Source organism: Saccopteryx bilineata, chromosome 2 (assembly GCF_036850765.1).
Source record: "Saccopteryx bilineata isolate mSacBil1 chromosome 2, mSacBil1_pri_phased_curated, whole genome shotgun sequence".
NCBI classification, from domain to species: Eukaryota; Metazoa; Chordata; class Mammalia; order Chiroptera; family Emballonuridae; genus Saccopteryx; species Saccopteryx bilineata.
The window spans coordinates 120608240-120752418 of NC_089491.1; the positions used below are offsets into that span (position 1 = coordinate 120608240).

The 144179-nt window shown below is 39.7% G+C and overlaps 3 long non-coding RNA genes across 5 annotated transcripts; 2 read left to right on the forward strand and 1 right to left on the reverse strand.

Moving 5' to 3' along the window:
• The first annotated feature begins 7339 nt into the window (after positions 1–7339).
• On the forward strand, positions 7340–46750 carry LOC136322934 (uncharacterized). The gene is made up of 4 exons (XR_010728884.1): positions 7340–7460; positions 44386–44425; positions 44927–44963; positions 46617–46750. It is a non-coding gene; the product is annotated as an uncharacterized lncRNA (long non-coding RNA).
• On the reverse strand, positions 40291–60326 carry LOC136322935 (uncharacterized). Its single transcript, XR_010728885.1, has 3 exons — positions 60213–60326; positions 47872–48005; positions 40291–40424 (listed from the first exon to the last, which is right to left on the reverse strand). It is a non-coding gene; the product is annotated as an uncharacterized lncRNA (long non-coding RNA).
• Positions 60327–61346: 1020 nt separating this feature from the next.
• On the forward strand, positions 61347–79491 carry LOC136322937 (uncharacterized). 3 transcript variants are annotated; one of them, XR_010728888.1, is made up of 3 exons: positions 61347–61414; positions 68688–68787; positions 79351–79491. It is a non-coding gene; the product is annotated as an uncharacterized lncRNA (long non-coding RNA). The 3 variants fall into 3 exon arrangements; XR_010728887.1 differs by having other exon boundaries at positions 61378–61426; XR_010728886.1 differs by lacking the exon at positions 61347–61414 and adding an exon at positions 61593–61748.
• Positions 79492–144179: the final 64688 nt, after the last annotated feature.

Sequence of the window (144179 nt, forward strand, 5' to 3'; positions counted from 1 at the left end):
ATGTGATCAAGTCTATATAACTAGTCTCAGGGCTATTTTGAGGGGTACACAATTTGGGTTAGCTATACCTTGTGTAAGTTATATGTAGCTGGCTTATTAATAAATCTCCTCCTAAAATTTCTTCTGTATCCTGCCTTGGTGTCTATGTAACCCGTGGAATTAAGATATGGTACTTTACAACAGTGATAGTTTCTATAAAGTTTTAGGAAGAATAAAATGCTGCCGTTCTGAACTCCATATCTTAGTTTTTATCTCTTATGCCTATTATAAAATTCCCCCATTTCTTTTTTGATATTACTGATTTTGGGTCAAATAGGTTTGCAAATATGATGTATATGTTTGCTCACTTACAGTTTGCATTGGGTATGGGGAACAGGCTGTAAGCAGGCAGGATCCTTATAGCCTAAGGCTTAGTTTTAAGACTAAGCCTTTCCCACCCTTTTAATACTAAGATCTTCTCAACACTAGGCTTTTCCCCACACCCTTGACTGTTGCATGATGTGGGGTGGTGGCTGCACTCTTATGAGGAATCCCATTTATGCCTCAGATAAGTGGATTTGTATCAGAGACTTCCTTATTTGTATATTGGATTAAAGGTTTTGATTTCTACACTATAAAATGGGGCAGACCCGGGGCTCTCTCTCTCTCAGTTCCTGAAATTAGCATTGCATAGGAGAAGCAGCCAAGATGGCAGAGTGCTGAAGGAGAAGCCAGTTTGTGCAGAGAGAAGGAGATGGGGAATAGAGGTGAATAAGGTTGGTGAGGTAGAAACCTTTGATTTTAGGAATACTTTGATAAGTCAGTGGCTTTGGGAGCCCTGAATGGAAAGGGAGGTGTTTTCCCACTCTGTGTATTTCTCACCTGCCGGGTGCAAACTAGGATTAAAGATAATGGCTCACCAGTTCTTGGCTCCATTGTTTCATTACCATCTGTCTGAATCAAATGCAAACCTACTGTGATGGTGGCTGTGGCTACTGGCTTTACACTGATCCTTCAAGGCCCAGGTAAAGGTCCCCTACTCAGTAGCACTTGTGAACTGCCTACCATATGCTTTTCTTCATGGATCCCTGAGGGAGCCTACTGCTACTTTTCTTTGAAGTGATACTGCAAAGATGAACCAGACCTGCCTCTGGGGAGTTCACAGTCTAGTTGGAGAGTGCACAGAGGCATAATCTACTCAATAGCACAGTATGGTAACTGCAAACATGGGCAGCTGCAGGTCTGAATGGAGGCAGTGACTGAGTCCGAGGATACACATATGCTCATGAAATAGGAAGAGCAGGGAAGAGGGGAGCAAAAAATGAGGCAGAAGAGAGAACAGAATAACCAACTGCCAAGAAGGAGCAGGGGTAGAGTGGGTGTCTGAAGAAGTAAGGAAGTTTGGGAATCGTTGCTGTGGGGAATAGGAAAGGAGTCAATTCAGAAAGAGTTAAAGCAGTGATTCTCAACTTGGTGCACAATGGAATCACCTGTGTTAAAAATACACCAAGGCTTGCTCCCCACCCCAGAGTTTCTGATTTACTGGTAATTGATCTGGTTAATGGGGTTCATCCACTGCTGTTCTTAAAAAAGATTCCAAGTGATTCTAATGTGAGCTAGGGCAGAGAAACCCTGAAAATAATTGCTGAATAGTGCTGAGGGGCTCATGACTATCCTGCCTAAGTCAATTTTTCATGTTACTCTCATATTCATTCATTTGTTCATTTAAAAATGTTTGTTGTGTCAGTTACCTCACTCATCAGTTACAAAGTCATAGTGGTGCATTGATTATTATTTCCCTCTCATTTGGGCACTCACATTGCAGATGAAATCTTTCTGAGGAATGTAATAAAAGCCAAGATACTTGAACACTTACTATATATTATAGAAACTTCACAATGTCTGCATATGGTAATGCCCTGTCCTTGTTATGTCACACATTTTACAGTTGAGGAAAAGGAGGCACAGAGCAATAAAGTAACTTGCCCAAGGTCACACAGCTAGTAGTTGGCAGAGCCGTGAGGCTCCAGAGTGGTGTCCTTAATGACAAAGTAGTACTCTCTGTTTTACCTACCTCTATGCTGAGCCCAAAGCTAGTGCATCATAAATATATATGTCTGGAACCTTCAGAAATACTGAAAACACTGTTAGCCAGATATCTTTAAAGTGATGGGGGTAGCTTGTCCCAAATGAAGGTATTTCATTGACCAGTATAAAATTTATGGCCACATCTTGTTGTAGGTGATGCTGAGAAAGATAGTCTGGTTGTGGGTATGGGAAAAAAGGCCAGAAGGATGAGTGAACAACTAGGCAGTGTTTGATACAGTTTCCTCTGATGAAATAGAAGTTTTAAATTTAATGCAGCCAAATGTGTCCCTTTTTTCTTTATGAGTTATGCATCTGATGTTTTATTTAAAAATACTTCTTTTTTTGTAAGAGCATAATGATATTATGCTATATTCTTTTTTTTTTTTTTAAAGATTTCAAGTTTTGACTTACACATTTAAGCTTTTAATCTACCAGGCATCAATGTTGGTGTATGGTGTGAGGAAAGGATTACATTTCTTTTCTTTATGTCTGGGGTTCTGAAATTTCATGATGCTGTTTTTTTGGTAGTTATTTTCTCTTGTGACAGTCTCCCAATCTGAAGATTTATGTCCTTCAAACTCTGAGAAAAATTTTCTCTTTCTTATTTGATAAAGAACTTTGCTTTTTCCCCCTGGAACTCCTATCAGATATTTGATGTAGATTGAACTCATATATTTTATCTTTTCTCTCATAGTATCAATTTTTACATTTTAGGGTGTGTGTATTCAATTTTCATCACTAATTTAATACTAATCGTTATAATTTTCAGCAGCATGTTCTCAAACCAACACTGATAAAGACCATTAAAAAAAATTACGGTGTTCTGACAGACATACCCTTGCCTCTCTAGAAGCTTTATAGCAGAGCCTGGATATAAAACTCAGTCTGAACAATTTCAAATCCAGTGTTCATGTACTCTTGAACGCTTGGCAGTCCCCCCTCTGTGTAGAGGGGGGAGAGAATATGCAGGGAGGGGCTGCAGAATTTGAGCCGAGGAGGCTGGCAGAGGTATGACACTAGAGCTTCATTGCTGCCGTCAATCATGCATTCTTTCCTTCCCTTATTGGACATTTGCCACCTCATATGCCAGAGTTTATAATTACAGATGTCTCTAGTGGTCCAGAGTCCTCCAGTGTAGACAAGGACTCAGGACATGGAGGGAAATGTATTAAGGAAGACATCTGGTTTTTCCCTCTAAAGACACATTTGGGGGAGGGGAAGAGGATTAATTGATATATATACACATACACATTACATTATTTCCCAACTGTCCTATTGAATTTTTTTTTTTTTATTAGCAAGAGAGAGAGAGAGAGAGAGAGAAAGGCAAGAAGGGAGAGAGATGAGAAACATCAGTTCTTTGTTACGGCACCTTAGTTGTTTATTGATTACTTTCTCATGTGTCCCTTGATCTGGGGGCTTCAGCCGAGCTCATGACACCTTGCTCAAGCCAGTAACCTTTGGGCTCAATCCAGTGACCTTTGGATGCAAGCCAGCAACTGTGGGGTCATGTCTATGATCCCACGCTCAAGCCAGTGACCCCACGCTCAAGTTGGAGAGCCTCTACTCAAGCTGGTGACCTTGGGGTTTCGAACCTGGGTCCTCTGTGTTTCAGGCCAATGCTCTGTCCACTGTGCCACCACCTGGTCAGGCTGTATTGAATTTTTAATTTTAGCAATTTTATTTTTAATTTTCCAAGAACCCTTTCTTTTCTGTTTTTCTTTTTCTTTTTTCTTTTTTTATTTTAGAGAAAGAGAGAGAAAGAGGGAGAAAGAGGGAGAGAGAGAAACATCAATTTGCTGTTTCACTTAGAGCATTTTCATGATGTTTTGCAATATCTTCCTTTACCTTTCAGGAGATTTCTCTTGTTTTCTATATTTTCTTCACTTACTCTAAGATGCCATTATGTGTTTGTTTTTCTTGGTGTCTATTATTATAGGTCAGGTCACCTGTAGCAATTTATTCATAATTAAGTGTGACTGCTAGAAAGTAGTTTTATAGATGTAGTAGTATCTTCCTTAACCTTTGAGAAGATTAAGATCTCTACAGTTTCCCACAAATTCTTTGTTTGGTCTGAGATGCTGTTATCTGTTTCTTTTTCTTGATGTGTATCTATGATTGAAGGTCTGGTTACCTGCAGCAATTCATTCATAATTAAGCACAGCTGCTGGAAAGCAGAGTGGGAATGCTTCTGACCTGGGCAGGGCTTCCTGTCTAAAGGCAATTGTTTCAGGATGATTGACAGGGAGTTGGCTCCAATGCTGGGAAACTGTCCAATGCCATTTTATGGAGGTCTTTTCTCTGCAGCCATTCAGTTTTTCCAGATAATTTTCATAATCTCATAATTTTCGCCTGGAGGAAAAGAGGCCTGGAGACCAGGAAACTGTGTTAAGGCATGTTTGGGTGCATAGCATTCATTGATTGTGCCAAATACAAGCTTTTCAATTAATTCCACCCTTTGCTGTAGTATTAATTGAAATGTCAAAATCTCCTCTACAGCTTATGTTACATCAGCACTAATCTAATTGCTTACACTATTAATTGTCTTAGTAATTGCTTTACTTATTTAATGCTTCCAAAAGACCTATGAGGTTACAGAAGAGGAAACTGAGTTCCCAGGAAATCAAGTAGCTTGCCTGAGGTTATACAGCAGCTAAGTTGTAAAGCCAGGATTTGAACCCAGGCCCTTTGACTGGTTATACAATGCTGCCTATTTGATAGAAAAATGACATGGGCTGGTATTTGGGTAGTGTTATTTCTGAGAATGTTATAAGACTGTAAGCTCAGTGAGGTCAGGAACTATTTCTATTTTACTCACTACTGTATGCCCAAATCATGGCTCATATCAGGGCAATATATTTTTATGGTATGAATGAACAGACAGTGCCTTTTTGTGCAGAAATGACACTTCCCTCCTATGGGAATGAGCTTATGAAAGGAAGGTGTGGTATGTGTTCAGTACTTAGGCCCTCTGTGTATTTTTTGGTTGCTAAAATCACTGTTCTTTTTTGGTTAGGGAAATAGAGTAAACATGAAGTTGGAGGAGAAGTAGTCTGGGGCATATTTTTCAATAAAACGTAATCTCCTCTCATAACTGGTTACATTATTTTTAAAAATTGATTTCAGAGAGAGAGAGAGAGAGAGAGACAAAGAAAGAGAGATAAACACTGATTTTTTATTCTACTTATTTATGCATTCATTGGTTGATTCTTGTATGTGCCCTGACCAGGGCTTGAACCTACAACCTTGGGGTATTGGAACAACGCTCTAACCAACAGAGTTACTTGGCTAGGGCTAGTTACCCCATTCTGTATTCAAAGACTGCTAATATTACTTAGCAAGTTAGCTTATTAAAATTTTTTCAATATAGTGTGCTATGAATTAACATTCCTATTATTAGCTGTCATCTGAAGTTTGGAGAAACCTTGAGCTTCCACCATTAAAAATAAGGCTTGACATTTATATGTTCTTATTGAATGAATATTACCACCATTCTTTTCTTTATCAAATGGCTCTGACTTTACAATGGTTATTTAAAGCATGAATTTCCTGAAATAGGGTTACCTGAAGGCAATGGCAATACATGTTTTACATGCTTGAATAAAAAAAAATGTGTCTTATTTTAAGAATTTATTGCTGTTTTAACAATGTACTTATATTTTCCACTGAAAGATTTTTATGAATATGGGCCTGTGCATAATCAGGATCTGAAGCTTTATTGCCAATGCCAGTAATATTTATTATACTCTGTGGAGCAGAAATGATTACTTTTTATTTGGACTGCTTGTTTGCGATTCCAGACTTCTCAATAGCTTATGGTTAAAGAAAACAGTTAAAAAATTTTTTTTCTCTTGTTTTAGAAGGATGGCTGCCTTAGTTCACTTGGTCTTCCATAACAGAAGACCATAGACTGTTGGCTTATAATAACAGAAAATTATTTCTCACAGTTCTGGAAGCTTAAAAGTCCTAGATCAAAGTGCTGGCAGATTTGGTGTCTCGTAAGAGCCCCCTCCCTGCTTTATAGACAGCTGTTTTCTCTATGTCTGCTCTCATGACAGGAGGGGCAAGAGAGTTCTGTGGGGTCCCCCTTTATTAAAATCATTTTTTTACTTTTCTGTATGCCCCATGGATTAGACATTATATAACTTACCAAGTGATCATCCTGATAAATCTTGTACCCATCTGACACCATACATAGTTATTAGAATGTCATTGACTATATTCCCTATGCTATCTCTTTCATATGGGCACTAATCCCACTCATGAAGGCTCCACCCTCTTTGACTTATTCATCTTTCAAAAGCCCTACCTCCTTTGCATTGGGGGTTACGATTTCAACATGAATTTTGAAGGGATATACACATGCAATCCATAACCATGGCTTTTGTAATAGTTTTTTTTTTTTTTTTTTTAATTAAAGGAAGCAATTGAAAAAAAGTATATTTTGAAGGGGAAAATGAAGTTTCTTAATAGAAGTTAGCAGCTCTCAGAAATTTCTTGGTTATTATAAGTCACAGAAATCCATTCCATCAATGTTAAGCAAAAATAAGAACATTTACGGAAGGTTATAGAAGCCTAGCACAGAGAGTACAAAAAATGATTCAAACCAGAAACTGCTCATATCTGGAGATTTCCCTTCTGGCCCCTTCCTTCTCTCCCAAACTCCTCCCTCCCTCTACCCTCTTCCTTTCTTCCTTCTTTGGACCTCCCATGTGCCAAGCACTGTGGATACAGTGAAGAAATAGTCCGATGAGAGCTCTGAGGCTCAGAGAATGGATATCAAAAAGCGTATATTCATATAGAAGAAAATAGGCAATAAGCTAGCCAAAGTCAAACAAAAATAAAATTCTTATAAATAGGTTGACTGTAAAATTTGCTGCCTACATTTGAAAGTGAGTGAGATGTTATTAACAGTCACACTTGACAATAAGCTTAAAGGTATCCAGGGCACAGTGGAAATGTCATGGGCAGAGGACTATGGAGAGAATTAGAAGAGAGTAATGTGGTAATGACTGGGTGGCTACTTGAGACGAGGGATAAGAGGTGCTCTCTTGTAAGCTGAGACCTGAATGACAAGAAGGAGCCAAGCATAAGATGACAGGGATGAACCTTCTAGGAGAGAGAGCAACCAGTGGGCGGGCTTGCAGGGAGGAATGAGCATGGAGTATTTGCAGAACAGAAAAAAGGCCAGTGTGGCTGGTGGACAGGCCAACTAGACTCAGGAATGGGACCAGAGATGGAGGCATTAATAAGGAGTCCAGCTTTTATATATAGGGGAGTGGGGGAGTGAGAAGTATCAATTCATAGTTGCTTCACTTTAGTTGTTCCTTGCTTGCTTGCTTGCTTTGACTGGGCAAGCCCAAGGTTTCAAACAGGCAACCTCAGTGTTCCAGGTCGGTGCTTTATCCACTGCATCACCATGGGCTAGGCACTTGCTTCACCTTTTAAGAAGAGTACCCTATAATTTTAGGTAGTTATAGTTTTAAAAAAATTGTTTGCAATTTTTTATGACTGTTCCTTTGATGCATATTTTTTTAAAAAAAAGTTACTATCTTTAAGAGGTGCAAACTTATGTAATATTGTATCACTTACAGATCAAAGGATGATATCTGGGATTTCCCTCCAAATTAGAGGTAGAGATGACACAGGATATTTTATTCAATCATGGATACTTATTGAATTGGAGTTTGATTTATTATTGCTTCTACTGTTGTATATGTTTGAAAAATTTATATAATAAAATGTAAAAAAAGAAAAAAAAAAGAGGCTCGTTCTGGCCATAGCTGTGTGGAGAACGCATTGGATGAGCATGACACTACCTGCCGCGCTAATGAGGCCCTGTGGAGATTGTTCTGGAACACGTGGGCTGTGCAGTTAGGTCAAGAGGTGGGAACTGGGGCCAGAAGGGCTGGGTTGGTTGTAGCGTACACAGAGAGAAGTGAGTGGATTTGGGATACATTTTGTAGTAGGGGCAACAGGACATACTGGTAGGTGAGTGGGGTGAGGGAATGAGAAGATCAAATGATAACTCCTCAATTTTCAGTTTGACAACCAGTTGGATTCAGGTATTCTTGACCACGAACAAGAAGACTTTAGGAAGAGCGTGTTGAAGTGGGGGAGGGGGTAGGAAAAGTTCTCTTGTGACCATGTTAGACATTCACATGAAAATATCCCATAGGCAAGTATGGAGCTGTGCAGAGAGAAAGGGCTACTGGATAGAACGCCTCTCAGGAGCTATGTCTGGTGCTCTCAGACTCACCCGACCCAGGAACCTCCGTGTATCTGTCCTACTTCGGTTGCTGTGTGGGCTCCTTCTGACATCATTAGTGAGGTAGACTTTAATTCAAGTCCTAAGGATGGTGCTTGGACCTTCAGAGAAGTTATGGTACTACGCCTCAGTTTCCCGTTTGTAACATGGGAATAATAATGTTTACCTCATTAGGTTGTTGAAAGAAACAGATCAATAAAACACAAGGTCTGAGCACAAGGCCTGACATATAATAGCTATTCATTAAAGAGCCTTGATGATTAGTAATGGTAGCTGGGAATCATTGCTAACATAATAGAGTCTGTGTAGCTGTGTGGGGCAGAGTGGCCTCCTGCATTCCTGACATTGCACCAAGTTAGTAATTATCCACTTTGCAAGAACAGAGGCTGACCCTGCCCAAATCTTAATTCTGATGATTCGACAAGGGTTGTTAGATTTTACATAATAAGGCCCCTTTCAAACATCCATAACTTATTAATAGCCTTGGACATGAATCTTGGACAACCCATCTTTTATTTTGCTTTGGACGTTTCACCCAAAGCAGTTACATACTAAATCTCATTTTTGAAAATGATTTTTTTTTCCCTTTTTTGGATCCAATCATTGAGGCCTTGGTAAAATCCTTGTTCTGGAGTTTATTCAAAGTTCATGGGAACAGCATCACAATGCATTATTCTTGCCAAAATTGCTAAGCAGAATTGAAACACAAGGAAACAATCAGATTAACTCAGAATATGACACATTCTACAAGACAACAGCACTGGACTCTTCAAAAAACTTGAAAAATAAAGCAAAACAAAAAAGGCAAGGCTAGAAGCAGATAGTAATAGATTAAAACAGATTAATTATACATGATAATCAAGGCAATGCATGAACCTTAAATAAATATGGATAGCTCTCCCACTCAAAACAAATAAACCACCCAACTATAAAACACATTATGGGACAACTGGGAAATTTTGAGTATAGATTATATATTAGATAATATTATTAAATTAATGGTAAATTTTCTGGGTATGACAATGGTATTGTGGCTATGTAGAAGAATCACCTTGTTTATTTATTTTTTATCTTTTAAGCGATACAGCTTAAATAATTAGGGATGAAGTATGATTTCTGCAACTTACTTTCCAATGATTCAATAGAAAATTATATAAATATATACATCTAAGTATATGTAGATATACAAAGAGAAAGAAAGTATTCTTTGGTATATTGGAACATGGAAATGTTTACAATTGGTTAACTTGTATGAAAGGTTTATAATGTTCATTGAATTATTCTTTCAACTTTCCTATAGGTTTAAAAATTTTTAAAGAAAAATTGGGGAAAAAGTCCTTGGAAGAAAAGCAAGTAGCCAGTCTGTACTTTTTCCTCTAGCCAAATTTAGTGAGGCGTCGTTGAGGCAACCTCGTCAAAACACCTGGGTGCCAGGCCCTTCCAGAGAGGAAAGGTGCCACCAGATATAAAAATATTGAAGTATTTAAGCCCTTGGCCAATTCTCACTTGGAACATGCTCAGTTCTTTACAATGCTGCAGCTGAAATTTTGTATTAGTAGATAGGTATGGAGAGAGGTCTTGCTCAAAAAAAAGAACACTTAAAACATTTGAGAAAGCAGCCATTAAAAAAAAAAACCCTAAGCGAGTTAAGGTCCCTTTGGTTTTCACCAAACATTGGGCCTGTTAAGTGTTTGTGAAAATTTAGTAGGAATCTTGTGCCCTAGGTGATAAAGAATTAGAATGCCAGGGTAAAAAGAATCCTAAAATTTTTATTGGAAATTTCTGTGGAGAAATCCATATAACCATGTTATATTAATTGTATATCTTAGGGAGAAGGAATTCCTTTTAAAGAAGAGATTTATTAAAAACAGACGAGTGCTGGGATCACTTACTTGGAGCTTAATTATCATGTTCCCAAGCAGGTTGGGATCTTAATGACTTGACTCCTTCTTATCCCCTGGTGTCAAATTTAAAACCAACCACACAAAATGTTGGGGGCAAAAACTAGCCCAGTAAACAAACTTATTAATAGAAATGAAATTCCACAGGGAACACAGACACACACAAGTCAGTGGGATATTAAATTCCTCTGATAAGTTAACATGGATTAAGCAAAACTTTTTATAGTGCAAGTACTCAGTATCAAATTTTGAAGTACAGCAACATCTAATAATATAAGTATTTATATTAACAATTTATAATAGACAGAAACATTTTGATTCATTCATAAATAATTATTGTACACCCATTCTGTTCCCAGTTTGGGAATAAAACCAAAGACATACCTTCCTGGAGTGTACTCTCCACTGATTAGGTAGACATTATGGTGATGACTTACAATAGCAGGAATTGCTATACAGAAGTAGTTTGTAGAGTTGACATACGAGAAGCTTAGATTTTGTGAATATTAATAATAACAAATGTAGAAGAAAAGTTATCATAAAATGCAGAATTAATTTTTTAATATACCTAAAGTTTTTCTGAATTTTTTCATGGTACAAAGGCTTTGTGGAGGCTTTAAATTAATTTTCTAAGATTACTTTTTAAATACCAAGTATTAAAACCTTTATTCTCTTGCTTAAGTCTCTTGCTTCAATCTTCCCAGAAAGTGTGATTGACAGGATGGATATCTATGCTTGTGATATTGGGTGGAAAGTATGCACGGGGCATTGTTCACAGTCCTCGGAGTCCAGTCTAACAGCATGGCAATGTAGCTCAGTGATTTAAGATAACAGTACTAGCTTTTGAAGATGGCAGCGGAGTAGGCGGACGCACAGACGCCCAGCTCTCAACACCAAACTGGAATACAAATCAATTTAGGAAAAATCAGCATGAAAAACCAACACTGAACTGCAAGAACAGCTCTCAAAAACCAAGGAGCAAAGAGGAAGCCACAATAATCCTGGTAAGGAGTGCCTGAATCTCCTCTGCTTACAGGAACGGCGGGGGGGGGGGGGGGTGAGGCTGAGAGCCCAGAGAGGATTTCACAGAGGAAAAAGAGCAGAAACTACTGCTCATAGCCACTTACCTGGCGACCAGGGAGCAAGGTGGGTTGAAAAGACCAGCTTATCTCCCAAGTGGAAAGGACAAGGAGAGGGACAGACTGTGAGGGGCTAAGGTATGCAAGAAACGAAATAAAAAAGCTGACTCATTCATGCTGGAGGCGGCCATAGCTGGGGGAGGGACTGAACCTTTCACAAAACAGAGCTGAAGTGCTTCCGGATCAGAGATCTCCAGACATCTATCCAGCTCCAATCAGCGCAACAAGACACAGCTGAAAACAAGAAGTGGGAAGGAGGGGCAGTAACTCAGGTCTCTATGGAGATCTGAGATACACCTCCCCCTACTGAAGCTGAGAAAAAACCCTGCCCCCAGTGAGATTAGTTGGTGGAAGAGACCTTCAGCGTCTCAGGTTAAACCCACAGCATTCCTGGTTACAGTTTCAAGGAAGCCCCCTGCTGAGACCAGTTAACAAGACTATCACCTGTTAAGAAAACAAACAAATCAAGACTTCAGAGCTGCCCAAATCTGAAAGTGGATTACAAATAATAGCTGATACCAACCCAAGAAGACCTAGAAATAACATAACTGAAAACTGGAGGCAGACAACACCAAGCCTAGACCCAACCAACTCTACAAATAAAACACCATTATGAGAAGACAAAGGAGTGCAACCCAAATGAAACCACAAGAGACACCTTTGAGAGATGAGCTGAGTGATATAGAAATAATCAAACTTCCAGATGCAGAGTTCAAAATAATGATTGTAAGGATGCTTAGGGATCTTAGAACAACAATGGAGGGGCAGTTTGAAAACCTAAATAAAGAAATAGCAAGTATAAAAAAGGATATTGAAATATTAAAAAAGAATCAGTCAGAGATGACAAATACAATATCAGAAATGAAGACCACAATGGAAGGAATTAAAAACAGGATGGATACAGCTGAGGATCGAATCAGTGAGTTAAAGGACAACTGGAATGAAGGCATGAAAGCAGAGAAGAAAAGAGAAAAGAGACTCAAAAAGTCAGAGGAAACTCTTAGAGAGCTCTGTGACAACATGAAGAGAAATAACATCCACATCATAGGGGTTTCTGAAGAAGAAGAAAAAGAACAAGGGATAGAGACTTTGTTCAATCATATCATAACTGAAAACTTCCCTAAATTAATGCAAGAGAAACTCTCACAAGTCCAAGAAGCACAGAGAACTCCATTAAAGAGAAACCCAAAGAAACCTACACCAAGACACATCATAATTAAAATACCAAAGCTAAGCGATAAAGAGAAAATATTAAAAGCTGCAAGAGAAAAAAAAGTTATCACCTACAAAGGAGCCCCCATAAGGATGATATCCGACTTCTCAACAGAAACACTTGAGGCCAGAAGGGAATGGCAAGAAATATTCAAAGTAATGCAGAACAAGAACCTACAACCAAGACTACTTTATCCAGCAAGGCTATCGTTTAAAATAGAAGGAGAAATAAAAAGCTTCCCAGACAAAAAACAACTCAAGGAATTCATTACAACCAAACCAACGCTGCAAGAAATGTTAAGGGGCCTGTTGTAAACAGATCAAAGTTGGAAAATTATATAGCAAAAAAAGGAATACACCTTTAAAGAAGAAAATGGCAATAAACAATTACATATCAATAATAACCTTAAATGTAAATGGATTAAATGATCCAATCAAAAGACATAGGGTAGCTGCGTGGATAAGAAAACAGGACCCATACATATGTTGTCTACAAGAGACACACCTTAGAACAAAAGACACACATAGATTGAAGGTAAAAGGATGGAAAAAAACATTTCATGCAAATGGAAATGAAAAAAAAGCTGGGGTAGCAATACTTATATCAGAGAAATTGGACTTTAAAACAAAGGATATAGTAAGAGATAAAGAAGGCCACTACATAATGATAAAGTGAGTAATCCAACAGGAAGATATAACTATTATAAATATCTATGCACCTAATATAGGAGCACCCAAATATATAAAACAGACTTTGATGGATTTAAAGGGCAAGATCAACAGCGATACTATAATAGTAGGGGATTTCAATACCCCACTAACATCACTAGATAGATCCTCAAGAAAGAAAATTAACAAAGAAACAGCAGACTTATTGTAAACACTAGATCGATTCGATTTAATAGATATCTTCAGATCCTTTCACCCTAAAGCAGCAGAATATACATTCTTTTCAAGTGCTCATGGTACATTCTCTAGGATAGACCACATGTTAGGGCACAAAAGTGCTCTCAACAAATTTAAGAAGACTGAAATAATATCAAGCACTTTCTCCGATCACAAAGGCATGAAACTAGAAATGAATCACAGCAGAAAAGCTCAAAAATTCTCAAACACATGGAAACTAAATAGCAGGGTGTTAAATAATGAATGGATTAAGAATGAGATCAAAGAAGAAATAAAAAAATTCCTAGAAACGAATGACAATGAGCATACAACAACTCAAAATTTATGGGACACAGCGAAAGCAGTGCTGAGAGGGAAGTTCATAGCACTACAGGCACACTTTCAGAAGCTAGAAAAAGCTCAAATAAACAACTTAACCCTGCATCTAAAAGAATTAGAAAAAGAACAGCAAGTAAAGCCCAAATGTAGTAGAAGGAAGGAAATAATAAAGATCAGAGCAGAAATAAATGACATAGAGGCTAAAGAAACAATACAGAGGATCAATGAAACTAGGAGCTGGTTCTTTGAAAAGGTAAACAAGATTGATGAACCTTTAAGTAGACTGACCAAGAAAAAGAGAGAGAGGACTCAAATAAATAAAATTAGAAATGAGAGAGGAGAAATAACAACTGACACAACAGAAATACAAAATATTGTAAGAAAATACTATGAAGAACTGTATGCCAAAAAACTAGACAACCTAGATGAAATGGACAAATTCCTTGAAACATACAATCTTCCAAAAATCAATCTGGAAGAATCAGAAAACCTAAACAGACCAATTACACCAAATGAGATCGAAACAGTTATCAAAAAACTCCCAACAAAGAAAAGTCCGGGGCCCGATGGCTTCACAACAGAATTCTACCAAATATTCAAAGAAGAACTAACTCCTATCCTTCTCAAACTATTTCAAAAAATTCAGGAGGAAGGAAGACTTCCAAGCTCCTTTTATGAGGCGAGCATAATTCTGATTCCAAAACCAGGCAAAGACAACACAAAGAAAGAAAATTATAGGCCAATATCTCTGATGAATATAGATGCTAAAATCCTCAACAAAATATTAGCAAACCGGATCCAACAATATATGGAAAAAATCATACACCATGATCAAGTGGGATTTATTCTGGGGAGGCAAGGCTGGTACAATATTCGTAAATCAATCAATGTGATTCATCACATAAACAAAAAGAAGAAAAACCATATGATAATTTCAATAGATGCAGAAAAAGCATTTGATAAAATCCAGCACCCATTCATGATCAAAACTCTCAGCAAAGTGGGAATACAGGGAACATACCTCAACATGATAAAAGCCATCAATGAGAAACCCACAGCCAACATCATACTCAATGGGCAAAAATTAAAAGCAATCCCCTTAAGATCAGGAACAAGGCAGGGGTGCCCCCTTTCACCACTCTTATTTAACATAGTCCTGGAAGTCCTAGCCACAGCAATCAGACAAGAAGAAAAAATAAAAGGCATTCAAGTTGGAAAAGAAGAAGTAAAACTATCATTATTTGCAGATGATATGATATTGTATATAGAAAACCCTAAAGTCTCAGTCAAAAAACTACTGGACCTGATAAATAAATTCAGCAAAGTGGCAGGATATAAAATCAATACTCAGAAATCAGAAGCATTTTTATACACCAACAATGAACAGTCAGAAATAGAAATTAAGGAAATAATCCCCTTCACAATTACAACCAAAAAAATAAAGTACCTAGGAGTAAACTTAACCAAGGAGACTAAAGACTTGTACTCGGAAAATTACAAAGCATTGATAAAAGAAATCAAGGAAGATACAAACAAGTGGAAGCATATACCATGCTCATGGTTAGGAAGAATAAACATCATTAAAATGTCTATATTACCCAAAGCAATCTATAAGTTCAATGCAATACCAATTAAAATACCAATGACATACTTCAAAGATATAGAATACATATTCCAAAAATTTATATGGAACCAAAAGAGGACACGAATAGCCTCAGCAATCTTAAAAAAGAAGAATAAAGTGGGAGGTATCACACTTCCTGATATCAAGTTATACTACAAGGCCGTTGTACTCAAAACAGCCTGGTACTGGCATAAGAACAGGCATATAGATCAATGGAACAGAACAGAGAACCCAGAAATAAACCCACAGTTCTATGGACAACTGATATTTGACAAAGGAGGTAAGGAAATACAATGGAGTAAAGACAGCCTCTTTAACAAATGGTGTTGGGAAAATTGGACAGCTACCTGCAAAAAAATGAAACTAGATCACCAGCTTACACCACTCACAAAAATAAACTCAAAATGGATAAAAGACTTAAATGTAGGCCGTGAAACCATAAGCATCTTAGAAGAAAACATAGGCAGTAAGCTCTCCGACATCTCTCAGAGCAATATATTTGCTGATTTATCTCCACGGGGAAGTGAAATAAAAGACAGGATAAACAAATGGGACTATATCAAACTAAAAAGCTTTTGCACAGCTAAAGACAACAAGAACAGAATAAAAAGACAAACTACACAATGGGAGAACATATTTGACAATACGTCTGATAAGGGGTTAATAACCAAAATTTATAAAGAACTTGTATAACTCAACACCAGGAAGACAAACAACCCAATCCAAAAATGGGCAAAAGAGATGAATAGACACTTCTCCAAAGAGGACATACAGATGGCCAATAGGCATATAAAAAAATGTTCAACATCACTAATGATTAGAGAAATGCAAATTAATACCACAATGAGATATCACCTCACACCAGTCAGAATGGCGCTTATCAACAAAACAACACAGAATAAGTGCTGGCGAGGATGTGGAGAAAAGGGAACCCTCCTGCACTGCTGGTGGGAATGCAGACTGGTGCAGCCACTGTGGAAAACAGTATGGAGATTCCTCAAAAATATGAAAATCGAACTGCCTTTTGACCCAGCTATCCCACTTTTAGGAATATACCCCAAGGACACCATAGAACGGCTCGAAAAGGAGAAATGCACCCACATGTTTGTGGCAGCATTGTTCACAATAGCGAAGATCTGGAAACAGCCCAAGTGTCCGTCAGAGGACGAGTGGATTAAAAAGCTTTGGTACATATATACTATGGAATACTACTCAGCCATAAGAAATGATGACATCGGATCATTTACAATAACATGGATGGACCTTGACAACATTATACGGAGTGAAATAAGTAAATCAGAAAAAAAAAAAAACTAATATGAATCCATACATAGAAGGGACATAAAAATGAGACTCAGAGACATGAACAAGAATGTGATGGCAACAGGGGCGGGAGGTTGGGGGAGGTGGGAGGGGGTGAAGAAGGAAAGAGGGGTTAGGGGAGGGGAGAGGCACAAAGAAAACCAGATAGAAGGTGACAGAAGACAATTTAACTTTGGGGGAGGGGCATACAGCACAATCAAATGTCAAAATAATCTAGAGATATTTTCTCTCAACATATGTACCCTGATTTATCAATGTCACTGCATTAAATTAAAAAAAAAAAAAAAGATAACAGTACTAGTGTTAGATTCTAGAATTCAAGTCCAGATTGTCACTTGGTAGCTGGGTGGTCTTGGGCAAGTAACTTAATTTTCTTAAGCCCAGTTTCCTCAGCTGTAAATTGGTATAATAGTACATCCCTCCTCATTGCATTGTTTTTTTGTTTTCTTTTCTTCCCTCCCTCCCTCCCTCCCTCCCTCCCTCCCTCCCTCCCTCCCTCCCTCCCTCCCTCCCTTCCTCCCTTCTTCCCTTCCTCCCTCCCTCTCTTCCTTCTTTTCTTGTTATTCTGCATGAGATCATGCAGGTAAAGCTCTTGGAACAAAGTAAGTCCTCAATAGATTTTAATTATTTTACATTACTTTAATTATTATGACTCTTAGGATGTGTGGTCATTCATAACCTCTCCTACTCTGGGCATGCTCACTGGCTCTTGATTTTTATTTCCCAAGTTGAATGCCAAGATTCCTAATTTTACACCAAATGCATTCATCATTTGGTCTTTTTCTTTTTCTTTCTTTTTTGAGAGAGAGAGACAGGAAGTGAGAGGGTGAGAAGAATCAGCTCGTAGTTGCTTTCACTTTAGTTGTACAGTGAACTTTTCGTTCGTACCTTGAAGGGAGTGTGGTAGTGTCCCTTTGCTCAAGCCAGGGACTTTATAGGCTTTTTATGCTAGCACCTTTGGGCTCAAGCTGGTAAGCTTTGGGATCATGTGGACTATTTCCCTGATCAAGCCAGTGTGACCTCACACTGACAAGATTGCGCTCAGAGCCAGCAACCTCAGGGTTTCCAACCAGTGTCCTCAGTGTTCCGGTCAATGCTTTATCCACTGTGCCACCACCAATTAGGCCATCATTTAGTCTTATATGCATAGTAATTAAGATGAAATTATATTCTCAAAGAGGCCCCCCAAAAAAGAACCCATAAGATTTTAGCTGCAATATGAAAACTCAAATTTGGTACAAGAAAAGAGGTTTAAGAATATCAGAGATTAATAAAAAAGTAGGCTGTTCAAAAGATAAGTATATAAAATTGAGAATCATCTTTTTTCTGAATCAACATCTGGGTTGACAGCATGTAGATTATGTAGATTAGTACACTCTTGACACCAGTGAGTGCCAGCTACTTCTGAGTCTACTGGGAATTTTTCTAGTGACTTTGGAAAATCCTCACCTTTTTTATTTTATTTTTTTTTTCTATGTTGGGATGTATGACAGAGATGACTAGTTGTCTCAATATTTATTTCTCCCTTCTTTTTAATTAGATAACTTTGGTTTTCAGTTGAATCTATAGCTCCTCAGAATATGGACTACATATCCCAGACTCCTTTGCAGTGAGGCATTGTCATGTAACTAAGTTCTAGCCATAGGGCTGAGAATAGATAAAGGTGACTTGGCAAGGAAAGATGAGCTGCCCTTACTTTCCCAATTCTATAAGCCAAACTGCAGGTGTGGTGAGCTACCTGGACCAAACAGATGAAAGTAACACCCTAGGAAAGGTAGAAGGAATTTGGGTTTGTGAAACTATGGAGAAGTCATATTATGTGAGTGAGAAGTAAACTTCTATTTTATTTAAGTCATGGTTACTTGGTTTCCATTACCACAATTGTGTCTGTATCATAAATAATACAGGCAGGAATAAATATGGTGACAGAATTGTCTCCCCAGGACCCCTCCCAGTTCTTTTCTTTGTGGCTTAAATCCTGGAAAAATGCTGGTGTGTGTGTGTGTGTGTGTGTGTGTGTGTGTGTGTGTGTGTGTTTTGTTTTACTCTGCATTTACTCACCCTGGCCGGGTAGCTCAGATGGTTAGAGAGTCGTCCCATTACACCAAGATTGTGGGTTGGATCCCTGGTCAGGCCACATACAAGAATCAACCAATGAATACATAAATAAACGAAACAACAAGAATTCATTTACTTGACCCACACAGGATTTATGTTGAGAGTAGCAGGCATCTTCCCAGGCATATACATGCACACATACACCTGTATCTTGATCATAATTCTTATATTTAATAAACACACAATCTAGAATCAGACAAGTTATTGTTAGATCTGCCAAAGGGGGGATGCCCAGGCCTGATGAGTTTATAAGAAGTTTATTTATGCATCTGCAAAACAAACAGGCTGAGACCCTAATGGCTGCAGGAAGGGGTGTCTGATATAGGGGTTGCTGCAGGCATTTGCTGGCATGGGGTTGGGTGCACCTGGACATGCTCAGATTAGTTTATCTTGGTTTGTTGCCTTGGTCACAGATTGTATCCCTTTCCCAACCCTCAGGTCCCTCCCAGTGGCCTTGTCCCAAGGACACTTCCCAGAACCTTCCAGAGTGGGAGGAGTTGCTTAAGGGGCAGGGGAGGTTGAGTGAGGGAGATGCTTAGTGAAGAAGCTGCCGAGTGGGAGGTTGGGGAGGGGAATTTGAGTTTTAAAGGGCTGCTTTTGGATTAAAAGGAGCCCTGAACCCAAACCTAACAGTTATACAGGATGAAAAATACTATACAGGCAAATGAACAAGAAAATAGACACTAGTTAAGATTCAGAAATCCTGGGCCACCATTTTTACTGTGAACCCAGTGATTTCACACAAATGTTCAAAGATTATCCCCTGAAGGACAAGGGATGGGAGGTGACTTTATTCGCTTTTCTCCATTGTTTATGGAACAGTCTCTATTAGGCTTCCTCCAGTTCTGAGTCAGGTTGCCCCCTTACAGTCTTCGGTCTTCCAGCTCCTTTCCGGCACCTTCCCTGCCCTCACCCATGTAATACTTCTTCTCCGGAGCCCTTTGTTATCTCACAAGCCTGGCCCTCCTTCTGCACTTCCTGCGAGGCAGGCAGCCAGCATCACTGCCCCAGTTTCACAGACAGAGCAACTGAGTCATGTTTCCATTGTTACTGGCCCAAAGTTAACCAGTTAGAACCAGTGAGTCATGCTTAAGTCCTAGAACCAGCTCCTAATTCTTGTTCCTGAAATCATTCACAGAGCCAAATTACACTGAGGGTTCAAGAGGATGCTAGCCTTCCAAAGCTCAGAGAGAAACACAGTTCGTGCGGCTCAATCAGAAACAAGGATTAACTCTCTCTTGAAACCCACAGGCCCAGAAAAGAAAGGGGAGAAATGTATCTGTGTAACACCATCATCATACCAAAAGGATTCTTAATGGCTCTTAAGTTTTCTGGTCCCGTAGTCCTAGGTTTTCAGATACTTCAGATAAGATATTTGTAGTTGAGGCAGTCAATTTTCTTCATCTTACAACAGAGTCACTTATGTAAATTTAGATCTGAAAGAACTCTAGATTTATTTCCTTCTTTTCACAAGAGAATCTTTAAACTATCTGGCAGACAAAAAAAAATGAGCTTGCTCATGTAATAAAATTAGCAACAGAAGCCATTCCAAACACAAGCTGTTCATATTTAGTAAAGAGTTGCTTTTTATGTAGTATTTTCTACATAGCTTAGACTTTCCTAAATTTTTTCCTCTTCTTGTGTTTTTCGTTGCATCACATGTCACCCTATTTGTTCATCCCTTCACCCATCCTCCCAGCTAAATGATGAGAGACACCTGGTCTGTGTGTGGTAGTAACTCAGGATGTAAAAGCAGCTGCAGTAGCCGTTTGAAAGCAGGTTATTGATTTTGTACATTAAACTTGGTGATCACGTCTTCTGTTTCAGAGCTATGGGAAAAGGGGACATTTTGGAAAGCAGAAACAAGATTTCTTACTGAAAATCCAGGAACCCTGAAAATTGTCTTTCTTAAAATTATCACCCTTGTGATTATGCTCAGACACCCTAAGTCAGAATCCTTGAAGATGGAGCCTGAGGATCTGCATTTGTACAAACCTCCTGGGTGGTTTTTATGTCCACTAAAAGCTCCAGAGTCCCTGCTCTGAATGGCCATGGCTGGTCTTCAGGGACTCCGCGAAGCTCCTTGATGTGTAGACAAATTGTGCTGTGTACATATGTGCATTTTCATGAGGGAGAAAAGGACTCTGTGACCTTAGAAAAGCTTAAGGATCTAAGTGAAGAATAGATGTAGGGGGGGAAAAAAAAAGCCTAGTCTAATCTAACTTATCAGTGAACAGAAAAATGAAGGTTAAAACAATAATGTTATGGTTTTGTATCCATAAACTTTTGAAAAATCTGACATGGTGGTAGCAGAGATAGAGAAAAGTAGGAGCTCTCCACTTTCAAGTCAATACAAACTCTTGAACATAGAGCATAATTTGTTTAAGGATAGTCTATGAGGTGTTGTTTAAAACTGCCCCAAATTGGAAATATATACCCACCAATAAGGAAATAGATATGTAAAATGTTGTATAGCCAAGGCTACCTTACTATAAGTTATAAGAAGTGATCTAAATCCATGTACTACTACTACTAAAAATAATAATAATCACTACGTACATGGTGTTTACTGGCCTATACTAACAAACAGGCTGGATCTCAAAACATAATGTTGAGTGAAAGAATCACATAATACAATGGTACAATGTTGTGATACCACTAATGTTTAGAAGTATAAAATAATACTTGTATGGTTTGTCAATACATAATGAAAACATGGATTTTATAAATATACACGATTCTCTATAATGGTAGTCTAGCTCTAGGGAGCCTTTATAAGACTGGGGGCATTTCAGTCTACTTTAACTTTATCAGATTTATGTTATTTTCAAAAGACCTATCATTAACAAACATGTATGTAGCACTCATGGAACTAATTAGCACAGTGTGAAGGGAGGAAAGGGCTCTGTGTGTCAGGCAAGTGCCTCAAACTTAAGGTTGAGAAAACTGGAAAACTCAGAGTAGTTACTTTTGATTTACCAAAAGTGAATGTCTACTCCACTTCACCTTGTTTATTCACCAAAAAAGAAAAAAAAAAAAAAGTTATGGCAGCTCAGGGAATTTTCCTTTTAATTCGATAATTCGATTTCAAATTCAGGACTATTTACCCCCCTCCCTTTGTCTACTGGATTAAGTGGACTACAAGGATCTTCATGTTTGGTCCCAGGATCTTTTCAGTGTGCCCCACATCCTGCCCACATGGACTCCTCACCTTTCATTTCTGTGCAGCCAGTTGGGAGTGACATTCTTTGACATTTAGGGGAGCGCAGTCATTTTTTTGATGGTTAAGGAAAGAGACGCTTGTTCTCTTAAACTCAACACTAGAAAGAAAGTATATAGTCCCAGTTGCTGATTGCATCATTAGGACAAAACCAGTGTGTGAAAGATGGAAGAACTGAGAAACTTGTTCAGAAATTTCTTGACCTGTGGTGGCGCAGTGGATAAAGCACAGACTTGGAATGCTGAGATCACTGATTCGAAACCCTGGGTTTGTCTGGTCAAGGCACATATGGAAGTTGATGCTTCCTGCTCCTCCCCTTCTCTCTCTCTCTCTCTCTCTCTCTCTCCTGACTAAAATAAAAAAAGAAAGGAAGGAAGGAAGGAAGAAAGGAAGGAAGGAAGGAAGGAAGGAAGGAAGGAAGGAAGGAAGGAAGGAAGGAAGGAAGGAAGAAAGGTAGCAAGGGTGTGCTGAAGTTAGTCTTCATGAAGCGAGAGGTGACTGGACACTTCTATTTTCAATTCTATGTTCAGGGACTTCATGTTGGTAGCTTGAAATAAGCCACAGTGGGAGTATTTACAACATGCGAATTGGTAAACACTACAAATCAAGGCTTAGTTTTCCAGAGAGTTAGTAAATTGTTACATACTTTCTAGCACAATACTGAAGGTGCCTTACTTAATCAAACCATGCCAGAAACCTGCCTTACCTCTGGACCTTTCAGTTACGTGAGTCAATAGATTATCTCTATTATGTAAGCTTTTTTGACCCCTAATTACCACATATAATTTACCTGTTCACATATCTATTTTCTCCCATAAGCTGAAAGCTTCCTAAAGTGAGGAAATGTGTTTGTCTGAATTTTCAGTATCTAGAACAAACTCAGTACCAAAATATACTGCATAATAGAAGCAGAATGATCCTTGAACTGAAAAGAATTGGGCAAGCTTTGATAAAAGAGAAATGAATATTTACAGGAAAGTACAGATGTTCAAACTTGTCTACTGTTCTGGCCTAATAAATTATTTCACAGTTGAGTAGACTATAAGAAGGAGAGTGAATTCTGCAAGCTATATAGTTTCTTGATTATTTTATGTGAGGTTATAGAAAATATTATTGATATGTTAGTAAAGGAGAAAAATTAATGTTCAACAGGACATGCTCATTAGTAATAACACAAATCTAAAAATAACAAATCTAAAAAGTCATGGGCTTGCATAATGCACATAGCCAGGGAATTAAAGTTAATGGGATAAAAGAAAGATACTGTATTTTGGTCCAAAACACTAGCAGCACACTTTCAGGATATGACATGGCTTAGCAGCAATGTGTATGACAAAGGCTGACAGATTTTATTTGACAGTAAATCCGATGTGAGTCACTGATGTGATGTTACCACCGAGAGAAAGCTGTTGTAATTCTGGATTGTTTTAAATTAACCTTAATTTGGTCTTATGACTTACTGATTGATGTGCAAATCTCATCTGATGACCCAAACAGAAACAAATCTTGTTTGAACACCATTAAAAAAAATTAGTTCTCTTTCATTCTTTCGTCTTGTAGAGTCTTGCTGAGTAACTGGCATTTGTGATTCAGCCAGAGGTAATACCTGCTGGGGAAGCATGTTTGTGGCTGCGTGGAGAGCTAAGTCCATCCCAGTTCAAGTGATCTGTCATGTGCCATTAACATTCTACATTAATTATCGAGTTATATTAGTGTCTGATAGAGCTAATTTCCCCCACATAGCTCTTCCTCTTCAGTGTTTATGAGAATTATGAGAAGATTTTCCATAGTGCTGATGACCTGTAGGCTTCTATCCTCTCTGGTACTATCTTCCCATTTCACATGAATGGGATATGAGCATGGATAAGAAAAAGTATAGAGTACTTCTGGGTTTTTATCTCTCACTCTTTGTATACACACACACATAAACACACATATGTTTCTCAAGAAGACCCAGTAAATGTGGGCTCTGGTGCCAGGCAGCCACAGCCCTGACATCCATTCTTTGCTCAGTTGTTCACCAGCTCTGATCCTGGAAAAGTTCCCTAAAATCTCTAAGCCTCAGTTTCATCATCTCTAATGTAGGCAAAATGAACCTTCCTTAGAGGGCAGATGAAGGGAAATGATGGAGAAAAGCACTTAACTCAGGGCCTGGAACAGAGAAGAGTATCTGTAGACTGCAGCCATGTTTGTTGTTGTGCTTGTAGTAGATGGCAGCCATGTTTGTTGTTGTGCTTGTAGTAGATGGCAGCCATGTTTGTTGTTGTGCTTGTAGTAGATGGCAGCCATGTTTGTTGTTGTGCTTGTAGTAGATGGCAGCCATGTTTGTTGTTGTGCTTGTAGTGATGTTGCTTTGCTACTATAGTTCTGTTGTTACTCATATTTTTATCCTCAGTGACTCTCTTCCCTTACGACTTTGTTGTGGTTCATGAATTTTTCATGGAAAAAAACTGTATCTTTTCCCCAAATCAAGGAAAAGATACATTCCTCTAGGAAGAATGCAGGCAAAACACATTGTGATTTTGTCGCCATAGAAATCACAGATCTTTTCATGTCACCTGACAGTTGTTGCAGACACCTGGAAACCTTGTTTTCTCCCATCACAATTTGAAATGACTGTAGTTTTTTGACCCTTCATCAGATCTTATAATTTAAAGCATTGATGGAGTACAAATATTACTATATCATGTTATTTAAATATTTGATCATTATAAAAATGTAATTGTTTTCCTTTACAGTTTCACATATTTTTTTTTTTTTTTTTTTTTTTTTTTTATAATTTTATTTTTTTAATGGGGTGACATCAATAAATCAGGATACATATATTCAAAGATAACAAGTCCAGGTTATCTTGTCGTTCAATTATGTTGCATACCCACCACCCAAAGTCAGATTGTCCTCTGTCACCTTCTATCTTGTTTTCTTTGTGCCCCTCCCACCCCCTATCCCTCTCCCATTCCCCCCTCCCCCCCCGTAACCACCACACTCTTATCAATGTCTCTTAGTTTCACTATTATGTCCCACCTACGTATGGAATAATACAGTTCCTGTTTTTTTCTGATTTACTTATTTCGCTTCGTATCATGTTATCAAGATCCCACCATTTTGCTGTAAATGTTCCGATGTCATCATTTCTTATGGCTGAGTAGTATTCCATAGTGTATATGTGCCACATCTTCTTTATCCAGTCATCTATTGATGGGCTTTTTGGTTGTTTCCATGTCCTGGCCACTGTGAACAATGCTGCAATAAACATGGGGCTGCATGTGTCTTTACGTATCAATGTTTCTGAGTTTTGGGGATATATACCCAGTAGAGGGATTGCTGGGTCATAAGGTAGTTCTATTTTCAGTTTTTTGAGGAACCACCATACTTTCTTCCATAATGGTTGTACTACTTTACATTCCCACCAACAGTGTATGAGGGTTCCTTTTTCTCCACAGCCTCTCCAACATTTGCTATTACCTGACTTGCTAATAACAGCTAATCGAACAGGTGAAGTTTCACATATTTAAAACATAATTCTGAGAAGGTGTCTGTAGGCTTTCTAGCCTGCCCAAGGAAGCTATGCACGTAACAAGTTAAGAGCCCCTGCCTTGCAACTTGGTTGGTTGAAGGACAATGAAGGTCATAAGGTCCCTCTTGCAGGGTCAGTTGCATTTCATTTTATTCTGTTCTTCAGTCCCAGAACCTGGGCACATGTGGAGAAACCCAGAGGGCCTAGGACCCACCCCAACAAGCCCATTTGTTTGGCAGGAAACAGTATGCCTTGTGTATGGTGGCGTAGCCATGGCCTTGCATCATGGGCCATTTGGACATGAAACTTAATAGATGGCAAAACACAATAGAGGCTGGAATAAATCATTTGTAACTGGTGGAGGGACCTGTGATTTATCAGCTCTTTTTATTCTGATTGTCTCTCTCCCAGTCCACATCCAGAAAGGCTCCCCATTTCCTGTTCCTGTCCCCATCCCACCCCTCTCTCTAGCTCTCTCTGTCTTTGTCTCTGCTTCTTTTTCACTCTTTCTATCATTTTTACCTTTCTCTCTTCTACTCTCTCTGATTCCCTTCCTTTCATTTCTTCTGTAGAAAATTCTGAATTTAATAAGTGGGCACAGAGTAGACATTACCCTCTGTGCTTGGCCTTGCATTCTTCTTCTTTTAAACAGATCAGTTATTTAATTAAGTTCTTCATAAGAGATTGAGAACACTAGTTTTTGAGGACAAAGCCCATTTATGAGAGCAAACACAGAGCAGAGGAAGCCTTGGAGCTGAGGAACAGCTTAGATTTTTGGCAGATTTTGCAAGTCCATGGCTTTCTGATCAACCTGGAGCTGCTCTGTAAGCTTGTCTGAATTCTCGAGCAGAAGCTGTGGACCCAGACACCAGGCGGTGAGATCCGGCCTTGTGTTCTTTACACTGATCCTTTTTGGCCCTGGGCTGGCACTAGCTCCTCTTTCTGTCATTACACACATACTCTCTCTCTCCATCTCTTTCTCTGATACACACTCACACCTCAAAGATTATATTTATAATCCCTTAGGGCATTTCCAAATGCCAGTACTCATTTTGGGAGCACACTTGTCTCTTGCTGGGAACAGGCTGAATTTTCCACTGGTGCCGAGTTTTGAAGTTCTTCCGGCTGAGAGAGCACTGGGAGCCTCCAGGGGACTGGCCTTATGTGAGAGTGCTATCAACTTTCTGCTCCGAGGGTCGCACTCACTGGCGCGGAACATTTGTTGAAATCCTCATGGCTCGTTTGGCCCAGGCAACTCATGTTGTGCCTTTTCAGATAAAACCTGGTGTGGGGAGAGGACATCCAGAGTGCAGGGACCAGGTGCCAAGTGAGAATGGACTCTACTAAACTGATACTTCCAGGTCATCAGAAATAGGTCTGTTTGCTGGCCTAGAGGAAAAGAGGAAGGTATTGAAACCAGTAAATTCTTGAAGGAAAAATGATAACTCATACCCAATGTCTGAATTAATCTGAATTCACTTTCAATTGGGAGTGGCATCTAAAGGCTTTCTTTTCTCAAAACTGGACTCAAGGCTGCCTTTATGCACAGGTAGACTCCAGTAGCAACTATTCTCTTCTTTGTCTTGTTGTTGTTCCATGAGATACCCTTAAAAGTGTTCAAAGATAGCCATTCTGTTGTTAGAGCTATGGTTTGAAATCCTCATTCCTGCGAGAGCTGACTCACTGACTTTAACTCATATTAAAGTGTGAATGACTAACCCAAGATTCTGTTCTTGCAAACGGGTTAATTAAATAAGATATATGGAGTGGGGAGAGAGAAAGAGATTTGAGAGGGAATTGAATGGAGGGTCAAACAAAACGAATGCTGGAGATTTTATAACTTTATAACAATGCCCAATGTTGGTTCTAAAGAATTTTTAAGAGACAATTATTTAACTCAGTTATAGATTTTTTTCCATAAGTTTTTAGTGCTCAGTTTCAACTGGACTCTATATTGGTTGGTTTTCTTGCCCTTTCATTTGAAAAGGTCTATACTGGGTGAATTGGGAACGTAGCAAGAGAGGGCTGGTACTAAAATGGGTCTCAGACATTGCTCAGAGGGTGATCTTACATTTCTTCCCCTGTAATTTCACCAGGTAGCAAACCAGAGGCAGAATGTTCTTTTCTTCCACCTCATAGTAAACAAATCTTGGGAGAATTCTTTCTGGCAAAGGACTCCTCCCAAGTCATCATTCTTTAAGTGGGATTTATTTGAACAATTTGATATTGACTTTTCATCGGGCTACCACTGGTTCTTGTATGGATCACTAAACAAAAAGGCATAATATGTCACATGTTCTGCACATAAATATACTGCTCATAAAAGTTAGGGGATATTTCAAAATGAATATGAAGTGATAAAAAAAGAAACATTTGATTTTTTTAATTAAATAAGAACATCAGAAAAGCAAAGGACAAGTCAAAGAAAGTTGTTCAATTATGCAAATGAGATGCAAAACCAACTTTTATTTCATTGGTGAAAATGCACTATACAAAAGGCTGGAGTATCAGCACGTTCCCTGATCCTCTAATTTTTGTGAGCAGTGTATTACCTGATTTTAGCTGTTCCATGAGCTCCAAGGTCAAAAGAGGGGTTACTGCCAATGAAAATGATCACTTCTTACACAGGACGTGCTGTGCTTATTAGTGACATGTATCACTTTCATTAAGCAATTTGTGCAGGTTTCCATGAACTTGTCCTCAGGTTTGTGTAAACTTTGCAATGACATTTTGTATTCAGACCAACGTTTTAGCTCCCCCACAAGGAGTCAGAGAACATGGAAGAGAAGGCTCTGGCTCCCAAGCGTACTCTCTGCCTTGTGAATCTTTTCCCTCTGACAGAAGAAGGTACTGTATTTAATTTCAAGGTTGCTGCTTTCAAAGAAAGAAGAAAGAAAAGAGTTTTCCTCAGCTTCCTCTCTCTTTGGTAGGAGAGTGAGGCTCCAGTCCCAGGTTGTATAGAGTAACAGAGAAAAATTATGCTTCACTACTAGAAAAAATACTTTTTATTGTTTATAAATTGAGAATGATAATCTCTTTTGTACAGAGTTAAGGAGATAAGCTATAGAAAGTATCTAACATGATACCTGGCATCTAGCAGTCATTTAATGATTGTTTGTTTATTTCTGCTGTCACCAGGTATAGCTGAAGACAGCATGTAATCTGTGGTTGACTTGATGCACCAGTATGCCAGCTAGGAGACGAATGGAGTAATTGGTCTCATTGTAATTTTCAGTTTAAATTTCTTGCCTTCCTCCTTTCCCTTCCTTCCCTTCCTTTTCTTTGTTTCCTTCCTTCCCTTTATTCCTTTCCTTCCTTCCCTCCCTCCCTCCCTCCCTCCCTTCCCTTCCCTTCCCTTCCCTTCCTTTCCCTTCCTTCCCTTCCCTTCCCTTCCCTTCCCTTCCCTTCCCTTCCCTTCCCTTCCCTTCCCTTCCCTTCCCTTCCCTTCCCTTCCCTTCCCTTCCCTTCCCTTCCCTTCCCTCCTTCCCTCCCTCCCTCTGTTCCTCCCTCTCTCCTTCCTTCCTTCCTTCCTTCCTTCCTTCCTTCCTTCCTTCCTTCCTTCCATCCATCAAGACATTGTGTTTACTGTTTCCCAGGCGTGTGCTAAGTTCTGGGGACCTAAGAACGAATCAAACATAGGAGCTTTCTATCCATGAATCAGGTAAACATGAACGGCATCAACTTCAGAAGCATCTATCAAGTACTGTTGGAACCAGGCCCTAGGCCAACAAGACAGATGTGGTTCCTGCCCCAACAGAGCTTACTCTTGAAAATAGACAATGATAATATAGGATAATATGAGCAATAGAATTTTTATTCTGAGTGCAAAAAGAGAAAGTTCCACCAGGGGGGTTTGGGGAAGGCTTCCCAGAAAAGGCGACGTTTCCCTGGACATTCAGGGCACAGTGGCACAGAGCCCTCAAAACAGAGGCAAACTCGGAGGATCTGGATTGTGGGGGGCTGGGAAAGCTGTGTGCTGCCTTAGCTGGAAGTGATCCAGATTGAACATGTCATCGGTCAACAACAGCTGCCAGGGCCAATAGCTTTGGGGACACTGGGAGTTGTTGGTTAGAGGTGTAACTAAGAAATTAGATTTAACGTGGCTGCTGGAAAATTGGGCAACAAAGTAGTTTTTACTGTTTGTTCATTTACTCCACAAATGTTATTTATGAGCAACTCCTGTGTGCAGAGACTGTGATGGCTGGTAGGGACAAGCAGGCATGACAGAAATTGCGAAGATGAGATACAAAGGACTAAAGTTCTGGAAAAACTCTCTTAAGGAAATCTGAATAATTTCAGGATGTAGAAACCACACCAAGTTAGAGATTTAATGCCTTTTTCCCTGACTAACCTAACCCCTAAAGCCTCACATTTTAGTATTACTAAGCAATGTGTAAAATTAAGGACTTGGTGGATGGGTGTCGTCGGTGCTCAGACCAGCCAAGGGAATCATGGCGCGGCTCCCAGGGAAAGACTTTGTGCCCCTAGTTCTGTCCACACACCTTTCCTCTTTCCTGCCTCTCTTTATTCTCTTTGGCCTGGGCAGTGTCTCTATGGGGTAAACAGGTGGGTGTAGGCCCCTGTTGTGGTCTCAGCGTAATGCATGCGGGAGGCACAGGACAGTGCCGTGGAAAGAATGCACAGGCTGGAATCAGAAAATACATGTTCAAATTTTAGTTCGCAGCTGACTTCGTGTGAACATTATTAAATCAGTTTTCTCATCTCAAAGATCGGAGGGCATGTGAAATAATGTATGGGAAAGCTTTTTACACTCAAATAGACTTTATTTTTTCTAGAGCATTTTTAGGATTATACAGAAATAGGTCAGAAAAGACAGAGTTTTCACTCCACCCACCCCCAGTCACAGTATTTCCTATCATTAGCATCCTATATTAGTGTGGCACTTTAGTTATAATTGATGAGTCATTATTTTATTTTATTTTATTTTTTTTACAGGGACAGTGAGAGAGTCAGAGAGAGAGATAGATGGGGACAGACAGACAGGAATGAAGAGAGATGAGAAGCATCAACCATCAGTTTTTCGTTGTGGCACCTTAGTTGTTCATTGATTGCTTTCTCATGTGTTCCTTGACCGTGGGGGCTACAGGAGACTGAGTAACCCCTTGCTTGAGCCAGAGCCAGGGTCCAAGCTGGTGAGCTTTGCTCAAACCAGATGAGCCCGTGCTCAAGCTGGCAACCTCGGGGTCTCAAACCTGGATCCTCCGCATCCCAGTCCGATGCTCTAACCACTGTGCCACCGCCTGGTCAGGCTAATTGATGAGTCATTATTGATACATTATTATTAACGAATCTATACTTTTACATCAGAGTTCACTCTTGGTGTTGTACATTGTATGGGTTTTGACAAATGCTTAGTGTCGTGTACTCACCAGTGCAGTAGCATACAGAATAGTTTCAGTGCTGATAAGATGTCCTGTGTTCCATCTACTCATCCCTTTTCCTTCCCTTGAATTCTTGGCAAGCACTGATATTTTTACTGTCCCCTTAGTTTTGTCATCCCAGAGTCATGTCGTTGCAATAGTACAGCAATTAGCCTTTTCAGGTTGGCTTCTTTCACTTCACAATGTGCACTTAAGTCTCCTCCATGTTATACTGTGGCTTGAGAGCTCATTTATTTTTATCACCTAATATTTTACTGTGTGAATGTACTACTGTTTCTTTTTTGCTCTCCATTCACCTGTGATAGGTCATCTTGGTTGCCTCCAAGTTTAGGCATTTATGAATAAAGCTGCTATATGCATTCACTGATAGGTTTTCATGTGGATGTAAGTTTTCAGCTCATTTGGACAAACACCTAGGATAGCAGTTGCTGGGCTGTATACTTCTATGTTTAACTCTATAAGAAGCTGCCAAACTTTCTTCCAAGGTAGCTGTGCCATTTGCATTCCCAGTAGCAGCGAGTGAGAGTTCCTGTTGCTCCACGTCCTCCTCAGCATTTGGTATTGTCAGTTTTCTTTTCAGTTTAGCCGTTCTAATAGGTATGTAGCGAAATCCTGTTTTAATTTGCAATTCCCTCATGACCTGATATTAATGTTTTCATATGCTTATTTATTTGCCATCTGTATATTTTCTTTCATGAGGTGTCTATTCAGATCTTTTGTCTGTTTTTAAATTGGGTACTGGTTTTCTTATCGAGTTTCATGAGTTCTTCTTATAGTTTGGTTTTTAAAAATTCTTTAGGCCTTGGCCGGTTTGCTCAGTGGATAGAGCATTGGCCTGGCATGCGGACGTTTTGATTCCTGGTCAGGTCACACATAAGAAATGACCTTCTGCTTCTCTTCCCTTCCCCCTCCTTCTTCTCTCTCTCTTCCCCTCTTGCAGCCAGTGGCTCTATTGGCTCAAGTGTCAACCTCAGGTGCTGAGGATAGCTCAGTTGATTTGAGCATCAACCCCAGATGGGGGGTTGTTGGGGGCATATGGTAGTCTTTCTCACTATCTCTCCTACTCTCACTTAAAAAATTCTTTAAAACTTATTTTTGCATTGGTTTCAGGTGCACAGCTTAGTGGTTAGACAATCATATACTTTACATAGTGTTCTAGTACCCCAAGTGGCACCATGCATTGTTATCACAATATTACTGACTGTATTTCCAATGCTTTACTTACCCCATGACTATTTTTTAACTAACAATTTATTCTTCTTAATCTTTTCACCTCTTTCACCCAGTCTCCCAACACCTTTTCCCTCTGGCACCCCTTAATTTGCTCTCTGTGTCTATGAATTGGTTTTGATTTGTTTGTTCATTTGTTTTGTTCTTTATATTTCACATTTAAATAAAATCATATGGTATTTGTCCTTCCCTGACTAAATTATTTCACTTAGCAGTTCCATCCATACTGTTACAAATGGTTAAATTTCATTTTTTATGGCTGAGTAATATTCCATTGTATATATGTACCAAAGACTTTTTATCCATTCATCTAATGGGCACTTGGATTGCTTCCATGGCTTGGTTATTGTAAATAATGCTGCAGTGAACACAGGGGTACACATATTCTGTTGAATTTAAAAGACCTGTATTCAGAAAATAGTAAGGCATTGAAGAAAAAAATAAAAAAATAAAAATAGTGAAAGTATCTACTGTGTTCATGGGAAAGAAGAATTAATATTATTAAAATCTCTATACTACCCAAAGCAATTGATAGATTCAATGCAGTTCCTGTCAAAGCACCATGGTGTTATTTTGCAGAACCAGAATAAATAATCCATAAATTTACATAGAACCACAAAAACACCTGAATAGCCTCAGCAATATTGAGAAAGAAGAACAATGTTGGGAATACCATGCTACCTGAAATCAAACTATATTACAGGTCCATAGTGATCAAATGGGATGGTACTGGCATAAAAACAGACATAAAGATCAAAGGAATAGAATACAGAGCCTAGAAATAAACCCACATCTATATTGTCAATTAATACTTGACAAAGGAAGTTGGAACATAAAATGGGGTAAAGATAGTTTATTCAGTAAACAGTGCTGGGAAAACGACAGATATATGCAAAAAGAATAAAACTAGACCACTTTCTTGAGACTTGTTTGGAGGTTCTGTCAGGGGAGTGCAGCTACTCGTATACCCTTGACCGAAGAACGGTCCTCTCCTCTATCGGGGAAGGTCGTCCTCTTCCACAAGCACACAGTTTCGGGAGGGATGCACATGGAACAGTGAGGGAGGAAGGGGACACCCGCCTAGCCAGCCAGATCAGCCGAATCAACCCTGGAGATCAATGGGGTGACAGATGTTGCAGCCAGATCGCCCTCACATCCACTAGACCACTTTCTTACACCATACACAAGAATAAACTCAGAATGGATTAAAGACTTAAATGTAAGACACTTGATACCATGAATATCCTAGAAGAAAACATGGCAGTAAAACCTCGGACATTTCTCTTAGGAATATTTTTTCTGAAACAGCTCCTTGGGCCAGGGAAACACAAGAAAAAATAAACAAGTGGAACTATATCTGGCTAAAAAGTTTTGCACAGCAAAGAAAACTCATGCACAACATCACTAATTGTCAGAAAAATGTAAATTAAAACCACAATATGATATTTCCTTAAACCTGTCAGAATGGCTATCATTAATAAGCCCTCAAATGTTGGAGAGCAGATGGAGAAAAGGGAATCCTCATGCCCTGTTGGTGGGAATGCAGATTGGTGCAGCCATTATGGAAAACAGTACGGTGTTTCCTCAAAAAACTAAAAATGGAACTGCCTTATGACCCAGTGGTTTTTATTTCTGGAGATTCATCCAAAGAAACCCAAAACACGAATACTTTTTATAATTTGGATATCAATCCTTTATTCAATCTGTTTTGCAAATATTTTCTCCCAATCTGTAGCTTGTCTTCTTCTTCTCTTCACAATGTCTTTCACAGAGCAGAAAATTTTAATTTTAATCAAGTTCAATCTGTTAATTTTTTTCATGGATCATTTCTTTAGTGTTGTATCTAAAAAGTCATCTCCAAACCCAAGGTCATCCATATTTTTTTCCTATGTTATCTTCTAAGAGTGTTATAGTTTTGCATTTTACATTTAAAGTCTATTATTTTAGGTTAATTTTTGTGGAAGGTATAAGAAAGATCTTTGTTTAGATGTATTTTCTTTTCTTCGCTTTTTCTCCTTCTCCTTCTTCTCTTTCTGCTCCCTCTCCTCCTCCTCGTCCTTCCTCTGCATGTGGATATCTAGTTGTTCCAGCACCATTAGTTGAAAAGACTATACTGTTGCCTCTGCTCCTTTGTCAAAGATCAGTTGACTGTATTTGTGTTAGTCTATTTCTGGGATCTCTATTCTGTTTCACTAGACAATTTATTCTTTCATCAATACCACACTGTCTTGATCACTGAAAAGTATTTTAAAACCATGAAGTCTTATACCCATAGGCGTTGCTATTACTGGTCACTATCACAGTGACTAGCCAGGGTGTGGTAAACGTTTTCCTCAGCTCTTATCCTCTGCCTGCTATGTGTGAATTCGGGATTGAGATTCCTCTTCTGCGAAAGCAGCGGGGCAGGCAAAGGAGGGCAAGGGCTTCCAAGAGGGTGGTAGACTTGATTTCTTCCTGTGAAGTTGGAGGACAAGAGTTTTTCAAAAAAATCTGTTTGATTAATGCCTGGTCTTTCTGACTTTAAAAACCAAATTGCAACATTTTGCAACTGACATCTCAAACATTGTATGTTCCATTATTTTTATATGTTTTACTATTTTCATGCTTATTCTGAACAGAATTATTCAGTTTTTACTGCTCAGTCTGGACATGCGTAACGATTGCTTGTTATAACTCGAGCTGAAATTTGGTCTGTAATTTTTGCAGTGGTTTTCAAAGTGTGGTCCTTGACCGGCTGCATCAGCATCCCCTGCCTGGGAAATTTTGTTAGAAATGTAAATTCTCAGGCCCTGCTCCTGGCCGAATGAATGGAACCTCTGAGCATAAGGCCAAATTTCTGTTTTCCCATGCTCTGCAGGTGATGCTGATACACGCTCATGTTTGAGGATGGCTTATGTTGAGGTAGTGAGTTTTTAATTCATTTAATAACAGCATTCTTACATGCCTTCTCTCAGAGATCACATTGACCTATTTCCCCTTTAGAGCTGCAGGAATGGAGGCTTAGAGATGTGATGGGGAGGGTCCAGAACCAGGTCCCCTTGGAGCTCCTATGGTTTTTCTTCGCCACAAAGCATTTCAGAGTTCCTCACAGGATGCTCAGGCCCTGCTGGCATGCAGGGAGGCAGCTATTTTAGAGCACCACTCAGAACACTTCCCCATGGCCTCAGGAAGGAGAGCATCACCCATCAGGCTGTTGAGTGACATCGGATTGACAGCCCGCCTCATCTGCTACCTCCTGTTCTGGCTTGAGGGGAACTATTTTTCCCTTCGTAATCTCTCTTCCTCTCTTTCTGCATTTGCACCTGTCAGGATCAGCTGACTCTCTATCATACTTGCTTGCCTTTGCAGCGGAACTCTGTGGCCTGAGAACATTTGGGTGGGTAGAATGGCCTGTCCTTGGAAACAGGCTCCCTGAAGGTTCAAGGTCTCAGGAGATTGCCACCCAGAGCATGAGGCAAGGTCTTGCCTGTTTACTTAGGGCGTGAACTTGGAGTCAGGACAGGAGTTCTTATGAATGGAGAAGCAGTTTTGTTGAGTTTGTGGCCTTATGCTGATTCTTTTGGGGAAGTTGAGTAGTGTGAATAAAGAACTCTATAATAAGAAAAAAATCAATTTTAGTGATATAAGTGTAGGTTCACTTTCATTTGTAAATATGTTTCTTCCATTTGTTGGTACTCCATCTACAAGTTACATACGTTTCCCCATAGATTTGGAATCTTTTTTTTTTTTTGACAATTTCTGTTTCTTTCTCTCCAAGGGGCACAGAAACTTAGTATCTGTCAATGTGGAGGCAGGTTGTGGCTGCACGGACAGGGCAGGTGGTGGACTCCTGTCATGTTAACAAGTCGGCAATTAACAATGGGCAGCATGCACCCTTTATTCCGTGGTGTGTGTGTGCGCACACACACACACATACACACACACATGGGCTTACACATGCACACTACCCCCTTATGTCTTTTTAACTTCTAAAAATCTTTTAGACATATAAAATTTGCCTGAGGTTAAAGTTAAAAATAAAACTCAAATAATGGGTGAAATCTATTCAGGCAGCTTGGAAACTTAAAGCAAGGCTGAACATCCTGCTTTTTGAGAAGCTTATTTCCAAAAATAAAGCTAAGTGGGCAAAAGAAGACCTATTCTTCCTTATTGAACAGGAAACAAAACTACACATATCAATATTAAATGATGTTTCAAAGGTGTTTGTACTGCTTGGGAAAGATGCCCTAGACCCCCAAGCTATTGTGGGAAGACTGAACACATGGTCAAAATGTGAATTAAGCAAGGCCATGGTAAAGTTGTCTGAAAATGAGTCAGCAGGACTTTGTGAGTTATTCATTCCCTTAATAAAACATCTTCCTTCCTAATAAAACATTTCTTTCCTCTCTCTTTTGACCTTGGACAATCTTTAAAGGACAATGTCCTTTATTTATGATTATCTAATCTCTAAAAAAAATGCCTTGCCCTCATATATTGGTGGGAATGTAAAATTGTGCAGCCACTAGGGAAAAAGCTTGGCAATTCTTCAGTAAGTTAAACACAAAGTTATTATGTGTGTTTATGACCCAGAATATTCTACTCCTAGAAATATAATTCAAGGCAATTGAAAACATATGGTCATACAAAAAATTATATACGAATATTCATAGCAACATTATTTATAATAGCACAAAACTAGAGACAATCCAAATGTCTATCAACTAAGGAAAAGATAACATGTTATAACCATACAATGGAATGTTATTCAACCATAAAAGGAATGAAGTACTGATACATGCTACAACATGGATGAACTTTGCAAACTATATAGTAAAAAAGCCAGAAACAAATGGATGATTACTGTATTATTCTGTATTTTTTTGGTGAAATGTCCAGAATAGGCAAATCCATGAAGACAGAAAGTAGATTAGTGGTTGTCAGGATCTGATGGGAGAGGGGAAATGGAGAGTGATTGCTTATGGACCTGAGCGTTCTTTCTGGGATGATGAAATACTATGGAATTAGAGAGTGGTGATGGTTGTACAACCTGGTGATGACATTAAAAACCCCTGATTTGTACACATTTAAATGTTGAATTTTGTGGTATGTAAATTATACCACAATTAAAAAATAAAAGGTCTTAACAAGGCTCCACTGCTTCTGCATTCTTTTGAGTTTTTTTAAAAAAATTATTTTTTAGTTACAGTTGACATTCAATATTATTTTGTACTAGTTTTAGGTGTATGACATAATGGTTAGGTAGTTATATAATTTACAAGGTGGTCTCTGATAATTCAGGTACCTACCTGGCACCATATATAGTCATTACAAAGTATTGATTATATTCCCTATGCATTTTTGTTTGTTTGTTTAGATTGAGTATTGAGTCCGGTAAATAGAACGCTCCTTGACTTGGGTGCTGTTTTGAGTGTTTATTAAGCTGAGTGACTTCTTTTATCCTTCTTTATCAACTGCTGGAATGGAGAGAGCAAATAATAACTAAAAGGAACATAGGGAAGGAATGAAGAGTTGGATAGGTCCAAGGGTCTCTTGGGAAGAGTTGTACTCTGCATATTTACTCAGTTAACAAATATTCATGGAGCCCTGTCATGGGCTAAATGTTGTGTGATTACTAACACAAGTAGGACCAACTCTCTGTCTTCAAAAAGCTCAAGTTAAGGCATGTATGTTAAGCAAACAATTATAATTCAAAATGACCTACCTACCACAGTAATGTACAAGAGATTCTGAATCGACCGGAGAACTTGTGGAAGAGATGGGGGAAGACGGTGAAGTCCTCTTAGCATTAGCAACAAGAGCACAGGGGCTGAAGGAGGAATGATGGTGTGTTTGGGCAGATGGGGAGAGGGCCAGAGTTTCAATGATATACTTAAGGCAAGTGATTGCTCAACTTTTTGCTTTCTCTTTTGTAAAAATTCTTTCTAAAGGTTATATGTGCACTGGCAAAATTTTTAACAGTTCAAAAGGGAACACGTGGATAGTAACCTCCTTGACATTTTTTTCTCCTAATTGTCTTCTCGAGATGGGACTATCTCCAGATAATCTTCTTTTAAAGTAGATCTTAAATGTCTATGTTGCTTTACTGAGAAATAGAGTCTTTATTGTCAAGACTAGATCACTGAGAGTTAGAATGAAAAATTTTATTTTTTTTTGTATTTTTCTGAAGCTGGAAATGGGGAGAGACAGTCAGACAGACTCCCGCATGCGCCCGACCAGGATCCACCTGGCATGCCCACCAGGGACGGACGCTCTGCCCACCAGGGGGTGATGCTCTGCCCCTCTGGGGCTTCGCTCTGCCGCGACCAGAGCCAATCCAGCGCTTGGGGCAGAGGCCAAGGAGCCATCCCCAGCGCCCGGGCCATCTTTGCTCCAATAGAGCCTTGGCTGCGGGAGGGGAAGAGAGAGACAGAGAGGAAGGAGGGGGTGGGGGGTGGAGAAGCAAATGGGCGCTTCTCCTATGTGCCCTGGCCGGGAATCAAACCCAGGTCCCCAGCACGCCAGGCCAACGCTCTACCGCTGAACCAACTGGCCAGGGCTAGAATGAAATTTAAAAATTTGAATTCTGTAAATTGGTTGTTTTTTATTTGCCTAATTTAGTTCAGTTCAGTTCTGTTCAATTGGCTTCAACCAACTCTATTATCTTTACCTGTGGCAGGCATTTCATTCCAGTTAATTGATTTCAGTTACTTAAAATATTTTTTTAGTTGCTATTCATTCATTTAAACATTCATTCATTCATTAAATATTTCTTGAGTCCTCTACCAAATGTCAGGTTCTATTCAAAGACTTGGGGGTATGTGGTGAACAAGATAAACATTCTGTGTCTGTCGTTAGGTAGCACAATGGGGGATATAAAAAGTAAGAAAATACATTAAATTAACAAGGAAACTAGATGGTGATCACTGTTATGATGCAACTTTTAAAAGTGTAAAGCGACAGAGAATGGGGATCAAATTATTTAGTCTGTGAAGATGTGATGTTTAATTTGAGGCCTGAAAAATAAGAAGGAACAACCATGCAAAGATCAGGTGGAGGGCACAGCTAGTGCAAAAGACCTACACTGGTAACCAGTCAGGCCTGTTGAAAGAAACAGAAAGAAGGCAAGGATGGCTGGAGCTCATAGGGGGAACAGAAGAAAGTGAGGGGACTTGTATTAATTAGTTAGGGCTGCTGGAACAAAGAATAATAGCTTGGGTGGTTTAAACAAGAAATTTATTTTCTCATGGTTTTGGAGGCCAGAAGTCCAAGATCAAAGTGTTAGCAGGGTTGATTTCTTCTCAGGCGTCTCTCATTGCCTTATAGCAGGGGTCCCCAAACTTTTTACACAGGGGGCCAGTTCACTGTCCCTCAGACCGTTGGAGGGCCGGACTATAAAAAAAACTATGAACAAATCCCTATGCACACTGCACATATCTTATTTTAAAGTAAAAAAACAAAACGGGAACAAATACAATATTTAAAATAAAGAACAAGTAAATTTAAATCAACAATCTGACCAGTATTTCAATGGGAACTATGGGTTTGCTTTTGGCTAATGAGATGGTCAATGTGCTCCTCTCACTGACCACCAACGAAAGAGGTGCCCCTTCCAGAAGTGCAGCGGGGGCCGGATAAATGGCCTCAGGGGGCCGCATGCGGCCCGCGGGCCGTAGTTTGGGGACTCCTGCCTTATAGGCTGGTCACCTTCTCCACTATCTTCACATAGTTTTTCCTGTGTGCATGTCTGTGTTCTAATCTCTTCCTTTTATGATGACACCAGTCATATTGGATTAAAGCTCACTCATATCATCTTATTTTACTTTAATTACTTCTTTAAATTCCCTGTTTACAAATAGTCACAGTCAGTACTGGGAAATAAGGCTTCAACCCATGGTGGGATTCAAATAATTTAATAATCAGTTCTTTGCCCTAATGACCATTTTAAGTATTAAAAACAATATATTGAAAGGTAGTTTATTATTGCATGCATTTAATACTTAAATAAGAACAATAAAAGAGGTACACAAAACTAGATTCTTATAAGAAAGTTTTAAAATATTAATAAAAATATTTATTATATTGACAAATATTTATTATATTGACAATATTTATTATACCTGACAAAAAAGCAATAAAACTCTTATTTAAGATATTTCCATATTGCTTCTTGATTGGCATCCTCACTTGCAATTTTTTTCACCTGTGGACGGAATGAACATTAATTACGATGGGTGCTTTGAATACACTATTGTGCAGATAAACGTTAAAATAGAATAAGTAATGTAAATATGTGATTTTCACATTGGGCGGCTGCCAAGGCACCCACCTTAGAGAGAACCCTGATTACAAGTGCCATTTTAACAACCAGTTCGCCGAACTCAACAAAAAATTAGGTATTGGTTCTGCCAAACTGGTGTGAACCAGCTGAATCACATCACTGGCTTCAACATAATAAATTTGGGGGCGGGGGGCAGTGTAATTCAGCCCATAACAGGCGTAGTATAAGGTCTGAGCAGGAGTCAGATAAGCAGGGGATCTACAGATCTGATTAATATTTGGGAGTCAGAGTTTATCTGGAGATTTCAACAGGAAGTAAAGCACCTTGGCCCTAGGCCCGGAGGTGATCTTCCCTATCAACCAACACACAGCTTGGATTAAACTTTCTTCATCCTGCTCTCTGTCCCTGGTTTTTTGTTTTTTTTTTTTGTTTTTTTTTTTAGCAGACTTTGTACAAAAAGCAACCAACACACTCAGGTTAGCATTCTTCAATGCTCCAAGCAAATTCTGAAAGGCATAAAAGGTCAACCATAAACATACATTTTACAAGACTCTGTAATCTGTTTATGTCACAAAAATTCTGAAGAGAGGAGCCGCATCAACTGCAAATAGCCATCGCTGGCTTCCTGTGGGTGCACTGGGCATTACGATGGTCTGTGTGCCACAGAATGATTTCTGGGGGGTGGTGATTTTCTGTACTCATCAGTGGATTTTGTTTTTTTGTCTGGGTCAAGATCTCTAACCATAAACAAAAAAAGTTTTGGCTTGAGAAATATCTCCTTTACTTTGTTAATAAGCAAAGCTAAAACTGGAAAAAATAATTTTGTTTTGTAGACACAGGCTTGCTGTTCAGTTTGTGCAAAACATAACTCTTGCAAAATGCCAAGGGGACAGGGTTCCATGGGGCTAGTGTTTAAAATGGCTTTGGAAGAATAGAAACAACAGCTCTGTTTATTGTGCAAATATAGGGAATGTCAAAACCAAACCGTCAACATTATTTTAAACAACCAAATGCCACTTACCAGTGAGCTACATGCTACAACCAAACATTTTCAAGTTTAAAGGAAGAAAAATCTCTTTTTTTCACCATTCATTTCACAGGAGCATCCGAATTAACATCTGAGTCATAAATAACCCATGAAGCAGATGACTTGTCATCTCCTGGCTTGATGTGGTTTTACCAGATAAAATTCTAAGTGATTCTCTTTCCTCTTTTGCATTTTTTAAAAGCTGTTTCCCTTCTCTGGTTTGGTCTTCTGGTTAATGTGCTGAGGCAGGCCTTTGGCAGCCATATGGAGTATCGTCTAAATTTAGGGTTCCCATTAGCTCTTGTGTTTAAATATGTTAGCAACCACTTCTTAACTTCAACAGAAATACTCTAGAAGAGTGAATTGTCATTTACATCAGTACTGCATACTAATGTCCTTATGCTAATACGTCTTATTTTTTACAGAGGTTTTTTTTTTTTTAATTTATTTTTAAATTATAGTTGGCACAATATTATATTAGTTTCTTCATGGAGATTAAAAAAAAATCATGCTATTCCTTTTAATTTGGTCATATATTGATAGATGGGAGGTTGTTAACTTGATAACGTTACCAGCTTTCAGAATGGTCAGCCTCAGGTCTGGTTTTTTTTCTCTATGTCCCTTCCAGGCTGGTTTGGACACAGGTTAGTACCTTATTTTTAGTTGGTGGAAGTTCAGCAACCCTTGAGGTTGGAGGAATGAGAAATGGAACCAGTTTATCTTCAGGGAAAAAAAAAGAATTTATTTTACCAGAGTAATTTTTTTTGCTCGAGTAAGAAATTACTGCATCATCACAAATGCGCAGCTGCGAGTGTGCCAACATGTTGCAGGGAATTTAACACTTAACTTGGCTAAAATTAATTGCGTGTTAATGAAAGTTTGGGGGTAGGAGAGGTAAGTACTCTATTTTTTTATCCCAACTTCCTCAAAGTATGTAGTAGAAGGCTCTGGTGATTATAAAAATAACAATGGCCACTTGCTAGTGATAGACAGAATATAAAGCGCTTCCACAACATTTCTGCCTTGATTCGAAGAATCCTAGTGTCCTCTAGCAATCCCTGGGCTACCAACAGGTCGGCACTGCCATCTGGATCCTGGCAGCGAGGCCTTGGGCCAGGTCTTGGGTTTCTAAAAAACAGCATTTGGACAACCTTCTGGAATCAGATTCTTCAAGAAAAAAGGAAAATTTGGGGTTACAGTTATTCAAAGGGTCTTTCTGCCCTTGGGAAGGACATGAGTAACCTACAAATGGCTCCTATGTGCAGGCGAAGTTAGATAACCAGATTCATGCTTGTTCTCAATTGTAATAGTTATCTGGACTCAGAAAGAGTATCTACCATATAGTTTGTCACATAAAGGAAAAGATCAAGGTTTAGTGGTATGGCCAGCATCACTGGGCTGTATCATTTCCTGTCACCAAAGTGAGCTCCCAAATGCTTCTGGATCAGCACAGATCAAACACGGATGTTTGGTGTTTGTCATTTTAAATGTCAATTGAGACAAGCTTCTTGCTCCCCTGTCACCTGAGGCCAGGCTGGAGAGGATGATGAAGGAGATCCCAAGACGCTCCAATAACTCTTGGTTCAGCTCCTGCTATTTTTGAGACATCTTTGCTCCCTCCTCCTAACTAGACTGTTGCCACTGCCGACTTCTCTTCTGAGCCTCTGACTGCTTTCTCTCTTGTCCTCCTGGGTCTCTCTTCCTGAAATTGTCACTTAAATGCTGCCATCACCCTCGGTTTGCCCTGTGACTCTTACCTATCCTTATTTCACTTCACTTCTCCCTGCATAGTCTCACTCATTCCCATAGCTTCAGTTGTCCTCTCTATTGCCTATAGTTCTTTTTTTTTTTTTTTTGTACTTTTCTGAAGCTGGAAACGGGGAGACAGTCAGACAGACACCCGCACACTCCCGACTGGGATCCACCCGGCACGCCCACCAGGGGGCGATGCTCTGCCCATCGGGGGGCGTCGCTCTGCCGCCACCAGAGCCATTCTAGCGCCTGAGGCAGAGGCCACGGAGCCATCCCCAGCGCCCGGGCCATCTTTGCTCCAATGGAGCCTTGGCTGTGGGAGGGGAAGAGAGAGACAGAGAGGAAGGAGAGGGGGATGGGTGGAGAAGCAGATGAGCACTTCTCCTGTGTGCCCTGGCTGGGAATCGAACCCGGGACTTCTGCATGCCAGGCCCATGCTCTACCACTGAGCCAACCGGCCAGGGCACCTATAGTTCTAAAATGAAATCCGCATCTGTAGTCCAAACCTCCTCATTTTCTGGTTCATAGATGTCTCAAATGCAACATGCTTAGTCTGAATTTATGGTGCCCCCAGCTCTGTGACTCTGCTTTCTCCTGAGATCCTTGTCTTTCTAATAGTTACTGTGATCAACTGCTTATGATAGTCCAGGCTGAGTACCAAACATTTGACATGCTTTCCCTCATTTTACCTTTTCGAGAGTCCGACACAGAAGGTCCAGTTATTATCCCCACTCCACACATCTGAGGCAGAGTGATTTGATGCTGTGCCCCAGGATTAACAGTTAGTCATTGGTAGAACTAGGCTTTGAATTCAGGCTGTGTAAATGGGAGCCCACATTTCTAACCTCTCTAAGCTGTGCTGCTTGCTGTTGTATTGTATGTTGACCCAAGTCACAAATTGAAACATCCCTTTTAATGTCTCCTTGCTTGCCTATCGTATCTAACCCAGTGCCCATCCATGGTATTTAGCTCCTGAATAACTTTTTATTTCTTTCCGTCTTTACCGTCACTACCCTAGTCCAATCTATTGCTTTCTGCTTGGATACATGCAATGGACTCCTAACAGCTTTCTGTATTTCTTCTCTCTTTCCTTCTTCCCACCAGATCTACGTCCCACATTATAAACAAAGAAGATGATCAAAAGGTAAAAACTTCTGGGTATAATATGAGTAAGTCATGAAGATATAATGTATGGTGACTATAGTTAACAATACTATATTGTATACTTAAAAGTTGCTAAGAGAGTAGGTCTTAAAAATTCTTGTCATGAGAAAAAAATTATAACCGTGTATTATTTATCGATGGGATGTTAACTAAATTTATTATGTAATTTTGCAACATATGCATAAATCAAATCAGTATGTTATACACCTAAAACTAATGTTATGTGTAAATTATGTTTATAAAGCTAACATGATATTATATGTCAATTATGTCTCAATAAAAGTATACCAATGATCAAAAAAAATTTTAAGAATAACCATCATCAGAAAAGGTAGTAAGTAAAAAAAAAAAAAGAAAAGGTAGTATTTGTTAAAGTGAAAAGTACCAGAGGCGAGGCCGTCTTGATACTTTAATATTGTTTTGTTATACATGTTCCAATCTATTATATCTTGTATTTTTGCTTTTGCTTTTGTAAAAATAGGCAGAGTATACAGTCAAGATCAAGGAAAGGAAATAAGGTGAGCACAAATAGGTTGAACATGGAGAAATCAACAATGATCAGTGCTGAAAAAAAGAGAAACATTTATGTTGAAAATCTACTTGATTTTGGTAATGTTTTTGAATATTTGTATTTTATTCATGCATATATAAAAATGAAATTAATAAAATTTTAACTTATTCATTATCTCTTATTAATCCCAATTAATGTACATACATTTGAAAGATAGCTGCAGATACATATGGTGAAAACAGGGTCTTCACTGGCCTCAGACAATGCCTGTGAGCTATGTATGGATGGAAGACCTCTTGGATTTTGTATGCCCTGGAGGCTGAGCCTTGCAGGCTGGGAACCTTGCATTCTGCCTTTCCTTTGTTTTTAAGGTGCTAGTGACCTTGGGATGCTGTCCCACTAGAGTGGCAAATGGAAACCAATTGGCTTAAACTCAACCTTTATTGATAAAACTTCCCTTTTAACTTTCAGGATATGCATCAAAATCCCTTCATTAAATTTGAACAATGTTGAAATAAGTACACATTTGGTCTAGATTTTAATATTTGTCTGGACAAAATATTTTCTTTTCAATCATATGGAACTTAACAATGACATATTCCTATTAAAGAATAGACCTAGAAGGTGGAAATCTCATTTTACAAAGAGGAAACTGTGGGGAAGTGAACAGCTTGACTTAGGTCACACTTCAAGTTAGAGGCTGGCCTAAGACTAGCACTTGTTTCTTAAAATAAATTCTTTTGCTTTTTCCTTTATCTTATGTTGATTAAGGAATTTTAAAAAATCTTTTTAAGTAAATATGGTTCTAGAAACCCCTCCAATACTCATCCTCTCCCCCTGGGGTCTTGAAAGCCCTCTGCCATCTCTGTACAATAAGAAATTGAAACTTACTCATTGTAGACAACAGCTTTTCTGCTGTACAGATGAGCTCTTTGATGAACAAAGACCAGCACACTTGATCTATAGAGTTTCTGTGGTTGTTTAAAGGAATTTATCGAAACCCACTCAGCAAAGCAGCGTTTCTATGAGTAACTAGGCCTGAGGAAAGGGCTGTGCTCAAACCTCAGTATAAGACGGCACTTCGTGGAAGGCACTCCGTGGAAGGCACTCCGTGGAAGGCACTCCGTGGAAGGCCCTGCTGCCCAAGTGCTGCCCCTGCAGACACTTCCCAGCTCCCAGAGGGCTGGCCCAGCACCAGGCTGCTTATCTTGGTGTTGATTTTTCTGTAGTCCCAAAACACAGGTTAGTTCTAAATGACAATCCAGTCGGCTTTCTGGGGCGGGGTGTGGTTGTGGGGGGTCCCTGAGGAATTTCTGAGAGAGAATGCAACTTGTTTTGTGAACTGAAAACCAGAGCAGCTCATGTTTGGCTAAGATAAAAAAAAATAAGAAAAAGAAAAATTCAAGGAGAAACAAAATGAAACACAAGCACCCTTTCTTTCATTGGGGGCAGTGCGGGGTAGAGAGGACAGTGGCAGGGGTGGGAGCGCAGTGGAGGCAGCTGAGTTTATTTTTAACACCAAGTTAAAGGCATACTCTGTGTTATTTCTTTTTAAAAATAGTCTTTTAACCTCTTGAAGCAGTTTTGACTCTATTCTGCCTGTGGGGTAATATACCCCTTCTGTGGCTGGCGACTCTCACTGGACCTCTTCCCATCACAGGCTTACAGGCCAGCAGCGAGAAGCATGGAAAAACCCCAGAACGCTTCTTCACAGAGCTCGCGGTCAGCGTATGCACATAGCGCCTGTGTGCAGACAGCTTTATAAACTCCCGCTGCTTACCCGGACCTCGAGCCTCACCGCATTTGTCAAAACTTGGTTAGAGAAAATGTCTTCTTTTTCAAATAGTTTGGATTAGTAAAAGATGACGATAGTCTTTTTAAAGTCCACTGCAGTAATTTATTTATTGAGTTTATGAATGACACAGCACACACATCTGTACACACACCCATAACATTATAAAGTATATGTATGAGTAGATACGAGAACAGCTGATCTCTAACACTTACTGAGGGCTTGCTAACTGTCAGACACTGTTTCACATGTTTCATGTTTTGAACAATGCTCTCAATAGTAGCAACCTGTTTTACAGATAAAAAAACTTAAGCTTAGGGTTAGTAAGTAACTTGTGAAAATTACGTAGTATTTAGTTTTTGGGGAGGGAATTCAAATTAAGGTGGGCAGTCCAAGTTCGCTGCTAGCCCATAGAGCAAGTCCATGATTAGAACAGGAGTCCCTATCTTAACACACATTTGCTTCCATTTGTTGGAAAATTGTTGGATATACCGATTTTGTTAGAACAAGACATTCCATTGCCACTTGCAAGACAGTTGTCATAATAAAAATGCAAATCTACAAGGTGGGTGATGTGAAGGGTATCCCTTTGGTGTGATGCCCTTGTATTTGAACAAGTTGACCCCCTGCACTGAGGGTGGATCCATGGCCTTGCCTCAGGCGCTGAAATAGCTTGGTTGCCAAGCAACAGAGCAGCAGTTCCAGATGGGCAGAACATCCCCTTGTAGGGGGCTCACTGGGTGGATCTGGGTGGGGGTGCATGTGAGAGTCTACCTCTGCCTCCCTGCCTCCTCACCTCTCAACTTAAAAAAAAAAAAAGTTCAAACATCGCATTGGTTGTGACGGCTCTTAAATCTCTGAATCTACAAGTTTTCTCTTTGTCTCTTTTTGTCCACTGTCTGGATTTTGCTGGCATGCTGACATGGCAACTTCACACTGTAGTTTAATACATTTCTCCACAGCAGAATCCTTTCTGGGAGGAGTCCAGGCATCTGTATATTCTCATAGGGTGCTCTGGGGGATTTGAACCACAGCCAGGCTTGGAAAGATCTGTAAAAACTCAGTGCTGGTTCCTGGATTTCTTAATGTCTTATTTGAAGAAACAAAACTCTGAAGAACTTACTTGAGTTCCATGGTGGATGCTTAGGCCCACCACCATTTGTGGATGAAAAACACTGGCTTGCTTGTTGAGGGCAGTTTAGGGTAGACTCCCTGGGGTAACTTAGGGGCTCCAGGAGAACAGTTTCTCAGCCAGGCCTGAGAAGGGGAAATAAACCTGAATTAGTGGCACAAGGAAAAAGAAAAGCTCCCAGCTTAGGGGCATTTGGTTTCAGTTGGGACCAGGCGGGAATCAGTAACCAGTAACCAAATTGCCAATTAACAGGCAAAGCCTCAACTTTGCAGGCTTGAATAATCTGGGGCCTGACTTAAGTGGGGTGTAAATAACTGGTAAGACCAAATGTTCTAGGTACTTGACTATGAGGTCTTCAATGGATTGTGAAATGAAAACATTTGATTCATTCTGAGTACTTTATTTTTTATAAAGATTTTGGCTTTGGGACCTGGCAAGTTGGCTCAGTGGATAGAGCATTGGCCTGGTGTATGGATGTTCCGGTTCATTGGTGGGATTCAGCCGGTTCGCACTGGTTCGGCAGAACTGATAACTAATTTTCTGAGTTCGGCAAACTTATTGTTAAAATAGCCCTTGTAATCAGGGTTCTCTTTAAGGTGGGCACCTGGGCAGCTGCCCAATATGGAAATCACAAATTTACATTCCTTATTCTATTTTAACGTTCATCTGTGCAACAGCGTATTCTAAGCATCCATAGTAATCTTCATTCTGTCCATAGGTGAAAAAAATTGCAAGTGAGGATGTCAATCAATAAGCAATATGGGAATATCTTAAATAACAGTCTTCTTATTATTTTTTGTTAGGTATTATTTACTATTTTTTATTAATATTTTAAAACTTTCTTATAATCTAGTTTTATATACCTCTTTTATTGTTCTTATTTAAGTATTAAATGCATGAAATAATAAACAACCTTTCAGTATATTATTCTTTAATACTAAAAATGGTCATTTGGGCAGAGAATCAGTTGTTAAATTATACTGTTCACAAAAATTAGGGGATATTTCAAAATGAATATGAAGCGATAAAATATCCCCTAATTTTTGTGAGCAGTATATTTTAATCCCACCACTGCCCGGGTTTGATTCTGTCAGGGCACACAAGAGAAATGAACATCTGCTTTTCTCCCCATCCCTCTCCCTCTCTCTCTTCCCGGGGTTTGCCAGTTGGATCTTGCTCAAGGCTCATACAGGAATCTGTCTCACTATCTCCCTTCTTCTCACTTAAAAAAATAAATCTGGCTTTGCTTAAGAAATCAAGTGAAGGTTGATAAGTTTACTGGCCTCTGTTTTACAGTTTGCACCACAAGAATTGAATGCACCAATGTTAATGTGATTGTTAGTAAAAGGCAGCCCTACCCTTCCTGTGGAAGAAATAGAGCTGATGTGTCTCTCCTAGACTGCTCTGCTTCTTGGTCATCAGTCTGGGCTCTTTCTCCTGTACTTCTTGAAAACTTGTGATCATTAAAAAAATAATAACAGAAAATTACATATTTTTTTGGTATGGTTAGGGTTTTGAGGTTTTCTCTTCCCTAATTCCACACTGGACTTGAGCACTTGCCCAGCCCTGTGGGACCCCCTTGCCCTGCACCAGCTGCCTGGAGGGTGCTTGCATGGTGCTTGCTGTCAGATAGCCTGGGGTCAAGGTCTGCCCTGCAACCTTGCTCACTAGCTGGGTGAACTTGGGTAGGTCACTTGATACTCTGGGCACTGATATCTTTACCTGTAAAATAAAGATTTTATCATTTGCTCTGCCTATCACATGAAGATGTTGTAAGGATCAAATCAAAAGAGTTAATGTAGCTAAAAGTCCTTCATTAAACTAGAAAGCATTACACAAGTGTCCTAGAGGCGGATTTAATGGTGGGCGCACCGGGCATGCACCCTGGGCCCCAACTTCTGAAGGGCCCCATACGACCTCAACATTTTATACTTTTCCATAATGACACCAAGTTTAATTTCATACGTGCAATTTTAACATTAATAGTACATAATATTTTTTATTTATTTAACATGTATTTTTATTTTCCCTGTCTCTCTCTTTCTTTTTTAAGGGGCTCAATATTTTCTTCTGTGCCCGGGGCCTCAACCAACCTTAATTTGCCTTTGAGTGTCCTTGTTGCTTGGTGCCGCACCTGAATTCATTCACTCCTGGATGAGAGTGTGGAAGATATTATACAGATTTTAGACTCAAAGAAGGCCCCATTGCCTTCCAGCTATAACATTACGGGCAAGTTGTGTTCTGAGTTTTGGCTTCCTCATAAAAAAATAAAGATAACTTTACTTGGCATTTATATATTTACATCTTTATTTATTCACACCGACACCTTGATCCAGTGTTATTGTGAGGACTAAAGCTGAGATGACATTTGTAAAACACCTAACATAGATGTAATACCCATTAGGCTCTCAGTAAGTGATTGTTCTTCTTCCTTCCCTGCTCTTGACAATTGGACTATGGTATGATCCAACTGACATGCCTTCTTTTATAAAGGGAGATGGCTTCCTCCAGATTGCTGAAGACATACTGCTAGCTCCTCCATCTGTGCTTATGAGGATGCTTGCCTACAGCCCAGACATGCTTTAAATTCTCTTTGTAAATTAGTGGACTAGGGAATTACATAATGGTGTCCTGCTCTCATATTACTTGGGAATAAAGATTTCTCAACAGCATGTGCGAAAAAGACCCAAATGTCTGGCTGACTGTAAAAGTAATATGAGTCAATAGTGTATGGAGTCAACAGAAAATCACTGTATTTTAGGAAGCACTAATGAAAGGGTCCAGTCCTACTAGAGTCATTCTACTGTGTAGGTAAGGTTATACCTGGAGTGAAGGACTCAGTTTCGATGCTGGTGCACTGGGACTATACACTAGAAAGGGAGCGTTGGCAAAGAACTTGGGATCCAGGGTGTTTGAGTAACTGTTAGAAATACTGGAGATACTTAAATTGCAGAAGATATGCTTCAGGAGAGATATATTATTGTATTCTGTGTTTTGGGGTGGATGGAGCAATTAGAGAAAAGAGAACACCACCCCTTTGCATTTACATAAGATTATATGTCTCTAAGATATATGTACAAGAATGTATTTGCAGCTCTGTGATTCCACAGGGAAGGATTAGGGACTGTAGACAGAGTTACAGGGAAGTACTTCTAGTGGTATTTTTATTTTTATTCCTTCTTCAAGCTCTGGGCTATTGTAAGTACTGGTTATTATAAGCCATTTAAGACTGTGCTTCCTTACAGTAGTCTCAGCATGGTATTTCATATAAAAGATATCCAAAATGATATTGAAATTAGAGAGCAACATAACCACAGATACACTCAGGAATTAAAATAGGCAAGAAGGGACAGTCATGTACAACCTTATATAAATTTGAAATATATAAAATGCTCAATTTTCCAGAAAACTATAATCAATTAAAAATGACTGAAGAAGAAATAAATGACCTAAATTCTATGATCATGAGACCATAAATCTACCTAAATTATAATTGAGATATGGTTTCTTACAGATGATCCTTACCAAATTTCCAAGGAACATATAGTCCCAGTCATCTATGGACCATTCCAGAGAATATAAGTAGGGCATGAAAAAAAAAATACTCCCAAACTTATTTTATTAGACTGGCACAAACTTAAATCCAAAATAAGATAAGGATAGTAGGGAAAATTGTAAACCAGCATCACTTTTAAATATAAAGATATAATTCTAATAAAATTTAGTAAAATTAGTAACTTAAAAACAAGAAACAATAATATACTATGACCAAGTTGAGCTTATCCTAGGAAAGCGTGGATAGTTTAATGTTAGAAAGATCTGTTAAAATTATTTACCACATTAACAACTTGCAAGATAAAAATAACATAATTATCTTTATAGAGGCATAAAAAGAATTTGTTAAAATGTAATACTCTTTCATATTAAAAAATAAATTAGGAAGCAATATTTTTATTTGGCATACATTTATTTCATAAAACTTGAGCTTATTCTGAATATTGGACACTACCTTAAAAGATAGGTTGTTCGTATCAGGGAACAATTTGGGGATGGGATGGGAATCTTTCCTCATAGTCTCCTTGGTATGAAAATGAACATACTTTTTCTCTATTACCTGAGCCTGATATTTTATTAATTAATTAATTTGTTCATTTATTTATATAGCTTTATTGAAGTATAGTTATATAAATACATACCAAAAGCCAAATATTCAATGTGTGCAATTTGATGAATTTAGACATATGCATTCACTTGTGATAACATCACTAAAATCAAGGTAATAAATATATCCAGCACCTCCAAAAATTTTTTTATTCTTTTTACTCTTTCTTTTTTTGTGTGTATGTGATAAGAATATAAGAGATTGTCCCTCTTAGCAAGTTTTTAAGTGTTAACTAAAGGCCCTATGTTTACAGCAGATCTTTAGAACTTGTTCATTTAGTATAACTGTAACTTTATACCCACTGAATTTTCCCTTCACCTATATCCCCTGTCAACCACCATTCTATTTTCTGCTTATATAAGTCAAACTTATTTGACTGTGTAAGATACCTCATATAAGTGGAATCATAGGGGTAATAGTCCTGCTGTGACTGGCTTATTCACCCAGCATATCTTCCAGGTCCATCCATGTAATGGTAGGATTTCCTTCTTTCTAAAGGCTGAATAATATTCCATTGCATGTATATACTACATTTTATTTATTCATTGATCTGTCAATGGACATTCAGGTTGTTCTACATGTTGCCTATTGTGAATAATGCTGTGGTGAACATGGAAGTATGGATGTCTCTTCAAGATCCTGATTTCAGTTCTTTTGGATATATACTAAGGAGTGAGATTGCTGGATCATATAATAGTTTTATTTAAAATTTTTTGAGCAGCCTCCATAATGTTTTCCATCATGGTAACCCCATTTTACATTTCCATCAATGGTTCACAAAGTTTCCAATTTTTCTACATCCTGGCCAAAACTTGATACTTTTGGGTTTTTTTGTTACTAGCCATCCAAACAAGTCTCAGATGAAATCTCATTGTGGTTTTTACTTGCATTTCCATGACAATTAGTGATGTTAGGCACCTTTTTATGTAACTGTTGGCAATTTGTATGTCTTTTTTTTTTTTTTGAGAAATGTCTACTGTAGTCTTTGCTCATTTATTTATTTTTATTTTATTTTATTTTATTTTATTTTTTTACAGAGGCAGAGATAGACAGGGACAGACAGACAGGAACGGAGAGAGATGAGAAGCATCAATCATTAGTTTTTCATTGCGCGTTGCGACTTCTTAGTTGTTCATTGATTGCTTTCTCATATGTGCCTTGACCGCGGGCCTTCAGCAGACCGAGTAACCCCTTGCTGGAGCCAGCAACCTTGGGTCCAAGCTGGTGAGCTTTTTCGCTCAAGCCAGATGAGCCCGCGCTCAAGCTGGCGACCTCGGGGTCTCGAACCTGGGTCCTTCCGCATCCCAGTCCGATGCTCTATCCACTGCACCACCACCTGGTCAGGCAGTCTTTGCTCATTTAAAAGTCAGGTTATTTGATTTCTTTGCTATTGAGTTGTGAGGGGAAATGTATTAACTGAATAAAATATATATATTAGAAATTTGTAGCAATTATTATATCTACTGGTGAAACTTTAGAATTATTCCCTTTAATTTCAGGAATAAGACAAGATGCCCGTTATTATTATTTCCACTGATCGTTGTTTGAAGGTCCCTCTTGGTATATTACCATAGGAAAAGAAAAGCATATGAATTAGAGAAGAAAAGAAGAAACCAAACTATCACTACTTACATAAATATGAGTGCCTTCATAGGATCTAAGAGAAAATACAAATGAATTATTGAGACTAATATAAAAGATCAGAAAGAGTAAAGAGGGACAAATATACAATATGGGAAAATGATCTGACTTTGGGCGATGAACACACAATGCAATCAACAGTTCAAATGCCATAGAGATGTTTACATGACACCAATGTGTTCTTATTGACCAATGTCACTCCATTAAATTTAATTTCTAAATAGAAAAAGGAAAAAGAAAGTTACTAAATATGAGATTAGTATAAAAATAAATTTTATTCCCATACAACATGAATAAATCATTTTAAAAGAATCAATGTTATAAAAATATCATTTATCTCCAAATTAATTAACAAATTCAAAGCAATCCCAACCAGAATCCCAATTGATTTTGTTTTTTGATTCTTGAGGAGATGATTCAAAAAGTCATATGAAAGAACAAAGGAGAGAGGAGTTTGAAGAAGACCAAGAAGGGAAAGCTTACGCTAGAGTATCTTGTGTGTTTATCAGGGGTCAATCAAGAAAGCAGAACTCCAATGAGTGTTAGGGCCTAAGGCAGTGGTTCTCCAAGTGTGCTCCCGGGTGCACTGGTGCGCCCTAGAAGATTTCCAGGTGTGCCCTATGATATTCCAGAAAAATTTGTGCCTGTTGGGGACCAAAAAACCAACAGGGTTTTTGGAGTTTAGATTTTTGGGGGACAGAAGTGTGAGGAATTGGCTGTAAGCTGACAGTCTGCTCAACCCCCCCACCTCACTTGCCTGATTAAGTTGTTGCAAAAGGCTGTTAAGCTGTGGTGCTGGATTGTTTATACCAACCTCCAATATTCCCCCAAAAGACTGGAGACAAGTTTCTTCTATCCTTTGTTTGGTGTCAAGTTAAGATGATATGTATGGTGGGGGTTTTCTACACTCAACACAATTAAGAGTAAAAAGAGAGGAATTCTTCAATGTATTGATGAGGAAATGAGAGTTTGCCTTTCAAATATATGCCCAAACATTGAAGAAATCACTAGGACACACCAGGCTCATGTTTCTCATAAGCACAAAAATGAAAAAACTTAACACATTTGTGCTGGGACCTGCTGAATTTACTATATCTTACGAAGAATGTATCTATATATCGTATATATAAAAAGATAACTTTTTTGCAATTTTTAACCCCTCTTTTTTTTATGAATTCTCAAAAGCATAACTCAAAAAGATGTAACATAAAAATATTTTTTAGTGTCAGAATAAATTTAATTTTGTCATATTTATTTTGTTTAATTATCATAAAAGCACACTTGGACTTTATTTTTTTCTTTAATATTTGACTTAATTATTATAACATATTTCTCAGAAATTTGTATATAGTGTGCCTAAATTTATTTTTAAGATTTTAAATGCACCCCAACTTCAAAATGTTTGAGAACCACTGGCCTAAGGAATTATTCCAGGAAGTAGACCGTATGTAACTGTGAGAGCAGCTAAGAAATGAAGGTCTGAAAGGGAAAGCTGGGGGATCAGAGAAGGATCCTTTCCTAGTTCTTTAGAGGCACTGGCAGGGGAGGACAAGTCAGAGTTTCTAGGGAAATATAAGAAGCTGAGCACATAGTCAGCTACTTGGATTGTACTGCAGAGGGGAGCCCATGGAGAGGTTTATGTGACACCATTGCTTCTGTGTAGCCACTTCCTCCTTGGATCTTAGCCAAGGGTCTGGTAGCTGACTTTGGGCTAAAGGGCCAACAACTGTGAAGAAGAACTGGATGTGAAGCAGAGAAGAACAAGAGTAAGTTGAAGTCCTTTAGTACTTCTGTGTCTGTTTGTCAGTCCATCTAATTATAAAGACCTCCACAGAGTCATGGCCTCCTTCCTTTCAAGGAAACAATCCAACACATCAAGGTCAATATCAATGCTGTTATAATTAAGTCTTTAGTGCAAGAAAAAAAAAAAAGTAATGGAATAGAACAAAGAGGATACAATCAGACCTACACATCTATAGAAATAATGTGACAAAAGGTGGCATTGGAAATTCAGTTAACGATACCACAATATTTTGTTTCCCATATGGAGAAGCAGTCAAAGAAATAAAAAATCTTTTCCTCACAGGAGTCACAAACTAAAATTCCGGGTGGATTAAATCCTAAAATTTTAAGTATGAAGAACAAACTTTAAATAACTTTTAGGAAAGAAAATATTTGAGAGTATTTTTATGACTGCAGTTAGGAAATAAATTTACTAAACAAGGGAAAAAAATACAAGGGGTGATACATTTGACTAGATTCTGATCAAAATGTCAAGGCAAAAGATGTCTCTGGTTAAAGGAAGATATTTGGAACATATAACTACAAAGGATTATTACTCAGGATATTTGAAGAATATCTACAAAACTATATGAAAAGTTCTGGGCTAAGGAAAAAAATAGGAAATTCACAAAAGACAAGACTTGAATGGCTAATTCAAAATTCTGAAACAGGGTACATGAATACATGTACCGTGTATTAATCATATAGTGTTTCAGGTATTTTTCTTGTCAACACACTATACTCACAATAATATCCATGAGGTTGGTGCTACCACCTGGCTCTTCCAGAGAGGGAAAGTAGGGTCCAAGGTCATACTCAAAGGTAGTAAAACCAGGGTTTGGTCACCAAGAATTCTGCTCAAAATCATGGGCTCTTAACCACTATCTATTTTACCAACTTGTTAATAATATAAACATTTGACAATATTTACTGTTGGCAAGGATGGGGCAACATGGAAATGATTGTACACTGCTGTGGAAGTGTAAGTTGATTCAACCACTTCGTTGGAGGACAATTTGACTTTATGAGTAAAGTGGAAGATGCACCTTACTTTACAACCTAGTGATTCCACATCCAGGTTCATAGTCTAAAGTCTTACAAATGTAAATAGACAAAATGCACCAGGCTGTTCATCAAAGCATTGCTTCTAATGTTGCAAAAATGCAGTGTGGACCATTCACACAATAGAAAGGTTCATATGGATTAATCCAGGTAAATCTCCATAACATAATGTTGTTGGAATATAAAACAAGTTGCAAAAGGATGCATACACATTATGATGCCATTCATATCAGTGGTCCTCAACCCCTGGGCCACAAACCGGTACTGGTCTGTGGACCATTTGGTATTGGTCCGCAGAGAAAGAATAAATAACTTACATTATTTCCATTTTATTTATATTTAAGCCTGAACAATGTTTTATTTTTAAAAAATGACCAGATTCCCTCTGTTACATCCATCTAAGACTCACTCTTGATGCTTGTCTAGGTCACGTGATACATTTATTCGTCCCACCTTAAAGGCTAGTCCGTGAAAATATTTTCTGACATTAAACTGGTCCGTGGCCAGAAAAAGGCTGAGGACCACTGATTCATATAATCAAGTTTTTAAAGTATGCAAATCACTATGTGATTGATATTTGTAGTTAAATCATAAAACATGGGAACAGGAACTTAAAATTCAGGAAAATGGTTGCCATTGTGGAGGGGCATGAAAGAGTGGAATGGTGGGGGTTTATGCAGAGCATCAATTGTATGCGTAATGTATTTCTTTCAGAAGTAAGGCAAATATGGTGATCTATTAAGACACAATAAAACTGGGTGTATATTCTATTCTGTTCTGTATTTTTAGATTTCAGCAACCTGACGCATGTGTGTTTCTTACTTCACCTTTTACTCTGCCCCTCTTCCCTGCTACTGCCCTCAGGGCCTCCTACCATTCACTGATCATGGTGCTTCCTACCATTCACTGATTGTGGCGCCTTTACCATTCACTAATCGTGGCGCCTCCTACCATTCACTGATCATGGCGCCTCCTACCATTCACTGATCCTGGTGCCTCCTACCATTCATTGATCAAACTGAGCTTCCCCACTCCACACTCATCATATTGTTCTTCGCCCAGGAACACTCTTCTCTGCCTAAGAAAATGAAACAAAAACCAAGTCTAACAGAAACCCTGTTCATCTTTCGTGGTTTGAAATACTTCATTTAGAAAAACACATGAAAGTATATTCCTGTTCATAGCAGCATTAATCACAATATCCAAAAAGTGGAAGAAACCCGTGTCCATCCACAGGTGAATGGAGAAAGGAAGTGATATATCCATATAATACAGTATTATTTAGCTTTGAAAAGGAAAAAAATTCTGACCAATGCCACAGTATGAATGAACCTTGAAGACATTATGCTTAGTGAAACAAGTCAGTCACAAATAGCCAACTATTGTATGACACCACTTATATGAGGTAATCAAATTCCTAGAGCTAGAACGGTGGTTGCCGGGGACTGGGAGTTAGTGTTCAACGGGGACAGAGTTTCAGTTCTGCAGATGAAAAGAGTCCTTGAGATGGATGGTAGTGACAGTTACACAATAATGTAAATGTACTTAATGCCACTGAACATTAAAAAATAGTACCAATAGTGTAATGTTATGTATATTTTATCACCATAAAATACAAAGAAAAAATTTCTAAGAGGCAACGTGTTTTTAGAAGTTATTATTAGAAGTCTTTCAAAGAGCACATCTCCCACCACCTGGTGTCTCCCATCTCTAGTTCTCACTCTCACAGCCCCCGAGGTGGACTCCTTCCAGGCCTCCGTGTCACCTCGCACTTGGCGGCTGTGTTCTGCTTCCCCAGGGCGATTTCCTCTCTACGGCAAACCCCTCTTCCCCTCCCGGCTTTCCTCTCTGCCACTTTCCCGTCACCCCCGTGACCCCAGCAGATCCTGCTGCATCTCCTCCCCTCCTGACCAGACCCTATTTTCACAGCCCCTGTCATAGATTTGTTTTCCACCTATTTTTTTTTTATCTGTTTTACTCCTTGGCTCAGGCATAGAGTCTGTTTTCAGATCTCATGTTCTGACTTCTTCCTGGGCCTGGCGATTTGAGTTTGTTTTCTCAGCGCCATCCTGAGTGGCCACCAGAATGGACCCAGCTATTAAACTTTGCAGGGAAGGCTGAGCCTTCAGGTCCTGCCAGAGAACTGTGATGTGACTGCCCATCATGGTTTCTCAAATCTGAACTTGCTTGTTATCATAGAATCACATTAACGTTGTTAGGGTGACCTATTTAAATCTTAATATATATATTTTCTATTTGCTTATATATGCATAGGAAAATAGCCAAAAGTGATAAGTGAGGTTACTAGAAGAAGGTTGAGGAAAGAGAGAGAAAATCACTTTGCAATTCACACCTTCTCTCCTGGAATCTTTTACAGTAAGCATATATACTTTTATAATAAAAATAAGTATTTGCTATGAAACGCTGTGTTGTAACTAGTATAAAAACTCTTAGCATTTGGTCCTGAGATTCTCTCTTCCAGACGACAGATACGCTGCTGAGTGTAACTTCTGTTTCCAGGACAAATTGTTATATGGAGATGCAATTTCAACTTCAGTAGGACAGTGGCAAGGGCAGGTTATGGCTATGCATTCTTTTCCTAATTTGAAAAGGACACTTGTGAGGGAGTCATTGAGTGGATGTAGAGATAAATTATGAGGCTGTCATTCTCATCCTGCAGCTGCTTCTGACTCTGAAAGCAGTTAGGGGAGAGCCAAAAGAATGAGCCCTATCCCTTTAATTTGCTCTGGAAGTCAGGTAAGGTAAATATTTGTGGTTGAAGCAGTGTGAATCCATGGAAGTTGATATGTTAGCCTAGAAGTTTTGTATTGCCAGGTTGCCATGAGACCCAAGAAGCTGGAGCTATGTTCTGCCTTTGAGTGCTTCTGAGTTTAAGAGAAGTGGGAAGAGTAACAGAGCAATGATATTAAGTGTTAATACCTATTTTCATTTTATTTTGATATTGACTTCCCCCATTAAAAAATTTCAGTGCTCGGGCCCTGGCCGGTTGGCTCTGTGGTAGAGCATCAGCCTGGTGTGTGGATGTCCTGGGTTCAATTCCCAGTCAGGGCACACAGGAGAAGCGCCCATCTGCTTTTCCATCTTTCCTCCTCTCCTTCCTCTCTATCTCTCTCTTTCCCTCCCTCAGCCAAGGCTTCATTGGAGCAAAGTTGGCCCAGGTGCTGGGGATGGCTCCATGGCCTCCGCCTCAGGCACTAGAATGGCTCCGGTTGCAACAGAGCAATGCCCCAAATGGGCAGAGCATCGCCCCCTAGTGGGCTTTCTGGGTGGGTCCCAGTTGGGCACATGCAGGAGTCTGTCTCTTTGCCTCCCCGCTTCTCACTTCAGAAAAAAAAAATTAGTGCTCCACGTGTGGACATATTTAATTTACAGTATTTATTAATTCATTCTCTGGTTTTCAGTATATTAAATACAAATCAGATCATGAATTGCCTTACTTAAAAACTTTTCATGTCTTTCCATTTCTCTTAGAATAAGCCCCTGACTCCTAGAGCCCACATGTAGAGTGACTGTACAATTTATCATCCAAATTGGGATGGCACTTAATATTTATGGTGGGAAAACAGTTATAACGTGGAATCTCCTTGGAAATAAGCAAAATATATCCATGAGGCTCTGTTCATCTAGCTACTAGCCTCCCCTCTTACTATCCTGGTCCACTCACCTGGACAGCAGCGTGCTGGCCTCCCTTTTGTTTCAAGAAGTCTTTGCAGAGTCTTTGTCTTGCTTATTTAGCTTTGGGTCTCAGATATCAGTTCCTCAGAGAAGGCTTCCCTGACCTTCCAAGTCTAGTGTGGTCTCTCTAGTTACTCTTTATTTCACTTCTGCTCATTTCCATGATCACACCTGTTACAATTCTTAAGATATTGTTTGTGTGTTTGTTTTATATCTGTATCAGCTACCAGAATAAAGCCAGGATCTCATCTGTGTTGTTCACTGGCCTGGCACATGGTAGAGACTCAGTAAACACATGGCAAATAAATGACTGATAAAAGTAAAAGTCGTTAACACATGACTCAGAAATACCCACTGCCTTGATTCTCATCTTATAAATCAAGTCCAACTTCAGTAGAAGAGAATTAATTGAAACAGGGAAAAGCAGAGGGGGGTGTGGGGGAGAGAGAGAGCTGGGGGTGGGAAGGCTGTTGCTGGACAAGTCCCTGGTTATAGGCCTTATGGAGAAACAATTTACCCTTTATTTCTTCCTTAATGGGTGAACAGTTCAAATACATTGTAAATATAACCTCCCCTCCCCTTGCTCAATCTTAAATTAGCTAGCATTGGAATTCAGTCTTTATTTTTGCAACCAAAGATTTCTAGTAAGGCATAATTAACCTATTCCCTTTGGAATATGCATTTTCCTTTTATTTTTTAAAGGCAAAACATTGTGGCAGAATATGCTAATTTGTTCCATTACCTACTTGTACCTTCTTCTTTGGTAAGTTAAGGGAGGATGTATTAGTTTCCAATTGCTATTATAACAAATTGCCACAATATTAGTGGCTTAAAGCAACACCCAATGACAGTAACATTGTTAAGTTAATTTAAAAATAACAGTTTTATAACTTTTCACATTTGAGTAAAACCTCATCTTATTAAATATTTTGATGTTGAATTTTTCTGCAAAGAAAGACGTGGGAAGAAAATTGAACTCTTTGTACTCTTACTTCCCATACAAACAGCCCATTAAGCAATCTTAGTGCTCTATATTCCTTCTTTGACTAGCAGTCATAAACAAAGTTCAAAAGAACACAAATACAGGTCAATGATAAGAATTTGCTTGTAATATGCAGTCACAGGGGAGTGTACAATTATAGTGAAGATCAAGTCCACAGAGTGTCTCTGTGGAATGACTGTCACTTGCTGGTAAAATTAAAGGTCTTATTTATTTACTTCACTACTCTCAATTTCCTTACCCTTTATTTTTCTTCACCATATTCTTTAATATTGCATATTTGTTTATTTACCTGTTATTTATTTACCTGTTTCTTGGTTACCTCACTCTGTAGGGTAGCGCCATGTCTGTCTTACTCACTGGAGTAACGACACTAGTCACAAATGATAACTGCAAAGCGGAGAGCGACCGGAGGTGCAACCAAAGGGAAGTGGGGTGACTGAGTCATGGAGGAACTGCAGGGTTTGACTGGACCCGGAGGCAGTGGGGAGTCACAGAAGGACGTTAAGCTGACAGTTGGGGATGGTGAGTGATATGATCAGACTTGGATTTTAGATGCTAACTCTGAATTTGGTGTGGAGAAAGGGTTTGGATTGGTGGAGTAATCAGGAGGCAGGCAGACTGGTGGGGAGATAATCACGACATGAGCTGGAAACTTGGTAATAATAAGACTGATGATAATAATCATTAATTTAGCAAAACCTGCAGCACAAGTAGCCAGTTACTAAAATTTGTTTTCTCGACTACACGTGAGCAGATATAATGAGCTCCAATTGCGGGCTTGACTCACCAAAATCTTCCATACACACTCCTCTCTATTCCTTCCTTCTCCTGGCTGGTTGGGATGGAGAAGCCATGTACGAGAGATAACTGGGAACTCAGTAAACTGGATCTTTGCAAAGCCATGTAGAAAAAAGTTGCCTCAATTGACCAGGAACAACTTGAGAGAAATATCTATTGTGTTTGTGCCATTGGACAATTTTAGGTCTATTTGTTAAAGCAGCTACCATTACCTTAATGAATTTAAGCATTCATTTTTGGCTAGACACTGTTCTTAATGCTTTATATAAAATAACTCATTTAATTCTCCCAACAATCTATTGAGTAACATTATTGTTATATTTCCATCCTCACTTTCTAGAAGAGAAAACTGATAAAGAAGGGTTATGTAATCTACCAAAATTATATAGCTGGAAAAGGACAGTGTCAGATTTCACACAGAGTTCTGGCTCCAGTGTTTTAAGCAGTATCTGATAAGGAAGATGGATAAGAATGAAGAGATTAAAAAAAAGATACAAATGTTCTTTCCATTCAATTAACCCTCTGGAGAAGCAGTACTTTTAAAAGTTTAAATGGTCAAGCATGAACATGAATTAAAAGTTAAGTCGATATATGAAATAGCAATATTTCAAATACAATTTAAGGAGAGAAACTGCTTTGGGCTCAGGATCTGGGTTCACCCTTCAGCAGTATCCCCACCGAGAAAGGAATTTGGGCTTTGTGTCCTGCTTCAGTCAGTCACTGAATATGGGCTGCTGGCTGCGAGGGGACAGAAGCCGGCAGCTGGGCGAGGTGGCTGCTTTGGAGGCGGAAGCAGCTGTGAACCAGCACTCCCTGCACCGGGAGAAATGAACATCATCATCCTGAAGGGGCGGGCGGGTCGTGGGGAGGATCAGGTGGCTTACCACAGTATTCATAGAGAAACAATTGAGAATAAATGTGTACTAAATGTACAGATTTTTAGTTGTTTTAGATTGTTCACTTAACTTCAGACTCTAACCCATCATTTTCTGACTGTGCCTGAAATGTAAGTGTGTGCACTGTAAGGGGATTGACAAGAGATGGGACTTCAGAGGGGAGCCGAGCCATGTGAATGCTTAAAAATGGTACGCGGGTGCATTTGTAGGAGAGGGGAGGCTGGCGCAGCCCGGAGAGCCATTGGCGCAAGGACAGGGGCTGGCAAGGGTCCCGTTCGGACCTGTTGTACAGCTCATGGCTATGAGGACCAGCGCTTGAACCAGTATCGATAGGATGGAGAAGAAGGGTTGACTTCTTCTTTAAAGGTAGTTTTTAGTGGTTTTAATGACTGAATGTGAAGGGGAGATGGGAGGCAAACCCAGTAGTTGTAGCTTGGCCGCTGTGTGAAAGGTGAGGCTTGAAGGGAGACTGGGGTCATGTTCACTCTCTGGGGGCCAGCACGACCTCTTGGCTGTCCCTTCGATTGACAAAACAAAAATGATTCGCCAACTGGATATTTCTTTAAGTTTTCTTTCACCTGAAGAAACTTCTGTTGCCTGCTCTTATCACTTAAAACGAGTTATTCTTTCCACCTATAATTGATTTCTTCATTAATAGATTTAAAAAAATTTAATCTGATTTATCCAATTTGCCCTCCCCTTCTGGTAACTACCATTCGTTATCTATGTCTATGAGTTTGTTTATGTTTGTTTGTTAGTTCTTTTGTTACTTTTTGTTTGTTTGTTTTATGTTCCAATAGTGAGTCCATATGATTTTTGTCCTTTTTCTTCTGACTTATTTCACTTAGGATAATACCTTCAAGAGCCATCCATGTTGTCACGAATGGCAAGATTTTATCTTTTTTTTTTTTGGCTTATTAGTATTCCATTATAAATTTGTACCACTTTTTTTATACAGTCATTTGTTGATGGCTCATTAATCAAAAATTTTTTTGTTTTTTACAGGGACAGAGAGAGAGTCAGAGAGAGGAATAGACAGGGACAGACAGACAGGAACAGAGAGAGATGAGAAGCATCAATTATCAGTTTCTCGTTGCAACACCTTAGTTGTTCATTGATTGCTTTCTCATATGTGCCTTGACCATGGGCCTTCAGCAGACCGAGTGACCCCTTGCTCGAGCCAGCAACCTTGGGTCCAAGCTGGTGAGCTTTGCTCAAACCAGATGAGCCCGTGCTCAAGCTGGCAACCTTGGGGTCTCGAACCTGGGTCCTCCGCACACCAATCCAACGCTCTATCCACTGCGCCACTGCCCGATCAGGCTCATTAATCGATTTTAACAAAAATTTATTTCATCATTCCTTATCCTTCTTCCCAGCAACAAATCTAACTATACCTGAACAAAACATATACTTAAATAAAACAAAGTTTTAAGCTGCAGATATAAAATCTACTTTAAAAAGCCTTCATTTTTTGGAAGTTTTGTCATGGCCTGTATTAGAAGCTCTGATAATATCCATGGCTCATATTAGAAGTTCTGATAGGTGTCATGAGAGGTGATGTGCAGAGTGCTGGGCTTGGGGGGAATGCTATCTTGTGAGAATGTGGTTGCTTTCAGTGATGAAGCAATGTTAAGATTGTTTGTTGAGACTGATCTGAACAAATGTATTAAATCCCTTGGTAAAATTAGTTCATGTAACTGTTTGGTAGCTTTGGTCATTGTACTATGCTGTTTTTACTTTTTGGAGCCTATATAATTCTCTGGTCGGATATGCACAAGATTAGAATCTAGCTTTCTGAAGGTTATATTTTTGCTAAGTTATTGAAAACCCCGTAACAGTGTAAAAACTTATTTTAAAAAGGAAGACAAATGTTAGCCATAAAATCAAATTAAATTAGTGCAGGAGACATCATGTCGTGTATACATAAGGCAGCCAGGTCCAACCAGTCATTCATTGACTCACCTGGGTTGTGTAGCGTCTCGGTGCTGGGTGCTACTCTAGGTGTGCTAAGACTACACAGGTGGGTGAGACAGATGAGGCCTCGCCTGTCACAGAATGCACCTTCTAATCATCGAAAACAGAAAATAACAAATAATTTACAAGAAAATTTCCAATGTCTGTAAGTGTTCAGAAAAAAATTAAAGTTAAAATTTAATTTGTTTTTTTTTAGCTCTCCCCTCCCCTTACAAAAGACTGTCCTGGTGAGAAACTGGGTCTCTTAGGGTCCTAAGAGCAGGATGATGTGATCCCAAACTTACTGCTTGAATCATCAAATTTACCTTTCTGAAGATTCACTGGAGTAGGGGGCTGGGATTTCAAAACTTTGAACATAAATATTATAAATATATTTAAACTCTTATCTGAGACTGGTATCAGGCATTGCCCATGAAGACACTGCTTCATATTAACAACAAATAAGAACTATGATGGTGCTCTATAACCAATTTCCACTTCAGTGACTTATATGGGGAGCCAGTGCTCTCTGTTCCCTCTGTGAGTCCAGGACTGTGCTCAGAGCTCCCTGGACAAGTAGGCCACGCTGCCCACACCACCCACCTCTGACCCCAGAAGCTGAGCTGCATGCTTTCTGAGAGTCAAAATTGTTTGTTCCCTAACATATTTGTGCCAGTTTTACTTGTTATTCAAATTATGCCATTTATTCAACTCTTACATTACTAATGAAAAATGAGTCTGGAGAGAGAGAGAGAGAGAGAGAGAGAGAGAGAGAAAGAGAATGATTACAATGAAATTAAAATGAAATGCTTTGCAAAGTTTCAATAATGTCACATTAGTTAATGAGAAAAGATGAAAAAAATATTAAAATCTACAGTATTTTGCTTATGAGTATCTTTAAGTCCTCACCCATTACAAAGAAAGAAAAATTGGAAATGAAAAATGAGAACTTATGGCTGTGGTTTAGGTTAAAAAAATAAATGAAACTTTGGATTCTTTACAGTGAACTCAGAGTGAAGAGAAAGGCCATGTCCTCTGCCAGTGACAAATACATTTACATTTAAGTTAAAATATAACATTTACAACATAAGTAGATCCCCCCTCCACCTTTCTGACTAGCTCATTAATTAGCAACTCTGACTGTGCTGAGTAAGTTGTCCATTGTATTGGAAGGTGTGTATCACAGTGCACCTTTTCTTTGAGAATATCAAAAATGTGTTTAGAGACACATTTTTAATTAAGCAACAATGCTCATATTGACCCAGAGAGGTGGATAAACGTATTTATTATTCTCTCACTAAAGATGTTAGACCCATGCTAAGTAGTCAACAGATGTCTCCATGCTGTCTCTCAGGAGAATTATGTTTCTGCTAATCTCCCTGCCACACTATGTTCTGTTCCTTATTCTGAATAATTCTGAGTATTACGGAGAATAGTGAGAGCGTGGAAACAGCCCTTGTCTGTGGGCCAGGACATGTGGGCTCAGACCTCCGCTGTGCCACTTGCTCGCAGGACTGGGACATTTGAGTCAGCCCTTCTGTGTTCAGCTCTTTGTCTATAAAATGGAGATGGCAGTACCTGTTACCCCAGCCAATCAGACTTTGAAATGGGCAATAAAATGAAATAAAACACAGAGGCCACTGCTGCCCTTACTATTTGCAGCTACAATGTCCATATGTGTTTTGACAATCACTTCTTTTTTCCCTCAAAGTATGAGCCCATTTTTTGTTTTTTGTTTTTTTTTTTGATCATGTGTTAATTTGTAGGTTCTGGTTTGCACATTCTCTCTTGAGACCAGAAGTGAAAGTTCTTTCTCAAAAGCTCTTATTCTAATCCTTTCCACCTCCTCACCATGACCACCTTCCAGTGATGGCTTCAGACTCAGTAAAAATGTAAGGAAAGAGACAGACTATGGTCAGAATAATGATCTATTGTAATCTGAACCACAAGATACCAGTACCTGATTGCCTGTTTTCTAAAAGTGGTCAGTGACTCACTGTATCTCTTCACTCATTCATACAAACACTGCTGCTATAGGCTCCAAAGTGGGGGGTGGGGAGTGGGGGAGGGATGTGAACTATACCAAATTTCCCACAATGGAGATGGATTGAATAAATTATGGTATTTCTATACAATGAAAAGCCATTAGTAAAATGATGTGGATAAATATTTATTGGCATAGAATGATGGTTATGATAATTAAGTGGAAAAGCAACCCCCAAAAGGATGATGTACAACATAATTCTGTCATTATTTACGAAAATATATATTTGAATAAAAAATATTTCAAGGATATACAGTAGCTATCTCTGGGTTTCTAATTTTCTAATTTCTTATGCATTTTCTCATTTTCTGTGATGCATTTTCTAATCCTCTTCCTTTTTCTTGTGACAGAGACAGAGAGAGACAGAGAGAGGGACAGACAGGAAAGGAGAGAGATGAGAAGTATCAATTCTTCATTGTGGCACCTTAGTTGTACATTGATTGCTTTCTCATATGTGCCTCTACTGGGGGGCTACAGCAGACTGAGTGACCCCTTGCTCAAACCAGCGACCTTGGGTTCAAGTTGGTGAGCCTTGCTCAAACCAAGTGAGCCTGTGCTCAAGCTGGCGACCTCGAGGTTTTAAACCTGGGTCCTCTATGTCCCAGTCTGATGCTCTATCCACTGCTCCACCACCTGGTCAGGCACATTTTCTAATTTTCTATAATGAGTATATGTTGCTTTGGCAAAAGAAAAATTGATTTAAGTAAAATAAAATCCTATTAATCAAAAGCTACTGTGGGAATGAAGAGCATCATTTTGAAAAAAATAAATGCCAACTCTAAGAAATAAATTGAGTATGGAAAATTTTTTTAAATAGAAAAGATAAATTTTATTCTTTTTAAAAAGGATAGAGTCATTTAATGACAAATGTTTGAAATAAATCAAATATCAATTATAAACCTATTTCTTCTTAGATGAATTTTACCTTAAATTGCTTCTAAAATGGACTTATATCTTGGTAAATATGCATGATATTTTGAAATCTCTAAATTAAAAAAATCATTAATATCAACACAATTTAATGCTTTTTTACTTTTTTTTTTTTTTTGCCTAAAGCATCACTTTAAAACAAATCACCTTTATTTTATTCATTTAAAATTTTTTTCTGGTTAACATAATTATACAGGTTTCAGGTACTCAATTCCACAACACCTCTTTGTACATCATATTGTGTATTCACCTCCCAAGTCAAGTCTTTGTCCATAACCACTCATTCCCTCTATATGCCTTCTCCATATTCCCTCCCCTACCCCAGCGATCACCACACTGCTGTCCGAGACCATGAGTTTTTCTTTTATCTTTTCTTATGTTCTTTTTTTTCTCAATCCCTCCACCCACCTCAATCAGCTCTCACCTCCAGCTGTCAGCCTGCTTCCTTTCTTTTTCTTTTTTTCTCTTTCTTTCTTCTTTCTTTCTTTCTTTCTTTCTTTCTTTCTTTCTTTCTTTCTTTCTTTCTTTCTTTCTTTCTCTCTTTTTTCTTTTATTTTTTTAAACATTTTTTAAAAAGACTTTATTCATTTTAGAGAGAAGAGAGAGAGAGAGAGAAAGAGAGAGAGAGAGAGAGAGAGAAAGAAGGGAGAGAGAGGGGGAGGAACAGGAAGTATCAAGTCCTTTATGTGCCTTGACCAGGCAAGCCCAGGGTTTTGAACCAGTGACTTCAGGGTTCCAGGTTGATGCTTTATTCATTGCAATACCACAAGTCAGGCCTTAGCCTGCTTTCTATTTATGAGTCTGTCTCTATTTTTCTTGTTTGTTTATTCTGTTTTTTAGATTCCACATATGAGTGAGATTATATGGTACTTGTCTTCCTCTGACTGGCTTATTTCACTTAGCATAATGCTTTCCAAGTCTATCCATGCTATCGCAAAAGGTAAGATTTCCTTCTTTTTTGTGTAGTATTCCATTATGTATATGTATCACAACTTTTTTATCCACTCATCTACTGGTGGGCACTTGGGCTGTTTCCAGATCTTGGGAATTATAAATAATGTTACAATGAACATAGGGGTATATATATTCTCTTGAATTATGTTTCAGAATTCTTAGGCTATATTCCCAGAAGTGGGATTGCTGGGTCAAAAGTCAGTTCCATTTTTAATTTTTTGAGGTAACTCCATACTACTTTCCACAGTGGCTGCACCAGTCTGCATTCCCACCAGCAGTGCAGGAGGGTTCCCTTTTCTTTACACTCTCGCCAACAGTTTGTTGATTTATTGATGATAGCTATTCTGACCAGTGTGAGGTGATATTTCATTGTATTTTGATTTGCATTTCTCTGATGATTAGTAACACTGAGCATCTTTTCATGTGTCTGCTGTCCATCTGTGTGTCCTTCTTAGAAAGTGTCTATTCAGGTTCTTTGCCCATTTTTATTTTAGATTTATTTTTTGATGTCAAGTTTTATAAGTTTTTATACATTTTAAAAATTAATCCCTTATCTGATGTAATGGTAAATATGTTCTCCCATTCAGTATGTTGTCTTTTCATTTTGTGGATGATTTTCTTTGCTGTGGAAAAATTTTTTTAGTTTGATGTAGTCCCATTTGTTTATTTTTTCTTTTGTTTCCTTGCCTGAGGAGATATACCAAAAAAAAACAATGCTATGAGAATGTCCAAGATTTTACTGCCTATGTTTTCTTCTAGGATTTTTACCAAATCTAACATTTAAGTCTTTAATTCATTTTGAGTTTATTCTGTGTATGGTGTAAGAAGGTAGTGTACCTTTATTTTTTTGCATGTATCTGTCCAATTTTTCCAAATATATATATATATATATATATATATATATATATTTGGGATATATATATATATATATTTGGAATATATATATATATTTGGAATATATATATATTTTTTTCTAGATCTTTTTCCTTTATTTTATTTTTTTTAATAAATTTTTATTAATGGTAATGAGATGACATTAATAACTCAGGGTACATATAATCAAAGAAAACATGTCTAGGTTATTTTGTCATTAAATTATGTTGCGTACCCCTCGCCCAAAGTCAGATTGTCCTCCGCCACCCTCTATCTAGTTCTCTGTGCCCCTCCCCCTCCCCCTAACTCTCTCCCTCCCTCCCTCCCATGTCCTCCCTCCTCCCACCCCTGGTAACCACCACACTCTTGTCCATGTCTCTTAGTCTCATTTTTATGTTCCACCAATGTATGGAATCATGTAGTTCTTGTTTTTTTCTGATTTACTTATTTCACTCCTTATAATGTTATCAAGATCCCACCATTTTGCTGTAAATGATCTGATGTCATCATTTCTTATGGCTGAGTAGTATTCCATAGTGTATATGTGCCACATCTTCTTTATCCAGTCTTCTATTGAAGGGCTTTTTGGTTGTTTCCATGTCTTGGCCACTGTGAACAGTGCTGCAATGAACATGGGGCTACATGTGTCTTCACGTATCAATGTTTCTGAGGTTTTGGGGTATATACCCAGTAGAGGGATTGCTGGGTCATAAGGTAGTTCTATTTGCAGTTTTTTGAGGAACCACCATACTTTCCTCCATAATGGTTGTACTACTTTACAGTCCCACCAACAGTGAATGAGGGTTCCTTTTTCTCCACAGCCTCTCCAACATTTGCTATTACCCGTCTTGTTGAAAATAGCTAATCTAACAGGGGTGAAGTGGTATCTCATTGTAGTTTTGATTTGCATTTCTCTAATAACTAATGAAGCTGAGCATCTTTTCATATATCTGTTGGCCATTTGTATCTCTTCCTGGGAGAAGTGTCTGTTCATGTCCTCTTCCCATTTTTTTTATGGGATTGTTTGTTTGTTTGTTGTAGAGTTTTATGAGTTCTTTGTAAATTTTGGATACTAGGCCCTTATCTGAGCTGTTGTTTGTAAATATCATTTCCCATTTAGTTGGCTGTCTGTTTATTTTGATATCAGTTTCTCTTGCTGAGCAAAAACTTTTTATTCTGATGTAGTCCCATTCATTTATCTTTGCCTTCACTTCTCTTGCCATTGGAGTCAAGTTCATAAAATGTTCTTTAAAACCCAGGTCCATGATTTTAGTACCTATGTCTTCTTCTATGTACTTTATTGTTTCAGGTCTTATATTTAGGTCTTTGATCCATTTTGAATTAATTTTAGTACACGGGGACAGGCTATAGTCGAGTTTCATTCTTTTGCATGTGGCTTTCCAGTTTTCCCAACACCATTTGTTGAAGAGGCTTTCTTTTCTCCATTGTGTGTTGTTGGCCCCTTTATCAAAGATTATTTGACCATATATATGTGGTTTTATTTCTGGGCTTTCTATTCTGTTCCATTGGTCTGAGTGTCTATTTTTCTGCCAATACCATGCTGTTTTGATTATCGTGGCCCTATAATATAGTTTAAAGTCAGGTATTGTAATGCCCTCAGCTTCATTCTTTTTCCTTAGGATTGTTTTGGCTATTCAGGGTTTTTTATAGTTCCATATAAATCTGATGATTTTTTGTTCCATTTCTTTAAAAAATCTCATAGGGATTTTGATGGGAATTGCATTAAATTTGTATATTGCTTTGGGTAATATGGCCATTTTGATTATATTTATTCTTCCTATCCAAGAACAAGGAATATTTTTCCATCTCATTGTATCTTTTTCGATTTCCCTTAACAATGCTTTGTAATTTTCATTATATAGGTCCTTTACATTCTTTGTTATGTTTATTCCTAGGTATTTTATTTTTTTTGTTGCAATCGTGAAGGGGATTATTTTTTTGAGTTCGTTTTCTAATATTTCATTGTTGGCATATAGAAAGGCTATGGACTTTTGTATGTTAATTTTGTATCCTGCGACCTTACTGTATTGGTTTATTGTTTCTAATAATCTTTTTGTGGAGTCCTTCGGGTTTTCGATGTATAGGATCATATCATCAGCAAAAAGTGATACCTTTACTTCTTCTTTTCCGATATGGATGCCTTTTATTTCTTTGTCTTGTCTGATTGCTCTGGCCAGAACTTCTAGCACCACGTTAAATAAGAGTGGAGAGAGTGGACAACCCTGTCTTGTTCCGGATTTAAGGTAGAAAGTCCTCAGTTTTATGCCGTTTAATAGGATGTTGGCTGATGGTTTATCATATATGGCCTTTATCATGTTGAGATATTTTCCTTCTATACCCATTTTGTTGAGAGTCTTAAACATAAAATTGTGTTGTATTTTATCAAAAGCCTTTTCTGCATCTATTGATAAGATCATGTGGTTTTTGTTCTTTGTTTTGTTGATATGGTGTATTACGTTAACCGTTTTGCGTATGTTGAACCATCCTTGAGATTCTGGGATGAATCCCACTTGATCATGATGTATTATTTTTTTAATATGTTGTTGTATTCGATTTGCCAGTATTTTATTTAGTATTTTAGCATCTGTATTCATTAGAGATATTGGTCTGTAGTTTTCTTTCTTTGTGCCATCCTTGCCAGGTTTTGGTATGAGGGTTATGTTGGCCTCATAAAATGTGTTTGGAAGTATTGCTTCTTCTTCAATTTTTTGGAAGACTTTGAGTAGAATAGGAACCAAGTCTTCTTTGAATGTTTGATAGAATTCACTAGTATAACCGTCTGGGCCTGGACTTTTATTTTTGGGGAGGTTTTTAATAGTTTTTTCTATTTCCTCCCTGCTGATTGGTCTGTTTAAGGCTTTCTGCTTCTTCATGACTCAGTCTAGGAAGGTTGTATTGTTCTAGGAAGTTATCCATTTCTTCTAGATTGCTGTATTTGGTGGCATATAATTTTTCATAGTATTCTACAATAATTCTTTGTATATCTATGATGTCTGTGGTGATCTCTCCTCTTTCATTTTGGATTTTATTTATTTGAGTCCTGTGCCTTTTTTCCTTGGTGAGTCTTGCCAAGGGTTTGTCAATTTTGTTGATCTTTTCAAAGAACCAGCTCCTTGTTTTATTGATTTTTTCTATAGTTTTTCTGTTCTCTATTTCATTTATTTCTGCTCTGATTTTTATTATCTCCTTTCTTCCGCTGGTTTTGGGTTGTCTTTGTTCTTCTTTTTCTAGTTCCTTAAGGTGTGAAGTTAAGTGGTTTACTTGGGCTCTCTCTTGTTTGTTCATATAGGCCTGAAGTGATATGGACTTTCCTCTTATTACTGCTTTTGCTGCATCCCAGAGATTCTGATATGTCGTATTTTCATTTTCATTTGTCTGTATATATCTTTTGATCTCTGCGCTTATTTCTTCTTTGACCCATTCATTTTTTAGAAGTATGTTGTTTAGTTTCCACATTTTTGTGTGGTTTTCCCCCTCTTTTTTGCAGTTGAATTCTAGTTTCAAGGCTTTATGATCAGAAAATATGCTTGGTACAATTTCAATTTTTCTAAATTTGCTGATATTGTCTTTGTGGCCCAACATATGGTCAATTCTTGAGAATGTTCCATGTACACTAGAGAAAAATGTATACTCTGTCGCTTTGGGATGAAGTGTCCTGTAGATGTCTATCATATCCAGGTGTTCTAGTATTTCGTTTAAGGCCACTATATCTTTATTGATTCTCTGTTTGGATGACCGATCTAGAGCCGTCAGCGGTGTATTGAGGTCTCCAAGTATGATTGTATTTTTGTTAGTTTTTGTTTTAAGGTCAATAAGTAGCTGTCTTATATATTTTGGTGCTCCTTGGTTTGGTGCATATATATTAAGGATTGTTATGTCTTCTTGATTCAACTTCCCCTTAATCATTATGAAATGACCATTTTTGTCTCTGAGTACTTTTGCTGTCTTGTAGTCAGCATTATTAGATATGAGTATTGCTACGCCTGCTTTTTTTTGGGTGTTGTTTGCTTGGAGTATTGTTTTCCAGCCTTTCACTTTGAATTTGTTTTTATCCTTGTTGCTTAGATGTGTTTCTTGTAGGCAGCATATAGTTGGATTTTCTTTTTTAATCCATTCTGCTACTCTGTGTCTTTTTATTGGTAAGTTTAATCCATTTACATTTAGTGTAATTATTGACACTTGTGGGTTCCCTACTGCCATTTTATAAATTGCTTTCTGTTAGTTTTGTATCTAGTTCGATTCTTCTCTTTTGTTTTTCTATCATTTGTTTTCGTTTGTTTGTGTTCCATACTTCTTTCCTCTGTTGCTACCTTTTTTAAGTCAAATGTTTTTGTGGTGGTTTTTTCAAGGGTGGTTACCATTAAGTAATGAAAAGGGTACCTACCATATTCATTGTAGTACCCTATCTTATAAGTATTTCTGCACTTCATCGTCCTTTGCTACTGTTAATCTCCATCCTCTCCCCCCTTTTTTTCCTTTGTTGTCACAGTTTAAGTTTGGTTTTATTGTGTTCTTGGTGGAGCTGTTACTTGTGGTGTTGTTTTCTTTTGTTCTTTGAATCTGGTTGGAAAACCCCCTTTAGTATTTCCTGGAGTGGGGGCTTTCTGTTGATAAATTCTCTCATCTTTTCTGTATTTGTGAATGTTTTTATATCTCCTTCATACTTGAAGGATAGCTTTGATGGGTATAGTATTCTTGGCTGAAAGTTCCTCTCTTTCAGGGCTTTAAATATTGGGGTCCACTCTCTTCTAGCTTGTAGAGTTTCTGCTGAGAAATCTGATGATAATCTAATAGGCCTTCCTTTATATGTTGTACTCTTCTTTTCCCTGGCTGCCTTGAGAATTTTTTCTTTGTCATTGGTTTGTGTCATCTTTATTATGATGTGCCTTGGAGTGGGTTTGTTGGGGTTAAGAAAACTCGGTGTTCTGTTTGCTTCTTGAATTTGAGGCTTTAGTTCTTTCCACAGGCTTGGGAAGTTCTCGTCTATTATTTGTTTGAGAATATTCTCCATTCCATTTTCTTTCTCTTCTCCCTCTGATATACCTATTATTCTTATGTTATTCTTTCTGATGGAGTCAGACAATTCCTGTAGGGCTTTCTCGTTTTTTATTATTTTTGAGTCTCTTTCTTCTTCTTTCTGTTGTGCCTCAAGTTGTTTGTCTTCTATTTCACTAATCCTATCCTCAATCTGGGCTGTTCTGTTAGCTAAGCTTGTTACCTCGTTTTTCAGCTCGTGAATTGAGTTTTTCATTTCTGTTTGATTTGTTTTAATAGTTTCAATTTCCTTAGTAATATATTCTTTGTGTTCATTGAGTTGTTTTCTGATCTCCCTCTATTGCCTTTCTGTGTTTTCTTGTATCTCTCTGAGTATTTTTAAGATTTCTATTTTAAATTCTCTGTCATTTCGCTCCAAGGCTTTCAATATGTTAAGTCTTTTCTCCATAGATTTTTCCACATCTATTTGTGTTACCTCTCTTTCTTTTGTATCCATAATATTCAATTTCCTCTTTCTTATTGGCATCTGAGGGTGGTCTTGTTGATAGCACTAATTAGAATTAATAAAGAGTAAAAAGTAAAAAAAAAAAAAAAAAAAGGTAAAACACCCCACAAAAAAAAACAGTAATAATTTATTATTTCCCCCTTTTTTTCTTTCTTCTCTTTCCCTCCTCTCCCCTCCTCAGGGAAATATCGTGCCTATAATGGAGGGCCTGATTTGGGGTGAAGAGTTCAAGGGGCAAAAAAAGGGACTAGGGACCTACTAAATGCAAAAAAAAAAAAAAAAAAAAAAAAAAAAAAGGAAGAAAAGTTTAGACAAGCATAAGATGATTTGCTTGTAAGTGATGGTCAACTTAGAGATATAATGAGAGGGATAAGAGGGAACCAGAAAAAAGGACCAAAAAAAGAATAATAAAGAAGAAAAAATAAAAATAATAAGTAAAAATCTGTTGTATTAAGTGGAGCGAAGACTAAATACAATGGAGACCTTGGGTTGGGAGGACCCAAAATGCCACAAAAATAAACAAACAAGAAAAAAACAAAAACAAAAGCAAAAAAGAAAAATAAAGCCAAAAAAAAGCCTTGAGTCCCAAATTAACTAATTTGTTCGTGATTGAGGATTAAATGGGAGGAAAGTAAAACGAGAAAAGAAAAAACGAATAGAAAGGAAAAAATAAGAAAAAGAGAAAAACGAAGGAAGAAATAAAAAAGGAAGAGAAAAAACCAAAATAAAGTAAATAAAAAAAAAAAACAAAAGAGGAGAGAGTGAGATTTAAGTGTTTTGGAGTATAACCTTAAAGGAGGGTGAGGATGAAGAAGAGAAATAAAATGTAACAGTTATGGGTAGTGTAGTTCAAGAAAAGGGAAGCATAAGATGGGCAGAGAATAGAAGGACCGAGGTGGAGGAAATAAAGGCAATAAGATAGAAGAAACAAACAACAACAACAAAAAAATTAGTGGAACAAGTTGTAAAGTCTGTGGATTTTTCTTGATTTTGAGAGGTTAACTTCTTCCTTTTTCTTTTCTCTCCCTCTTCCTGGTCGGTGACTCTGTACCCCAGGCTCTGCCCCTGTGTCACACTTAGGTAGGGATTTGCAGTTGATGGGATTCTATGGCAATGTCCTATAATTGGCTTTAGTCTTGCTGGTAGTCAAGGCTTGTTGGCGTTTGCAGGGTCCAACGATGAGAGAGTTTGCTTTCCTGGATTCTCTCTCCTAGTCCCCCCTTCCTGAATTAGCAGCCTGGTGATCCAGCTATAAGGCTGCAACTGCTTCTGCCTGGGGAGTAAGAGGCTCAAAGAGCTGGGAAATCCCCACTCTATCCCCACTCAGTGCAAGGCTTTGGGAAAGGCTCTGGCAGTCAGGGCCTCCAGTGTAATCAGGCAGGGGTGGGAGTCAATTGTTGTCAAGGTGACTGTTCAGCGCCTAGCATTCAGTTGGACTTCTCAACCCAGGCTTTCCACACTTTGTAGCCTGTTTTGACTGGGAAGAAGAGGCACTAGTCTCTGCTTGCGACTAGTGTAGTATAGATCTTATTATCTGCCAAGTCCCTCTTGCTAGCGTTTATCCCTGAATATGGAGGCTCTATCAATCAGAAGTTGCCCCTGCCCCTTTAGCGAGAGGCACTAAAAAATATCACGCCTCTTGTCTTGGGTCGCTGAACTGAGAGAGATCTTATCAATTAGAACCGAGGGTGCGCAGATTTCATGGGTTAAGCTAATTTCAGTGATTGGGTCGCAGCTGTGCTCCCGAAGGTATTTTAGGCTGCCTGCGTGCGCCCCTCCCCCAACGCTTGATTGTTAGCTTGAATGGCTGGGTGAGGTGCCCCGCCCACGGAGAGAATCTCCCAAGTAGAAGACCACCCTAGTGCCTCTCCCGCTCGCCCTGCTGCTGGCGGCTGAATCGCACCAGGCGCAGGATAATGGGGCACCCTGGGTGGGCGGGCCAGTAAGGCACTCTGGGTGTGTGAAATGCCCAGGGCACGCGCGCAAATGGGGTGCTCCGGGCACTGGTGGTTGGCGACTCTCACTCGCAGTGTGCGGGCCGCTGGGAACGTTAGCGGTGCTCGCTCTGCAACCGGACCGGGCGCGGGCCGGCGGCTGCTCGCTGCTCCCGAGTGTGGGCGGTGCTCGCTCTGCAACTGTACCGGGTGCTCGCCCGCGGCTGCTCGCGGCTCCCGAGTGTGGGCGGTGCTCACTCTGCAACCATACCGGGTGCTTGCCAGCGGCTGCTCGCCGCTCCGGAGTGTGGGCGGTGCTCGCTCTGCAACCGGACCGGGCACGCCGGTGGCTGCTTGTGCTCCCGAGTGTGGGCTGACTCACCACAGGCGCACTCCCTCGCGGCTTGAATGAACGTCGCTGCGGTAGCTTCCTCCACACCCTCGTCTCTCAGATTCAAGTGATAACAGTCCTTTCGCTTTCAGTTTGTGTGGAACTCCGGAATGCTCCGAGGATAAATTTTTCTGTTTCTAGTTGATAAATTTGTTGTCATTTAGGGGAGATCTGTCGGACGTGCTGCTCACGGCGCCATTTCCGTGACGTCACTCCTTTTTTTTTTTTTTTTTACAGAGACAGAGAGTCAGAGAGAAGGATAGATAGGGACAGACTGACAGGAATGGAGAGAGATGAAAAGCATCAATTATCAGTTTTTCATTGCAACACCTTAGTTGTTCATTGATTGCTTTCTCATATGTGTCTTGACTGTGGGCCTTCAGCAGACCAAGTAACCCCTTGCTCAAGCCAGCGACCTTGGGTCCAAGCTGGTGAGCTTTGCTCAAACCAGATGAGCCTGCGCTCAAACTGGCATCTTCGGGGTCTCAAACCTAGGTCCTTGGCATCCCAGTCCAACGCTCTATCCACTGCACCACCATTTGGTCAGGTCCAACAATATTTATTGAATAGGCAGTCTTTGCCCCATTGTATGTTCTTGCCTCCTTTGTCAAATATTAATTGACCATATAAGAATGGTTGATTTCTGGGCTCTCTATTCTGTTTCATTGGTCTGTTTTTATGTTAGTACCATGCTATTTTGATTATTATGGCCTGGTAGTATAGTTTGATATCAGGTCGTTTGAGTCCTCAGATGTTGTTACATTTTCTCAAGATTGCTGTGGCTTTTTGAAGTATTTCTTGGTACCTATAAATTTTTATATTATTTGTTGTAGTTCTGTGAAATATACCATTGATATCTTAATAGGTTCTGCACATCAATAAAAAAAATGTGATACATCACATACACAAAATGAAGGATAAAAATCACATGATCATATCAATAAACACAGAAAAAGCATTTGATGAAGTCCAGCACCCATTTATGTAAAAAGTCTCAACAAAGTGAAAATAGAACATATCTCAACATAATAAAGCCCATATATGACAAACCCACAGCAAATATTATACTCAATGGGCAATATTATAAGCATTTCCCTTAAGACCAGGAACAAGACAGGAATGTTGCTATTACCACCCTTATTTAATATAGTACTGGAAGTCCTAGCTACAACAATCAGACAAGAAGAAGAAATAAAAGGCATCAAAATGGAAAGGAAGAAGTAAAACTGTCATTATTTTTAGATACTGTATATAGAGAACCTTAAACATGCCACCAAAAACAACTGGAATTGATAAATGAACTCAGTAAAAAAGCGGGATTCCAAATAAATATCTAGAAATTAGTTACATTTTTATACACCCATAATAATCTATCAAAAAAGAAACAAAGAAAACAACACCATTCATAACTGCTTCAAAAAGAATAAAATACCTAGGAATAAATTTAACCAAGGATGTAAAAGACCTGTACTCAGAAACTTATAAGACACTGAAGAAAGAAATTGAAGGAAATACAAATAAGTGGAATCAAATAAAGTGATCATGGATAGGAAAAATTAATATAATTAAAATGTCCATATTACTTAGAGCAATCTATAGATTAAATAAATCACCTTTTAAGACAAGGGAAAGTTGTATTTCTTTCTTATAATCAAAGCTATAGCTTACCAAATGCCTATATGTCAGATACTTGAAATGATAATTTTTTTGTTAATTTATTGAATCATTACTGCCTTAGGAGATAAATATGACTGTGTTCAGTTTATAATACTGAAAATTAATACCCAAAACATTAAGTTGTTTTTTTTGTTTTTTTGTTTTTTTTTACAGGGACAGAGAGAGACAGACAGGAATGGAGAGAGATGAGAAACATCAATCATCAGTTTTTCATTGCAACACCTTAGTTGTTTTTTTTTTTTACTGTTTATTTTTTATAAATAAATTTTTATTTTAATGGGGTGACATCAATAAATCAGGGTACATACATTCAAAGAAAACATTTCCCGGTTATCTTGTCATTTAGTTCTGTTGCATACCCATCACCAAAAGAGAGATCGTCCTCCGCCACCCTCCATCCAGTTCTCTCTGTACCCCACCCCTTCCCCCTCTCCCTCCTTCCCTCCCCCCACCCCCCATAGCCACCATACTCCTGTCCATGCCTCTTAGTCTCGCTTTTATGTCCCACTAATGTATGGAATCCTGCAGTTCCTGTTTTTTTCTGATTCGCTTATTTCACCCCGCACAATGCTACCAAGACTCCACCATTCCGCTATAAGTGATCTGATGTCACCATTTCTCCTAGCTGAATAATATACCATGGTGTATATGTGCCCCATCTTCTTCATCCAGTCCTCTATTTTTTTTTTACAGTGATTAAAAGCCTTTAAGCAAACTCTTGGCCAATACAGCAAGAATCCCTAAAAAAGTAGTGTCCTTAACATGTTCCCCAAGTCCAAGTTGGCCCCATCACCATGCCAAATCCCTGAAAAATGCAACCCAACCACAGTTCAGTCTGTTAGGAGCTGTCACAGGGAGCAGGAGTCCAGGAAAGTTCCCCACAGGAAAAGTCCACATGGCACTGAAATTGTTGTCACCATTCTATACTTTGCAGCTCATGTCCAAGTCCCAATGACCGCTGCTTCTAGCTGGTAATGATTCAGGTAGACTGGAAAAAGCCATTTGCAGCATGCGTGGAGATGGAGCTTCTGTTTTCCTCTGCCTGGAGAGTTGAGACCAGGTTGCTTTTCCCTGGAGCTCTGTGACTGTGGCCTGGTAAAGAGAACCTTGGGATACACTTAAGCTGGGTGGCAAAGGTAAATTCATAATACAAGTTGGCAAAAGGAGGAAAGAGAGCTCTAAATTAGGAGTAGGTCCCAGCCTGAAATATGAGTGGGGTATTGAGGTAGGAGGGATAAAGGAAACACTATATATTAAGCAAAGCAGCAGAAAATAGGACTATCAACACCCACAACAGAGATCTTTGAGGGAAGAATAAAAAACCTGACTATTCAGGCAAGACATAGTTAAGTGGCCCTTGTGCGAATGAGATCAGTTTACCTGCTTCTTGGAAGAAATACCCTAGGCTCGTCCACAGTGTCGTAGATGGGGCCGATGGCCCTGGGCACCTTCAGCCTTCAGTGGCAAACCCCAGCTTTCTGGGCAAGGTTAGGTCATAGGTGGCTGGAGCAGGGCTGGAAGAGACTGAACCCTCCCTTAGAGGAGCGAGGGGGAAGCCCACCTTCCAGTGTCCCTGTTTCCTCACAGCAGAGGTGTGTAAGCCTGGTAGGCTTTAGCTCAATGACCTTCCTTTCCACTATTGAAGCAGGACCCAGATGGCATCCTATGAGACCCCTTTGGGGTGTTGGAGCCTTTAAGGGTGTATCCTAAAAGCTGGTAGTTCCCCTGATCTCTATTGGGCTTTTTCTGCCTCTAGGTATCTTAAAAGCCATTCTCAGAAGATCTCGCTGAGGGGTTTGAGGATCCCCATCTGCCTATATAAATCTTTTCCATATATCTGGAGCTATTTGGAAAAAAGACAGAACAGTGTTATTAGCTAGATCTAATAAAGAAGGTAGTAGTTTGCAGGCGAAAAATATTTGGTGTCTCCTGTTCATCAGCATTCAAAAGAAATGTAAATTTTTTTTTTTTAAGTGAAAAGCATGATATGGTAGACCCGTCAGAGTCATTGGCCTGGTGTGCAGGATTCCCGGATTCGATTTCTGGCCAGAGCACACAGGAGAAGCACCCATCTACCTCTCCACTCCTCCCCCTCTCCTTCCTCTTCATCTCTCTCCTCCCGCCCGCAGCCAAGGCTCCACCAGAGCAAATCCACCCTGGGCACTAAGGATGGCCCCATGGCCTCTGCCCCAGTCACTAGAATGGCTCCAGTTGTAACAGAGCAACATCCCAAATGGGCAGAGCATTCCCCTCGGTAGGCATACCAGGTGGATCCCAGTCAGGCGCATGCAGGAGTCTGTCTGACTGCCTCCCCATCCCCATCCTCAGAAATATACAAAAAATAAATAAATAAAAGAAAAAATACTAAAAAAAAAGGGGGGGCATTCCCTTGTGCTAAAGCTCCAGGGAGCATGGAGTGAGCTTGAGTATGTCCTATGAAACATGGAGCTCTATGTTTACATATAAGTCTTTGAAGAAGGAGGAACTGCTGAAATAGTTTATCAGCATTTGTCCCTAAGACAGCAGTCTTTATAGTGGGAACACCATACGTAAATATTTGCTGTCTGTCTATAGATTAAGGGGAGAATATGGCAAATGCTGAAAAGCCATGATCTTTGTGCCCCTCTCCTCCCCCAACCCCCTCCCTCTCCTCCCCCCACCCTGTAACCCCAACACTGTTGTTCATGTCTCTGAGTCTCATCTTTATGTCCCACCTATGTATGGAAACATACAGTTCTTAGTTTTTTCTGATTTACTTCTTTCACTCAGTATAATGTTATCAAGGCCCATCCATGTTGTTGTAAAAGATCCTATGTCATCATTTCTTATGGCTGAGTAGTATTCCATAGTATATATGTACCAAAGCTTTTTAATCCACTCATCCTCTGATGGACACTTGGGCTGTTTCCAAATCTTTGCTATTGTGAACAATGCGGTCATAAACATGGGGGGTGCATTTCTTCTTTTCAAACAGTGCTATGGTGTTCTTGGGGTATATTCCTAAGAGTGGTATAGCTGGGTCAAAAGGCAGTTCGATTTTTAATTTCTTGAGGAATCTCCATACTGTTTTCCACAGTGGCTGCACCAGTCTGCATTCCCACCAGCAGTGCAGGAGGGTTCCCTTTTCTCCACATCTTCGCCAGCACTTATTCTGTGTTGTTTTATTGATGAGCGCCATTCTGACTGGTGTGAGGTGATATCTCATTGTGGTTTTAATTTGCATTTCTCTAATCATTAGTGATGCTGAACATTTTTTCATATGCCTATTGGCCATCTGTGTGTCCTCTTTGGAGAAGTGTCTATTCATTTCTTTTGCCCATTTTTGGATTGGATTGTTTGTCTTCCTGGTATTAAGTTTTACAAGTTCTTTTTAAATTTTGGTTATTAACCCCTTATCAGACGCTTTGTAAAATATATTCTGCCATTGTGCAGTTTGTCTTTTTATTCTGTTCTTATTGTCTTTAGCTGTGCAGAAGCTTTTTAGTTTGATAAAGTCCCATTTGTTTATCCTGTCTTTTATTTCACTTGCCTGTGGAGACAAATCAGCAAATATATTGCTGCGAGAGATGTCAGAGAGCTTACTGCCTATGTTTTCTTCTAAGATGCTTATGGTTTCATGGCTTACATTCAAGTCTTTTATCCATTTTGAGTTTATTTTTGTCAGTGGTGTAAGTTGGTGGTCTAGTTTCATTTTTTTGCAGGTAGCTGTCCAGTTTTCCCAACACCATTTGTTGAAGAGGCTGTCTTTACTCCATTGTATTGTCTTACCTCCTTTGTCGAATATCAGTTGTCCATAGAGCTGTCGGTTTATTTCTGAGTTCTCTGTTCTGTTCCATTGATCTATGTGCCTGTTCTTATGCCAGTACCATGCTGTTTTGAGTACAATGGCCTTATAATATAACTTGATATCTGGAAGTGTGATACCTCCCGCTTTATTCTTCCTTTTCAGGATTGCTGAGGCTATTCGTGTTCTTTTTTGGTTCCATATAAATTTTTGGAATATGTGTTCTATGTCTTTGAAGTAAGTCATTGGTATTTTCATTGGTATTGCATTGAATTTATAAATTGCTTTGGGTAATATAGATATTTTAATGATGTTTATTCTTCCTAACCATGAGCACGGTATATGCCTCCACTTATTCGTATCTTCCCTGATTTCTTTTATCAATGTTTTATAATTTTCCGAGTACAAGTCTTTAATCTTCTTGGTTAGATTTATTCCTAGGTACTTTATTTTTTTAACACCTTAGTTGTTCACTGATTACTTTCTCCTATGTGCCTTGACCGTGGGCCTTTAGCAGACTGAGTAACCCCTTGCTTGAGCCAGAGACCTTGGGTCCAAGCTGGCGAGCTTTTTTTTTTTTTTTCAAGCCAGATGAGCCCGCGCTCAAGCTGGCAACCTCGGGGTCTTGAACCTGGGTTCTCCACATCCCAGTCCTTCGCTCTATCCACTGCGCCACTGCCTGGTCAGGTGACAATGTTTCTTGCCAGCCATAAGTAGCAGAACCATGTCTTTCAAACAATTACTTACATATTTATTAAATCTACCCTGTGCTACCTTTCATGTGCTAGTCCTGGGAATATACCAATAACAAGATACAGTGGTCTCATTTCTCAAAGAAGTTTACACTCTAGTTGGATGACAATGGAGCAAATAAGTATAAATCTTATGAAAGGAGAAATAGGATGTGAAAGAGTCAATCTGGTTTACAACATCTGTTTTACATGTAAGACATTTAAGTTAAGATATGAAACACAAGTAGGAGTTAACTGGGTGAAGAGTAGGCGTGGGAGAGTATTCCTGGTAGAGGGAACAGTATGTGCTAAGGCACTGAGATGATATTTGATACAATAATCTGGTATAACCAAACATTCACAACTCTAGCTTGAAACAGTAAACATTTACTTCTTCCACATGAGTCTGTGGTCAACTGCAACTTGGCTGGACTGCAGGGTCTGGTCCCTCTCTCAGTTTGCTCATCCTCTTCTGACCAAGAACTTCCTGGAACATGATCCTTTCATAGCACATGGGAGGAGCACAGAAGCCTAAATTATATCACACAAGTGCATTTAAGGCCTCATGTCACATTCAGAAATATGTTATTGGCTAACTCAAACTAAACGGTCAAGCCCCAGATAAATGGGATGAAAAAACTATTTTTACTGACAGTGAATAGTACTTCAGAGTCACCCATAACACAAGATGTGGATGAAGAATTTAATATAGGAAGAATGTGAAAAATTAGAAAAAATGACTTAGACAACAACACCTGGATTTTTCAAGGAACCCCCTGCTAGTGTGGCTAAAGTGTAATGAGTGAGCTGGGGAGTGATGCCACTGGCTATTCTCGTAAATAGTTGTTCTTGGGAAATTCCTATTACAGAGATTTCATGTATTTTAAGCTTGTTCCAAAAGATAAAGACTTATTCAACTTCTACTTCAAATTTATTTTCAAAGCATTGGTCCAAATTTGGATGCCATGGTTATCTGTCAGGGTTAATGTGGTATCGATTGGATTAAATCAGGGGTCTCAAACTCGCGGCCCATAGACTAATCCACGAAGTTCAAAATATTTTGGATAAAATTAAGTAAGCCTAGGGGCCTACTTGTATTTTTCATTTCTCTAGCATCCTAGCTAGATATTAGCTTAGTTAACAGCAGTTGTGATGCGAACTACAGTTTCTGGTCGTTTTGTGACACTGAGTAAACTGCATGTACGATTGTGCTTGTTGTACTGATATTTTATTTTGTTTTCAACTGCAGTGAGAAAAGTGTTGCGTAACAGTTGCCTTTTGTAGACCTAGTGCGGCCCACCGAACGGCTGTGATCTTGCTCTGCGGCCCACATGCTGAGTTGAGTTTGAGACCCCTGGATTAAATGTTCCTCCTCTACTATGTAGCACATGCAGGATAGGGTCTCTACGTGATAGTAGCACATTCAGAAGCTGTGCCTCAGAGGCTGTGAAGCCAGTGTTTGAGCCCCTGAGCAAACAGCATTGAATTTGGTTGCTACTCATTCTCCTGGAATGGAGGTCAGCTATTTTTTTCACAGTGAATAAGACACACCAGTCATAAAACGTGAAGAAACATCTAATTTGACCACTTTATCCCACGAAACGCGATCTTCTATTTAGTCAGTTTGCTTTGATAATGTTACAAAAATAGTTCAGTTTATTTTTACCCATCTCTGCACACATACATTCATTTGCTTTACAAGTGCTTATGTCTAATGCCTTAGTGAGCAGGTGTAGGGACACGAGTTGGCCAAATATAAACTTGTACAGTTTGTGTGTTTAACAAGCATGGGCATTTTATTTTAAAGTTTTTCTACACAGAAAACCATGGCAGCATTCTTAGCTGTAACAGTATATATATACTGCCACAGAAAACTATTAGTTTCTGTTGAGGTGATTCCCCCCACCCTTTTGCTAAGAAGAGATTAAATAGAAATCACTGCCTCTATGATTATTGGATTCTGGAGCCAGATTTTCCTTTTCTTTCTTATAAGCTCAATTTTATAATCTTGAGGAGTTAATATAGAACCTATTCTTCTTCCTGACAATACTTATTTCTCATAAAAACAAGATTTTTGCCAGCTAGCTCACAATTAATTTCATTATGAAGCATGGGCTGTATCAAGGGATATCAGTGATTCTAACAAATACAGTGTAATTGAGGCAATTACGCTCTCGTTTTGTTCACAGTTATGTAAGCCTTCTGCTTGGCTACACTCAGTTTGAAAAGCTGCATTTAAGAAAGACTCCAGTTTTCTGGTTTCCTTTTCTGATATACTCTGGTTCTTCTTATTTGAGCATCTTTCCATCTTTATGCATGGTTTCCTGCTCTTTCAACTTGGCACTCCTTTGAAAGTCAGCACCCTGTATACATTCCAAGTGACAGCAGCATTGGAAGATGGCATTCGCTCACACATTCCCTAAGTGGAAATCTGAGTAAGGAGAATAAAAATAAGTTGATTGTCAGAAACAAATGTATTTCCTAATTGCTTCCTGACGGTAAGTCTTTCAGAGGGGCTACAAAAATTTTCTCTCTGTGTGCCTGTTGAGGTGTCATTCCATGCAGTTAAGAAGTATTGATTTCCACGTGTGACTCGTGGGGCTTGATTACAGAGAGCTGGCAGACCAAATCTGAGCTTACTTCATGAGTTCTGTACATTGGTTTGTCATTTTCCAATGGGATACTTTTACACAAGTAAAAAATGGATTTACTTAGTTTTTTCTTCTGAAAAATGAATATAAAAAATGGACTTACTTAGTTTTTTCTTCTGAAAAATGAAAATAGCAATATTATTTTTACTACATCTTTAAATGTTTAAATGAGTCCAACCAAACAAAAGTTTTAGCTGCACTGCAATATTAGTAAAAATCAGTGTGATTAGTTTTTCTGTCCTTGCATCGCAGATCAACTTATTTACCTAAGCTGACCAAATCAACTCACTTTTTTTTTTAAGCGAGAGGAGGGGAGATAGTGAGACACATTCCCGCATGTGCCCTGACCGGGATCCACCTGGCAATCCAGTCTAGGACTGATGCTCAAGTACCAGCTCTTTTTTAGTGCCTGAGACTGAAGCACTCAGATCAACTGAGCTATCTTCAGTGCCCAGCACCTTGCTGGAACCAATTGAGCCTGGGGAAGAAAAGGTGAAAGGGATGAGAGGAGAAGCAGATAGTCACTTCTCCTGTGTGCCCTGACTGGGAATCAAACCTGGTACGTCTATATGCCAGGCTGATGCTCTAGCCACTAAGCCACTGGCCAGGGCCTCAACTCACTCTTTGGCCATTGTAGAGATCCAAATTCTCAATAGAATTACAACCTCAATTGCTCTGGACAAATGACATTTAAACCTTAAAAATGTTTCGAACCTTTCATATCTGCTAGCATAGCTTTCTTTAAAAAAGATAGAATTATACTAGATCATCTTTTTTAGAATGGTATGAGATTTAAATAAAATGTCCATTGATGTATTACTGAGTTAAATCATATAGTTTTATGTATTTTGACTAGATTTTAAGTTATCCTGCTTTCGTGAGAGAACTTAAAACTTAAAAGATCTGAAAGACTTTTGTTCCTTTCTAGTTATGTGATCCCCCAAACCCAACTGTACTGAGTCTTATTGGTGAAGTGAATCAATGGTAGTTCTCCCTATCCTTGGGTGTTTGTAAAATTCAAGTGATGTAATGGATAGGGACACTGTCTGAAAATTGTGAAGAACTGTACTGAGTCTTATTGGTGAAGTGAGAAAGATTAAAATAAACCTTTTCTTATATTGATGGGTCATTTACATGCATTTGTCCCCATAGAAACTACCCCTCTTCTCCTGAAAGCATGTGATTATCTCTAAACAAGGGAATAGCAAATGAACACTAGAAAATATAGAAATATCTTTTAATATGTAAAGTGACATTTTTACTATTGTGTTACCTTGTAGGTTTTAATGTGTAGGAATGTCTTTTTATGAATCTTATAGGGAAATGTTATAAACTTGCTAATGAATTGTGTCCCACCTCCCCTTTATCCTTTTCCCAAACCTGTATAGGTGAAAATAAAGGTTATAAGCTTATGCCATGATGTCAGGCTTTTCCCCACCCATGTATAATTACGAGTATATAACCAGCCCCTAGAATATTATTCAGTCACATGATTTGGGTCTGCTGCCCCGTGTAAGCTATATGTGGCCAGCATATTTAATAAATTTCCTCCTTTAATAAGACTCTTCAAAATTTATCTGGACTGGGTGTCTCTATGTGAACTCAATGAAGTGAGGTATGGTGACTTTCAGAATCTGGGATACAGTACTTTATAACACTACAATACGGCAAGAAGTCTAAGTTTCCCATTTTTAAAATGGAGATAATAGAAAGCAAAGTCTCAGCAAAGAGCCTGGTGTACAGTTGATGCCTACTGTTTGCTCTTGCTTGTTTATCTGTTCTTAGCATCATAAGAAAGAACATTTTGTATTGAGCATTGATATATGAACCTTGAGTTTCTGGTTTGTGCATGGTTTTCTGTTGCCAGCTTATGGATTTACAGAGAAGTGTATGCGCAAATATCTAGCCATTGCCAATGTCCACAGGCTGTCTGATAAATGTCCCTGATGAACCAATGGCTAAAAAAAATGTGGAGAACATTAGTGGCAGCTCCAGTGACATGGAGGTGAGCAAAATGCAGCATGCTGCACCGTGGCTGTGGAGCCAGCTGCCAAGGACACCTGCCAGGTGATGTAGCAAGAAGAGTGTGCTGCATGGCTTGAGGCGTGGGTCTTGTGACTGTCATATCCCTAAAGTCAACAGGGTTTTGAGAGTTTGGATTTCTGGGGGACAGAGGTGTGGGGAACTGGCTTAAGCTGACAGTCTGCCTGACCCCCCACCTTGCTTGCTTAAGTTGCAAAAGGCTGCGCCCTTCCCCACACCTCCATGTATTTGCTCATCCTACCCCCCCCACCCCCCCATTACCCGGAAAGATTGGCTTCTTTGTGTAAAGTTAGGATGTTAATGTATGGTGGGGGTTTTCTGCACTTGGTGGAATTCTTGGGTTGCCTTGGAAACTGTAATCAGAAAAGTCATTGATTTGCTAATAGCCCACTTTGCCCTATAAAATAAAGGGAGATGCAGTTTTGGGGCACAGCCTGTTTCTGCTAGCAGTAATTGCAGAGCCCTCCCAACTTCATCTTTTAATTTTTTAATTCTTTAGGTCTATTTTCTTAATTCCGCACCATTCTTGCTCAGGATCTGAAAATACTAGTCACGCTGGCCCACAACACATCCTGTTTGAGACCATGGGGCCTGTGCCTGCTGAATGGGAGGAAGGAGAGACTATGAAGCAGCTCCCAGCTCCTCGGCTCCTTGTCCAGGTGTAGTATGTGGTGATGGCACATGGCAGGGCCAAATGGGCCAACTGTTTCCTGCCAGGTTTCTAAACCTGCTCTCGGAAAGCAGAGCTTTGTCTTTTTCTACTTTCTGACCTCAGCTTTGGGAAAGGCTTTGGCTCCTCCGGTGTGGCCCAAAGTCTTAGATACTGATGCACAGGGCAGAAAGCAGTGAACTGCACTCTGTGGCGGTGACCGGAGCCAGGTCCAATCCTTGAGCTCAGGGAGCATAGAGCACATCAGCTCAGGCTATTGGTCTATTGATCAGGAAGGAAGGGAAACTGAGATAACTCTGTGCCCAGCACTGTTACTCACACTGTCTCCTTCCATTCCCTGCAACCCTGTGAAATGAACAGTTTTCTCCCCACTTTACAGATTTGAAAACTGCAGCTCAGAGAGGGAAAATTGTCCATAATTACCCAGCTTGTAAATGATTTGGTGGATTTGAACCCTAGGTCAGTTTGACTCTGAGTCTCACATGTGGGTTTTTTATTTTTATCTATCTATCTATCTATCTATCTATCTATCTATCTATCTATCTATCTATCATCATCTATCTATTTTTACTGCACCATTCTCTGTATCTGCAGACTTGACCTGGAGGTGGATGAATCTATGGCTTGATGGGTTCCAGCTAAGAACGCAAGCAGTCCCATCTGTGTCTGATCTTGGCGGGCAGTTCAGTTAGGTTATAAACAGCTAATTACATTTCCCAGTGCTGCCTTTGGACATGTACCCCCGATGGAGGTCAGCTGGTTTTAGGTCCATGGCTTTGATTTCTCAGCAAAAACTATAGAATAATGACATCCTTAAAGTATGTTTGGTTTGTCATTTAGAGAAGCCTGAACTTCCAGGAGACACACTATGCACCATGGGTGTATCCTCTGCCCAGGGCCCACCAGACAGGAAGAGCTAGTCTCCAGGTGGAACTTTATTTCTCTGAGCTTCTGGGATTCGACAGGTACTTTGAAGCGCTGGCTTCTTTAGCTGTTGACAGGGATATTTCTTGTCTAAACATTTGCAATTGACTTTCCTTTATGCTTGTGAGATCACAGGGTTTTGTGCTAGTGTGACTTGGAGGTCAGCAGGATTGCCAGAGCCACAGGTTCATACCCCTGTCTCCAAGGCCCAAGGCAATGACTAATAATGATAATAATCATGATAATCGACAAAATAGCATGGTATTGACAGAAAAACAGACATACAGACCAGTGGAACTGAATCGAAAACTCAGAAATAAAACCACATATATATGGGCAAATAATTTTCGACAAAGGATCCAAAAAACACACAATGGATAAAAGAAAGCCTCTTCAGTAAATGGTGCTGGGAAAATAGAAAAGCCACATGCAAAAGAATTAAAGTTGACTACACCTTGTCCCCATGCACAAAAGTTAATTCAAAATGGATCAAAGACATATGATCTGAAACAGTACCTTACATAGAAGAAAACATAGGTATAAACTCATGGACCCTGGCCATAAAGAACGTTTTATAAATTTGACCTCAAAGGCAAGGGAAGTAAAGCTAAAAATAAATGAGTAAGACTATATTAAACTACAAAGCTTCTGCACAGCAAAAGAAACTGACAACAAAACAAAAAGATAGCCAACCGAATGGGAGCTGGTATTCACAAACAACATTCTGACAAGGGGTTAATATCCAACATATATTAAGAACTCACAAACAAACAAGCTAACAATTCAATTAAAAATGGGGAAAGGATCTGAACAGACACTTTTCTCATGAAAACATACAATCAGCAAATAGATATATGAAAAGATGCTCACCTTCGTTAATTATTAGAGAAATGCAAATCAAAACTACAATGAGACATTACTTCATACCTGTTAGACTGACTGGTATCAACAAGACAGGTAATAACATATTAAAGAGGTTGTGGAGAAAAAGGAACCCTCATTCACTGCTGGTGGGAATATAGATTGGTGCAGACATTATGGAAGACAGTATGGTGGTTTCTCAAAATATATTAAAAATAGAGCTACAATATGACCCAGCAATTCCTCTACTGGGAATCTACCAAAAAAACTTGAAAATTTTGGTATGTAAAGACACAAGCACCCCTATGTTCATCTCAGCATTGTTCACGGTGACCAAGACATGGAAACAACCAGTGTCCCTCAATAGAGGACTGGATAAAGAAGATGTGGTACATATATACAATGGAATACTACTCAGCCATAAGAAATGATGACATAGTGACATTTATGACAGCATGGATGCATCTTGAGAACATTATACTGAGAGAAGTAAGTAATTCAACATAAGCTAAAAAACTCACACATAAATGGAATATAAAAAATAGACTCATGGACATAGATAAAAGTGAAGTTGTTACCAGGGGGAGAAAAGTTGGGGGGAGGGGAGTAAAGTGGGACAAACACACTGTGACGGAAAATGATTTGACTTTGGGTAATGGGCACACAATGCAATCAACAGTTCAAATGCCATAGAGATGTTTGCCTGAAACCTATGTATTCTTATTGACCAATGTTGCCCCATTAAATTTAATTTCTAAATTAAAAACAATCATGATAATTGAAAACCATTCACTGTGTATTTGCTATGTGCTGGGCAATGTAGTAAGTTCATTTTATATGTACAACAACCTACTGAGGTATGTGTAAGTTAATATTTGTTTGACTGCAAATAGCAGAAGTCTTACTTCAATGGCTTAAACAAATGAGGGGCTTATTTTTCTCGTGGAATAAGTCATGTAACAAGTACTTTAGAGAGAGTATGGGGGTCCCATGATGCCATCAAGACCCCAGCTCCTTCTCGGGGGCTTTCTTCCTCATGTTTGCAACATGGCTATTCTACTTCATGCTCACAACTGATTTTTAGTTAGAGAGGCAGAAGGCCAAAGTCTAAGTCAAAAACTAAACAGGTGAATGTAAGCTGACTATATTTCCTCTAATAAGCTTTCTCAGAAACTCTAGCTGGTGCCCCCAGTTGTACCTCATTGTCCAGAACTCTGTTGCATGCCTACATCTATCTGTAAGGGAATCTAGTAATCCAAGAGTGTTCATGTCAGTGTCATGGTTAGGTAAGAAGAAAGGAGGGATAGATATTGGCTAGGTTACTAGCAGTTCCTAGCTCATGTAGCTAATATTTGTTCCAAATTTATAGACAAGGGAAGTGAAATTGGAAATGTTAAGTGTTTGGCAAATTAGAAGTGTTAAGTTAGTGAGTGACAGAGCTCAGATTTGAATCTAGGTATGTGTGCCTCTGAACCCACATTTCTGAAAGCTCTGCTAGAACTTGGACCTGATACTTGAAGATGTTTGGATGAAAAATAGAGGACTTTTGGGGTCTTCTATAGAACAGAAAGGAGGGTTGATTTATCAGCTTCTTTATAACAGAGTGAAGATCAACATATAAAAGATATGGAGCCCTGGCCGGTTGGCTCAGCGGTAGAGCGTCGGCCTAGCGTGCGGAGGACCCGGGTTCGATTCCCGGCCAGGGCACATAGGAGAAGCGCCCATTTGCTTCTCCACCCCTCCGCTGCGCCTTCCTCTCTGTCTCTCTCTTCCCCTCCCGCAGCCAAGGCTCCATTGGAGCAAAGATGGCCCGGGCGCTGGGGATGGCTCTGTGGCCTCTGCCTCAGGCGCTAGAGTGGCTCTGGTCGCAACATGGCGACACCCAGGAGGGTCGCAACATGGCGACGCCCAGGATGGGCAGAGCATCGCCCCCTGGTGGGCGTGCCGGGTGGATCCCGGTCGGGCGCAAGCAGGAGTCTGTCTGACTGTCTCTCCCTGTTTCCAGCTTCAGAAAAATGCAAAAAATCCATATCGGAAAAGAAGAAGTAAAGGTATCACTTTTTGCTGATGATATGATCCTATACATCGAAAACCCGAAGGACTCCACAAAAAGATTATTAGAAACAATAAACCAATACAGTAAGGTCGCAGGATACAAAATTAACATACAAAAGTCCATAGCCTTTCTATATGCCAACAATGAAATATTAGAAAACGAACTCAAAAAAATAATCCCCTTCACGATTGCAACAAAAAAAATAAAATACCTAGGAATAAACATAACAAAGAATGTAAAGGACCTATATAATGAAAATTACAAAGCATTGTTAAGGGAAATCGAAAAAGATACAATGAGATGGAAAAATATTCCTTGTTCTTGGATAGGAAGAATAAATATAATCAAAATGGCCATATTACCCAAAGCAATATACAAATTTAATGCAATTCCCATCAAAATCCCTATGAGATTTTTTAAAGAAATGGAACAAAAAATCATCAGATTTATATGGAACTATAAAAAACCCCGAATAGCCAAAACAATCCTAAGGAAAAAGAATGAAGCTGGGGGCATTACAATACCTGACTTTAAACTATATTATAGGGCCACAATAATCAAAACAGCATGGTATTGGCAGAAAAATAGACACTCAGACCAATGGAACAGAATAGAAAGCCCAGAAATAAAACCACATATATATGGTCAAATAATCTTTGATAAAGGGGCCAACAACACACAATGGAGAAAAGAAAGCCTCTTCAACAAATGGTGTTGGGAAAACTGGAAAGCCACATGCAAAAGAATGAAACTCGACAATAGCCTGTCCCCGTGTACTAAAATTAATTCAAAATGGATCAAAGACCTAAATATAAGACCTGAAACAATAAGGTACATAGAAGAAGACATAGGTACTAAAATCATGGACCTGGGTTTTAAAGAACATTTTATGAACTTGACTCCAATGGCAAGAGAAGTGAAGGCAAAGATAAATGAATGGGACTACATCAGAATAAAAAGTTTTTGCTCAGCAAGAGAAACTGATATCAAAATAAACAGACAGCCAACTAAATGGGAAATGATATTTACAAACAACAGCTCAGATAAGGGCCTAGTATCCAAAATTTACAAAGAACTCATAAAACTCAACAACAAACAAACAATCCCATAAAAAAAATGGGAAGAGGACATGAACAGACACTTCTCCCAGGAAGAGATACAAATGGCCAACAGATATATGAAAAGATGCTCAGCTTCATTAGTTATTAGAGAAATGCAAATCAAAACTACAATGAGATACCACCTCACCCCTGTTAGATTAGCTATTATCAACAAGACGGGTAATAGCAAATGTTGGAGAGGCTGTGGAGAAAAAGGAACCCTCATTCACTGTTGGTGGGACTGTAAAGTAGTACAACCATTATGGAGGAAAGTATGGTGGTTCCTCAAAAAACTGCAAATAGAACTACCTTATGACCCAGCAATCCCTCTACTGGGCATATACCCCAAAACCTCAGAAACATTGATACGTGAAGACACATGTAGCCCCATGTTCATTGCAGCACTGTTCACAGTGGCCAAGACATGGAAACAATCAAAAAGCCCTTCAATAGAAGACTGGATAAAGAAGATGTGGCACATATACACTATGGAATACTACTCAGCCATAAGAAATGATGACATCAGATCATTTACAGCAAAATGGTGGGATCTTGATAACATTATAAGGAGTGAAATAAGTAAATCAGAAAAAAACAAGAACTACATGATTCCATACATTGGTGGAACATAAAAATGAGACTAAGAGATATGGACAAGAGTGTGGTGGTTACCAGGGGTGGGGGGAGGGAGGACATGGGAGGGAGGGAGGGAGAGAGTTAGGGGGAGGGGGAGGGGCACAGAGAACTAGATAGAGGGTGGCGGAGGACAATCTGACTTTGGGTGAGGGGTACGCAACATAATTTAATGACAAAATAACCTAGACATGTTTTCTTTGAATATATGTACCCTGATTTATTAATGTCATCCCATTACCATTAATAAAAATTTATTAAAAAAAAAAAAAAAAGAGATGATTCCAAGATGAGAAGGACTGAAAAAAAAAAAAAAAAAAGATATGGAAAGGCAGATTGTGACACACAGTAAGAAAGTGATTTTCTAACCATTGGTAATTAACTGTTATATGGGCTGTGTAACAAACTCTAGTCCCAGAAACATGTGTGTAGGGATTAGATTACCAATCAGAAGTGATCTTGGCACTGATTGGACATTTAAATCTATTATGAGTTCAAGATTCTGGGTCCAGAAAATAGAGGTGGATGAGATAGAACAATCAGGATTAGAAGAAAGCCTTTGGGTTAAGTATAGAAGCCTCTTGAGTTGTCAGAGCTACAGTGACCATACAATTAATTTATGGTCCAAAAGGACTTTTTTTTAGAGTAAAAGGGGGATTTATTACACTGGGTGAATATCAGGATTGCTATAGAACAACTGGAACCTGCATCCACCCCAGGCATAGGCTTCTCATGAATAAAGGAATGGGGAGACCTGGACCTTAAAGGTAGTGGCAGAAGGGACAGAACCCTCATGACAGCTCCATCCACTTGCATAAGCTGGACCTTCCAGAGGTCCTTCTTCACCCACGATGGAGTTCGGTGATAGGTGTTGAACTCCGATGGGCAGAGGCAATGTGTGACTACTACAGACATGCTCCTGACACAGATCCTTGAGCCCTAGTTTCTTCAAGCATGACCCATTTTTGAGAGGTTCTTAGCTCAGATAATGCTATGTTCCTTACTGAATCACGAACCTGGCCCACTTCAGACTAGGAAGGAAACTGGATCTCACATACCTTGAAATCTTTCTCACCTTTGAAAAACTGCTTTCTGGTTTGCTCAGTGACCTTGAGCAAGTCGCAACCTCTTTCAATTGTTTGACTTTTCCTTTGAGGAAATAAAGAGGAAACAATAGCTACACAAAAGAAAAAATGATTCAAGAGCTTCCACTGAAAGATGCCAGATGGAGCCAAGTGATACTGTTTTTATAACAGTTAATGCCAAGCTGCTCCCCTTAGGCCACAGGGCATGGAATAAACACAGGTTTGGTCCATGGCTGATATTGGATGATGCTGGCACTGTGATGAAGGGAAGGCATTTCTCTCTGGCTTGTGTTGCACTACTAACTTTCTCACACCTGGATCTCAATGTGTGTTACCTTGGAAGCTGGGTCCAGAAAAGGTGACGAGCTTATTTCATAGCAGAAGTAGCCTATTCAGGAAAACTTTTAATAATGATGCCATAAAAATATTGTCTGTGTTCCTTCCTTAATTCCTTTATTCAATCAACATCGATTGAGTGTCTCTGTGTGTCAGGCTCTGTTGCCCAAGCATACAGCAAGATGCATAATGACAAATATTAAAGTCTGTAATGTTTGCTGAGTCAAGGCTTCTGTCTGAGATGTAAGGATCTGGTCTCCTGCTGCAGTCTTGCCTCTCTCGCTTATGTAACCTGATACCTGAAAGACATTTCTACATGCAAAACTTCTCTTACTATCCATTTCCTAAAGGATCAAGACTGAATTTCTTAATGTGGTATAGAAGAACCTTCAGGATTTGGTCCCTGCTCACCTTTCTGCCTCATCTCTTACTGAGCCCATTTTAGGACCAATTCCAGCAATTGAGACTTTTCTACAGGTTCTTGAATATATAAAAAATATTTTAGATTTTGTGGTTCTCGTGGTTTCCATTACAGCTACTCAGTGATACTATTACAAGGTGAAAGCAAACATAAACAAAATGTAAAAGAACGGGTATGGCTGTGTTACAATAAAACTTTATTTGCAAAAACAAGTGATAGAGCAGATGAGGCCCATGAGCTATAGTTTGCTGATCTTTGCTCTAGGCCTTAGCTTATGCTACGTTCTTTCACTTGCTCATTGAGGACCTCTTCCTCCCACATTTATTTGACTACTAACCATTCAATTGTTACCTCAAGTCTAAGGCCTTTCCCAACTACCCTGGGTGGACTTACACCACTGTATTCTGTACATCCACCTGCTTACCTGTGTTTTCTCCCTTAATTTGATTGTTTTATTCCTCTATTCATGCATTCACTAATTGATTCATTCAACATTTAATGAGGGCATAGTATGGGGCAAAGTTGATGACTTTTTAGTCCTTGTATAGCACTTAACAGAAAGCATGGCACATGAAACATGCTTGGAAATAGACCTTAATAAAGAGAAGTTCATTGTTAAAAATATATTCATGCCTTTGGTATAAGTGCCCCAAAGTGGGAATTGCCTTTACTGATTTTGAAACCTCTCCACTGAGAGGAAGAATTTGGTCAGTTGATTACATTTGGAGCTTTCCTTTCAAGGTTTCTGTAACCCGGCCTGGAATAGCTTGGTGGCTCACCTCTATTGTCTATTCTCATCCCTTTTTCTAAGTTGCCTGGATCCTGCTTTCTGGTGACTCTATATGGACAAAAAGTAGCAGTACTGATTTCCAAACTCTCACACAGGCAGGCAACCAACTCCTGTGAGTATGAATTTTACCAACAAAGTGTCAGCATAATTCAGTGGGTTTCTTACTTTCACTTTTACTTGGAAATAGAAGGTCTGTTTTTTTCCACTGCTTTCTGACAGAGCAGGGCTCTCTAGACTAGGAAGCTTGAATGGTTCACAGCATGAAGATACTGAAATTGCCTCCTTGTACAGTCTACATCTTTTTTTTTTTTTTTCATCCACCATCTCTGGCTCTTTGAGAGTGACTCTGATATAAACATTAAAATGAAGTGTGTTGGTTCCTCATATGACAGAAGTCATTTCTTGGATCCATGGAGCCCAAATATATTTAAAGTAGGGCTCAAGTCATTTTTTTAATTAAATTCATTTTAAATAGAAGTAGAACATTTATTTAATTGATTATTATCAATGGAACCAAGATGACTTCATCCTGTCTCAGCCTGGGCAGAGGTAGATGTTCAGTGGTTACCAGAAAGGTCCTGTGTTTATGTGGTCACAGGCAGAGAAAGGAAAATGGTTACAGCTGGTTACAAAACAAACACAGAACCTCCACATGGTTTCTCACGTTACAAGAGCAAATAGGAAAGGAGCCCCAGCTGGGGACTGTAGCATAGAGTGTGTGTTGGGTAAACACTAGAGAAACTGGAGAATGTTCTGGGTCTCTCTTTTTTTTTTTTGGTAAATATAAGAAGCTAGCTTATGAAGTGGCTGCTGAACAGAGAGTACAGGATTGTGGTTCACTAACTGCCCCCCCCCCCCAGGTCATAAAAAATTAAATAAACCAAAGGGTCCTTTTGACTAATTTAGCCACATCTGCCTGACTCAAGTAGATGGGCTACTTTTGTGAGGAAACTGTGGTGAGAAGAAGCGGTGTGCTTGTGTTTATGAAGAGGAAGGGAGAGGGCAAGGTCATAAACTTTTGGTTACATAAACCTTTGATTACAAAAGAAAAATAAGGCAATGTTGCTAAATGACTCGGGACACACAGGGTAGTAAACACAGCAAGGCCAAAGCGGAGAACAAGTGGCATCAGTGAGTTGACTCCATTGCAACACTTATGCAGTTTGGTGGTAAGGAACTTCTGGCAAGTTCCTCATTTAGTAAGCTGTTGTCAGTATATGTTGAATGAATTATAATTGTGTGCGTGTATGTGTGTGTGTGCACCCATGTGCATGCACTTACGTGGGAAAGACATTGACAAGTGAGTTCCATAAATAAATGTGCTGCTTCTCTGAGGCATTAAAGTTTAAAACAAAATACTATCTTTATTTTTTTTATTTTCTGGCAAATAAAAGTAAGCAAATACCTTACTTTTAGCCATTCTCATGAAAAGTTAAGTGTTACCATTTGGCAATGTCCATCAGAATTAAAATTCACCTGTCCTTTGACTGTGATTCTACCCTTAGGCATCAATTCATAGTTCTAGTCATTCCATATATACAAAAATATGTTTATGGGAGCAAAAGAATAGAAGTTACCTGTATGTCTGTGAGGACAGGGATGGGTGAGTTTTGGGGCATCTGTGCCATGAAGTACAGGGCAGCCATCAAAATGAAAGGGGAAGTCTAACTGTATGGCGTTACAGTAAACCCCATACTATCTTGTTAAGTTTCACTAAGGAACAGAGGATATGTGTAACAAGGGAGGTTGCGTAGATGCATATATGCTGTCAATACGTAGAACATTTCTGGAAGGGTACCTCAGACGCCTCTATGGGACCGACTGGGAAACCGAGTTTCCAGAGCTCTAGAGAGGTTTACTTTCCACCATACTGTTTTGCACTGCTTGAAAATTTTATTGGCCATAAATCATTATTCAAGAAGAGTTTTAATGGAAATATCATTCTTCCCAATTACTTCCTGTTTCGCTGGTGTTGGTATCAGTGCCCAGTGAACTAGCTGGAAATACATGGTCTGGTTCATGCACTAAAAATGGTTTAAAACCTTACGATGGAATCTTTCAGTTATGTGTGTATTTGGGAAGAGTACCTCAGCAACTAATGAATAATAGAGAACATTGATTCGGGTAGCTATTTTTAGGCTGACAGGGTGGAATTCCAGAGAGCTCTAGAGAAAGCCCAGCCCCTCTCTCCAGGATGTCATGGCAAAGGCCCTTTTATGAAGAGTCTTCTGACTTACAGCCTGCAAAACCTTTAATTAAAGCTTTCTAACTTCTTGCATGTTCTTATTTCATAGCTCTTAAAGAGACATCATTGCCATTTCTATCTTTGCTTGTGGATGACGGAAGAATGCTTCAGCAAATAAACACCAAAGGGCTTATTTACATGAAATAATACTCTGCTAACTCCCAGAAACTGATAAAGTTGGTGGCCTTTAGAAATCAGTCACATGACAGCTTCGTGGGCTCTTGGGCCAAAAAATGGTAAGTACTGGAGAGAGGCCAACACACATCCTTTTGTGAGACCTGCCCCCAAATCAACATTCAGTATTTTGGGAGAGGGCATCTGACAGTACACCCTTCATTTAACTTCTAATAGCCAGTGTTAGCTCTTGCAATGTTAGGTTTCTTGTTAATTAATGCTTTATTTTTCTGTGCCTTCTCTCTTTTCAAACAGACTGTAAGCTCTTTAAGGCCTAGACCTCTGCCTTCATTCACGCATTTGTTCATTTATGGAACAAATATTTAATGCATAAATACCACATGTGTATGCTTTGCTAAGCCGTAGGGGGCACAAAGATCAAAAGACGTATTCCTTGCTTTCAGAGCACCCGCAGTCCACTAGTCTCTTCACAGTCTGACAGTCTCATTTAGATTTGTATTTCCCAAGGTTACTGACACAGAAGGAGCTCAAGAAGGTGCCTAATAAATGCTGATTGATTGGGAAATTGCTCAAACTCTGAACTCCTGATACTGTGGGTGCGCATTCAATTGTTGCTGATGAACTTTCAGGAAATCACCAGATAATTTCTTGAGACTGTTTCAATGACAGTGTTTAGAAACACAAGTTCTATCTCAGATTAGATGTTTCTGGACCTAAGAATAAACTCATTTTAAGGCTGATGTTGAAGACAATGATTGTTCTGGCCCAACAATAGTCGGGGCTATAAACTCCTTAGGAAGTAGGCTCACGCCTCACATGGACAAGCAGCCACACTAACAAAGAGCACAGGAAGAAGGAAGACAGTCAGGGAAGCTACTGTTTCCTGAGCGCCCACTCGTGGCCTGGAGCTGCACATGCTTGGCTTCGTGTAGTGAATGACCATCCCAGGAACATAGTGATCCTGGTGTGGAGAAAAAGAAATGAGTGTTTTTGCTAGTTTTCTGGTTAGTAGGTGACAGATACACTTGTAGGTATGTATGTATGTATTTATAATTTTTTTGTGTGACAGAGACAGAGAGAGAGACAGAGAGGGACAGAGAGACGAGAAAAAAGAGAGTTGAGAAGCACCAATACTTCATTGTGACACCTTAGTTGTTCATTGATTGCTTTCTCATATGTACCTTGACCAGAGGGCTACAGCAGAGCAAGTGACCCCTTTCTCAAGCCAGCAACCTTGGACTCAAGCTGGTGAACTTTGCTCAAACCAGATGAGCTCATGCTCAAGCTGCTGACCTCGGGGTCTCGAACCTGGGTCCTCTGCATCCCAGTCCCACGTGTCCCAGTCCCATGCTCTATTCACTGCACCATCGCCTGGTCAGGTGTATGTATTTATAATTTAAATTGAAATATTTACCAAGCACTCTTTGAGGGGTGAGGTATTTAAAGAGGTATAAGCCATAGTCAAGGAGGCAAACGATATAAAGAAATACATCTACAATTAAATAAGTGTGTGAAAATTATATAACAATAACCAAGAAGACTTTATAGCTGGCTGGATCCATAGTGAACATTTAATCTAGAGTTTCCAAAAATGGTCTGTATGCACCATTGGTGGTAGGCAAGATGTTATCTTTGGGTGTTATACAAATATTTTAAAATTTCAGTAGGTGTTTATTTTAACATGTTCTAGAAAAATTTATAACTACTGTATCAAACCCTTGTGTATATGGCTATTTCATTTTACTGCAAAGTTACAGAGGAAAGTAAGTTGGTTTAAAGATTATCTAATGAAAATTATCAAGTAGCCAGGTACAGAGATGTAATTCAGACACGTGATAATAATTCTGCAAGTGTTATTTGAATGATCTGAATTTGAGAAATGCATATCAAATCTAGTTTCTGGGAGGCAGGAGGCTTTGATAAATTGTCCACACTCAAGAAACCAGTAGAGATCATAGACGAGACCCTGGTCACCTGATGGGCCCTCTGTCCCACATTCTCAGTTACTACTTCCTATTTTGCAGATGAGGAACCTGCAGCCCTGCACAACAAGTCCCCTGTTTGAATACAATGACTCACAGACTCTGATAACAGAGGGGAAAGAATAAAGTGGGCCTCATGAAAAAAATCAAAGTTAATATTTACAGAGGGCTATTATAAAATTTTCATACATATTAATTTATGTTAATCCCCAAGTCACTCTGTGAGATCTGCTTAGCTGTTTCTAGCATTCTTCTTTTCATGAGGAAATGAACAAAGATCAAATAACTTTGACTGTAACTTGCAGAGCTGGGATTTGAACCCCCAGGTAGTTCAGTTGCAGAATTGATTCCTTTAACCACTATATACACAATTCAACAATAGTAAGTGGTGAAAGAGACAACCTTTCTCCCTGGTGAAATTGGAAACAGTCTGCAACATATTATTACCCTGTGCCCTCCTGTTTCAAATTCCCTAGTTAGTCCCTTGTTTATTTTGTGGAAGACATTGTTTCTTGAAAACATCACTTTTTAATGTGCAGAAACTCCTGAGAGGAATCAGTGATTATCCAAAGCAACACTGTCATAAGGAAAACGTGTTTGATTACTATGATAAGCACTATAAAGCAATAGTCCCACCCCAGAATGGAAGAAGAGAGAGTCCTGGGAGGTGAGTAAAGGGAGGGATAATTTTGGGACCTGGTAGGGCTGTCAATGACACGGAAGAAGAGGCCCATGGAGGACCGGCCCAGTGTGCGGCAGGGGGCACCAGGTGTTGTGAAGCCCTGCCTGTGCCCTGTGCTTGGCACAGCAGCGGGCACAGAGCAGGTGCTCCGGCGCTTTGTTGAGTGAATGGAAGTCTGGCACGGACGCAGAAGCCGAGCAGCGTGAGTACAGTGATTGGGGTTGAGAGGGCACCAAACAAACACTCGACCTACTTTGTGACTGTGCTCCAGGTAAGCCGGAGGAGAGAGCGCAGCACCACACTTCCCCTCAACCCAGGAGCTGCGAGCAGGCCGTTGAACATCGCTCCTCATTTAACGAGGGTGCCTCGCTTCCGGGAAATCCATTTCATTCTTGTCATCTCTTGTAGCAGCCCCAGTTCATTCTTCTGGCCTATACTCCCTTAGATTAAAAGCCGTCATTCTCCCTCCCTCCAGAGTGCTTCAGGGTAGGTCAAGGCCACGGAGGGACCAGAGCCAGCTAGCCCGCCCTGTGCCGGTGCCGGAGGGGGTCAGCCCATGCACCTTTCTCCACTTTTGACAGCAGGTGCTGACAGCGGAGCCATTCCATGCACCTTAGGGGCAAAGAACTGCCGGAAACCAGGGCCAAGTTCAGAGCCAGAAAATACTTGCTGAGGCTGTGAGGAGAGACCTGGAGGGGTGCTCGCATTACATAAGCTGGACGTTAGCAGGGCTCTGCTGATGCACTGAGCCCTGGGTTGCGCAACTCTCACGCAGAAGCACTTGTGAAGTGTGGCAACATGACTCCACATCCTTATCAAAATGTGAAACCGCCACCCAGCACACACTTAGAAAACACTAGAACTCTTCTCCACCAGGTGGTCAAGCTGCTGATCCGGCTGGCAGGAGGGAGGCGGCACTGGGGGCATGACTTACTGTAGCTCTTGGCTGGGGACGCTGAACACTCAGTACCTTGTACCCTACTAACCTTGGACGACGCAGGACTCTGATAAAATGTACTTTTTTGGGTGTTTGTTTTTCTTGGCCCTCTCATTTTGGGTTATAAATGGCTCTTTATTTCCATCCCATAGATCCGTTCTTGTCTCTATCACGTTCTCTTCTCGCTTTCTGAATCAACTGAAAGGTTGGCAAATTCATCGCTGACGAAGCCTGTGTGTTCTGACCCCGGGCAGAGGCCGAGATGCCACCTCGTTCTTGCCCTCTCTAGCTGCTGCTGTGTGGGACAGGCTGGCCGGAAAGGCCCCCCGAATACACGGGGTGCCAGGAGGTGGCACGGATTTTCACACACTGCAGTCCTGCAACCTTTTCAGAGGACGATTAGGCAATCATCAGAGGTTATAAAGTTGGGCCAGCATTCTCGCCGGATAGGTCATTTTCCCTGCAGGACAGCTTGGAGGCGAATTTTATTAAGTATCAAGTGGCTGATCCGAAGCAGTATAAATAGCGGGAGAGCATGTGACAAACCCAGAACCGAACGTGGTGAAATGCCAGGACGAATGTGTGTCGAGTGCTGACTGTCATCGCACCTGCATGAAGATGTTTGCCCAGCAACCATCCAGGAAAGGGGTTGAACCATAGAAATGGAGTTGTTAAGGTTCTGTCTTAGAAAACTAATTTTACCCCTACTTTGAAAGCTCACTGACCACACACAGTTACCAGGAAAGTAACCTACAGAGAGGCTAGATGTGTTTATGTGCCCTTTAGAAGTAGAGACTGATTCTTCTAAAACAGCCCGACTCATCCAGGTAAGAGCTAGGGAAACAGCATGGAGCATGGTTTATAGTTGGAGGGACTACACCGCTCACAAAAATTATTAGAGGATATTTTTAAATGACGATGAAGCTATAAAATATCCCCTAATTTTTGTGAGCAGTATATATGTAAGCAGTTGCTATGGGGCAAAAGGGACCTCCAAATTAGAATTTTTCAAGGGAAACATGGAGGGAATTGAAATTTGGGCCTGTTTTCTCCTGTTGTTCCCTATCTTTATTTTTAGAATGTAACACAGGGTAATCCGTGCTTTACTGAGATTGATCGGCCGTGGGTGGCCGAGTGATGAGAGCCCATCACGTTTTCCCAGGCCGGTGTTCTAAAGCAGCTGCTTCCTTAGTCTTGTCCTCTTGGCTGAAGCTGTTGATACTCCAGAAGACCATCCTGTGATCCTACAGCGGTGGGAGGGAGCTCTGGGAAGGACGGTGAAACTTTCACGTACAGCGAGCGGAGATGAGTTTATGAGGCGTCCCTGGCCTCAGCATGCCGCCGCAGCTTCCTGGATCCCTTGTAAGGGAGGACTTCTGCTTCATTGGGATATAAATTCCAGAACTATTTTAAAGGCAGTATTGTTAGTGTCTGAGTTCTTTGGAGAAGAAACTCTCCCCTGAATATATCAACTCTTGTATGTTTATTAAAAATCAGTAATTTGGCTCAGTAGTAGAGCGTCGGCCTGGCGTGCAGAGGTCCCAGGTTCGATTCCCGGCCAGGGCACACAGGAGAAGCACCCATCTGCTTCTCCACCCCTCCCCCTCTCCTTCCTCTCTGTCTCTCTCTTCCCCTCCTGCAGCCGAGGCTCCACTGGAGCAAAGTTTGCCGGGGCGCTGAGGATGGCTCTGTGGCCTCTGCCTCAGGCGCTAGAATGGCTCTGGTTGTGACAGAGCAGCGCCCCAGATGGGCAGAGCATCGCCCCCTGGTGGGCATGCCGGGTGGATCCCGGTCAGGCACATGTGGGAGTCTGTCTGACTGCCTCTCCGTTTCCAACTTCAGAAAAATACAAGAAAAAAAAATCAATATTTTTACTGTGTCTAGAACAGAGACTGAAAGGGTCCTAGGCTTTCAGAGACCAGAGTGACCCTGAGGGTCTGATGCAGTCAACACATGCTTCACTGAGGGTGTGGGGCACGGAAGTGACCCTGTCTTTCTCCCCGACTCACCCTCACTCTCCACTATTCACTCTTTACCCAATATTCACTCTCCATGTTTTAAATTAGTAAAACAACTCCAATGTAGCAATGTGCCTGACTAAAGCCTACATTTCCCAGCCTCCCTTACAATAGGGTTGGCCAATGAGATTTAAGGAGACGTTATTGGGTGGGCAGTGCCACCAGATCAAATATGGTTGGCCCAGCTAATTTTAAATTTCAGATAAACAACAAATAATTTTGAATATAAATATAGCCCATGTAATATATTAATTTTTTTATTTGCCAAATCTGGCAAACCCTAGGGTCGGGCTTCTGGGAAACAAGGTAGAATATTCCTTAGGCCCTTTTCCTCCTTCCTCTTCCTTCCTGGGATATTTGGAACAGCAGGGATTTCAGTGACCATGTAGGGTCATGAGGTTAGGATGGCAGAAGAGAAGGACAGAAGACTTTGATCTTTAATGACTCCATACCTTCCAACTTCATGTGTGAGAATAAACCACTGATTTGCTTTAGACACTAATAGTACCTCTGTTACTTGTATCCAATTACTATTCATAACTGATGTAGCCATAATAAAAAGTGCACTATTATTTTATTATTTTTGATGTTGGCTGTTCACCATCTTTGCCTTTGCCTCATATGTAAGATAAATCACTTTTTTACAATTACTATATATATATATATATATATATATATATATATATATATAATATTTTAAGGACCCCAAGATGAATGGTGTTCTCTATACCCTTTGAAGTGACAGCCCTTAACATGAGCTTCTACATAGCATTTTTGCCTAACTATTTTGCAAATAGCATTTAGGTATTTTAGTAATTGTTCCAGGTAATTAATAATAGTAGTATTTCTAAGCAGAACAGTTCTTATCTCTGCACAAAGATTTGGCCTGAAAACTCAAGTCCCATGGAATGACGCTGCAAAACTCCAGAATCACATTTCAAAACAGTAAAAAATCACTTTTGAGTTTTGATGTTCTGCTCTAAGAAAGTTTTCCTTTTATAATGTTTAAATCCTCACTTGTCCTTATGACCACAGGTTCCCTTATATGCTGTAAAGATCAGCTAAGGACAGTAAGGAGCACGGGAAAGCTGATTTGCAAAACTCCATCAATAATTCAGGACTGCTGTAAAACCGAACTCCTTCAGCCTTGTTAATGGAGAAAGTCCTAGAATTGGCCGCTTTACATATAAGCCCCAAGCTAACTAGCTTAGCTTGCTGGTTATGCAGACAAAAAATAAATGTTCCCTGGGCTCTGAACTATATAAATACCTACCCTCCCTTTTGCAGTGGAATCTTTCAAAGGTTAAGTAATAGTAAATAATCAACTAAGATTTCTCTGATGGGCTGCGTTTACCTTTCTGTGAAGAATTTTTTCCCTGTGAAAACGAAGCAACTTTGGCCTGAGAGCAGTATTTCCTTTTCAGCCTCCCTGCTTCAGACACTCAGAGAACAAGATCAGGCCTGGCAGGACTGGCAGAGGCTGCCTGGGGCAGACCGCTAGACCTGCCATGAGGGTGAGGGGAGGCCGGTTAGAATTTAACAGAAGGGAGGGGAAGAAAACCCCCATTTCATTTGTAAGTCTCTGCACAGGGCTTCCAGCAATGTCCATCGGCAAGAAAGAGGCAAACAACACCTTTCTTCATCATGAGGATTAAAGAAAGTCAGGAGTTACCTCTTGAAATATGAACTATATTACAAAGGAACAAGCAACACAGATGGAGAGAGAATGAGGAACTGGCCTTAATGTCTGGTGACAGGTCATGATGTCATGATGGTTCTCTCAGAAGAGATGACAGATGCATCCATTTGTATTCATGTATATTACAGATGCAAACAAAAGTTGGACTGTTATCAATTGGGGGAAAATACCCAAAGTAAAGCTGTTTATTAGTATTATCTACACAATGTTAAAGGGAGAAGGAATTTATTTCTTTGTTCAGAGTACATTAGTTTATATTTTGCCCATGGTACATGGAATTTATTTATATTGAATATTCATTCATTCAGCAAACATTTACTGAGCACCTAGTATGTGCCAGGCATTGTGCTAGGTGCTGGGAATCTATCCAGTATTATAGTGCCAACAGCAGAAAGGATAAAAATGCCTTTGAACTTCATAATTGTTAGAATCTTACATGGCCCCTCCATTCCTTGCTCTCAACAAAGCACAACCGGAGCCAGCCACCTGCCTTGTTCAGTGATCTCTTAAGACCATCAGAATTGCTGTTCAAAACAAAAGTGTGTGTAAAACATCTGTAATGGCTTTATTATTTATTTTTTATAAAACCCTTATTTTAAGGCCTGCAGTAAGAACTAAAAGGCCTTTTATGTTAGAAATCTCTTCTCTGCTGCTAAATAATAACAATTCTGGACAAATTCTTTACTTTCTCTGGGTCTGAGTTTAAACATTTATAAAGTGAGGTAGTAGAAAATATTAGGTTGATTTAATGACTCTGGATTTTAGGATAAGCAATAAGAGAAGGTTAAGGGGCAGGCAGCCACTTATATACTGTAGGAGCTCAGGTTAGTTACTTCAACCTCCTAACGTCTGTTTCGTTATTTGAGACATGGGGATAATGTGATAGATATTGCTGGGAGGATGAAATGGATGAATAGGTAACACACTTGGTTCAATACAGGGCATAGTAGAAATCCCCCAATGAATGTAGTTATTTTTAGCCTACTCAAAAATTATTTCTCTCTGTATCTATTATCTATTATCACTAATCTCTTATTAACTTGTTAATTAAGGGATCTTAGCATATTGGGGTACAAATATGTAATGGATTTTTTTCAATGAGTACTTTCTTTTTCTTTTTTTAGCACCTGCAGAGAGAGAGAGAGAGAGAGAGAGAGAGAGAGAGAGGAAGGGAGAGAGATGAGAAGCATCAACTCGTAGTTGCAGCATTTTAGTTTTTCATTGATTGCTTCTCATACATGCCTGGAGGTGGAGAGGCTCCAACTGAGCCAGTGACCCCTTGCTCAAGCCAGCAATCTTTGGGCTCAGGCCAGCAACCAAAGGGTCATATCTATGATTTCATGCTCAAGCTAGTGACCCTACGTTCAAGCTGGTGAGCCCACGCTCAAGCCAGTAACCTTGGGATTTTGAACCTGGGTCCTTAGCATCCCAGGGCAAGGCTCTATCCACTGGGCCACCACCTGGTCAAGCTCAATCGGTACTTGAAATGGTGCAACATCTTTTCTATTCCTCAACATCTAAGGTAAATTGTAGAAATTTCAGTTTTTAAAAGCTAAGTCTGTATGGTTTAAATCTTATTCTGGTTCACAGCTTCTTTCCCCTCTCCACCTTTTCCTGCGCTCTGGCTTCTCCAGTGTGTGAGGCAGAGGGGAGAGGTTGGGGGTCTGGGAGGAGACCAATGTCCTTGTCTGTGGTTCTCTCACCACTGTGGGTGCTGTGTCTCCAGCTAACACTGCTGGCATGTTGGTCTCCCTGTGTGGTAGGCCCCTGTGAAGCTCTTGACTATATAGTTCAGTGACCTGGAAGACGTGGTTCTGGACAGACCTCCTCTAACTCCTTGGCCCCTGCCCTGGCTGTTACTTTCCCAACCTGTCGCTACACTACAGCTCAGCCTCTCTAGCATCTAGCGGCTGTCTCTACGCTTATGAGTTATTTCATTCATATTTGCAGTATGTTCTAAGAATGCAATTGTTTGCCCTTTAGATTCTTAGAGGTCCTATGGATGTCTACTACTGGCAGAGGTACAGTTACAATTAAGTAATGGCATGAGGGCTATATCTGGTCTTGGTTTAATCCCAGAAATTTACTTGTCTTGTCATTAGTTTAGATTCAAACGCCTTTATTAAAAACAGGGTAGTTAATGTAGTAGCCACTTTAATTTTATATATATAAATATAATTTTATATATTATTACATGTTATATGTAATATATTTCTGTCAGAGAAGGAACTTCTCTGCTTAACAAGTTTTAATTGTAAATACTCTTATTAACTAAATATGAATATTAGTATATTTATTATGTTACTATATTTAATATATTTTAATATTTATATATTATATTTAAATATATATTTATATATCAATAAAGTTTTTATTGCAAATTTGTTAAAGAGTTCCTGTTTTATAGAAATAAAAATCTAGTTGTTCATCTCATTGTATTTTTTTTTAATTTTTTTTTTTTTTTGTATTTTTCTGAAGCTGGAAACGGGGAGAGACAGTCAGACAGACTCCCGCATGCACCCGACTGGGATCCACCCGGCACGCCCACCAGGGGCCACGCTCTGCCGCGACCAGAGCCACTCTAGCGCCTGGGGCAGGGGCCAAGGAGCCATCCCCAGCGCCCGGGCCATCTTTGCTCCAATGGAGCCTTGGCTGCGGGAGGGGAAGGGAGAGACAGAGAGAAAGGAGGGGGGGTGGAGAAGCAAATGGACGCTTCTCCTATGTGCCCTGGCCAGGAATCGAATCCGGGTCCCCCGCACGCCAGGCCGACGCTCTACCGCTGAGCCAACCGGCCAGGGCCATCTCATTGTATTTTTATTTTAAATCTATCTTTTAAAACAATAATACATTTCTTTTAAAGAGTACTTAATACATCCATAAATTTTCTGGTGCTTCAAAAAAAGTTATGACCTAACTTACATAAAAGACATGAATTTTAAGTGTTCAATTTAATGAATTTTACATATAGTGTGGGGCAAAAGTAAGCTTACAGTTGTTCATATAGAAAATAATACTATAATAAATATGTAATATCACAAGATAAAGCCTTTTTTTCATGTACTCATAGCTGTAAACCTACTTTTGCCACACCCTGTATGTATTCATCTATGTGCTTTTAAGTATAAAAATTTGAAGTGTATTTATATACTGTATGTTTATTATGTCTATTTTAATTTCTACTCTAAAACTCTCTAATTTTAAAAAAGTTGCTATGAGAAGCAATGAGTGAAAATAAAGAGAAGAAGAGAATGATATTGATTGTGTGCTACCTACCTGGGTTAGGTGTCCCGCTTGGTTCCTCTCACAGACTATATTTGTTTTCATACTTAGACAAACACAGTGGCTCAATTATGTTATCCTCATTTTAAAGGGAGGAAATTGGGTTTCTGAGTGGCTGAGTAATTTGTCTATGGTCATACAGTTAGAATTTGAAACAAGGTCTTTGGTATCAAAGCTTTACTCTTTCTCTTAGACAATCAACAAGAAGCCATGGTACACTCTCTTAACTTGGATTTCTCTGAAAGCAGAAGTTAAGATAATTTATTTGAAAAGTCATCTCAGAGAGGAGGAGTGGGGAAGAGGGGATATGAGACAAGAGAAGAGAAACACCAATAGAGGGATGAGTTACTGGTTTGCCACTTCTGTTCCGTCTCACTTGGAACTCTTTCAGGAGCCTTATGGACAGTATGTCAAAAATACCTGCCTGAAAGACAAAAGAGGGTAGTACGTGTCATTAGTTTCTGTTATCAAGGTGCTCTCATGGCATTAATTTTGGGTTAAAATGTGTTACTGCCAAACAGTTTCCCCTAGTTACACTGCATCTTACATAAGAGAAGAGACCTTGGACAGAATACAAGAGGAATGTGATGGAGGCCCTAGTAAAATACTGTCAGCCTATCAGATTACACCCAGGGGAACCTGGACGGGCACTGCCTGGAATTCAATGCTGCAGCCGTGGCTGCAGTGGGAGACAGGGCTCACGGGATGTGAAGTGGTGCATGATCTGTGTCCAATACACATACCAAGAGTGATTTGATCCAGACTGGGAAACAGTTTTCCAGTAACACGCCTCTTCTTGTAGCAGAGATTTCCACCTGAACCCAGGTTTGTTCTTCTGCTGGAGTTCATGTCCAGGCATACTTAGCAAATTAATGGAGCAGACCTGAGAGGGTTTATTTATGTATATCAATATGCATGAGTTCTTAGCTCTTTTCCTGCAGGAAGGGAAAGGATTTTTATGTAAGAGAACCTTGAAAGAGCCATGGGAGAAATGGAGGGAACCACATGGTAGCTATTCCATGGCAAGGTCTAAACCAGTGGTCTTTGGCCTTTTTACACTTGGGCTGGTGAAAATAGGAAAATTATTTTGGGGACTGATACGAGAGAAATCACCCTGAGCATAAGTGAATTTGTCTAAGATCATTGGGTCTATAATTTTCATACAACATCAGGGTGATTGACTCTCAGATTGGCAGAAGTTCCTGGCAGACCAGTCCGCAGACTGGCACTTGAAAAACATTGGTCTAAACTCTATGGAAAAGGGGGATCAGGCAGAAAGGGCAGGGTCTGACTTAGGAGGGGTTCAATACCTGGTACTCCTGCAGTACAAGGTCTTTAAAGGCCCTGGTGATAAAGTATAATAAGTAAGTAAGGGAGTTGGGCATTCTTTCTACTCCTACATGGTTCCATAGGGAAGATCAAATGTTTATAATGCAATAAACACAGTTTGAGTGCTTCTAAGATGGTTGCTTCTTGTGACCTGATTATCCTGTATATTTAGAGATAGAAAATCTTTATTAGGGATGTTAGTAGCTATTATAATTGGAGTTTGGCCAGTGTAGGGTAGGACTCAGCGTCTGAACCAGCCTCCAGAGATAGCACAGGGGAGGTCCAACCAGGGCCATAGGAAGTGAGCGGAGTTTAGTTTCCAGCTGCAGGTAGCTCTAGGTCAGGTGAAGAAGGAGAATCCCAGTCATGGGAGCCAGGAGAGAATAAAGTCATACTCCAGGCCCAGAAGAAACAGCATACAGAACAGGAATCCAAGATGTAGCTCAGTAAGGTCTGAGGAGGAGCCAAATAGAATCCAAAGTGGGTGTAATTATAAGACAACTAGGTCTAAATCCAGTTACTGGAAATAGCCTTGAGAGGGACGGGTCTAAAGATCCATTTAGTTCCTCTTCCTGAGATATGTCTGAAGGCCCAGAGAGAGAGAAAGAGGCTGTTTACTAGCTAAACAGGCAAGTGGGCAGCAGGGACAGTGAGTCAAGTAGGTCTTCACTGTAGAATGATCATCAATAAGCTGCAAGTGTCTGAATCTACTTACAATGAAACAGGTCCCAAATGGTTCAAACCTGCTTGCAACTGGCCTTATAAGAGAATTCTGCTGCTGTTTTTATTTGCCTAGCACCCCTTCTCCTCTTCTTCTGCCAACAGAGCTAACTAGTTTTTAATGAGGATGCCTGACTTCCCAGAGAAGTAAGCATGTGACCTAGGCCCAGTCAATCAGAGTGTTTCCTTTCTTTGGCTTGGAGATAGGCAGGAAACAAAAGAAGACCAACCAGATTCTTCCTTGAGATTTGCTATTTGGGTGCTTAAGAAGGGAGGAGTGCTCTCATTTAGCCATGGGATCATAAGCTGTCAAGATCTACTGGGTATCTACCCAAAAAACTCAAAAACTTTGGTTTGTAAAGACACATGCACTTCTATGGTCATTTTATTCACAGTGGCCAAGATATGGAAACAACCAAAATGTCCCTCACTAAAGGATTGGATAAATAAGATGTAGTATATATACATATACAATGGAATACTACTCTAAGCCATAAGAAATGATGACATATTGCCAATTATGACAACATGGATGGACCTTGAGAACATTATATTGGGTGAAATAAGTAAATCAGAAATAAGAACTATGTGATTTCACATATAGGTGAAATATAAAACTGAGACTCATGGACATAGATAAAAGTGAAGTGGTTACCAAGGGAAGGGTGTAAAGAGGAACAAATACACAGTGACAGAAAATGATTTGACTTTGGGTGATGGGTACACAACATAATCAACAGTTCAAATGCTATAGAAATGTTTACCTAAAACCTGTGTACTCTTATTGATCAATGTCACCCCATTAAATTTAATTTTCCAAAAAAAAAAAAAAAAAAAGAAAAGAAAAGATGATGTTAAGTGGAGTTTTCTGTCACCCTTCCTGCGTGTATAGGGAAAGCCATCTGCAGTAAGAGGCAAACCCAAATTAAGAGAAAATTAGAAATGAAGAGAGATGGGTAGAGAGAGAGAGACAGGGTCCTAAGGACATTAGTTGGGCTCGGAATCCAGCCATGCCCAAAGCAGAAAGCATCCTTGCTCTTCCATGAGCCAGTTAGTTCTCTATACTTAAGGCAATTTCAAACCAATTTATTTGGAGTTTTGTCATTTTTCATGTAAGGAAATCAGACCAATACATTTGTTTATTTATTGCTTCACAACAGTACATATCTGTTGTCTCCATTCATAGATAGACAGTCTGAATTTAGAGTCAGGACTGAAAATATTTGCTCAAGTCTGGACTCTATATCACTTCATGAGGACACATGACCAATTGGGTGAGCATATAGCCTATGCTCCTTGTATGGCAAATCGCAACAATATCAGATCTGTGCCATTGTGTGGCACTGCTTCTGACATGTGTTTGTTCTTTGGAACTCAATCCTCCCTCTTTGCTCATGGTCATTTCTGACGGTGAATGAAATCGTTAGCCCTTTCCACTGGAATCTTTCTTTTTGCTAATGAGCTTCAAATCCACACCTCAAATCCTGACCTTTCTCCTGAAACCAGATACATGCTTTTAATTTCTATTTGTGGGTTCAATGATCAGCTCACACTCAACAAATCTGAAACAGAGATCAGCAGTCTCCTGGTACCATGGGTAGCACACTCAATGTGCCAGTCACCTGCCCCTGACAATCCTGAAATTATTGGGCTGTCTTTCCTCCTCCAACTTCCATGTTAACTGAGTCATGAAGCAAAATCCCTTTCCTTCATGGTGTCTGCATGTTCCAGGAGCTGCATGAAGTGCTGCAGGTAGAGCAAAACCCAAGACATGGTCCCCGACTTGACGAGTTTGCTTTCTACAGGCCGAGAAGTCCCAGGCAGAGAGGACCGAGTGCACAATGGCACAGCGGAGTGAGGACCAAGGGAGCCGGCAGAAGGCAGCATGCATGTCTCTTACTGGGGATCAGGGGAAAGTCATGGGAGAATTTCCACAGTCTGTGAAGGGAGAAGGGCATTATGCACAAAAGGGAAATGGGAACAACTGACCAAAGTGCTCTAGGAATGGTGACTTTGGTTTGCTGGTGCATTGGGAAAAAGCACTGGGGAAAGCAGTGAGAACCCATATTGAGGTCCACACTGTTGATCAACACCGTGTGGTGTATACAAAAGCCAGTCACAGCCCCATGTGGTCTTGTTTTCTGATATTATGGAGCTAGAAATATGAAACACCAACTTTCCCAGCTTCCCTTGCATGACCAGTGGATGTGATGGGAAGGCATTTATAAAGTGGACAGGCTGTGCTGGCAGGTTTCCTCTTGTCCCCTTTCTTCCAACTTACAAATAAATGTGATTACTTATGGGTATAGCAGCCATCCTGGCACCATGAGAACCCCAAGAATGAGGGTATGTTTGTAGGACAGAAGAGGGGAAAGAGAGAAAGATCTCAGTTCCTTGATGATATCATCTGGCTACTGTGAAGTCCTGGACTGCCTTACCCCACATGCCTTGGCATGAAAAAAAATTCATATTTGGTAAAAATCACTGTTAATCACATTTTCTGCTGCTTGCAGCTAAATAAAATGTTAACTGATATGGCCATATGTTAGAAATACTAAATGCCATTCTAGAGATATTGAAGTTTATTCTATAAGTATGGAAAATGCAGAAAGATGTAGAGATTAGGGAGATGCTATTATCAGAAAACCGTCTCCTTTGCTGTTCCCTGTCCATGCCAAAGCTTGGGTCATTCTCCCAATATTCATGGCGACTCTGTCTCCTGGCTACCTTGGTTTTCCCTCACTGTTGGGCAATAATCAAATATAGCTTACTGACATAAATTGTTACTGATTCTTTATGGATTTCTGTTATGCATCCCAGTAAGACTCTAAGTGGCTTGTAGGCAGTAACCATATATATATATATTTTTTTTTTATAAATAAAATTTTATTTTAATGGGATGACATCAATAAATCAGGGTACATACATTCAAAGAAAACATTTCCCGGTTATCTTGTCATTTAGTTCTGTTGCATACCCATCACCCGAAGAGAGATCATCCTCCGCCACCCTCCATCCAGTTCTCTCTGTACCCCTCCCCCTCCCCCTCTCCCTCCTTCCCTCCCCCCACCCCCCATAGCCACCACACTCCTGTCCATGCCTCTTAGTCTCGCTTTTATGTCCCACCAATGTATGGAATCCTGCAGTTCCTGTTTTTTTTCTGATTCGCTTATTTCACCCCGCACAATGCTACCAAGACTCCACCATTCCGCTATAAGTGATCCGATGTCACCATTTCTCCTAGCTGAATAATATACCATGGTGTATATGTGCCCCATCTTCCTCATCCAGTCCTCTATTTTTTTTTACAGTGATTAAAAGCCTTTAAGCAAACTCTTGGCCAATACAGCAAGAATCCCTAAAAGAGTAGTGTACTTAACATGTTCACCAAGTCCAAGTTGGCCCCATCACCATGCCAAATCCCTGAAAAATGCAACCCAACCACAGTTCAGTCTGTTAGGAGCTGTCACAGGGAGCAGGAGTCCAGAAAAGTTCCCCACAGGAAAAGTCCGCATGGCACTGGAACCATATTTTGTATGTTCTTTCTCTCTTGAAGTGCTCAGGCTGGAAAGAATGACATAGTGGGTCAGTGCTCAGGTACGGGGTTCTTGGCTTTAAAGCATGACTCCATCACAAAATATTTGTAGATCTTAGGCACATTTCTTCACCTCTGTAGGCCTCAATTTCTTCACTCAAGGAACAAAGATTCATAGTAGAAATTGTCTCATAGGGTTATTGTGAGAATCAAATGAAATACTTTCATGAATTCCTTAGCATTGTTTTAGTTCAGTGATGGGCAATCTTTTGAGCTTGGTGTTTCAAAATTCGCCAAAAAAGCGAGCATAACTCGCTTGGTGTGTCACTTCGAGAATAAAACCATAATTTCATGATATTTATAGTTTAAATAACAAAAATGTATAATTGTAATATACAACTGTATTTAATAAACCAAAGACTAATTATTTAACTTACCTGCTTAGTGACTTCTTTGTTCATCTGTCATTCGATTTCTTTTGTTGGTCTTGATATTATTTAACTTGTGTGGGTGCTGTGAACTAAGATAAGTGAGGGGGAGGGGGAATTCTTTAACTAACCTGCCTATTAGTGACTTTTTTGTTGCTGAATTTCATTGGCTAAGTCTTCAATTGAAAGTTGGTATTTTGTACACTGCAAGCCCAAGTAAGCGCTACTAACTTCATCTGTCAATCTGTTTCTTTTGTTGGTTTTGATATTATTTAACGCTGAGAATAAGGTCTCACAAAAGTACGTAGAGGGAAAAATTGTGAGTAAAGCCATTGCTATATTTTTCAGGGTGCTAAAAGTGTCTGGTAATCGGTTCCAGACACTCCAAATTTCCTGTTCGTAATGGCACTCCTCTTGATTTTCCAAGCGGCACCTTTCCAGATTCTCAAGCTTTGACCTCAAGTCAACAAACACCTGAGCCCAGATGCTGTCTTGAAATTCTGCAAGTTGCATTTTATGTAAATTAAGATGGCTGCCGCTATTTCTAATGGCAGGAAACAGCACCCATAGCACAGGCCCTAGCCTCTCCCAGCCTCCCCCTCACTTACCTCAGTAATGATGGTCAATTAGAAATCCATGACAACCCAGAACAATAGATTGGATGATGGTTGCTGTGGTTATGTGGTTGCTGGTAATGGCGATCACAGGGCCCCCAGAGATGCGTCCCCCCCCCCAGAATTCCGCTGCTTTCTGCTCTGCTGGCTGGAAGTGAGGTCAAAGATCCCCTAATGGCCTAACCGAAAGTCACAGAAATAGATGCTCTGTGCCAGAGTTCTGTTGTTTTGGCCTACAGACCTCTGGCACAGAGTGTCTACACTACAGCAAATGTTTTATCCTCGGCTACTGCACCTGGACGTGCAGGAGCCGAGGATGAAACGTCCTTCTCGGCATGCGGCCCCATACTTCTCTGGTATGCGGCTGCATGCGGCCGCATGTCATAGAAAATGGCTATATGTGTCAGTGCTGACACATGTGTCATAGGTTCGCCATCACGGTTTTAGTTACTTTTACATATGTAGCAGATGGATTGGATTAATGGCCTCCCTGTATCCACATACTTTCCAATGGGACTTGCAGCCCTTCCCATCATGAAGTGGACTCCATTTCTCCACTCTTGAATATGACAGACCTTATGACGTTCTTTGGCCAGTAGAATGTGACAGATATGGTTCTGTGCTGGTTCTCTGTCTGGTCCTTAAAAAGCCTGGAACATTTCCATTTTCTCCCGGGACCCCTGCCTTTGCCCTAAGAATGAGTGCAGGAGAGTTACTGGAGAATAAGTGACCTTGTGGAACAGGACAGAATCTTTCCAGCCTTTGCTGACCAACTAATCTGCTTGTTGTTTACAGATACACGAGTGAATCCAGCTAAGATCAGAAAAGCTCAAGAAGCTCATACATTTATGAGCAAAAATAAATGTTAATTGTTTTTAGCCAGTAAGTTTTGGGGATGTTTGTTATGTAGCAATAGCTAACTGATATAAGTTACCAAAGAGAGAGGAGGAACTCTGCTTGTATCATTTTCCACCTTATGCCCAATGCCTAGGACAGTGACATACACAAATGCTTAATTTATATATTGAATAAGGTCCTGAATATAATTATGGTTATTGATATCATTTTTTTAAAATAAATTATTTTTATTTTTATTTTATTTTTATTTTATGTATTCATTTTTAGAGAGGAGAGAGAGAGAGAGACAGAAAGGGAGAGAGAGGAGAGAGACAGAGAGAAGGGGGGAGGAGCTGGAAGCATCAACTCCCATATGTGCCTTAACCAGGCTGTTGATATCATTTTAAAGGGTCATGGTGACAAGTAAATGAAATAATGCAGGGGAAGCATTCACCATTTTTTCTGGCATATAGAGACTGCTCAATAAGTATTAGCTATTAATGGGGTGATCAATGATGACTGGTTAATTGATTAACACATTTTAATTAATATAAGACTAGCTGATGAGTAATGCTGTTCTAAGTGTAGTGAATGCAGCATGCCTTTGTTTTTCAGAAGCCTTAACATTAACCACAGTTGGATTTTCAGTTGTAACTTTATAAACAGATAGATAGATAGACTGCTCCAGGAAATTTGGAGAACAAAATTCCATGAGAACTGTTTGTGGAACCCTGGAGTTTAGAGATAAGGCATCAACCTCCTGCCAACTACCCCCACCCCCACCATGTCCTCTCCTCCGCTATTTTCCCAGTACCACGCCACCGTGTGTTGAGTTTCCAAGTCCTCCCAGGACATTGCTTCTTTCCCCGTGGATAGTGGGGAAGCCTCTCCTCAGGGGTTCCGCCATTGACCATGGGGTAGCTGATGTGTACAGGAATGGGAGGTGAGGCACAGAGCCTGGAGTAATTTCTGGCTAACTGCATTATGATTATGAAGCTGACCCTGCTTGCTAACTCTGCTTTGCTCTTGTGAAAAGAGTCCTTTTCATCCTCACCAAGCAGAGGATCATACTTTGTAATCTCTCTGTGACCTCGTTACTTCCCAAATTACATTTGGCTGCTAGAAAGATGAACACATGATATGCTCTCCGTGGGACTCATTATTTCCATTCTGGAAACTGTCATTTATGAAATTCTGACTTTCTTTGATTTTATATTTACACTAAGTAAAGCTAAGAATATTGTAATTGTCTGTGGTATTTTGAAAACATTTGTCACAAACAAAAGCCAAATGTTGATTAATGTGAAGTGTTTTGGAGAACCAAGTTTTGGCTCATTAACTGGACTTTAATGGCATTGCCTGTCAGCTTCAAGTTCTGATAATTGCTCATCACAGATTGGTGCTAATTTAGTAATGATGGTACTAACAGATTTGTATGTTCCTCACTCTGAACATTATGCACATATAAAAACTAGTATGACACCAGACCTGGAGTTAGAACTGGTCTCAGATTTGGTACAATGTGACCTTTGGCAAATCAGTTAACATTTCTCAGTCTTCATTTCCTTCTATAAAAGAAGGGGTGTAGATGAGATGATATTCAATATCTTTCTTTACCAATATCTTATGAGGTCAATATTATGTAGTTTCATCCTGAGTGGCCTGATAAGCACGGGTTCATTTTGGGAAAGGCACAAACACTGGGCAGAAGTGATACACATGAAATTCAAGCAAGGATGCCAATTTATTTCCTTCCTTTCCTGGCATCTTCTCTATATTAAGAGAAAAAGAAATGTTTCCTGATGTGCTAGCAGGAAAAGCCCTTAATCAAATGTTACATACCATCTGTTTGAGACAGTATTTGGTAAGTCAAACTTAAGTAGCTATAATCATTGTGGAATCTGGGCTGTTTCCTGTTATCCGTCTGTTTTCTGAAGCAGACAGGAGATAGTCTGGCTTCTTAATCCGGCTCAGAACAGTAATATTCCAAGGAAGAAGGATATTTGTTTTGAGGCTCCTACTTTGAAATTGCTTTTTGAATTTGGCTTTCTTTTTCTCCTGAGATTGTCTCCCAATTCATCCACACTGCTTCTCCTCCTCCTCTTTTTTTTTTTATAAATAAAATTTTATTTTAATGGGGTGACATCAATAAATCAGGGTACATATATTCAAAGAAAACATGTCCAGGTTATCTTGTCATTCAATTCTGTTGCATACCCATCACCCAAAGAGAGATTGTCCTCCGTCACCTTCTATCTAGTTCTCTTTGTGCCCCCTCCCCCTCCCCCTCCCCCTCTCCCTCCATCACTCCCCCCCTCCTCCTCTTTTGATACAAAATCACCCACCCACTCAACATGGCTTCCTGCCTTCCACTCTCTTCCACTCTTTGGCATAGCGGTTGGGGATTTTGGCATACGTGTTGATAATTCTTACCCTGGTGTTAGAAGGGCCAGGCCCAGAGATGTTAATGATTGGCTCAAGGTAGTATCATTGGTTCATGCTTGAGGGTGACCGATTGCCCTGAGGAGTCATTCAGACTGTGCATGTTGAAGGTCTCAAAAGTCAGCTCACAAGGTGCCCCCCCAACAGCTGTTACAATCATGGAAACACAGAGCTTAATCAGACTGACTGTCCTGCTGTCTGTGGCCCTCAGCTCTGGTCATTTATTTCTCTAGTTCAGGGGTCCCCAATCTACAGCCCGCAGGCCGCATGCAGCCCCCTGAGGCCATTTATCCGGCCCCACTGCACTTCCGGAAGGGGCACCTCTTTCATTGGTGGTCAGTGAGAGGAGCATAGTTTCATTGAAATACTGGTCAGTTTGTTGATTTAAATTTACTTATTCTTTATTTTAAATATTGTATTTGTTCCTGTTTTGTTTTTTTACTTTAAAATAAGATATGTGCAGTGTGCATAGGGATTTGTTCATAGTTTTTTTATAGTCCAGTCCTCCAATGGTCTGAGGGACAGTGAACTGGCCCCCTGTGTAAAAAGTTTGGGGACCCCTGCTCTAGTTTGAAGACTATAAAGAGCTTCAAAAGCTGCCTTGCTTTTCCTTCCTACTTTAGACACATATCCTTAAAGGTCCCCTTTCTCTTTTACTGGCTGGGCAACACAGCACCTTTTTCTCGTGGAGAGGCTGGGGTCAGCCTCTGGAGCCACCGGCCATTCCAGCATGCCAGGGAGGGGGTGCCAGCAGAACACACGGCAGCGACTGTCTCGAGTTCCCCTCTGGTCCAAGTCCATGGGGTTAGGTTACTAGGATACGGGCATCCCCATATGTCAGATGCCTTCCAGGATATTCAATGCCTTCCAGGATGTATCAAGTAAACATAGCTTCTCGACTGCTGCCCCATGAGTGTGTGTTGTCACCTGTCAGAACGTAATGTCATGGGCTGTTTACTTGGCGTGGAGACAAGCCAGCACATCTTCCTGGAAGCTCTCCAGTTCTTCAGTTCTGATCCCGGACAGCAGTGGTGTTCTGATATCTGGAACTGCCAAAGAACATTGGTGAGAGAATGTAGGGTTGTTGGGGACATGACCGCCTGGGACTCACCTCGCACATTGGTTTAGCACAGGTGGGTAAAGGTTGGGGTTTGGAGGTACAGATTGCTTTTCCATGGTCAGAGAAAGATGTCAGGGCTAGATAGAGCCTGAAGGTCTGGTCTTCTCTCCAAGTTCTGTGGTATGTGTGGGCAGCACTACTCTCTGTGCCAGTACCTCCTCCAAGGCCGCGTTAGTTCTAATTTAAAAACCAACTTAAAATAATGGATGTTAGGCAGACATTGTTACCCCATCCCAAAGATGAGAACGCTGAAGTTGAGGTGTAGACCAAGGTGACACTGCGAGGTTTTGTTGGAGGCAGAAATAGAATCTGAGTCTTGACTCCTGATCAAGCTCTCTTGCTTTTCTAGTGTTTAATGGCCAAAGTTACATGATGAAGCATTTAAATCTGAGAACCAGGTTTTGAGTTCAGGTTACATCTTTCAGACCTTGTCATTCCCCTGCTGGGTCTGACCGATTAGTTTTTCTTAGACTAGAGAGAGTTACCATACTTCCTAGTCCTGACCTCCACTGGGAGTGTGTGTAGGGCAGTACCTAATGCCAGCTTTTGGATCATACATTACTCAAGTGATTGCTCCAAACTATAAGAGCAAGGGGTTTGAGTTTTTGTTTTGTAATTGCTACTAAGCAGAACTGGTCTTGCAATAATGGGAGTGATTCAGAAGACCACTATCCCCTGTCACAGGTCCCTGCTAAGGATGCAGCAAGAGTCTAGGACTTAAACTTTGAGGGTAGTGTATCATAGGTTTAAATCATTTTTCTTTTTTTTTTTTTGCAAAAGAGAGAGAGAGATGTAGAGAGGCAGAGAGTGAAAGGGAGAGAGATAAGAAGCATCAACTTGTAGTTGTGGCACCTTAGTTGTTCATTGATTGCTTTCTCATATGTGCCTTGACCAGGGGTTCTAGCAGAGCCAGAGACCCCTTGCTCAAGCCAGTGACCTTGGGCTTCAAGCTAGAGACCTTTAGGCTCAAGCCAATGTGGGGTCATCTATATGATTCTACACTCAAGCTGGTGACCCTGCACTCAAACTTGTAAGCCCGCGCTCAAGCCAGTGACCTTAGGGTTTAGAACTTGGGTCTTCAGAGTCTCAGGTTGATGCTCTATCCATTGTGCCACTGCCTGGTCAGGCCTAGATTTAAATCCTGACTCCATTGTCTCCTGGCTGTGTGACCTTGGGCGAGTTTCTTAACTGTGGCTCAATTTCCTGGTCTGTAAAATGGATAAGAGAATTCCTTAGGATGAGATAATCTTTGCAAAGTCCTTATCACATAAAGGATATTTGGGACATAATGGTTTATTCACGCTTCCTCATCCCCCACACACATCGACGATAGTAACCATATTTTGAACATCACATTGGAAGAATAAATGTGATGCTTAGGTAAGCTAAGTTGAGCTAATAAAATCAGGTTCTTGGGGTTAGCTATGCCACATGCCAAGTATAGATTTCCTGTTAATGAGCATTAATTATATGAATAAGAGAATGCTTGTGCTCCTTGGATGGAAGCACAATACAACATTCTGTGCCACTGGTATCCGGGAGGAAGTACTGAGACTAATGGGCCCCTACAAACTGTGCGTGTGAGTAAATTGAACCCGCATTCTTCTTACATAACTGGGGTATTTGATTCAAAGTGGAGAAAAATTCTTTATATAAAAACATGCAATTGTGTGCCTTACTCCATAAGAAATTTAAAAAATATTAAATGCCACAGTATAGACTCTTACCACTAAATGTAGTTAGTTTGAAATGCTAACTTTAATCTTAAAATTTGGGGGGATTCTCTTTTCACTACAATTCTCTCTTTTTCCCCCCTCTCCAAGTCACAAGCAGATTTTTTCTTTTACCCAGTTTCTGAGTAAGAAGTTATGTAAATTTAATTAAGACCCCTCTATTCGTAACACAGTTTGAATGGCAGTAGGCAAAGGAGGCAGCTGTAAAGCTATGTGACATAATCTTGTCCTCAAAGAATGTACGCTCTGGTCAATCCTTAAATGGGTAAGAGCCCAAATATAGCTTCCAAAGTAACTACATGAAAGTAGGCTGTTCTCTCTGTCTCTGTCTCTTGGTCTCGCTCTTCCTCTCTGTAAAGGAGAACATAGGAAGTGAATTGAAAAGCCAGCTATAATATTCACCCTAAAATCAAACCCTAGATTATTTAAAATAACTAGGCTTTTCTCCAGAAAGTCAGAAAAGAAATAAAAGTGTCAAATATTATTTTTAAAGTTGTTTATTAAGAAAATGTAGCTGAAATTCTAACTAATTATTACACATACATTACAGGTAGAAAACATAGATTTTCATTTCTTTATCTATTAGAAAAGTTGAATTGTCCTTCTGAGCGATGGCATTCCAACTCCTCATTTGTATACTGATTGGCACAGTGACCTTCTAGATCTGAATGTGGGAGGTGATAACATGCTCATGACTATGTTGATGGACATGTTAAACATTGTCTGGGTATATACAATAACAGGCGTTCCTTCCAGCCATACTACCCAGCTTATGTCAATTAAGCATTTTATAAGAAAGTAGAAGAAGATGTTTCCAATGCACTGTCCATAGGGAGTGAACTCCAAGTTGTATTTCTTTTATCCCTTTTCTCATTCATTCATTCATTCATTCATTCACTCACTCTTTTGACCAAAATGCATGTACTATAGCCAATCTCTATACTATGTGCTAAGCATAAGAGATGAATGTGATATCATAGCCATCTTAGATGAAATAACAGTTTAAATAAGAGTCCTTGCCCTGTGGTCCATAGATTCTCAATAGGTCTGAGTTGGGCTTTACGGGATCAAAAAACCCCTTAGAATTAAATACAATCATTGGTCTGAATTTGTGTACAATCACCCTCTGTTTAATGATGGAGGGTTGTTCTGAGAAATGCCTCACTAGGCGATTTCATCTTGGTCAGACATCATAGAGTGACATACACACCTGGATGCTAGCCTACTATACACCTGGGCTGTGGGGAACAGCCTACTGTTTCCAGGCTACAAGCCCATACAGCATGTTCTCGTACTGCATACTGCCTGCGACTGTAACACAATGGTACTTGTGCATCAAGACATATCTAAACATAGACAAAGTACAGTAAAATATGATATAAAAGATAAAAAATATGGTACACTTGTACGGGGCACTTATCATACATGGCATGTGTAGGACTAGACGTTGCTGTGGTGAGTCAGTGAATGAGCGGAGAGGAAGGCTAAGGGCATTGCTGTGTGCTGCCTTAGACTTTGTAAATGCTGTCTACCCAGGCTGCACCAAATTTATAAAACAGCACGAGGTTAAATAAGATGATCAAATGGATTGAGATCCAGCAAAGGTAGGAAAACTACTGTCTTAGAAGGGATGAAATCCAGCCCTGGCTCTGCCAGCCATCAGCTCTGTCCCCCAGCTGGAGTTCAGGTGGGAGGTTTCCTGTGTTCCCTGCTCCAACAGTCCACCATCGGTGTGTCTCCTTCTTTGGGTTTATTTGTTCACTTATAAATTATTCTTTCCTTCTCTCTTCATTAAATTCTTGAGAAAAAATATTTGATTGGCCCTGTATATTCCCTTATCATTTCAGTTGGGCGCAGCCTTCTTGCCAGGACACTTCAAAGGTTTGGGGCCGCCCACTAGACTATCTTTGGGTCAAGCACCAACCTGGCTTTAGTCAGTTATACAGCCAGTAGGGGAAGGTGTCATTGGGAACACATCATGCTCATGGCTCTGTAATGTCTTGTCTAGGAATCCTTCCAGGAAAGACTCCAGGTGAGGATATATCCTGAGAAGTTAGTTCTTGGTTTGATAGTCCCCACTTTCAAGTGTGGATGGATGGATTTAGGGGAATATGTTGGTCCAAGATATTCATTAGCATGCCAGATAGCTCTTGAGATAGGTTAGTAAGATGACTAATTGTGTTTAGAAACCCCCTGTGTTGCTGAAGAATGAAAGCTAGCTGTCCCCTGCATATTTAAAAGTTGAAACTTTACCCTTATGAGTATTATTAGTTCAATCCAACTAACTGATAACAGTGACTGTGAAAAGCACAGACACTGGAACAAAATGTCTTTATTTCTGGTCTGCCATAAACTTTTACTTGTCCCAAGTCTCATACCAGGGACCCAAAGACAAGTAAGATTTGCAACCTGTCCTTGCAGAGATCCCATAAGAATAGAAGTTATATTGTTTGAGATAAATAATAGCTGAATTGAAATGGCAATAGGCTGGGAGCCAGAGGTCTGGAATTCTGTGCCGACTTTGCCACTTACTGGTTGTGTAATCTTGGCTCCGTTATTTGAATGCTACAAACCATAGTTTCCTTAATTTAAAATGGGATAATGACATTCATTCTGCTTGAGTTTATGATTGTCAGAAGTACTAAATAAGATAATGTATGTGAAAATGTTTTAAATTGCTAAAGCAAAACAAGGCTTTAAAAATTATTGCCTTCGTTTTGGTATTATTGGCAGAACCAAACCATTTATTACTGGCGCCATGGTAGTTCCTATCATTAAATGCATTCTTTGTCCTCCCAAGGTCTTTGTGAGTAGGTTTAAAAGAAATAGGATTACGTTGGAAACATGTGTATTTTATTGCTATGCATTTGGTTTCAGAGAACATCTGATAAAGGCTTTTAAAGTTTAAAAGTACCAAGTGAATATTAAGAGCACCAGTTAAAAGTTAATGAAGCAGGCCCCATCAGGAAAGAGAGGCTGTTTGCTGAGGGTGAGATACTGCCTCGGTCTTTTGCAAGAATTTTTAAATCTCAGAATTATGCTAGACAGTTCCAACGGGATCGATTGGTACAATGCGTATAGTCTTATTCAATTTTGTAGACAGCTTTTAACTGTGGGCACCCAAAGTTCCAGAACAATTATGATTTTAAATGATTTATTTATGCTGATGAAAGTATATGAACAAGGGTCTGTTCTCTGATTTTAGTCCGGTAAGATGAGGTCTATGATGATCATTTACATGATAGAGCAGGCGAGGACTTCTTCCTTTTGAGTTCTGATTCTCTGCATATTTTTAGCACAGTCTGGGCCATTAAGGACTTAAATTGTGTATATTCTTGAGCATTGCTGAGCCCTCTGCCTCCAGTCTGCCCAGTGCAAGCATAACGCCCTTGGCGACAAGAATTGCATTATATTTCTAAAAATACTTACAATACTATAATAAATATCACATTGAGTTGGCATAAGCCACATCAAAGCAGAATTCTGAACCAGGGATAGTTATCTATTTTTGCCCTTTTTGTGTTTCAGACTCTTGATAATAGTTATGGTTTGCTGGGTCAGGTGTCTGTAAGTAATAGCACTTGAAATGGCTCCTTGACTTCAGATTTTATGAAATTCACAAAAGGATCTGTTGAAAATGACTAAGTCTACCCACTGGCATGAGAATCATACATAGTTTACTGATTACATTTAGAAACAAGGAACAAAAAAAAACACCTGTAGTAGTTTTCACCAGCAGTTACCCTTAACTAAAGAATAGGTAGGCATGCTCTACCAGCCTTGTGGCTAAGGAATTTAGGCTCTGGAGTCAAGCAGACCTGAGTTTCAATTTCAGCTCCACCACTAATTAGCTGTGACCATCGTCAACTTACTTAATTCTTCTAATTGTTGTCAGTAAAATAAAGACAACAATAGTATGTACTTGATAGGGGCTGTTGGGAAGGTTACACAAGGTCACATATGCTAATGTGCTCAGTAGAGTGACCAGGCACATAAAATGTGATCAGTGGGCTGTAGCCCATTTAATTGGCCCCTAAAGGTCCTTGTCTCAAGGGCTCTGTGCTGGGTGTTCTGTTCTTGCTTCTTGCTCTATTAGCTACTACAGGTTATTCCCTTTGTTTTTAAACCCTGATAATGCTGCATAAAGGAGGTTCCTGTTCCTACCCAGAGGTAGAGTTGAACACGTCTCTTTTACTGACTGCACAGAGTCAGTGTGAGTCTGCATGCTGCAGTGATGGGAGGAGGATTTAAGCCCCTCTAGGCCAAAAGGAACCATTTTCCGCTGAGACTGTAAACTGCAAACTGATTCCTCATCATCTCAGGGCTTACCGTGCACAGCGACAAGAAATAGCCCAGCAGCAGAAGCTTTGACATTACAGTTTAATCACATTATGCCCAAAGCCATATGGAAGAAGGCAACTGCTGGATACTGAAACTGCTCTATTAAATGAATGCCTTTTAACTTAATAATCATTAGTGTTAAATAGATGCTGACTTCAAGTATGGGCTTGAGGGAGAAGTGAAATTTGGAATGCTCTTTTAAGCTCTTTATTTTAGGGGTAGGCCTGTGTCTGAATTGACATTTCTTGAGATAGCTCAAAATGATTGTGCTTTTGGCATTAAGAAATGTTTACCTAAAAAAAAAAAGCACACACAACAACAAAAAAAATTGATTTCTATTGGGCTTGTGTGCATTGCTGCTAGTCGGATGTCTGAAACTCACTGTGGGCTCTGAGGTTTATGCCAGGTCTGGCTAGTTTGGTCAGGGAGACTGCAAGACAGGGGAGACGAATCATTGTAGGTAAGCCTGTAATGTGTTGATGCAGTCTGTGGCAGGAAAAGCCTAATCCCCAGGAACCTGTTCTCCCATCTTTGGACTGGTGAGCTAGAGCAATGGAGAGCTCTCTTTCTGTGGATGTATGCCTGCTCTTTGCTGGAGTGCCAGACCTCCACCGGTCTTCTCTCAGCTTCCTCTCCCAGCACCGTCGGTGCACTGAGCACTTTTGGATTCAGACCAAGGACTCGTAGTTCCATCTTGCCCATATTAGAAATGCATCAGCTCATCAGAACTCTCAAGCACAGAGGAATGATGATGACCTCTGAGAATTTTAATACAGTTTGAAAGTATAGTATAGTTTGTAATATCGTCAGATGGTTTCCAAAGAGTCTAGTTCTCACTAAACTGAAAGTTCCTTGGGAGTGGGAATGGCCGTCTGTGTTTGTATTGGCCGTATCTAGTCAATGGCAGGCCCACAACACGTTATTGAATGAATGAATCAGTGAGTGGATAAAGAAGCATCCGTGATGAACTAATGAAGACGCTGTTCTTCATGTCTGATGGAAAAGGCAGCATGGAAAGAAACGAATTGGCAACAAAGATAACCAGCAACAAAACAAAATGAAAGTATTAAGGGAAGGTGAGGAGAAGACAGCAAGGCCAACATTAAGAATAAGAGTTTGGTAAAACAGAAATTCATGAATAAAGACTCGAGACAAACTTCTCCTTCAAAAAGAGAGTGAAGCCTATTCATCTGAAACTAATACTAAATAGTATTGAATACAAACTATAATTTAAAAATAAAATTTAAAAAAATATACAAAATGAAACTTTCAAAAAAAAAGTAAAGTCTATTCTTTCTTTTAAAGAAATTCTCTAGCAAGACTGATGTTCCTTTCTTGAGTCAAAATGTTTTAGTCTGTACTTCAAGATATTCTCTTTATTTTTTATTAATTAATTAATTTTTTTTTTACAGAGTCAGAGAGAAGGATAGATAGGGACAGACAGATAGGAACAGAAAGAGATGAGAAGCATCAATCATTAGTTTTTCATTGTGACACCTTAGTTGTTCATTGATTGTTTTCTCATATGTGCCTTGACTGTGGGGCTACAGCAGACCGAGTAACCCCTTGCTCGAGCCAGTGACCTTGGGTTCAAGCTGATGAGCTTTGCTCAAACCAGATGAGCCGGCGCTCAAACTGGTGACCTTGGGGTCTCAAACCTGGGTCCTCAGCATCCCAGTCCGACGCTTTACCTGCTGCGCCACTGCCCGGTCAGGCTCTTTATTTCTATACTATATTTTGAGCACATTTTTATCTTTCTGTGAAGGCAGTGGGCGAGAAACATGTTTTTTCTGTAGACAACTCATCTTTTCTCATTTGATCATTAGAAGCAGGATCTCCAAAGTGACATATATGGACCATCTTATAATAGATTTCTCTGGAAACAAGTATGCAAATAAAGGTTTAAGGTAAATTCAGTCCTTGAACCCCATATGCTCTAAAATTATTATAAGCATTTCACTACACTAATAAAATCTCTCTGATTTCCTATGGTGGAAGGCAGCATAAGTTCCCTCTTCACTTTCAGCAATTTCACTAAGAACAGAAGATAGAATAACCTCAAACATTGATGGTGGCTACGGAAGATTTAGTTTCAAAACCATCAATTATTCTCAGCACCACCTTAAAAGTAAAAGCTATCATTCAAAGTAATAATTAGAAATGGAAAAATGCTGACCAGGAAGTTCATAGGTTACATTTAAAATGCTCCTAGGAGCCTGCTCCATTTCAAAAGGCTACTGGAAGAACATATTTAAAGTCAACAAGAGAAAAGAAAGACCTTCTAAAAATTTTCAGGTGGGTGAAGGATAACATCCAGAAGTAACTCTGGCTGGGAGGTTGCCCCCACACCATTCCTGTGAGGCCATCAGTTAAAACTACTATAACACAGGTGAATGCCATCCAGCATTTCCTTCCATAGCAGACCTTTTGGATGTGGGGTTTCGAAGCTTCATCCTATTGTGTGGAGGAGAAGAAGACCAGTACCCACAAGGAAATTATTTCATGATATGAAGAATTAGAGGGCAGGGCCCAAGCACATGACTAAGAACTCATGGAAAACTCGCTACAACTGAATGTGATATGGTTTCGTTTCTGTCACCTTGAGTGGGAGGTCTGTGATTTAAAAATATATATATATTAGGTTTATAATATACAAATGTTTATAGAGGAACTACTCTTTGTGGCATAGGGACACAAAGAGTAACTTTATCCTCAAGTGTAATGGAAGGAGAAAGATAAATTAATAGGAAAGGTGCTTAGGATTGGAGGAGAAGGTCAGGTAAAGGGAGGTCAAGACAGATGTTTCTGTTTGTGTGGAAAGCGGCTCCCTGTCTGGTACAGTTAAGGCAGTGCTGATTAGAACAGGCTTTCCTGATCTGGATGGTAAGGTTAAGCAGAGAGCTGGACTGATGTGATTGAAGTGGAAAGTTTTACCTTTGATTTTACCTCCTTTAATTTTACCTCCTTTCTCTCTCAGTGGCGCCCTCTAGTGAAGGATAGCAAAAGGCCAAGAAAGCTTAAATAATTGACTTCTAAAAGGTACATTTATTCACCGACAGTGATGTGAACAATTTGGTCTGTTTAGATAAGATTTTTTTTTTTAATTTTATTTATTTATTTATTTTTTACAGAGACAGTGAGTCAGAGAGAGGGATAGACAGGGACAGACAGACAGGAACGGAGAGAGATGAGAAGCATCAATCATTAGTTTTTCATTGTGCATTGCAACACCTTAGTTGTTCATTGATTGCTTTCTCATACATGCCTTGACTGAAGGCCTTCAGCAGACTGAGTAACCCCTTGCTGGAGCCAGGAACCTTGGGTTCAAGCTGGTGGGCTTTTGCTCAAAGCAGATGAGCCCGCACTCAAGCTGGTGACCTCGGGGTCTCGAACCTGGGTCCTCCGTATCCCAGTCTGACGCTCTATCCACCACCTGGTCAGGCTAGGTAAGATTCTGACACTTCTGCATTGCAACAATGAAAGGGAGAAAGGCCAACATGACCATAAAACTTTTGACTATATAGTAAGGTTTACAGTAAGGAACAATTGGCAGCCAGATTTTCAAGATTTTGATGATAGAAACAACCATCAAAATGAACCTGCAAAAATAAATACACTTAGTCACATGCAACCTCCCTGTGGGAGGTCTGCACATACCTTGCTTCTTAATTCTTCCATCTAGGGCCCAGGGCCAGGATTGGAAGTGCTGCCTATTGTGTTATGTTGGGAAGAATAGTAGCACTCAATGTGGGAAGAGTGTAGTGATCAATTAATGATGATGTCTTCAAAGATGTGGGGAGGGGAGGGTGAAATACATATGTATTTGCCAGCCGTGGACTAGGGCATATTCTCAGTAAGCTATGTCTGCAATGCAAGTGTAGCATATAAAGCTAACATTCATTCAACTGTCACTCCTCTTGCATGAGATAATAGTAGTTTTAGTGACATACAATGGGAATTTTCACAGACTTTACCAGCACTTTTTAACCATGACAGACACTCCTTGGTGGGTATAATAGTCTTAAGATTAGATAGATACTCTCCATTTTTAAACAGGGACAGTTTGTTTGGATTGTTCATGTCCTGGAAAATGCATCTTTCAAGACCTTTGAATTTCCTGTGTTCTGATATGATACTCAACAAATATTCATCTCATTGTTAATTGAATTCTTTGCTTTTGGGAAGGAAGGATCCTGGTTAATTAAAACCAATATTATTCTTACTGGAAAGCTATTTTTCTAATTGGGATGAGCATAGTGTCTCCCTGATAATAAGTTGACATCTGGGGTTATATGCCAATTCTGTGGAAGGGTATATTGTAAAGGAATTGGTCACTATTGAGAGTTTGGCTGATTACTTTTCTGTTTTGTCACTCCATCCCACTTCCAAAATACTCTCTCCAACTGAACTCTGTTTCAACAGTAGCAGGGCCTGGATTAATTGCTTGGTGGTGATTGTAGGTTGATTAGTGTTCTTAACAACATTGATAACAGAGTTCGTCACTGCTGCTCTTAACAGTAGATAATCTTATATATAGTTGGTGGCAAAAATGATTCAACTACATCGATAGTATAATATATCCTCTTTGATAATGTATTTCTAGTTTATAATCTTTTTTGGTTAAAGATGTGATTGATTAAAGAAAGGAAGAGTCGGATTTTGGGTACATCTGAAATTTTGTTATTATTTACTTTTATGACCCCTCTAAAACATTTTTTTTAATTTTATTTATTTTTATTTTTTACAGAGACAGAGAGTGAGTCAGAGAGAGGGATAGACAGGGACAGACAGACAGGAACGGAGAGAGATGAGAAGCATCAATCTTTAGTTTTTCATTGCGCGTTGCAACACCTTAGTTGCTTTCTCATATGTGCCTTGACCGTGGGCCGTCAGCAGACCGTGGGCCTTGCTCAAGCCAGTAACCTTGGGTTTAAGCTGGTGAGCCTCGCTCAAAGCAGATGAGCCCGCGCTCAAGCTGGCGACCTCGGGGTCTCGAACCTGGGTCCTCTGCATCCCAGTCTGACGCTCTATCCACTGTGCCACCGCCTGGTCAGTCAACATTTTTAATGAGTAAACATCATTATTAACATTAGAAATTAATTAACTTTTTGGGCTTAACAACATGGTAATAAAAAAAGTATAAGATGAATAAGTTGATATTCTAGAGCAGCAATTTTCAACCGGTGTACCACAAGAATTTTTAAACACGCAATATCCAACTGCTTAGTTGAGGTACTGACCTCTTTTCCCTTAGACTTTCAAATAAAAAAAAAAAATGACAACCAACACAATAGCCGTCTAATGTGAGTGAATAAAAATTTTACCTATTTTTCTGTCAGATTGGCAAAAAATATATTTTTTGGTGTTCTGTAGGATTTTAGTAGTCAGTTCATGTGCACCATGAGATGGAAAGATTGCGAATCGCTGTTCCAGAGTGTATCACTTACTTGGCAATGTAAAGGATGAAAATAATAATAATTATACAAGGTAGTATATACTGGCTTTGCGAGAGCCAATTGCTAAATATTCCAGAGTTTTGCATGGTGGTTACTAAACATAGTCATTAAGGTAATAGTCAAAACTTATCACTTTCTAATACTTTCACTACATTGGCGATTGTCTCTGATCCTGATATTATTTACATGTGTTGTACCTGTATGACGGAAATCCTGTGTAAAGGGTGCCACTGTGCATCTCTTCCCAACTGTGCTCACTGATGTCACATTGGTGGCTTGTTTTGTCGTGAGTCAGGACTACCCTTGAGCACATTTAGAACCAGAACAAATCACAGGATGCCCGCACATCTCTGAACACTTTTATACAAGTGAAGTCAGGTTAACATGTATATGAATAGCCTCTTTGAAGGTAAATAATGTAAATAAAAAAGTAACAGTAAGTCCAAGGGGCAGTTGTGCCCACTCTGGCTGTGAGGTCATGAGATGATAGAATGACAACCTAGGAGATGGCCAGTGGCCAGCGACCTTTCTGTGCATCCCTTGTCCCTTCTCTGCCAGCTGCTGAGGCTGTGGGGGCAGGGAGTTCCTTTCCAGCTTGTTGTACAATGGTGCACAGAAAAAGAAACTGAAATAAAAAAAGAAAGGTAGGCTAATAGAGAGGTGTGTTTAGGTGACTTTGTGGCCATGGAAGAGGGCAGTCTTTGCATTAGAGCCCCAGATTACTGGGGTTTTTTCTGCCTGGAATTTTTACAGACCTTTAAAAGCTTCCTGGGAGAGAACGGGGACAGTGACTGGTTTTTAATCAAGGTAAGTTCTTCATGTAAAGAGCTTGCAAGAAACAAGGTGGCCATAGTGAGCATTAAGGAATTTGGGAAATGTCAAGAGAAAGGAAGAAGCTTGAGCCTTACTCACTGGCCACTGAGTAGGCCAGAGTGCAGCCGCGGCTGTGCTCTGATCCTGGTGGACCGTCATGGGGCTGGGAAGGGGGCGTGCGAAGGGGGACGGGAAGAGGAAGGCCCCCAGGCACGGACAGGATCCCTGCGCCACTGAGGTTGGCTCTGACGTCAGGTGAGGAGAGCTATTGTGATTGCATGAGACCGTTAACTGAAAAATGCAGGTGCTATATTTCCTCCGTGCTGAGGTGCCCATTTTCTTACAGTGCACCAACTTTGAAGTCAGGGTGCGTTTTACAATTGATGGTGTCAGAGTCACTGTTGGTTGGGTGGCAGACATGACAGTGTGGTCGTTGCTATGCATGCATGTTGTGGCTACGTGCTGTTTAATCAATACGTACTTATGTCAAAGAAATTTAACATAACAGAAAATGAAAATTTCTAACAAGAAAACATGGTGTCATGGTTTAAATGGTGTTTTTTTCTCTTCACGACAGATTAAATAATGGTGTGTCTTATGATCAGTGGCACCTTAGATTCAGTACAGTAGAGGTTAATTTGCTGTTTCTATATCTAAATTTACTGTTTATAAATTTGTGTCCCATTAACACACAGTCTTGGGTTTTCTCATCTAATACCTTTATTTCTGTGTAGCCCCCGTAGGTCACTATTCTGTATTTGGAAATGGCCAACCAGTTACGGAGTTTGGTTGTTCATTTATAATAATGCGTGCCCAGACAGGGCCTGGTACTGCTGGAGGCTAAAGGTTATAATTACATGTAGATAGGTTAGTTTCTGGGATTTTTTTTCTTAGCGTCATAGGGCTGAGCCACTATCTCATCTGCCTCTCTGAGGCAATAAGCTGCCAGTCGCTGACTCAGACCAGAGACGGCAGGGGGCTGGGGAAGATCACCTTCTTTATTCTGCTCCAGAACAGCTCCGCAAGCTGAGTGCATGAGATGTGTAAAGGTGTCGTGATGAGAAAGCGAAACCTCTGTTTGGAAGATGGTGGGTCGGTCATTTGTCTGGAGTGGATTGGGTTTGTCTGAGAGAAGGGTCCCGGGGAAAGACGGTGAATTAGACTGGTGCATATAAAGGATTTTGACCTCAAAATCAATGCACACAACGCACGCTGACATTCACACATCATCAACACATGGGGAATATTCTGTTAAGTGAGATGAGCAGGCTAATGAGGGAATAAGGAGCTGTCAGGCAGTGATGTAAAACTTCTTGGCAACCCTTGTCGAAAATGAGGGTTTCTATTCCAGGTGAAAAGTTGTAGGGCACCATCCATTTCACAGCTGGTGGCCTGCTTTATTTTTCAGATGGGATTGGAGAGAGGGAGGTGGGAAACCTATCCCCTGATGGCACAGCAGAGGCAGAGGTGGCAAGAAGGGGATCCGGCTCATTTATTTCTCTTTCATTAGTCCCCTGAAAAGATAAAAGACTAAAGATTTAATTGCACTGTTTGCTTCTATCTCTAGAAAAGCCGAATTAGTAACTGCATTAAGTTGTTACTATGTTTTGCTCTTTCGTGGTAATATAATTTTAACTACTGCTTCCTAATTATAGGGTTTTCATTATTCTGAAAATCCCATTCAGCATGTGTTCCATTTTCACTTTTATGAAGTACTTTGTCGAAGAAAAGAAAGGGCTGCGACTTAGAAAGATGCAAACTGAGAGGAAGCAGTGTATTGCCCAAAGCCAATACCTACTGTGAGAAGCAGGGTGCTACCGGGATTTTATTCTCCTTTGATGAATAATGCTGTTGGCAAAGACCATATGCTCTGTCACACGCTGGAGTTCCATGGCACTGCACAACAGAGGGATAATCACATCAAGCAAGTGATGATTTTTATTGGGTGGTAGCAATGGCAGAACTAATGACAAGTCATTAAAATCAAGTTGCAAATGTCCTTGGGTATGTCAAGGACATGTCACCCTCCTCCCTCCAAAAATAACTTTCTGAAAGGGATTGCCCAGTATTCTTTGTTCTTTCCAAGGAGAGCTTTGTGTTTGAGAATTACAGAGCTAGCAGGAGATAGTGGCAGGCCCTGGGTCTTCAACATCTCTTGCATCTACATTGGTGCTTTTGATGTTTGCAGAAGCTCTTCCCTAGATGAGAGTCAAAATAAACTCATACAAAACTAAGTTCATTCATGAAAAGATAGTAGAAAATAGTATTGAGATGTTTCACTCTAATTCCACATATCTTGCTATAGCTGGATATATGCATAGTGCTCAAAGCTATGAGGAATTTGGAGAATAGAATGTTTATTGTTCTATGGGACATAGTCTTTGTGAAGGTAGATATTGTATATGCATTATAAGAGAACTGGACTGGTGGGGGGGGATGGTTCAGACTACCATGATTTAAGGAGATATATCTGGCACACTGGGGGAGAGGTATGTGATTTAAACTTTGACAAAAATTCCACAAAGCCATCCTTGAACAAATCATTTAATCCTTATCCATCACTTACATCATCTTTAAAAAGGGAGTAGTTAGGTTAAAGGTTACTGACAGGTCAAAGAACCACTCTATATATCTCATTAAAAATTTGAGATTTTTGACAAAGCCTTGAATTCTAGGTATGACTGGACAGGTAGAAATGGGTGGAAAAGGAATTCTAGGTGGAACAGACTGCATGGGTAAAGGCCCAGTGGTAAGAAAGTGCTTTTTGGTTCAAACATAGATTTTTGTGTTGATGATCATGTCTATGTGTGTGTATGTTGTGGTGTGTGTGTGGGGGGAGGCTATATGCATATATCTTTTCTTTATGAGGATATTTTTTCTTTACCCTCTTCCTCTATAACAGACCCTTTAAAATAAGAAATGAAGACAGAAGCAAGTTAAATCTCAGGTCATATCTGCAGAGATATTTGCACAAAGAAGGGGAAAAACAAATAGATAATTCTTAGATTTATTGACTCATAGAGTCGTGCTTGGGAAAATTGAAATTTTATAGCTATTACTTTAACTAAGGAAAGATATTATTTATAGTAAATAATCTGAATGCCAAAAAAGTACTTTTTATAGTCTGGTTCCAACTTGCAGGGTCACAAACACTTGTAAAAGGTTATAGGAAAATAAGATTTAACGCAAAATTAGACCAACTAGAATTTTATTAATGATAATACCGTACATTTATTTAGTGCTTTATAGTTTATCAAGTGCTCTCCTTATTATTTAATTTCATGCACACAACAGCCTGGGAGAGGAGCATTTCTGATATTACTCTACCCATTTTCCAGGTGTAGAAATGGAGTTTCCAAGAAGTTAATGTGATTAGCTGTAATTTTACACCCAACAAGTGCTAGAATTAGAACTTGAAGTTTGGACTTGCTCCAGGGGTTTTTCTAGACACTATGTTGTCTTAAGATAGTGCAGCTAGTGCCCTCCTTTCATTTATTTATTTATTTGAGGATATAGGTCTAGAGGGTTGAAGTGATACGTTCAAGATCACATGGTTGATGGTTACATTGACCCTTGAACCTTAATTTCCTAACTACTTGCCCAGAGTTCTTTAATAATGCAAAGCTATAAAGGACACAAGTTTGAATTAAAAGCACTGTGGCATCCTTCTGCATGGTATCAAGTCCAATGTCACTGTAAATGTCACATTGTAAAATGTCTATGGGTAATTTTAAGGAAGATAAATGAGAGGTAAAATGCATGGTATTCATACTATGCATTGGGCTCTTTACCTACTTTCCATGAATTACCTCATTTAATCCTCCCACATACTCTATGAGGGAACTGTGATTTAAATTTTTATCTTTAAGGAAACTGAAGTACAGAGAGGTTAAGTAATCTGGCCAGGGACACACAGCTAGAAAATGGAAAGCTGGGATATAGATCTAAGTAGTAAGGCCCTGGAACCTGACCCTTGGGTACCCGGTATTAAGCTCAAGTACACCAGTATTTGGAATTCAAAACAGATGCTGAAATCAAGTTACATTTGCTTAGGAAACCCTTTTAACAAATTGAGTAAATTAATAATGCAAAAAGCAGTATAGGGTAAATGTTCAGATCAATTAAGCAGACAAATAATGTCAATAATACATCATCTTTTCTAGTTGTTAGCTAAGTACATCTACTATTTGGTGTCTAAACTCATAACAGGTTTGGAAATTACATGCCATCGCATTTTTAAAAGCACAGTCTACGCATTGCACTTCTCCTTCAGATCAGCATTTGTGTTATTAGCCTGACTGTCTGAGTTTCCTTTCCGTTATATCTTTGCCTTCATAATCACACAGTAATGATATTTTGGGATTATAAAAATTTTTTTTCTCAAGAACTTGGATTATGTCATTTACTTTTCTGACATAATCAGAACAGTTAGAGTGTATGGGCTTTTTCTCTCTCCGTCAAAGATGGGGATATTGAGTGAAGTTCTTGCATACACTCTGGAGTGAAATGGTCAGGGGACAGAACCAGGCTAATTGCTCCTGTCTTTGTGTGTGTGTGTGTGTGTGTGTGTGCGCACAAGAGAGATGAACAGAAAGACAGACAGACAGACAAGAAGAGAGATGAGAAGCATCAACTCATAGTTGTGTCACTTTTAGTTATTCATTGATTGCTTTTCTACTGGGGGGCTCCAGCTGAGCCAGTGAACTCTTGCTCAAGCCAGCGACCGTGGGCTCAAGCGAATGACCTTGGGATCATTTCTATGATCCCATTCTCAAGCCTGCGACCCCGTGCTCAAGATGGTGAGCCTGTGCTTAAGCCAGTGACCTCTAGGTTTCGAACCTGAGCCTCAGCATCCCAGGTGGATGTTCTATCCACTGCGCCACCACCTGTCAGGCTAATTATTCCTGTCTTTTGAAAACCGCTTCAGTTTTCGGTTAAGCGAGCAGAGGGAACACTGCCTTTGGTCGAGCATTTGGTCATTTATCTTCTGCTCCTTAGAATGGAACTAAACTGCTGTCTATAAGTTCTGTAACCAGTCCAAACACTCAAGGACTTCCTCTGGGCACTGTATGTTCTGAGGCTAAAGAGACACAGGCTCCACTTGCTAGAAAATGTTACTTCCTCAACTGAGATTATGTGTGCTGAATGGACAGAGACCTTTGAGTCTCCATAAAGCTTTGCATTTCCATGTGACACACCATCCAGGAAGCCTCTCCACATTGGCAAGGTTAACTTCTTCCTGAAGATGTGCAGCTTGTGGGGAGCTGATTACACAAGAGTCCTTGGAGGAATGCAATACAAAGCCAGATAAAATCACCACAAAGCAAAGGAGCTCTCATTTTTTTTTTTTTTGTATTTTTCTGAAGCTGGAAACGGGGAGAGACAGTCAGACAGACTCCCGCATGCGCCTGACCGGGATCCACCCGGCACGCCCACCAGGGGCGATGCTCTGCCCACCAGGGGGCGATGCTCTGCCCCTCCGGGGCTTCGCTCTGCTGCAACCAGAGCCACTCTAGCGCCTGGGGCAGAGGCCAAGGAGCCATCCCCAGCGCCTTGGCTGCGGGAGGGGAAGAGAGAGACAGAGAGGAAGGATGGGAGGGGGGTAGAGAAGCAAATGGGTGCTTCTCCTATGTGCCCTGGCCAGGAATCGAACCCGGGTCCCCCGCACGCCAGGCCGACGCTCTACCACTGAGCCAACCGGCCAGGGCCAGCAAAGGAGCTCTCATTTTTTTGTAGTAGTAGTTCCCTTAGTTTCATAATTGCAAATTCTACTCACACCTTCATTAGTTTAGTAGTTCTCAATTACAGGAAAGCTAAAAGCATTTATTTTGCTTATTATTTTTAAAAAGGCAATACAAATTTTGAGGGGCGTGTCAAAATTTTCTAGCTACCCTTGTCTCTTAACATAAATAGAAATGGATAATAATAATGTTGTCTCTTGTTTAGTCTTTGTGATGTAGCAGACACTATAGAACTGTGACCTCAGTTACTCCTTATCGCAGTCACAAGAAGTGGGTATTATAATCTTGAGAATTGTGATGACGGTTATTAACATGACTTAGTTATTTGGATCCATAACTGAGACCACTTGCATCCATATGACTTAGTTATTTGTTCCATGAAAACTTTGTCTGGGAGCCTGACAAGGCAGTGGCACAGTGGATAGAGCATCGGACTGGGATGTGGAGGACCCAGGTTTGAAACACCGAGGTCGCCAGCTTAAGCACAGGCTTATCTGGTTTGAGCAAGCTCACCAGCTTGAGCCGAAGGTTGCTGGCTTGAGCATGGGCTCACTCCGTCTGCTGTAGCCCTCTGGTCAAGGCACATATGAGAAGGCAATCAATGAACAACTTAGGAACACCACAAGGAAGAATTGCTGCTTCTCATCTCTCTCCCTTCCTATCTGTCCCTATCTGTCCCTCTCTCTGTCTCTGTCACCAAAAAACAAACAAACAAACAAACAAACAAACAAAAAACCCAAAAAAACCCCAACAAAAACAAACAAACAAAAAACTTTGCCTGGGAAAGATAAGATTGTAAACCAATTAATAGCTTCTCTGTTTGCTTCAAAATTTTCTGTGGAACAATTTCATCTGATATAATAGTCTACTTACCTTGGGCAAACTTCTTGTTCTTGTCAAACTAGTTACCCATCAAGACTTGTTTTAAGACCCCCACTTTGCTGTATCCACCAATCCTAAACTATTATGTCAGGATCGTAGTCCAATTTCCGGCAGTTTGCCCCTTGATGTCACTTGAACCTAAACCACAAAAACCCTCTATCTTTCACTGACCGCCCTTTTCTGAGATGGTCAGAAGACTTTGTCCAGATCATGTCTCTCATATATGTCTGGCAATATTTTGGAGAGTTCAACAATCCTTGTTTTACAAACAAGCAAACAAAAGCCCAGAGTTTCAGTAATTTGTCCTGGTTCACCCAGTTAATTAAACAGTCTTTACCCAGGGCTGTCTGATCCCATCCCAAGTTCTTCCTTGCCTGCTACTTTGCCTTTCAGTTGAAATTCAAGCCTATTTTTTGTTTTACCTCTGAACTTAGTGATTTTCTAAAAGTTAAAATAAAAAACAACAACAGTAATGTTATACATCAATTATATCTCAATTATTTTTTCTTCTTTTCTAAGTGAGAGGAGGGGAGATAGAGAAACAGACTCCTGCATGTGCCTGGACCGGGATCACCGGGCAACCCCCATCTGGGGCTGATGCTTTGCCCATCTTGGGCCATGCTCACAATGGAGCTATTTTTAGTGCCTGAGGTAGAGGCTCCACAGAGCCATTTTCAGTGCCTGGGGCCAATTGTTTGAATCAACTGAGCCATGGCTGTGGGAGGAGAAGAGAGAAAGAGAGAGAGTGGGGGTGGGGAAGGGTGGAGAAGCAGATGGTTGCTTCTCCTGTGTGCTCTGACTGGGAATTTTTTTTTAATATTTTAATAAATAAATTTTTATTATTTTAATAGGGTGACATCAATAAATCAGGGTACATATATTCAAAGGAAACATGTCCAGGTTATCTTTTCATTCAATTCTGTTGCATACCCACCACCCAAAGTCAGATTGTCCTCCCTCACCTTCTATCTAGTTTTCCTTGTGCCCCTCCCCTTCCCCCTCCCCCTTGTGACTGGGAATTAAACCCGGGACATCCACACACTGGGCCAATGCTCTACCACTGAGCAAGCTGGCCAGGGCTGTATCTCAATTTTTAAAATTGGTTATTTTCAAAAGATAATAGAAAACTAAGTCATTATCTTAGCAACTGCTAAATAAAAGGAAGTATCAAGCAGAAAAAAAGTTCAAATGATAGCCTAGCTCATAGTCCTGTAAAAAGCACCTGTCATATGATCTTATGCATTTAATTAGCTATAGAAATTTAACTCTTTACTTCATAGAATACCTTGGCAATTGTTACTTATCAACATTCTTTAAATGGAGGTATCATTTATTATCATTAACCTGTATTATCATTAATATTCTTATATCTAAAATAAAAATGCCAAACAAAAATAATACAAAGAATAATGTAACTATATCTCCTTTTAAAAATATGCAGTCTTTGAAAACATCGATATAAAAGCACTATCTATAGGGCATTTCAGCAATCATATGATGTTTGATTATGGAATGCCAGAAGAACCAAACTTATAACTGATGAGACTTTATTTAATTCTTTTTGACAGTTTTATTTTTTACATTATAGGAGCAGGATGCTTTTATTACTTAAAAGTTTTTAAATTGTTTAGAGATCTGTAATGAGTAAAAAGTTTAAAGTTTCATCCTCTAATTTCAGTACCAGTTGCAACTTTTTATAATCTTCAAAAATCAATTTAATAAAAAGTCTGCTTTTCAACTGATTGTGTAGTTCATGGAGAAGAATATATAATATATGTGTGTAGGGGGACACACACAGATATACACATTTATTCAGGTGACCCCTGAACAACATGGGTTTGAACTATGGAGGTCCACCCATATGTGGTCTTCCTATTTCTTTCTTTCTTCCTTTCTTTCTTCCTTTCTTTCTTTCTTTCTTTCTTTCTTTCTTTCTTTCTTTCTTTCTTTCTTTCTTTCTTTCTTTCTTTCTTTCTTCCTTCCTTCCTTCCTTCCTTCCTTCCTTCCTTCCTTCCTTCCTTCCTTCCTTTCTGCCTCCTTCCCTCCTTCCCTCCCCCCTTCCTTCCTCAATCTCTCTTTTTCTTTCTTTCTTTCTTTCTTTCTTTCTTTCTTTCTTTTTTTCTTTTTCTTTCTTTCTTTCTTTCTTTCTTTCTTTCTTTCTTTCTTTCTTTCTTTCTCTCTTTCTTTCTTTTCTTTCATTCTTTCATTTTTCAATTACAGTTTACTTTCAATATTATTTTGTATTTGTTTAAGCTATAAGTAAATTATTCTGCTGGCATTATTAGTTTTCTAGGGCTGGCATAACAAATTACTGCAATGTTGTTGGCGTAAACCAACAGCAATTTATTCTCTCCCAGTTCTGAAGAGCACAAGTCCAGAATCAGGGTGTTGGTAGGGCCACGGCCTCTCTGTTTACTGAGGCAAAATCTAATTCAGGCTGCCCTCCTAGCTTCTGGTGCTTCCTGGGAACCCTCAGCATTCCTTATTTGGGGGCTTTATAATTCTAGTCTCTGTCTCTGTCTCTGTTGTCACATGGCTTTCCTCTGTATCTTCTCCTGTTTTGTCTAAGGACACTTGTCACTGGCTATAAGGTCCACCTAATCCAGGATAATCTCATCTTGACACCCTTATTTTAGTTACATCTGCAAAAACCTTTAATGCAAATAAGGTCACATCTGTGGTTCCAATTGGTTATATCTTTTGGAGACCAGAAGTTAAACCATTAAGAGCTGGTTACATTTATTATCATCAACATTCTTATATCTAAAGTAAAAATGCCAACCAAAAATAATATAAAGAATAATGTAACACTATCTTCTTTAAAAATAATTAATATTAAAACACTCTTTATGGGGGATTCTACTGACCATGTGATGTTTGATCATGAAAATGCCTATATGAAATTTTAAATACCTTATTCCTATTATTGATTGTGATGCAGATACCATGACTTTGTGAACATATAATTTTTTAGAAAGATATCAGACTTTTGTCTAGAGCAGCGATTTTCAAACTTTTTCATCTCATAGCACACATGAACTAATTACTAAATTTCTATGGCACACCAAAAAAAATATATATATATGTTTTTGCCAATCTGACAAAAGAATAAGTATAATTTTTATTCATTCACACTGGATGGCTCTTGCTGTGTTGGCTGTTTTCATTTTCTTTTATTTGACAATCTAAGGGAGAAGGGGTTAGCACCCCTGATCAAATAGTCAGGTATTGCATATTTTAAAAATTCTTGCAGCACACTAGTGAAAATTATTGGTCTAGAGCAGTGGTTCTCAAAGTGTGTGCCCTAGAAGATTTCCAGGTGCACCCTATGGTATTCCAGAGAAATATGTGCCTGTTGAGGACCAAAAAACCAACAGGGTTTTTGGAGTTTAGATTTTTGGGGGACAGAGGTGTGGGGAATTGGCTGTAAACTGATAGTCTGCCCAACCTCCCACCTCACTTGCCTGATTAGGTCGTTGCAAAAGGCTGTTAAGCTATGGTGCTGGATTGTTTACACTACCCCCTATGTTCCCCAGAAAGACTGGAGGCAAGTTTCTTCTATCCCTTGTTTGGTGTAAAGTTAAGATGATATGTATGGTGGGGGTTTTCTTCACTCAACAGAAGAGTAGAAAGAGAGAAATTCTTCAATGTATTGACGAAGAAATGAGAGTTTGCCTTTCAAATATATGCACAAACATTGAAGAAATCGCTAGGACACATCAGGCTCATGTTTCTCATAAGCACAAGAATGAAAAAACTTAACACATTTGCACTGGGACCTGCCGAATTTACTAAATCTTACTGAGAATGTATCTATCTATATATAAAAAGATAACTTTTTTGTTGATTTTTAATTTTTTAACCCCTCTTTTTTATGAATTCTCAAAGGCATAACTCAAAAAATGTAGCATAAAAACGTTTTTTAATGT